Source organism: Achroia grisella, unplaced genomic scaffold (genome assembly GCF_030625045.1).
Source record: "Achroia grisella isolate CSIRO2021 unplaced genomic scaffold, CSIRO_AGI_Agris_v1 utg327, whole genome shotgun sequence".
Taxonomy (NCBI): domain Eukaryota; kingdom Metazoa; phylum Arthropoda; class Insecta; order Lepidoptera; family Pyralidae; genus Achroia; species Achroia grisella.
Genome location: NW_026712799.1, coordinates 3,000,096 through 3,144,274, shown reverse-complemented (window position 1 = coordinate 3,144,274; position 144,179 = coordinate 3,000,096). Strand labels below are relative to the sequence as shown.

The 144,179-nt window shown below is 34.9% G+C and overlaps 10 protein-coding genes across 14 annotated transcripts; 5 read left to right on the top strand and 5 right to left on the bottom strand.

Annotated features, from left to right (window-relative positions):
* Window positions 1-15,397: 15,397 nt before the first annotated feature.
* On the top strand, window positions 15,398-23,414 carry LOC131843653 (FAD synthase-like). Its single transcript, XM_059192334.1, has 5 exons — window positions 15,398-15,577; window positions 20,197-20,281; window positions 21,099-21,455; window positions 22,269-22,390; window positions 22,687-23,414. The coding sequence occupies exons 2-5, from the start codon at window positions 20,210-20,212 to the stop codon at window positions 22,895-22,897; spliced, it is 762 nt and encodes a 253-aa protein (XP_059048317.1). The 5' UTR covers window positions 15,398-15,577; window positions 20,197-20,209; the 3' UTR covers window positions 22,898-23,414.
* LOC131843652 (tRNA (guanine(37)-N1)-methyltransferase) lies at window positions 15,569-17,095 on the top strand. The gene has a single exon (XM_059192333.1). It carries the CDS (start codon window positions 15,625-15,627, stop codon window positions 16,951-16,953), a length of 1,329 nt encoding a protein of 442 aa, XP_059048316.1. The 5' UTR covers window positions 15,569-15,624; the 3' UTR covers window positions 16,954-17,095.
* Window positions 23,415-26,670: 3,256 nt separating the features above from the next.
* LOC131843671 (GPN-loop GTPase 1) lies at window positions 26,671-32,114 on the bottom strand. The gene is made up of 9 exons (XM_059192358.1): window positions 31,911-32,114; window positions 31,670-31,795; window positions 31,049-31,216; window positions 30,283-30,479; window positions 29,582-29,782; window positions 29,042-29,094; window positions 27,917-28,002; window positions 27,214-27,354; window positions 26,671-26,815 (listed from the first exon to the last, which is right to left on the bottom strand). The coding sequence occupies exons 1-9, from the start codon at window positions 31,984-31,986 to the stop codon at window positions 26,733-26,735; spliced, it is 1,131 nt and encodes a 376-aa protein (XP_059048341.1). The 5' UTR covers window positions 31,987-32,114; the 3' UTR covers window positions 26,671-26,732.
* Window positions 32,115-33,093: 979 nt separating this feature from the next.
* On the bottom strand, window positions 33,094-48,070 carry LOC131843656 (integrator complex subunit 5). Its single transcript, XM_059192336.1, is given in 19 exon segments — window positions 33,094-33,290; window positions 33,736-33,820; window positions 33,983-34,122; window positions 34,962-35,133; window positions 35,476-35,592; window positions 35,965-36,123; window positions 36,592-36,815; window positions 37,740-37,854; window positions 40,269-40,446; window positions 41,001-41,313; window positions 41,981-42,139; window positions 43,080-43,209; window positions 43,396-43,419; window positions 43,421-43,446; window positions 43,652-43,772; window positions 45,243-45,415; window positions 45,965-46,075; window positions 46,649-46,796; window positions 47,781-48,070. Coding segments are annotated over 19 exon segments (2,754 nt in total). The 5' UTR covers window positions 47,997-48,070; the 3' UTR covers window positions 33,094-33,147.
* Window positions 48,071-48,410: 340 nt separating this feature from the next.
* LOC131843660 (zinc finger and BTB domain-containing protein 17) lies at window positions 48,411-75,643 on the top strand. 5 transcript variants are annotated; one of them, XM_059192343.1, is made up of 13 exons: window positions 48,411-48,606; window positions 48,690-48,881; window positions 48,962-49,141; window positions 49,934-50,024; window positions 65,884-66,207; window positions 66,579-66,843; window positions 67,569-67,915; window positions 68,708-68,880; window positions 69,574-69,702; window positions 70,572-70,683; window positions 72,431-72,571; window positions 73,387-73,581; window positions 74,261-75,627. In XM_059192343.1, the coding sequence occupies exons 2-12, from the start codon at window positions 48,693-48,695 to the stop codon at window positions 73,560-73,562; spliced, it is 2,127 nt and encodes a 708-aa protein (XP_059048326.1). In that variant the 5' UTR covers window positions 48,411-48,606; window positions 48,690-48,692; the 3' UTR covers window positions 73,563-73,581; window positions 74,261-75,627. The 5 variants fall into 5 exon arrangements, with proteins under 5 accessions (XP_059048326.1, XP_059048328.1, XP_059048330.1 ...); XM_059192345.1 differs by having other exon boundaries at window positions 72,485-72,571; window positions 74,261-75,626; XM_059192347.1 differs by lacking the exons at window positions 48,411-48,606; window positions 48,690-48,881; window positions 48,962-49,141; window positions 49,934-50,024 and adding an exon at window positions 53,871-54,097 and having other exon boundaries at window positions 74,261-75,626.
* Window positions 75,644-76,263: 620 nt separating this feature from the next.
* LOC131843655 (proliferating cell nuclear antigen) lies at window positions 76,264-79,845 on the bottom strand. The gene is made up of 7 exons (XM_059192335.1): window positions 79,691-79,845; window positions 79,385-79,501; window positions 78,791-78,897; window positions 78,247-78,404; window positions 77,471-77,587; window positions 76,947-77,122; window positions 76,264-76,586 (listed from the first exon to the last, which is right to left on the bottom strand). The coding sequence occupies exons 2-7, from the start codon at window positions 79,496-79,498 to the stop codon at window positions 76,476-76,478; spliced, it is 783 nt and encodes a 260-aa protein (XP_059048318.1). The 5' UTR covers window positions 79,499-79,501; window positions 79,691-79,845; the 3' UTR covers window positions 76,264-76,475.
* A 449-nt stretch (window positions 79,846-80,294) lies between these two features.
* On the top strand, window positions 80,295-82,341 carry LOC131843675 (NAD(P)H-hydrate epimerase). The gene is made up of 4 exons (XM_059192363.1): window positions 80,295-80,472; window positions 80,549-80,757; window positions 81,314-81,637; window positions 82,073-82,341. Exons 1-4 carry the CDS (start codon window positions 80,437-80,439, stop codon window positions 82,305-82,307), a joined length of 804 nt encoding a protein of 267 aa, XP_059048346.1. The 5' UTR covers window positions 80,295-80,436; the 3' UTR covers window positions 82,308-82,341.
* A 163-nt stretch (window positions 82,342-82,504) lies between these two features.
* On the top strand, window positions 82,505-87,400 carry LOC131843668 (transmembrane protein 115). The gene is made up of 4 exons (XM_059192355.1): window positions 82,505-83,315; window positions 83,946-84,141; window positions 86,306-86,482; window positions 86,636-87,400. The coding sequence occupies exons 1-4, from the start codon at window positions 82,805-82,807 to the stop codon at window positions 86,865-86,867; spliced, it is 1,116 nt and encodes a 371-aa protein (XP_059048338.1). The 5' UTR covers window positions 82,505-82,804; the 3' UTR covers window positions 86,868-87,400.
* Window positions 87,401-89,919: 2,519 nt separating this feature from the next.
* LOC131843678 (E3 ubiquitin-protein ligase Hakai) lies at window positions 89,920-96,142 on the bottom strand. The gene is made up of 9 exons (XM_059192366.1): window positions 95,694-96,142; window positions 94,781-94,968; window positions 93,454-93,528; window positions 93,035-93,136; window positions 92,352-92,459; window positions 91,535-91,756; window positions 90,978-91,110; window positions 90,569-90,758; window positions 89,920-90,123 (listed from the first exon to the last, which is right to left on the bottom strand). Exons 1-9 carry the CDS (start codon window positions 95,902-95,904, stop codon window positions 90,120-90,122), a joined length of 1,233 nt encoding a protein of 410 aa, XP_059048349.1. The 5' UTR covers window positions 95,905-96,142; the 3' UTR covers window positions 89,920-90,119.
* Window positions 96,143-116,398: 20,256 nt separating this feature from the next.
* LOC131843629 (atherin-like) lies at window positions 116,399-116,914 on the bottom strand. The gene has a single exon (XM_059192300.1). The coding sequence runs from the start codon at window positions 116,912-116,914 to the stop codon at window positions 116,399-116,401; it is 516 nt and encodes a 171-aa protein (XP_059048283.1).
* Between the last annotated feature and the right edge of the window lie 27,265 nt (window positions 116,915-144,179).

Here is a 144,179-nt window from a genome sequence, read left to right as displayed (position 1 = left end):
ACTCGTATTCTAATTTCAAAAGTGACGTTCGAATTAAATTATTTTACGCGGTAAATGACAGCATCTCAAAATGGACGTCGAAGTAGTACTACACAAGTTGCGAACAAAATAATGGACAGTGAGTTAAGCTGTTTCATTTAATATTTATAGCTGATAGCACTCCAATCGCCGGAAAAAAGAATAAAAAAATAAATTACATGTGTTCTAATTTCAAAACTGACATTCTCAAATAAAATTACCTTACGCGGTAAATGACATCAACTCAAAATGAATGTCGAAGTAGTACTCCATAAGTTGGGAACAAAATGGTGGACAGTGAGTTGAGCTGTTCCATTTAATATTTATGAGAGTAGTCGCAGCTCGTGGCCACGCATCGCCGCGCCGCGCCGCGCGACGTTGCTACCAAATAGCCGGTTAAAAGTTTCAACCGCTAAACGATTCCAAATGTCCCACACTGTGTTCTAAGCGAACAATTTTATCATTCACAAACTCTTTGGGCGTACGTAACTTACAGGGAATAAAGTTTGAAAAATGAAATTTATCTTAATATCCACAAGTTTGATATTGCGTTGCATCAATTCTCTTTTTTTATAGTACTAGCTGTTCCCGCAACTTCTTCCGCGTGGAATTTAATGTTATTTTTCTAAAATAAAAGTAGCCTAAGTTAGTCCTTATTACATCAGCTACCTGGTAAAAAAAGTCCCGCCAAATTCAGTCCAGCCATTTCAGAGATTAGCCGGAAGAAACAGACAGACAGACAAAAATTGTAAAAAAAGTAATTTTGGTATATGTATCGTATTTATATTCATATGCATATAGTAAAAAATGGTTATTTCAATATTACAAACAGACACTCCAATTTTATTTATATGTATAGATAAAATGAAATTTATATGTCTCTAAGCAAATTGTTTTAGAAGCGAATTCCAATTTCTAATAATTCTAACCAATAAGAGTTATCATAAATGCGACAGTATGTTTATATGTTTGTTACGTCAATCGCTAAATCGATTTTGGTATAAATACATATATACCCTAGAGACGGTTATAGAATACTTGTTTCCGCGAAGTACGTATAGGGAAAAGGTAATTTTTGGATCAAACTTTTTATTGCTTTTTAATAATGAAGTATGCATATTCGTTTTTTATTAATTACTCTTCAAATGATAATGTAATAACATTATAGAGTTTGACACAATCAATATTAACGCGAGCAAAGCCGCGAGTAAAGGTTAGTCGATAGAAATAGAAATAGAAATAATCTTTATTCAAATAAACTAGCTTAAATATAACGAGACCATATATAACGGTACCTATAAAGATCAACACTCGCAGCCTTCAGTTTTCAAATAAGAGATTAAGGTTATAGGAAAGTATTTGATAATGGAAATATTTATTATTTCATTAAAATCCATTATTATATTATATAATAATCGTTTACTTATACATGTCACATCCCTACTCTGTCATAGATGTCGCTAGTAGTAAGTAGCAATTGAGGTAATTGACGATAATATGTGAAATAATATTACCAAGTTATATCAATAATAAAATAACAAAGAAAACTTATTTATTACCAAATAATTAAATAAACAATATTACTTTGCACGATATAAAAGTAACGAAATTTTAATTAATAATAAACTAACCAATTAAACTATAAATAAGTTCTTTCTTAATAATATATAGTAATATAATATTAAAACTTAATATTATTTTTTATTCAATAATGATGCTAAATTCACTACCATATAGGTCCGTGAATAAGCACTACGAAAAATATAAAAACTACTGAACGGATTTGTCGGAACGAGTATTGTCATTACTACATATGTAACCGCCAGAACGAAACCATAGCGCCTTATAAAACTACTCCAGCGCCATCTATGCGTCGCTATGCATACTAAAATACGTAACTTGTAGACTTGTAACTGTACTTAAACTGGAGACTCCTTAGTGTTATATTTTTTCTAAATATAATATAGTTTAAATGTAAACTAACTGTAATTAATAAAATCTAAACTAATCAAGACTCTGTTATTTTTTTTTTAAAACAGCCGAACATCTATCACGTCCATTTCTTACCATCTACTTTTTCAATTCCAGCAATTAATTTGTCAAAGTGGATCAAATTACTATAATCACAAATATAATAGTATAGATACTATTAGAAAGTAATTTTACACGAAATTACGTCATTCCTTGCATACGACGAAATCATAGGGTTATCTGGTATGTCACCAGCGCCATCTATGAGCACATTTTGGTATTAATAATGTACTTTGTATTTAATGTTTACGAAACTGGATAAACTATTATGAAGTTAGACTGTGTTAGTTAAGGTTACTTCTTTAAAAGAACATAATATAGTATTGTTTCTAAACACAACACACTATCATCTACAAGACTAGGTACATACATAATATACATAGAAAACACCCAGACCGATACAAACAACCATACTCATGAATGCAAATATTGGTACTGTCGCCGATACTATGTAATAGGTATTATGTTATCTGTGCCGATACTATCCTTATTATACTTATAACTTTTTTATTATCTTTTTATAATTGACATCCTGTTAAAACAAATAAATGCTACAACGTCTGAACGTAAATTTAATTCCTAACGGTACCTTGCGAGAAATCGAACCCGAGACCATCAGAAGTAAAGCGGTGTGCTATACCGCTAGACCACTTTCATATTTATATACATATACATATAATTTATAGTATGTAAGAAAACACGTATATAAATTGTATAAAAGTACCCCAAATATTTGGCTCACTGGCGCGCTAAATAACAGGACGGTGGCGACAAGTTTAATAGCATTTTTTATATGCAGATCACGCTGTCCGCGCTTTTTTTCTGTCGAAAACAAAATGTATAGTGGCTTGACAAAGGGTGGGGGTTATTTGATTCAGTCGACTCAATGTACCATGCTGGAACCAATCATTCGCTGCGTGCCGTGTAATCCGTCAATGTAGTGGAGTGCTTAAGAATTTTGGTAATATGTTATGCAAGTCTCGCACAAGGATACCAACCCTATAAGCATCCTCTTACAAATACTATACGGTAGGGACAAAATAATAATACAAAAACTTGACTTTCATAAGCGGCTAAAATGTCCTACTGCTATAAATTATTTTTGATTTTGTTCTTAATATTTTTGGGTTTCAGTAAGAGTCATTCTACCAGAATGAGATCTTGCTGGTAATCAAGCTGGTATGAGATCTTGAATTATAAAATCGGCCAAAATACTATACAAATACGAGGTTAGAAAGCCAACTTAGACTAATACGAGAGTAATTATTAAAAAAAATTTACTTCTTTTTGCGAGGCTAAGTGTTTTAAGGTTGGCAATCCTGATCATACTCCTTATGTACAATTTTCATCAAACGGGGCGCAGCTTAGTGCACTCTAGAAGGAACATCGCAGATGAGTAGAATTTCTTCATATCTTTATGAAACATATTAATGGGGAGATTTTCTACCAAGTTATTATTATATTAAATTATTTCTGTTATAGGTACCCCAGTTTGAACTATATCTACCTCCAAGCAGCTTGCTTTGCAAGTTCTGTTCCGATGTGAAGGTAGAAAAAACTAAACTAATCAAGCCAATAACATATTTTAATTTGGCGGCCTCGGGGTCTTTCGTTTCTGAACACTTCCGATGATAACGGAATCGCGATTTCTCGGTCAGTGCAAACTTTGTAATCCTGAGTATGATTGTTTATATTGGTCTGAATGTTTTCTATGTATATTTTTGTGTATGATAATGGAATGGTGCACCCGTCTGAGCTACCCCATTTACTCTGGCGGGGCACCAGTGGAGGATGAGAAAATGAGCATAAGGTCAGATTAGCCCATTGCGACTTCACCAAGAATCGCGTTGGTTTCCAGAGGAAGAAGGTCAATGTAATATGGTACATTGTCATCAATGCAATAGTTACATTACTAACAATGAAGGGGTATTGTTATGTCTATGTCTATTATGTATGTATTAAAAAAATAATTGAGTATCTAGTACCCAATTATCTAGTACCCAAGATCAGCTTAGCTTGTCTCAAGCTACGTAATATCACAGATAACATAATATTACTTAGTGATATGATGCATATTTTATTTTTCATACCGGCCCCGGGATCGAGTACATATTCGTAGAACAACTTCATTAATAATATTCCACCATAGAATGTAGGTAACTTCCAAACAGAATGGACTAGCTCTGGAACTCACTGACATACTATCAAACTATTCACCTGCTGGGATGCCATTAGGTATTATCTATTAAATCTGTGTCTATATAAGAGTCGAAAATCCCACGAGTATTCTGACTGTAAGAGAGGATAATCTAAATCTATTAAAAAAAAGATTTAAAGTTGTATAAAACACTTTCTTTGTAAAAAAAATTGTATAAAATTGAAGAGTTTGTTAAAGATTATATTAAAAATTCATTTTATTGCTATAGTGCTGACTATTATTTTATTGCACACAGAATAAGTGCATAGCGTTTTCTGTGTTGATTATTTCTCGTATACCTCCTTGATAATCTGTAATTATTTAAATCGACATTTATTCAATATAAATACCTTATAGACTAACATACATATGAATTAATATTATAATACTAATATAAAGTTGTCCCTGTGGTCTCGGCACTGACGACGGCAATCTGCCACGGTAGCGCCGCTACACCACTCCTCTCTCTTGTGACACACGTGATACACTCATGCGCTGTCATTCCAGTGGACTACGATGTCATGGCTCTTATCCTATAATTTCGTTTTACATTAGCATCATTTAATGGGATATTTGACTGGCATGTATAAATAGTGTGACTATCCCGTATAATCACACTTAATTAATTTATATAGAACTTCCGACCCACGTCTTTGCAGGTGTATTTCAATTAATTTACACAAAACCTTAACGAATTATACACGTAAATCTTTCCTCATAAATCACTCTGTTGATTGATGACAACCACATGTAAATCCGCTCAGTAGTTTTTGAGATTATCCCAAACATACACACAGACATGGGAGCGGTTTTGTTATTTAATATATAACTATTAAAGTTGACATTGTAATATAATTTATGAACATTTATAATTGGTAACGTTTTTTTTTTCGGACTTCTTTAATGCTGTTGGTCGCAGCTGGCCTTTACAGCTTTACCGGACAGGGAATGAGTGCAGATGTCAGTCCAAACCCGCGGAAGGACTTATGGCACCGCTAAAGCCAACTCCCGCCTGACGGGTACGACTTTAGTCTGAGGGCACCACTAGGGGATCGAACCTCGTCCAGGCCGTCGTCATTTCGATCCCCGTTTGAATTGGACAAGGGATCGATCGGAGGGGACTGACAAATGTGCACGGCAATTGTTGTTCATGTACGTGATTTTAATTATATATTAAACATATATAGGTAAGCATAAAATATAAACAAACTCGCTTAAAAAAATCAGTTGAACTTCTTTCCAGTTCTTCTCAATTGAATCTATACACTGAACTGAACGGTACGGAAATAAATATTAATTACATTCATTAAATACAAATACTTGACGTCCACAAGCGACAAAATTATCGACACTTTATTTTATTTTATTTTGAATTTGAATTACTATGTCGAATTAGTTATTTAGTTCGTATTCAATCAAGGTTACCGTTTTTCTATTACCACAGTACTGTGGTAATACATTTTCCCTCCCATTTTGTTCCTGCTCGCTTGTGAACGCTTCCTGACGTTTAGTGTTATGCTAACAATTGCAACGTCAATCAACTATTCCGGCCGAAAAGGAATTATTGACAGGTCTATTACAAATAAATTACTTTACAGGAGTTGTCATGAATAGACGTACAACAATACGTCTCATGACGATAGGAAGTCTGTGGTACCTACCTGTGAGAGCATGAGTCCTACAGTGGAGACCCTGTGAGGCAAAAAGATGGGCAGACCACCAGCCTGATAGTCCGATGACATAATAACCGCCGCTAGAGGATTGTGGTACTCACAACTCAATGGTGCAGTATATTAGAAATATGATTTGAAACATATCATCCTTAGATCCCACAAAAAATATATCTCCTATTTCAGAAAGTATTAGGTATCTAGTAATCAAACACAAACGTTAAAATCATAGCTGTTAGGTACTAAAGTATTCTAGCGGAATATTTTCTCGCGTCACAGAAAGGGCTCGCGCGAAAACATTTAACCTGATTTTTTATGTAGATTCTCCGAATACCTGGCTCTAGCAGCGCTGTCAGAATCCCCGGGTCCTTTATTCCAGGATATTTGTAATATGGGTGCCGTAACATTTCGCTATCTGACATTGGTATGTACAGATACCCCGGTCCCCAAGTCATGAAGGTCCGCCTTTAACAATTTTACCTTTGATTTGTCCGGTAGATCAGCTAGTCAAGAATAGACCACTGTTACATTGAAGACTCTTCTGAGGATAACGGAACAACACTCTTGTAAATCATAAATTAATTAATATCTTATTGATATCTTTTCACTTATTTATATAATACGTGCATTTACTTTAAAATTACGTGTATACAATTTGAAGAAACGAATATTATTTAAAACAATTTATTAATTAAATAAAAAAAGCTCTTTATTCTTCCTCCTCTTACAGAAAGAAAAAAATATTTACATAAATTAATATATACACCGAAATTTAACAATGGCAGCCGTATCTTTCATGCAATTTTCATTAAAATCTTTTTTTCGGTCTTTATATGCCAAGTGCGGTTTTTTCTCTCGTTTAGGCTTTTGTAAAGATAATGGTAGTTTTATGGCTTAATATTAAATTTATTTTATATAAAAGTCAATGTTTGTTTGTTTCTTCGCATGCATTCATACTGTTCATTCCATTATCAACTTATTGTCCTCACTTACAATCGATCGCGTAGGTCGCGTATATGTTATATCAGGAAATGTAAGTGAAAACGTATTTAATTCTGCACTATTCTATGCCAAGAATGCACTGGATACCCGCTATATAAAAATTTTATATTTATATCAGTATTATTTATTATTAATAATTAAAGTCTCAAAATAAGAGACAATGTTGCACATGAATTATTAGTCCACGTAATATCAATTTAAAACATTTAATGAAATAGAAACCATTATTTTCATATATATATAAGTGACTGGTTCACGTTAATTTAATTTCGCTAGTGACGTACATGTATTTTATGTTACTCGACAGAGATAATGAATTCTCAACGAAGATTCTGTATTCGGAACGTCTCCAATTCGCTACCTTTTTATTGCCGTTGGCTTCCATTTATTTTATTATTCAGCAAACCTGATCAAACTAACCGAATTGGATCAGCCTTCGATTTACGTGATTATTTCGCAAACATACTCTATCGTTGGAATGGCAAACATGCAGTTAGTGCAAGTGATGGAGAATGCCAACTATTGACAACATTGATTAATTATTTTAACATGTATAAAATATACATATATGTATAATAACAGATAACATAATATTGTATAATGTATACATGGATAAAACGCATAAGATAATTGATTGGGGTACAAAATAGTCTATATCCTATTGTATCTATAATTCAATATAATTAAAATAAACTCTATACATACTATAATACATAATCAGTATACATGTATGATTTGTCTATAGGTATATGTATATGTGACGGACTTCCAATGGTCTCGGATTTGATTCCTCGAACGGTATAAATATTTATATTCGTGAGTATGATTATTTGTATCGGTCTAGATGTTTTCTATGTATATTCTGTATATATTTAAAAATATATCTATGTATTTACATCAGTTGTCTAATACTCATAGGACAAGCTCTGCTTAGCTTGGGCCTAGATGGCGCTGTGGATTGTCTTGTGATATAATAATTATACATAGACAGCGAAAGCGAGTTCTCGTTAATTATTTTCCAACATAAAGATGCGAGCCATAAATTGTCGTAAATGTGTAAAAAATAATCTCGATGAAAAACCATTGCCAAGATTATTTTTTATGGATTTATGATGGAATGAACAGGCGAGATCGCCTGTCCTAGTAGAGTAAGCTGCTGGTTACCAATTAAAAATGTACGAATGTGAATGACGTCAGGTCAGTTAGTTCATGGTAAATCCAACGACCGGGCCTTCAACATGCCCAATAGTTCCCATTACTAACAATTTTCTCTTACCTCCCCTGGGGGATAAACACCGAAACGACTAATGTAACTCGTCGATTGAAGATGAAAGTTATCTTTGTAAACAGGGCTGATTTCAAACAGTCGTCGGTAGCAGGGATGCCAACCGTACAAGGATGCTCGGACAAACCTTCTATTTACAACAATACGAGATAGTACGTGGAAATTTTGTACGTCGCGTCGTACAGGTTTGTACGAATCACAGTATTATGGAGTACGAAGTTAGAGTGCCAAATACGATTATTACGAGTTAGCACGTGGCAATTTTTTACCTTATACAAGTCTGTACGAGATTTCTACTTGCGAAAATCGGTCATTATACTACGGAGTACGAGGTTATTATTACGAGATACTGCGTGAATATTTTCTACCTTGTACAAGATTGATTATACGAAATTCCTACTTCTGAAAATCGGTCATAATACTAGAAGTACGAGGTTAGAGTAATATCTAGGATAATTAATCAGATTTTTATTATTTCTTCGTATGATCCTAAGTTTTGGGAGGAGCTTGGTTCACTACTTTAGTTAATAGTCTCGGCTCTACACACACAACAGCCCAGATGAGATGCTAAATTCGAAGAATAAAGTACATTTACATTTACGAGGCTTAGTGTTTTGATATTGGCAACCCTGGTCGGTGGCAGACGATGAGAGCAAAAAGCGTCATGTGGTGTGCAATATCGGGCCAAGTAAACATTTACTGAAGCCAGTTCGTGTACAAATGCGGGATGAGTTTTCACAGAGACCGCTTCTAAATACAACGTAATGTTTATGAGCAAAAATGATCGTTTAAGCTTTTCTATGGCTATGTTGCCTCGCGGCGGTTATTCGGTGTCGTGTTAATTATCTCTCTCCGTAAGTAACAATTGGTATTTACTGTATAAATTTGCAATGGCGGTATATTTTTTCAAACGTGGAAATCGCATAAACTCTATTTATAAATTGCCAGAAAAATAATTTTATAAATTACTGGCTACCCGCCGTGGCTTCCTCTTGTATCACTCTATCTATTACTAAAAACTACATTAAATTTGGGTGCGTAGTTGAAAGATCTAAGCGAACAGACAGCAGAATCGACATCATTTTATACTATGTACCTTTAAGCTCAGATATGACGGCTGATAAGGATCAGTAGAAGAAGAGGACGTATTACGTCCACCCCAATTAATAATGGGATGGTGGGATGGCAAGGAAATGATGATGATGTTCATTTCTACCTGTCAACTAATTTTAATTTATTAATAACAGTATAAAACCGCTACTAAATATGTGATCATGCTGTAATAATTATTTCATGAATCTCTCTTTCTATCGTCAATACACCAAACAATTACAACTAATTTTATCTCTACTGCATTTATTGCAATCATTTTTCTTTTGTTTAGTGAAATATAAGTATTAGTTTTTATATATAAAACTTTTATTTTATTTGTTGTATACATTTATTTGAATACTAAAAGCTGAAAATATTAGAAATAGAAATAATATCTATTCAAATAAACATAATATAAGCACTTAAATATTTTTTTATTCTACCACTCATTCGGAACGCAGACTCATTACAAAAAATGCTAACAAGTAACTTGCGTGTTGCTCTTTTAAATAAATATTGTTCAGAATTACTTATTTTGAGAATTTTGTTTGAATCGGAACGAATAATCTGTAGTTAATACTAAATGTATATAATATTAGAACGTAGCTAATACTCTATAGTATAAGTATAGTAATGTGTATATAATGTTATGTAGGTATACATTAAAATCACACGCGGCACCGTTAAAATAAAAACGATAACAATATGACAATAATGTTGGTTACTATAACTGAGATTTATAAACTTTTTACGAGCCGTTTCCTCTGTTTTATGATGTTTTATTAAGAGTTCCCCCGAAATATTTGGGCAATAAACTTTTTACAAGCAAATCAAAAAGGCGAACCGTATCTAATACGTTTAATAGTACAATACTGTATCTATCTTCACGCCAGATCTCTTATGGGGTTGGCAGAAAAAACCAAGTACATTAACTTCTGTCCTGAATGTATATACTATATGGACTATAAAATTGCTCGAATTAAATTAATTAATTAATAGTGTTTAGTTAATAACATGAACAAAATATGTTAATATTCTAGTAATAATTGTGTACCACCACAATTGATGAAGTTACACAAGAACAAAAACATACAGTTCACCTGAAAACCCCCTATCTTTTGAAGTCGGTAGAGAACGTAACACCAACGTAAAATATACCCCCTTCCAGACGTTAAACACCTCATACATCTGTAGCGAGCAAATAAATCACCCAGCGAAAAACAATAGAGCCTTAGGCGCGGTTGATGGCGGGTGGAATCATAAAAACACCATTATGCATCCGTTAACAGATCCACGGCTGTACCAAGTGCTGAGCGGTGAAAGATGGTTATTTAACGGACGATAACTCCAATATTACATCTCTTTTAACAAAGATTTCTGTATGAATGTAAACGCGAGTTTCAATGCTTTTGTCGCCCGGGTCCCCACCAATATGCTGGTCACCTTTATGAAGGAGGCCGAAGGGTGTGGTGTATCGGCGCTACCGTGGCAGATTGCCGTCGTCAGTGCCGAGACCACACAGACTGAATTTCAACATTTCTATATCTTAGTTTTATAATATTCATTCATATGTATGTTAGTCTATGAGGTATTCATAATATGTGCCTACTAGCCTGAAATAAATAAATAAAATGTAAATTGGACTCTGTTTTCCGCAATCAGCCTCTCATCTGTGCCGTTGTACGTATACATAGAGCCGAGACTACTAAAGTAGTGGAGTCTTCACATGCTTCACAGAGCGACCTTATAATTCGAGGATTTGTGTTCGTTGTGTGGCCACTGCTACGCACTCCAGGATTACGTGAGCGGCCGTTTCTTCGACTTCAAAGCAATCCCGACAAAGGGTACTGTCTGTAGTACCTATTGTGTACAGATGTTTGTTTAAAGGACAGTGGCCCGTTATTGTCCATATCATTATTTTGAGGCATTTAGCCTATATAAGTTCAGTAGGCATTTTGTCAATCGTTGGTTTTTTTCTGTATGAATTTAAAATATCGGTAAATTTTGTATTAAGTCATCTACGTAGGTAACTCACGTTTAACTGTTTCTGCCACGATCTTCTTTGTAAGATATGTTTTCTTAAGATCTTCTTCTTTTTTAGCATATATTAGTCCACTGCTGGACGTATGCCACCTGTATAATTTTCCACTTTCTTCGGTCTATGGCGCATCTTGTGCAGGTAGGTCCTGCCATCTATTTGATGCCGTCTGACCATCTAGCAGCTAATCTGCCTACGCTTCTGCTTGCCATCCTAGGTCGCCACATTAGATATCTGTAGATATGGCTGAGAAATTAGTCAACAATGTCTAAATGACCGGTATTACGGTGATATCTGTAATACTGCTCATGAATATAGGCTACTTACACTTACTATCAGATGAGGCGACAGTTTGCCTTTAAAAAGTCTTTATTTCTCCCAAACCTATTGTTACATCGATAGAACTTCTTCCCTGTTTAAATAAAGCAAGCCGAGCCATCAATAACAGTGTATTGACTTGTCTGTAATGTAACATTTCTACTCGAAATGTGTTTACTTATCTTTTAAATGTGTAAGTATATGTTATAGGAAATTGATGTTCATACAAATATCACATACATCTAAGTGTTTAATATGGAAACATGCGACTGACAGTAAATATTGTGAACTTATGTGTGAACATTGTTTTTAAATATATACAAAAATATACGTAAAATTAATGACTATACTATAAAATTCTAAAGGACTTTAAAACCATTTTAGTATTTTAGTTAATAAATTACGAGTTTTATGATGTAAACTTAACTTACTATTGTAGGAAACTCTAATCAAATTAGGTATAATATAAAGTTATAAAAACTTTTTAGTATTGTATTTAATAAATATCAAATAAAGAATTCTGAGCGATCTCTAACTATTGTTTTTTAGTTAAAGTTAAATGACTATTGTTGGATACTGCAACCAAAGGCTAAATGTATAAAACCTTATTAGTATTTTATTTAATAAATATCAAATAAAGAATTCTGAGCGATCTCTAACTATTGTTTTTTAGTTAAAGTTAAATGTTAAAGTTAAATGACTATTGTTGGATACTGCAACCAAAGGCTAAATGTATAAAACCTTATTAGTATTTTATTTAATAAATTTCAAATAATAAATTCTCTACATTCGCGAGCTGTTGTCTTTTGTAGTACAATTATTGCGCGAGCAAAGTACTGAAATAGGCCAGTAACAAACAAATTTGTATTCATCGAATATATTAAATTATTGTTTTAACATAGAAGTGTTAGTGACTTTAGGTATGATGACATAAAGACAACAAGATTTCAAAAAGAACAATAATTTAACTCTTTGGTGTGAATTTTAAAGTCCTGTGCGAAATAAAACTGGCCCAATATTTTGTACATTTTATATAAGTACCTATATTTATTCTGTTTGTGCCAATTATAGGCGACAATTTGTAGATTAATTTAATTTATTCCAATGCCGAATGTATGTTTGTTTATGTTGACTCAATATTTATGTTTGAAATTCTCATTCATCGTTACAGCTCAGCGGCTGATAAAATCAACGTGAAACATGAAATTAACTCGCTTTTTCGCGATATACAGTCAATATTAATCCCCAACAAAATTCATCCAAAGTGTCGTAACTGGTCACTGTAGCAATACAAGTTTAAATTAAAAATTTAAACAACTCTAACAACACCAATTGGGAACGAAAGGGCAGACCATCTTGCCAAGGAGGCTGCGGTGGGGTCGAAGAAGAAGTTGGATTACGACTGGTGCCCCATCACACACACCAAGCGCCTGATTAGAGAGCGAACGATTGATGAGTGGGACAGTAGGTACCGGTCTGGCGATACAGCATCCGTCACAAAATTGTTTTTCCCGAACGTGGCCGATGCGTACAGAACTATCGGCAAAATCGAAAAAAACCAGTTACACTGCACAGCTTTTCATGGAACATGGCGGATTCGCGGCATACATCGTTTTCGGTGCCGGGCGGAGCCATCGTGTCCCTGTAATCAGTTAACACCACAAACTATACAGCACATAATCTTACAGTGCCCTCGCTTTGGAATGGAAAGAATGGAAACAGAAATAGAAATAGGATTAGAAATAGTAGAGAAAAATTACGACAAAATAGTAAGAAATCGGAAAAGTAGGGAAAAATTTATAGAGTACACCAGAAAAATAATAGAAAAAGTAGCAAAACCGATAGCAAGTAAGCATATTTTATGATGTATAGTGACTATACAGTCGGTTAAAATAGAACAAGTGTAAAGTAAGAATAGCAAATAGAATAAAAATAGGAATCGAGGATAAGGAAATGTAAAGAGAAAAGAGGCAAAATGTAAATTAAAATGAAATAGCAATAAGTTAGAAAGTAAGAAAGTATTACAATAGGTCCGAAAACAAAAAGATACGCTGGCGGGGCACCAGTTTGTTCCTCTTATTCTTCATAAGAGGAACATGAGGTCAGGTCAGTGAGCCCATCGTGACAAATTCATCAGCAATTTATCATGTGGTTTTCAGACAAACTGCATCGAGGTCAACCTAACTTGGTACACTGCAAGCAATGGGGTCATCAGTCCATATTACTAATAATCCCTATCCCCCACAAAATCGTTAGTTAGGTAGTGGTGTTTCTTGAAATCATCAAGAATCAAGAAATCTCTTTCACTACAACCGACATAAAAAAAAACAGTTCTGAGTTACTCTGTATATTTTATGTGAATGATTTCAATGAACACTTCCTTCTTTGGGTATATACGTAACTCAATACAACTGTATTTTTGTAAAGCTACTTGGTGTTAGGAACTTTTCCTGAATGAACAGAGGTTGACGATTCTGTTTTATTTAAAAACCGATGCTTCTTGTGTGATCGCATATGAACTTGATCAACATCTGAGCCGTAATTTTGAGTTATCCTTAATATGGCCCGCAATCCAGGAACAGGTCAAGGTGACCAAGTCCGAAATTTCTAAGGTCGTTAAGAAAGTCGTTTTATAAAGCTTAGTGAAAGCGGTTCCGAGTATATATATATATATATATATGCTGAGGAGTAGCACACTAACAAACATGTACAAAAAAAAACAGTAATGTCCTCCCGTTATGATTTTCTATGTTACATTGAGCTGACTATTATTTATCTTCAATATATACATTTAATTGTGATTTGATAGCAATTTGAGCCGGAAAAAGCCTTTGACTAATTAATATGATTGGTAATGGTAATATTTCACACACAAACTCTTTGGATCTGAAATAAAAATGTAAACACTAAAAACGCTATCTATGAGTAAGACAGTATTACTTTTTTATTATTACCGTTCCATTTTACTTTTAATTATACTATTTTTGTACCTATAGAAAATTATATGAGTTCACGCGGACAAAACCGCGACAAAACGTTGACACCAGTGTAATAATAAAGCGTTTCCTACTAAGACAACACGACCACAACCTCCCGAATGCAACTACAATGTACCGTTATACAGCTCCGCCCGCAGCCACGTATTTAAATTAAAAAACTTTGCCATCAAGAAACTAGGTTTGAGGGACAACTGAACAATTCCATGAATATCTCTTTGTTTAAACGTCAACTTTGTTGCAACGATACAACATACTGGTGACCTCGATGGTCTAGCGGTTTAGCACGCCACTTTAGTTCCAATGGTCGAGGGTTAGATTCCTCGCACGGTGCAAACATTTGTATTCATGAATATGATTGATCTGAATTTTTTCTATTATGCATGTATTTATGTACATAAGCTTTGGTATCAGTTGTCAATCAATACAACAATAAAAATAATACAAGCTCTGCTTAGCTTTAGATGGCACTGTGTTATATTTTATTTAATTGACTTTACAGAGAGTACTAAATAAAGATTTATATAACAAGTTGTAATTTTCAATTTAATTTGGAATTAAGCAGCTAGCTATCTAGATATATAATATATAGTCAAAACCCTCAAGATTTGGATAACTTATTTCGGTTTAGTAAGTGCTTATTTAAATGATAAATATCTATAAATTCTATTAGAACGGAGGATAGCAATACTGTTCTGTTCTGTCAAATTTTGCGAATGAAATTGAATGAGTGAATGATGTCACTAAATGAAGTCAAAATTGAAGACTTCCATCACATCAGTTTCCAGTCTTATTTGCAAAGTTATTGTAAATAATGTGAAACTTCTTTAAAAAATCTGAAACAGACAGTTCAAAATTCGTAAATAAGTAAATAATAAACATAGTTTCCAGAAGTTTCGTATGAAGTAATTGGCAACGCTGCACAAATAGGTTAGTATACCCATGTGTAGTACTTTCTCAATTTTCTCCTATGTCTTATGAATGTGCTTGGATTTCGCGTCTTTTTTCGTAAAATGAGCACATTGAAGAATTTTTCTTTAATACCAGTCGGGGTGCGTGGAATGAAAGTTTTAGATCGCATGAAATTCTTGCGTAACATTGAAATACCACTTATAAAAGTGTCAGTGGAGAATCTTTCTAAAATAAGACAACATTGCAAGCAATACTTTCTAAAACTGGACAACTTCAAGCCTGTTCAAGATTTTGAGGACGAGAAATTCAAGAAGTGTATTTATTTGAACCCAGAAACTATCACACAATGGGGTGACATATCAGAAAGCGTAAGAGACGCGCTTTTTTCTAACGGCATTGATGAAAACAACTACAGTACGAAAGTAGTACAACTGACGTACGAGAACTGGCGTTTTGATGCTATATTCAAAGCTGTGTTGCCCGAGAATGAAGAAATTGTGAGTAGCTTCTCACAAATTGGACACATCATACATCTAAATTTACGTGAACACCTCATAGAGTACCGGCAACTGATTGGCCAAGTCTTAGTTGACAAAATAAAGACATGCCGCACTGTAGTGAACAAGAGTAACATAATTGACAATACTTACCGTAACTTTAGCATGGAAGTGATAGCTGGTGATGAAGATTACCTCGTAACAGTTAAGGAGAACAACTGCATATTCGAATTTGATTTCTCTAAAGTATATTGGAATCCACGGCTTTGTAGAGAACATGAAAGGATTTTGGCCCTGTTAAAACCAGGAGATGTATTGTTTGATGTTTTCTGTGGAGTAGGCCCCTTTTCTATACCGGCAGCGAAGAGGAAATGCACAGTTTATGCTAACGATTTGAACCCGGATTCTTTTAAATGGTTGAACCATAACGCAAAGAAAAATAAAATAATTCTATCACTGTTTAAATCATACAATCTGGATGGGAAGGATTTTATTTATAATATCTTTAAAGATTATTTAATAGAATACTGTAATCAAAATAAACAGAAGGGATTGAAAATTCATGTGACTATGAACTTACCTGCTATGGCTGTACAATTTTTGAAATATTTTAAAGGTTTAATTGATGATAAACAACATTTGGATAAGTTTGATTGTGAGATAATAGTGTATGTGTATTGCTTTGCTGTAGGTGATGATCCTGATAGTATTGCAAGAACTATGATAAATGATAGCATAGGATGTGATATGTCAAAATATATCATGGATGTGTTTGATGTGAGAAATGTATCACCGAAGAAAGAAATGATGCGAGTGACAATTAAACTTACAAAAGAAGTGTTATTTGATACAAATATATATGAACCTCCTAATAAAAAATTGTGTGTTAATGATTGATACAAAGTTCTAATAACAAGTGTAAAATATAATACATTAAAACCATGTGTGAAAATAAATGCTGTTGATGTATGTTTATATGTATAGCTATATTTTTATTGTTATCAGTTATTGGCACTAAATATAATTGATTATAGTGATACAAATATATGTATATGTAAGCATGAATAGTACATTATGTAATAATGTTAAAATATTTTGTGAATATATTTTTATGTTCAGTAAATAATAGATTTTTTTTGCACATGTGAAAAGAATAATAGTGATATTTTACCTATTTGTAGGCCTGTGTGTCTGTATTTAAATTGAACTTACATATCAGTTATGTCCCAATATCAATCTATTTATGTTATTATCAAATAATATTTTAAAATTAATTGTACATATATAAATCAATTTTAAAAGAAGAAGAATGGTACAAAGTTTTTTTGTTACTCTAACTTAATGATTATATTACAAACATTGCTCTCAATTTAATAAGAACCCGAGTATTGCATCACAAACAGATAATATTTTTATCAACTGAATTAATATTATTATTTATATAAAGGTATTAATACCTACATTCTACTAGAAATGCGTATTCATTTAATCAGTGCTGAATATTACGTGATTTGATACCATTGCTATCAGTACTTCCGTGTATTGTATTGGGTTGATAGCTGTAACTGCGATTTCATACATGCGATTCCCAAGGTCATCACAAATGTTTAGAGATAAAACCATTCATATAGTGAATTAGCTTTTACTAATGTCGTGGACTTGTTAATCAGTTTTCTATTTAAATAACAAACAGACTGCTGTCCCTAAAGAAGTGTAACATTCGAACAAATTCGTTTTTTATGCAAGATTGGTGCTGAAGGTGTAAGCGTCGTACCGCGCTCCAGACGGAAAGTAAAATTACAAGTAGGTACATGATGATGATATCTTACTAATATTATACATGCGAAAGTTTGTAAGTATGAATGTTTGTTACTCTACACGCAGACTACTAAACGGATTTTGATGAAACTATAGTAACATATCTCATACGTCAGAATAACATATAGGCTATAATTTAAAAAGATATGTAAATTGATATTAAAGTGTGATGCAGACGAAGTGGCGACGGTCAGCTAGTTAAGTAGAACGCAACAACAATCATATAAATTTTTCAAATATTTTTATTATGAGATAGTCATACTATTAACTGTCCAAGTCAACCTCATGAAAGGTCCGTGGTGTATTTGAATCCAACTTGGCAGGAATATGATCTACTGCCACAATGTCGTCGAGATTTGTATTCACAACTTTTCATTAAAAATTATGTAGTAAACCAGTAAGCCGCGACGCACCGTAATATTTTCTAATAATAATCTGAATTAACCAAAATAAATTCATTTTGAAAAATTCACTCAAGTTTTAGCTTAAAATCCTAAATTCGAAATTTGAAATATTTACGTAATGCAGTTTTATATTAGGTTTGCGATGTTATATTTATATGTCAAATTTCATAATGATTGACTACGCCGATAAGTTGTGAAATCGTAACAAACTCACTATTGAATTTATATTATTAGTTAGGATACCGTTAATTTATTAACATATCAAACAAGTACGTATTTAATGCTGCTAGCAACTATTTTAATATCCTCTGTTCGTTCCAGTTCAGTAATTTTAAATAGCTATTGAATACATGTACAGATATTTGCCTAGTATGTCAGTAACACACAAAATATGTACAAAGAACCAGTTGTTTTTACGGATGATAATGGAATGGTGCATCCGCCTGCGCTAACGGTATATGCTGGTGGGCACCAATGAAGGATGATAAAATCATTATTATGTCACGTTAAGTAACTTAACTAACACTTGGCGAAGACCAAGAACTAATCATGTTTTCCAAGGGAACCATGTGGAGGTGGTCTTCACGTGGTACATTGTTAGATTTGGGGTCTATTCTTAAATACTAAGTATAAAATCCCCCCAATAGTTTTGGGGGGATTTTATACATAGAATTTGAAAATGCTTATGAAAAGCAGCTATTTTCCATAATGAGTGGTATAATTTAAATACCAATTACTGTAGGTACATAATAACAGACAACGACGTAATACCCAAAGTTATTCGACGAGGTCACACTAAATTAATGTGTATTATAATTTATTCTATTTATATCTGCTTTTATTCTAATAGAGTTGAATGTGACCTGCTAGCTGCTTTTTTATGTAACTGGTGTGGAAAACAAACAGTCTACCTTCCTGATGGTAAATAGAGACAGTCTGTTGTGCTTTTATATTTTTTGCACTAGCTGACCACACAAACGTTGTTTTACCATATAAATTAGAATCGCTATTAAAAATAAAGGGATTGGTGTTAGAAGGGTGAAAATTTAGGGTTGTAGGTATTTTTAATGGCACATTAAAAAATATAAAAAATTTTGTCCAAAAATTAAAACAAAAACATTAGGGATGGACAACCCTTATCACTTAAAGGTATAAAAAATGATAATAGCCCATTCTCAGACCTGAATATGCATATAAAATTTCATAAAAATCGGTGAAGCCGTTTCGGAGTATGGTAACTAACATTGTGACACGACGATTTTATATATAAGAAGATAAAAAATTCTAATTTTATCCTAATAAAATTGTTACGATCTGCTAGTGGCTGTTTTATGTAATTGGTATAGCAAACCAACAGACGACTCTCCTCATGGTAAACGGTGCCATTCTATAGATCTAAGAAGTTGTGCTTTATTTTTATTGAGGTGTTTAGACCTGTATCACTACGACCTATGTAGATCTATTGTGTTGACCCTGTTTTAGAGAACGCTACCTAGACGCATCCGTCTCTTTTACTGTAATTGATCTCCTAATCTGCACGCTAAAACCGAAACAGGTTACAAAGCAAGCTGTTTGGCAGCTGAAATAGGTGAGCCTGAGGAATCCACATAGATGACTTCTGAGGCAGAAAAAAAGCACCGTATATTTTTAGGTAATAGTTCATTGTAGTATTGATTCGAGTAGCCCGTTATTACGGCTTTCGACTGTAGCAAAACTGTCTTGCCCTCGACCCACTCTCAAAATTCTCCATAGCTACCTTATCATGCGTTACCATTGCTGAAGATGTAAGCGTCGTCCCACCACAACTTGTATGTAAAAGACATAAATAACATATTTACTTACAACACTTACTGATAACATACCGAATTTACCTACCAACAATGCAGTAGTTTTAATAAAGCGTTCAATTCCGTTCTAGGGCTGTCTTCAAAATGCCTCAGCAGCAAACAGATGTCAGTTCGGAGCTGGCAGATTTCGCGGACGTTTTAGAAGAGACAGAAACGGTATGCCACTATTTATTTGTATAATACTTGTATTATTTAGAATAAATTATCGCGAATTTTATAACGAGAATTCATGATTTTCAGTTTTCGTGTTTATTTTTTATTTTTATGGATGCATCCACTTCATCATAGAATGAAAATTAAATCTGGTCAAGGAATACCGTGGCAATTTAACCACGACGTGTGGATGCGAATTTGTGCGGTTGCCTTATGGGGGTTGATCTGGCATTGCTGGCAATGGGGTCACCATTTACCTTTAGTAACAACTCCCATTTTTCCTGCAATATTTATATTTACCTCTCATATATACAAAAGTTCAATTTTAATACTATGTTAAAATTTAACTTTCGTGTTTTTTAATAGTGTCGTTGTGTTTTTAATAACTTTTACTTCCTATGGTCGCGTGATCAATTCCTCGCGCGGTACTAACATTTGTATTCATGAATATGATTACATTGGTTTATATTGGTTTAAGTGTTTTCTAAGTGTTAACTGATATATATACTTAAATACATACATGATATGGATAATATCATGTATGTATTTAAGTATATATATCAGATGTCTTGTGTCTATAACACAAGCTGTTGGTTAGCTTGTGACTTGATTGCGCTATGTGATTTGTCCAGGGATGTAATTATTATTATTAAATCTACCATCCGTTCTAAATGTAGGAGTACTTTGAGCAGCGAAGAATTGACAAGAAACTCCTTATTTTAAATGCGATTATACATAAGTATTATAATGCATATTAATCAGAAATGTAGGGTATTAAATTAATGTCATTAAATTAATAAACTAATTATTTTTTTTACAGATAATTAAACAATGTTTCAAGCAATACAAGTTAAACGAAGTGTTCCTATCATTCAACGGTGGTAAAGACTGCACAGTACTGTTAGACATAACAATCAAGTTACTAAGAAATATTTACAAATGTGAAGACATAGGGAAGGACTTAAAAGTAGTCTACATACGGACGAACGATCCGTTCAATGAAATAGAAGAATTCGTTAAATTAATAGAAGAACATTATAGTGTTAGATTGAATGTAGTGAACGGTGAGATGCGGACGTCACTGCAGAGGATACTGGACGAGGATGACAGTCTGAAAGCGTGTCTTATGGGAACAAGGCGAACGGATCCTTTTAGTCAAGATTTGAAATTTATGCAGGTAATTTTTTGTCATGGATGATAATGGAATGATGCACCCGCCCGCGTTAACGGTATACGTTGACGGCACCAGCGGAAGACGATAAGATAAGCAAAGTCAGGTTAGTTAGCCCATCATGGTAAATTCACCAGGAATTTATTACGATTATTGAAGGGTTCAACCTGATATGGTATATTGCTAGCTATGGAATCATTAGTCTACATTGCTAACAATCCCCTTCTCCCTCCTGTTTTGGTAGATAAGGAGCAAACTAGAATTAGGCGAACATAGATCGCTCAAAGAAGCCAAAAGTATCGATTTATATTTGATGGGATAGATGGATGTATAATGCTACGTTTACATTCAACCGCTTCCCCTGCCACTCGCGCTGTCGGAAATATTGCCGGGCGACAACTGAGCGACAGGGCTGAATGTAAACACACGCTGCCAGTCCTTTGACTCGCGCATGAAAAACCGTCAATCGAGGGAGCGCCGGGAAAGCGAGTTTCAGCGCCAATGGCATGGGAAGTATGCCATGCTCACTCCCTGCCCACTCCGGCTGAGTGTCAATTGGGCTTAGAAAACTATACTATTTTCAATCTACATAAAAAATTTAGGATATTCACAATTCGAGTATATTTTACCTCAGTACTTTTTTATCTGTGGTCCAATTTTTATCATATTTTTTATTTAAAATATAACTCTACTCGTATCCCACACAGTTTTTAAATCATCCTTATTAATACGTCTGAAGTTAGTTTTTTCATGGCGATATAAGACTTTATAATTCTTTTTTGTATTGTCATACTACTATATGTTATTTTTTTTATTCAGCATACCGATCACAACTGGCCATCAATATTACGGGTATCACCGCTTCTCAACTGGTCCTACCAACACATATGGAGTTATTTGATAAACCAAAAAGTGCCTTACTGCAGTTTATACGATAAAGGGTAAGATATAATCCTAATATTGTAAACCTGAATATAATGACAGCATCAATGGTGTAGTGGTTTAGATACCGCCTTACTTCCGATATTCGCCGGTTCGATTCCTGGCACAGTACAAATATTTTGTATTCATGAAAATGATTGTTTGTAGTGGTCCCGGCGTTTCCTAAGTATATATATTAAGTATTTACAAAAAAGTTTTATATCAGTTGTCTAGTACCCATACCACAAGCTCTACTGGATCAACTCTGTATTAATTACGACAATGCTTTTTATTCAAGAACTTTTTATGTTACTAGGTATACGTCAATAGGCAGCACGAAAAACACTTGGCCTAATCCAGCGCTCGCGTACAAAGACCATTGCGGCTGTCTCTCGTACCTGCCAGCTTGGAGGTTGTCTGATGCCACGCTAGAACGAGCCGGCCGAGGTGCGCCACCAACATCAGTCAGCAATGGACACGATGCAAGCAATAACGACAACACACATAGCAACGGCGATGTACATTAGCTAAAGTAATTTAAAATTTTATATCGAATTTATTACACTAGATACACTTGCTGTAATCGCTGCATTTAAATTATTTTGTGTTTAAATGGGACATATAGTGAGCAGTAGGTGTCTACGGAAGACTAGAGTCGAAGAACTGTGGACTGTTATTGTATGAACTAGCATCGTACATTATTTCGCAACACAAACATTTTATTTTACATTTCATTTTTTTTTTAAATCATATCGCATTTTATAATTGATCATCTTGATCACAAAATTTTGTCATTAATCGGTTATATTTTAAGTTTCAAAGTACAGTTATAATCAAGTATCTATAATTAATATTTATCAGATTTAGCTATCAGAATCATTATATCATTCGGTACAACTCGAACAGTTAGATATTATTAAAGTGCATATAAGTCCAATTTTTTAACCATTTACCGTTACGGATTTTACCTTAGATGAGGTAGTCAGAAATATTGAAAAATTTCAACATCATGGTGAACGCAACACCTTATGGATTGTAAGTCGAAGGGCCACGATGCTCTCTTGTTTCTAATACTTTATGCTTATTTGATTATTCTGCTGTTTTTTATTTGGTGGCACCGACTGACATTTTTATTTAAGCTGTAATTCCTGACACTTTGTTTTATTGAATTAATCTTTTAAGAAAATTTAAAATTTATTAAAAAATAGAAAGAGTAATTAGAAAAAACAGAATCCACTTATTTATTTAACTTATTTACATTTTTGTATAGAAAGACTAATTCTTTCTATACAAAAATGATATTTTCAAAAATTTTAATATGTATTTTCCGGGCGTACTGTAATTGTATGGTCAATGTTGTATGCATATCATTTGCTGTAACCGGAATATATAAAATAGGAAATTGACGTTTAATTACGCAAGGTACGGATGTGTACTTCCTAAAACGTTTTAGTATTATCAGGCCCGATTAACCATTACACATTCGACCCCGCATCGCCATGAAGTCCATCAGCGCATGCACAAAACATGTGTGAAATATTATTTGAAAAATTTGAGGCCCCAAAAAAATAGGAATTATAATATTGCTTTTTTTCGACAGAAATATATGAATACAAAATAGCACTGAGTAACATGTTTTTGTCACTTTTAATTGACCCTGTCTCTTTAAAAACAACAACCACATTGTGGAATCTTTTTCCTGCAATGGCATTTCCGAATTTATTCTTTTTTAAAACGCCGACAACGCACTTGCAATTCCCCTGATGTTGCGGGTGCTCATAGGCGGCGATAATCACTTACCATCGGGTGAGCCGCATGCTCGGTTGTCCCCTGTGTTATAAAAAAACGCCCCCAGAATTGTAAAAGGTTTATCAGGACAAAATATGTCGAGGCCTCGAGGCATTCGCTGAGTTACACAATAATTTTTATATTTCTGGATACCAACCTCAATGAATCAAAATGATAATCATGTTCTATTACAATTAACTGTGAGTTGCAAATATCCCATTTATTTTGTGTCAGAAAATATAAGAATACTGTAAGAAAAGTGTGTTATTCGAATACATTTATATGCACTTTTCTTTGATTGTTATTATTATTAGTTGAAACTTAAAAGACATACAGAATTATATTAGGCAGAATTTGTATAATTATATAATTCACGAATACCTTATTGGAATATATACAAAGAGTGCAGCGATTGTCGCAAGTGTATTTTAGTATTTATTATTGTTTATTAGAAAAATATATAAAAGGTATAGCAATCCGGAATCCAGTCATAATATTTGTGAAGCAAAATAATTTGCCTTAAAAATGCATATTCATTATATGGTCTTTCAAATAATAGTACAAAATAATCTTTTATACAAATTATAGAGTAATATTAGTATGTAAAATAATATTGTATGCATAAAAAACCTGGGACTCTTAAATTTCAGTCCAATATCAACAATTAATACCACAATGCACAATATTTTTGACAAAAAACTTATGTTTTGTTATTATGTAATTTTGAATATCCAATAGACTATAAGAATAATGTATCATGTATAAATTGCCGTTTATATATAATATTATATCAAAATAACAGGCATAAAAAATAATCTGAATTGATTCCAGTAAAAAATTGATAACAATATTGTAGCTGGATTTTGGTTTGTACCTACCCTTTAACATTTTTATAATACTGGCGGCTATAAATACGGAGAAAATATTTTAATTATTAGATCTAAATAGAGTAAATTATAATGAAATTAATAAAAATACTTAATTGCCGAAGTAATTTCTACTTAATTATTGTACTTATTAACAAAATCGGGCAACACATCGCTCCGAATTATTAATGATATTATTATATAATCTGCGATGAATTAATATTTAGAGGTAAACATAATAATACTCTAGACAATACAAAGTAAGGTTGTACAAATGTAATGCGTTGACTTATTTATTTGTAAATACGTAACAAATTATTGTGATATATTTGCAAAATCTGATTATTTATTAGAACCGTTATATATAATAGACGTTTAAAATGAGTGGTAAACAACATTTACGTCCAATTTGGGATTTTATCTATTTAGTTATAACATAATTATCCTAATTATATATTTATTGTTATCCTACTTATTCATGCAGAATCGTGCAATCATTAGGTATAATGTCTCCTAAGTATTTCTCACAGTTTCTGATTTATGATATTATTTATTGACATTCCTAAAATTAATACTGATGCTGAAAAATCGAACTGTAACTCACAATTCAAAATATACCAGTTATTTACCTAATTGGCTTTCTATATCTGTCTTTACATAATATAAAATGAAGTCGCTTCCGCTCTTAGACCTTTTAAATTATGCAACGGATTTTAATGCAGTTTTTAGCAATAGATTATTATGATTCACAAAGAAGATTTATATGTATAATGCATGTACACCCGTGTAAACCTAGGGCAAGATGATAGTGTACATATAAAATTCATCTCACCACCAAATAAATCATTTGAATTGATGTATCTGCGATTGAAAATGTTCAGTATAGATTAATAATACATTCCAATTGTTTACTTTGATTCCTATATGTTTCAGTGAAAAAAAAGTATAATAACAACCTTAAAATGCTAGTCAATGCATTGAAATTTCATCTTTACCTACCTACTAATATCTCATGTTTTTGCAAAAGTATTTGTCCTTGGCAATTCATTGTTTTTAGATATTATCTAACTTTAGTGAGAGAATTATGTACATGTGCTTCTGTGATTGCAGTGTATTGTATTATTGGCGTTAGGTTGAAAACCACTGAAGTACATTGTTGTTATAAAAAAACTATTACATAGTTTACGATCTTAGCAGTCAATCACTTGATGTATTTATACCTAACAATAAATTTAAATATATATGTGCAGATTAAGGATATGGTGCAACTAGGAATATGGACGCCGGTGAAGAAAATATTATTTCCAAAAGGTGCTATACTATAGTTAAAGGTACACATTAAATAATCTGGTTTACTGCACCTTAAAAAAGACCTTAAAGGCAACTTTATGGTCAAAATAAGCCTTTTATTTTCTGAATATCTCAAGATATGTTTATCACTGGATTCTTATAACAACCGGCCAAAACATAACAATGTTACTAATATAATAATATTGACAAAATATTATTTATAAAAGAGAATAGTATTTTCATTACAATTATTATTCTAATATAATAGCCGAATTAATTGTTTATCACACGAATTGTTATCTCATATTTTATTTTACACGTTTGTTTTTTGTTTCAATAAAAATATCATTGCACAATACAGTAGTTTATTTAAAATACCTTAACCTATATTTACAAGATTTTGTACATACACTTGTCATTAAGTTTTATTCCCCGTATTGTTAGGTTTCACGTGTTTGTTGAGGAATTCTTGGAACATGGCAACATCCTTGGGTTTATCATCTGCAAGAGAAAAGTATTGCATATTAGAAAAATAATTTTCGCAGTAGTGTTATTTAATACATGTTATCCCACTAAATACAAGATGTATTTTGGATATACAATTACATATATTTATAATATATATGGAAGTCAGATATATGTTACTGAATTGATTGAGAGTAACTCTCCCCTCACACTAAAAATCACTATTGCTATACAGAAATTTATTGCAATGTCAAATACTCTTACTACGCCAAATGTATATTTTTAAAGAGTTGTCTAAGTGTACTTGTATCTTAACTAATTATGCCACCCACAGTATTGTAAATATTCCCCGTGTGTAGTGCCCCTCAGGCGTAAACCATTACCGCAAGCGGGTATCATACCATTATCATCAAAAAAAACCTATAGGTACATACCAACATCTGGTTTGAGTTCAGTGCCCTCCTCATCGCTGGAGCTCTCGTTGCCCGGATGCTTCAAGTACATGTCACTGATCTCCCGTCCAGCTGGAATTTCCTCAATTAGCTTCTTCTTTTCCAGCACAATGTTGGGTTTCTCTAAAAGAGATAGCATGACTTAGATTGTATATGTATAGACAAACAAATTGTATTTCTAATTAGATATTTACAAATACTTTAAAAGCAAGTACACTACACTACGTTGTGTTTATTAATAAAATATATAAAGTAGAAATGAAGTTTTCTAAGGAATATTTTAGATAAAGTTTTATGTGACGATTCTATGCGCCATACAACTGAATTATTCTACATTCACTGGTAGAAAACTCCCCATAGTGCTAACTCCGACAAATATACCTTTACCTCACTTTTAATATTATATACATATAGTTAGCAGTTAATTATAAATAGACTTATGCACTCAACTGAGATAGATGTAGTGTCCTTTAGGGCTTTTATAGAAATAATATGCATGAACAAATAATTTGTTCTTATTTAAATTGTGTATGTACCTATTGATAATACTAAGAGGAAATGTTCGTTAAATTTTATCATCATTATTAGAAACTCGGTTCAAATGGAAAGGAAATCTCAATGGCGGGAATTAATTCACACCAAGTAATAAAAATTATACACCATCAATAGGAAATGAATATAATACCTCTCTGGAGTCTTTTTTCTTCATCCTTCTTTTTCTGTTCTTCCAATTTCTGTGCGCGCATCTTCAACCAGTCTTGTTTGTATTCTCTGAAACGTTGCATAAATATTTTGACCAACAGTCTATATGCATAACATTCACAAGTCTATTCGGGCTACTCTAGATACTAAGATAGATCCAATAACCTTGGATTTTAGCCTTGTTTTTTTTTATACTCTTGTATAAAAAGCAAGAACAAATATATATATATATATATATATATATATATATATATATATATATATATATATATATATATATATATATATATATATAAATATATATATATATATATATATGGCACATTACCAACTTGTATATGTTTCGTGGTCCGTAGAAAACAATAGAATAGAAAATCATTTATTCAAATTAACTTATTGAAACACTTTTGAAGTAACCACCTTTTATTTTAATCTACCTAATCTAGTGAAAGAACTAACCGCCATTGTTATCAATTTATTAGGTTTAATCTACTACAATATTGATTACGCTTAAGAACAATAAAAAACTGGATTGAAAACCAGATTGAGACTCAGAGACTCCAGAGTAGACATGCAGTTCTTAAATTATAATAATATAGAACTATCTATCGTACATGTGGATATCGCTTGCTTGCTTACTTTAATGCTTTACAAGATACGTTTTGGTAGAACGTAGCGAAATCAGGGTACAGAGGCAAGCCTCTGAGGACTATGATATCATGATATCGTAGTCCTCTGGGATGGCAACGAATGGAAGGTATGGGGCATGTTTATAGGGGATGGTTATATTATTAGGCACATTGACTGAAGTAGAAAAAGTATAATCCATCACATTTAAAATAAGTAGTGTTGCTAAGTAACAGTTTGTATGTAACGTGCAACTGCAATCGGAACGAAGTAAATTATATTTACAACTGTATACGTAATCCACTGAATATCTCTATCATATATACAATAAGCCGAACCATCATGAATGCCATTAACAAAAAAAAATATTTGCATTAATCGTTTATGCATGTGTAATGTATCTTTAATGAACTTGAAATTCAAATGTAATTCTATTTCAATATGAGATATTGTTTGTTTATGTTATAAAAAATATACAAACTTTTCATATTCTTCAGCAGCAGCGTCAACCAACTTGAAGAACTCGTCAATGCCCTGACAATTTAATAAAACGAATTCATTAATGAAATTTTAAACTACATTATATAGAAGAATAGCAAAGTATTTGCAATAGTATTAGTAATTCTATTGGAAGAGTAATGTTTCTCACATTATTATTGCAATACAATTCAATAAATTTATAGTTAACAACTAGGTACCGTGAGATCAGAAAGTTGCTATTGAGCGTTTAAATTGAAACTACCATTAAATAGAAAGGAATTAGTTATTAATTTAAAATTATAGACAAGTCATTATAACCGAAAACATCTCAATAGCACCATTTACATTTTAGTACAGCACCATCTAATGGGACTGAAATAACTAAAATTATCTTAAGCATAGAGTTAAATCCTGTCATAAAGAAATATCTCCATCTTGACCAGATTAATATATATACACACGTAAATCTATTAGATTATAAGTTTATTAGATTGCTTCCTACTTTTTAAGTTAGTTACATATATAAAGGCGCACAACTAACCTGACCGGTGTGCGCGCTGACCCCGCAACACTTGAGGTCGGAATAGAAGGCGTCAAGTGCGAGCGCCATAGAGCGAGTGAGGTTCCCAACATACGAAGGGCCTCCCTCGCCGTCACCTTCGCCGCCCGCGTCCAGCGCCTCCTGGAACGCTTCGAAGTCCCGCATCCATTCCACCGCGTATGAATTGTCTACTACGTCTGTCTAGAAATACATGTTTTATAATAATAATATTATAAACGCTAAAGTTTGTAAGTATGGATGTTTGTTACTCTTTCACGCAAAAACTACTGAACAGATTTTGATGAAACTTTACAGTAATATAGGTTATGCATCAGAATGATATATACGCTACATTTTTTATTTAAATTTAACGCGGGTGAAACCGCGGCCACAGGTCATCAATCACATTTTTTTATATATTTCTTTATTTCTAAAGGATGGACTTAACAAACTTGCCAATATGAAGAATTCCTTCACCTATATCTATAGTATCATCATATATTTCAATACTTAAATATAATCTGTCACCATGCATGTTGGGTTTACAATAAAATAGTATATAGTTAATTTAAAATAGTTATATGTATTCTAATTTTAAACCGGTATATAGTTCTAAATAAATAAATATACTAATCACAGGCAGGGGAATACAAATTATTAGCATAATAAAACTCAGTAAATAAATAAAAATTTTAAGTTACCTTATTCATGACGACAATAAATGGCAGCCGTGTCTTGTACAGTATAGAGCATGCATACAGCATGTTGGACATGAACGTGACAGGGGAGACACTGCGGACTGTGTCCATTACGTACACAACTACAGTGGGGCAGGCAGACGCTAATGACTCACTCACTATTGTCCCTGACGCCGACCATGTGAACACTTCTATTTGACCTGTACAATAGTGCAAGTGACAATTTAAGTGTCTGTATTATAAGAAACTTATAAAATTATAGTATAAACTCAATATAACAACATGGAATGGACTGCATAATGAGTAAAATGTGTCTAATAGTGATTATAAATATTTCTTAAATGAAATATGTAAATATTTTGCCAAATATGATATAAAATTATTTTGGAATATGATACATTGATAAAATAACTTAAATGTCCCTTACAGTATAAATATTAAACTACATATAAACTGGACAGTGTCTAATGCATAATATCATAAGTATTATATATGATTTAAAGTAAATGTTCAAATGTTTCTGTGTCAAAATAGATTTCCACTAACTATATGCCTCAGCTTCAATTGCATATAATGTGATAAGTAAATATTATGTGTTAATCTAGCAATAGAACATAAGCCATATACTCAGAATTAAAATCCATTCAACATTTTATATAATTTGAAAATTGCAATTAATATGTCAAGATCTTGAATCTTAATATACTAAATAAATTATTACAGTACATAACTTAAAAATAAAGTTATTTATTTAAAAAAAATGCATTACCTGGTGTATCTATTACACAGTATTTATGTTTCTTGCCAGCCTTTTCTATGAGATTCACAACTTGGCCAAACTTTGTGGAAAATAAGTTGAGGGCTGTCACTATACCTCCATTTGGACCCAGGCCATACTGTTTCATCACTTCTTTATAATCAACAGTGTCTCTGATATCTGCAATAAAAACAAATATTCTTAGAGAATTAGGCGGCAAAATATACAGAGTATATTTTATATGACAGATAAAATGGATTAGATATAAATCTCTAGTCTTGTCTAATAAAATTATGTATCTTATAATATTCTGGCTAATAAATACATCTATCAAATATTCCTACTACCACTATTGTAATTAACTAGTACAATAATCAAAATATTGCCCTCTCAGTTTAATTAATAAATTAATTCTCCTCTAAATAACTAATTATTGTAAAAGTAACAAGCTGTAGATATACTATAATAAAAAAAAATACAGAGTAATACTCCTAACAATAGACTAGGTACAATAATAAAAATGAAACATTCTATTTTCAAAATTCTATGTTTATGAATTTTGAAAACAGAATGTTTCATTTTTATTTCATAATTTCAATTAGAGAACCACGAATTCTTACCTATATAACTTACCAATGTTAGCTGGATATGGTACTTCTCGACAGGCAGGGTCCAAATTAATGAGATATGGTCTTGAATCTTCTATTACTTTACTGGCGAGACGTCTTGTGAATGATGTCTTACCAGCACCGGCCATGCCTGCAAGATTACAATAAAATATCAATTAGATAGTGACTAGATAAGTGAAATATTGTTCTATTATATTAAAATGATTTTTTTTTACATTACAAGTAAGAAGTAAATAGAATCTAACCTAAAATGATCAGGCAGACGGGCTTTCTGATTACTTCCACGACTGTGTCCGGGTCAGAAGTCTCTGAAGAAGACATCTTGCAATAGTTGTAATGATTTTCGTGAGTTATTCGATTTAACTATGGAAATTTATCTAACTATCAAGGAAAACAAACAGAATTCAAAACAACATATTTATTGATTAATTTAATTTGACAAATGAAAGATTGAAATTGAATGGTTAAGGTTGAGGAATCGCAAAGTGAATGATAATTTCGAAAATGGTGTCAATTTTGACAGCAAAATTTTTTTGCCTATGGCAATAAATGTTAGGCTAAGGTCATTTAGCTATACAGCTATTGTCTAGCATTGCTTTTCTAAATTATGACTATAATATTTATTCAAATCATTTTGAAAATTAAACCAATACTGCAATATAACTATAATAAAATCGTTTTTTTAACACTTTAGGAGACTAGCAAAATGGGTATTGGGCAACACGTGTATAAAAAATAAAATTCTTAAGCTCTACAGTGGTGGACCCCGAAAAGAATGCTAGAAAAATATGTGGAGTTTGAGCTACGTAGTTAAGCCCGTTCAGTGTAGGCATAGATTATATAATATACTTTAAAAGTGCAGGTACACTTGCACCAGCAATCGACATTAAGCCCGTAACTCTTTGTTCATAAGAGGTTCTTTGACATCGGAGATACGAAAAGGACTCAGATGAGAGTCATTTGCAGATGACGTTGTGCTGGTTGGTGAAAGGGAGCTGAGATACATACACAATAGATTGATAATGTAGCAGTAAAAGCTAGAAAGTTGTGGTTAGAAAATTAGCAATTCTTGAACATACATGTTTCGCTATTTCGGTAGTCTTTCTGTCTTCACTCCTCCAAAGCGAATTAGAATGGTCTAATACGTGTGAACCTAGATGGCATGGACCATAAAGCATAACATTTTCGCAGGGTGGATGAAGTGCCGGCAGTTTACGGCGACGTATCCCTAACTTTATTTTCTTTAAACTTAAGGAAAAATTTACTAGACTATTGTCTCATATGGTCAGATGAAATTTGATTAAGCAAGCATCTGAACTATGAGCTGAACGTAATTAAGGCATATATCACCGATATTGAAAGTATCGTCGTGTTATACGTACCTATTCTATTTTCACATTAAAACAATAACTGTAAAAAAATAGGCACTTTATTCTCTTAACTATTTTATTTACAATACATGTAACATAAAGAATAAATAATTTATTGAACATCTTTTTCGAGATTTAAAAACATTATCGGATACATATGGCCCAGTGTTGATATTTTTTTTTGTATGATCAGTCGTAACGTATCTGTGTAAGTAGCAGGCGGCTTGCATGTAGATGGGTCGCGCCAATGGAGCCCTAGGAAAAGAAAATTGTGTCATATGAGCTAATATTGTAAGATATGCATGTCCAATTGCTTAATTTTGAATAAAAATGGCCGAATCACAATCAAATATATAAAGTACTGAATATAAAGTAGTCAATAAAGGTTTTATTTTATATTGTATAGCTGTTATAGCTGTACAGTTTCGCAAAGAGTAACAAACATCCATCCATACAAACTTTCACGTTTTTATTATTAATACAATTTTATATGACAACTAAAAAGTTTTAAAATTATTATGAATTTGTTTATTTTTAATTATAAATGTTTTTCCTGACGTAAATAAATATTTTTCATTTATTATTACATAACAAATTTAATACTATTCTAAATTTAAAGTAATTTCAAATATATTGTAGGGATAAATGAACAATTTGCTTATAAATAATGGTCATATAAAAGATAAGCTTTATTTCATACCTGTGGAATCACAAGTAAACAGGGCTGGTGAGGGCACATGATCCCTGGTGTAGTTCCATAAACAATCCCTTAACACTTGTACAGTCTGTAAAGAAAAAATAGGGCTGTAAAAATGACACAAATGAAAGTCATCAATCCAAAAACATTATTAAGTTAAAAAAAACGGTAAAATTTAAATATCGGCTGTAGAAAGTAGAAGATTCTACGGCCGATTGTACGCCGAATGCGTGGTAGCAATATGAGTCACCTCGCTAGCCGTGAGCTCGGGCGCCAGTTCCAGCATATGGCTGAGTGGATGCGGCAACAACTGGCCCAGCGTCATAGTGGCGAGCAGTTCCGAGAGGGCCGCCCTCTCGCGCGCCAGCTCCGACGACTGGCTGTGGCGGTCTGCTAGACGTAGAGATATAAAAATCATAATATATTTAAATATTGACAAAATTAATAAAAAACTAATAGAATAAAAATAAGAGGGCTAAAGGTTAACACTCTGAAGTAGACCTGAATGCCGAGACCGCGAGGTACAACAGTACGGGAGCGGTACGTACCCGCGAGGTGGGCCCGCAGGCGGTGCAGCAGCGTGGCGGCGGGGCGCGGTACGTACCCGCGAGGTGGGCCCGCAGGCGGTGCAGCAGCGTGGCGGCGGGGCGCGGTACGTACCCGCGAGGTGGGCCCGCAGGCGGTGCAGGTGGGCCCGCAGGCGGTGCAGCGTGGCGGCGGGGCGCGGTACGTACCCGCGAGGTGGGCCCGCAGGCGGTGCAGCAGCGTGGCGGCGGGGCGCGGTACGTACCCGCGAGGTGGGCCCGCAGGCGGTGCAGCAGCGTGGCGGCGGGGCGCGGTACGTACCCGCGAGGTGGGCCCGCAGGCGGTGCAGCGTGGCGGCGGGGCGCGGTACGTACCCGCGAGGTGGGCCCGCAGGCGGTGCAGCGTGGCGGCGGGGCGCGGTACGTACCCGCGAGGTGGGCCCGCAGGCGGTGCAGCAGCGTGGCGGCGGGGCGCGGTACGTACCCGCGAGGTGGGCCCGCAGGCGGTGCAGCAGCGTGGCGGCGGGGCGCGGTACGTACCCGCGAGGTGGGCCCGCAGGCGGTGCAGCAGCGTGGCGGCGGGGCGCGGTACGTACCCGCGAGGTGGGCCCGCAGGCGGTGCAGCGTGGCGGCGGGGCGCGGTACGTACCCGCGAGGTGGGCCCGCAGGCGGTGCAGCAGCGTGGCGGCGGGGCGCGGTACGTACCCGCGAGGTGGGCCCGCAGGCGGTGCAGCAGCGTGGCGGCGGCGGCCCGCAGCAGTGCGGACGCGAGACAGAGTGCGGGCCGCGCGGCGGCGGCGCGGCGCAGTGCGGCCCGCGACACGGCGCAGCCCTCCAGCACGGCGCGCATGTACAGCTCGCGCTCGATGCTCACTTGCTGCAACCACACCGTCCACACTTCACTTACACCACACATTATATCAGTCATTCATATCTCTGTTCTCGCGAACACTGCTAGCGGCGTCGATGTGCCACCGAGTGGTCGAGCGCCACCGAACAACTTGGCCCCGCGCCTATTTACATGAGCGTACGTTAACGGAAGAGTAGAATCCCAACGAAAAATGTTCTATAATATCAATAGTGCTCTTCGGGACAAAAGTCTAAGGGTATAAAATAGTTTAATTATATTTCAATATGTCTGTCGTAATTATTACAGGTTTATGAATTATAATAATATGTATAAATACTATTAGGTATATAATATTGAAACAAATGTTACCTTAGTAAAATCTTCATCTGGCCACGGCAGTCCGTTGTACATAACATCGGGTGATACAAGCTCAACTAATAACAGTGACAGCGACGTAGCGCCTTCTACAACGCCGCTATTACCATCCTATAACAAACAAACTGCGATCAAAATTTAAAATATCACTCAACACACAAACAAATAATGAAGTGTTGTGTCCGTTGTTGAAGTGTTAAAAACATTATTAAATAATTAGCATGAAGGATAGTGAAAAGAGAACCAGGGCTGTTATCATCGTGAGAAGTTTAACCGACAATTCACCGGTGAGCTCCTTCCTTCATACCTATTCACTCCAGCGAGACTACAGCATGGGGTTTTCAGGAAGGGTATATTAAGGTTTCTTAAGGGTTGAGCCATCCATAGGGCGTCCACAAGCGGTAATCGTTTACCATCAGATAGGCCGTATGCTTTTTTGCCAACGTCATAGTATAAAAAAAACTAACGTAATGCTGAACTCACCATGCAGGACATAAGAGCGCCCATCAATAGCTCGTTGTTCGTACTTAATATTGGCGGGATCCTGTCATTGTCGCTACCATTTTGTTTACGGACACCTTTCCCGATGATTCCCGCGTGGAAAACTGACGTGTGACTCTGTGTCAACTGAGTAATTGGACCCTGGGAACAATAGTATTAGATTACATTACAATACCTACAATTTTATAATCGAGAGCGCAAATTTTTTAAATAAAATACATACCACGTTGCTAATAATCGTTTAGAAATAAAAATCTAATATCCTCTTAATAAGCATAATATTCATTTAGATAATGATGATGAAGAAGTCAAAAGGTTTTTGCTGCTAAACAGCAAAAACCTTTTGATTTGAGCAAATCAGTATAAACTAGTTTTATGACCAATTGGTAAATTTTAAACGTAAAAATCGTGGCCACTTTCCTGTATATAGGATATTCTATTCAATTTTATTATAATATTTAATGCACCAACATTATAAAACATTAAAATACAAAACAAGGCGGTCTTATCGTTAATACAATCTCTACCACCGACCAATATTGTCGATTGTAATTCGTATAATGTTCTGTGGAATGTGAAATTCCTTTCCACAAAAGGTAAAAAACTCACGTGTTTCTGATTGAGGTATATGAGTAGATCCTCTCCAGAATCTCTGGAGCTGGTGCTAGCGCCGCTAGTGGTGGTGTTTCTGCTGCCGAAGGCGTCCTCCTCCCGGAACATGGCCGTCTCGAGCAGCTCGCGCAGCGCCACCGCGCGCGCCAGCTTGCTGTGCAGGCACAGCTTGCGGAGCAGTCGACATGCTGTTTGTACACCTCGCAGCTTGTCCATTATATCTACAAAGATAACAAAGGAAATGTCAAGAAACACAAGTCACTTTAATAAAACTTAGTTGATATTAAAAGATTTAAAAGCTCATTTATAGAAAGATTTTTTTGCTACCAAGGTAACCTCCAATACAACAAAATAAATAAAATATTTATTAACATTAACTCCTTGTCAAAAATTCTATGAAAGAAATGTATCAAATCCTGGCTAAAGAAGTTAAGTTATGACGAAACAGAAAACTTTATACTGTAAATACAAATTATACCATAAATACTATAAATCAGTTTGATTACGTGGTTATCGGCATATAATGAGTTATTTATCTTTAACTGGCTTTATGTCTTTTTATTGTTTCCTTTTTTTATCGAATATGTAATGTTATGTTAAGTAGTATGTATGTTTTTGTGTTGTGTAAAAGTAAATGTTAATAAGTGAAATAATATGCACCCTGGGAAGGTGTGTGACATCTGAGATACAGTATAATTCTATACTAGTTCAGATGGCACAATTACACTTGTATGTTAAAATTGTATTGGCTCTTATGTACAACTTAATTATGTAACACAACCTATAACTGCAATAACTATTATTATTATTAATAAATATCTAAACGATATATTCATGCTAATATATTACAAATGAACTGTGTGTGTGTGTGTGAACTACCTAATCAAATAGGACGTTTTACGGTATTTTAAACAATGAAGACGTCAAACTTATATTATTAGTATAATAGTAATAAATATTGTTAGAATATGGCGTAATGTACAAAATATAAGTGTTGGCTTCTTACTGAATAACGTTGTTTAATACTTTTAACTGCCGTTTCCCAAAGTCCGCTAAATTATTTTGTGGAATGTACATATAATATAAAATAAACCTGACTTATTCACTAATTATTATCCAATTTTGGTGTAACAAAATAAGCATACCTTCCTCATGTAGACATCTGAAGAAATATTTAACAGTTGCTTGCACTACTTTCAAAATTACCTCCACACTTGGTTGTGGAGATTTCGTTCCTGACATGTCAACTTTATCTAATACCTAAAACAATAAAATATCTCTTTATTAAATGTATCTACAAATTTAACAATGATTGACAAGTTCTGTGTAAAGATTTAACTAAGTAGTAATCGTAACTCAATTATTGCCTTGTTACCATCACAGTTATTGCTAGCCATTTAAGTAATTAAGTAGTTAATTTCAGTATTTGCTAAACCCAGGTTCTTATGTTACTTTGTAGGAATACAGTTATTGAATTATAGTGTGTCTTACAAATAAAATTGTACCAAGCAATTTCCATGTATTATGCATGTATTTGGCTATAGTAAAAATGAGTGGAAACAAAAAGGTGGTGTGCAAACTTTGGGACAGCCTACTGCGTATAGCTTATAGTATCAGCGGATCGTGAATTTGTTGAAATGTACGATATAATTATATTATTCAACTTAATAAATACACCGGGTTGCGCAATGGGTTGATCCAGGGTTATAGGTTTTTTTTAACATTCTAGATATATTTCTTTACTTGAAATATCGTTTCAGTAGGAAATGAATCCTCGGGGCCCTGGGCTGCAGCCCAAAAAGTCCATCCCTCCACTTGTAGTAGGTGGAGTGTGTGTGTGTGTGTGTGTGTGTGTGTGTGTGTGTGTGTGTGTGTGTGTGTGTGTACGTACGTGTGCGAGCGCGTGCGCGGTGGGCATGTGCGGGAGCGCGGCGCAGGTGGCGGGCGGGCGCGCGCGCAGCACGCCGCACAGCCGCTGCAGCGCGCCGCCCACCCCGTACAGGCTGCCCTCCACTTGTAGTAGGTGGAGTGTGTGTGTGTGTGTGTGTGTGTGTGTGTGTGTGTGTGTGTGTGCGCGTGCGCGGTGTGCGGGAGCGCGGCGCAGGTGGCGGGCGGGCGCGCGCGCAGCACGCCGCACAGCCGCTGCAGCGCGCCGCCCACCCCGTACAGGCTGCCCTCCACTTGTAGTAGGTGGAGTGTGTGTGTGTGTGTGTGTGTGTGTGTGTGTGTACGTACGTGTGCGAGCGCGTGCGCGGTGGGCATGTGCGGGAGCGCGGCGCAGGTGGCGGGCGGGCGCGCGCGCAGCACGCCGCACAGCCGCTGCAGCGCGCCGCCCACCCCGTACAGGCTGCCCTCCACTTGTAGTAGGTGGAGTGTGTGTGTGTGTGTGTGTGTGTGTGTGTGTGTGTGTGCGAGCGCGTGCGCGGTGGGCATGTGCGGGAGCGCGGCGCAGGTGGCGGGCGGGCGCGCGCGCAGCACGCCGCACAGCCGCTGCAGCGCGCCGCCCACCCCGTACAGGCTGCCCTCCACTTGTAGTAGGTGGAGTGTGTGTGTGTGTGTGTGTGTGTGTGTGTGTGTACGTGTGCGAGCGCGTGCGCGGTGGGCATGTGCGGGAGCGCGGCGCAGGTGGCGGGCGGGCGCGCGCGCAGCACGCCGCACAGCCGCTGCAGCGCGCCGCCCACCCCGTACAGGCTGGCCTCCACTTGTAGTAGGTGGAGTGTGTGTGTGTGTGTGTGTGTGTGTGTGTGTGTGTGTGTGTGTACGTACGTGTGCGAGCGCGTGCGCGGTGGGCATGTGCGGGAGCGCGGCGCAGGTGGCGGGCGGGCGCGCGCGCAGCACGCCGCACAGCCGCTGCAGCGCGCCGCCCACCCCGTACAGGCTGCCCTCCACTTGTAGTAGGTGGAGTGTGTGTGTGTGTGTGTGTGTGTGTGTGTGTGTGTGTGTGTGTGTGTGCGCGCGCGGTGGGCCTGGGCGGGAGCGCGGCGCAGGTGGCGGGCGGGCGCGCGCGCAGCACGCCGCACAGCCGCTGCAGCGCGCCGCCCACCCCGTACAGGCTGCCCTCCACTTGTAGTAGTGTGTGTGTGTGTGTGTGTGTGTGTGTGTGTGTGTGTGTGTACGTACGTGTGCGAGCGCGTGCGCGGTGGGCATGTGCGGGAGCGCGGCGCAGGTGGCGGGCGGGCGCGCGCGCAGCACGCCGCACAGCCGCTGCAGCGCGCCGCCCACCCCGTACAGGCTGCCCTCCACTTGTAGTAGGTGTGTGTGTGTGTGTGTGTGTGTGTGTGTGTGTGTGTGTGTGTGTACGTACGTGTGCGAGCGCGTGCGCGGTGGGCATGTGCGGGAGCGCGGCGCAGGTGGCGGGCGGGCGCGCGCGCAGCACGCCGCACAGCCGCTGCAGCGCGCCGCCCACCCCGTACAGGCTGCCCTCCACTTGTAGTAGGTGGAGTGTGTGTGTGTGTGTGTGTGTGTGTGTGTGTGTGTGTGTGTGTACGTACGTGTGCGAGCGCGTGCGCGGTGGGCATGTGCGGGAGCGCGGCGCAGGTGGCGGGCGGGCGCGCGCGCAGCACGCCGCACAGCCGCTGCAGCGCGCCGCCCACCCCGTACAGGCTGCCCTCCACTTGTAGTAGGTGGAGTGTGTGTGTGTGTGTGTGTGTGTGTGTGTGTGTGTGTGTACGTACGTGTGCGAGCGCGTGCGCGGTGGGCATGTGCGGGAGCGCGGCGCAGGTGGCGGGCGGGCGCGCGCGCAGCACGCCGCACAGCCGCTGCAGCGCGCCGCCCACCCCGTACAGGCTGGCCTCCACCGCGCGCGCCACCCGCCGCGACTGCAGCGCCGCCACGCGACCGGAGTTCTCCCACCTGCCGGTACGCACACACTTACGTCATTATCTAAGTATCCACACGTTCGTTGCCTAATATGTGGGATGTAGATGACTTTGTACGAAAATCTACCTTGTGTCATATATAAATAAAATTAACATTACTACGATAATGTATCTACGGCAGACTTAAACTAGACAACCGATTACGCAACAGCAAGTGTCCAGCTACTCTACTCTACTCCCGCGCATGCACGTACGCTTTCTTATTGTTTACTTTCTTTCGTCTATCGAGTAATGTATTTCATTTTTCATTAATAGATCATCTTTCATTCTCTTTAATAACATAATACATTCGGCATTTCATTTATTTTCCTAATTTCATACTTTGCAAGCAAACTTATGGTTGCTAAATAACCAAGTATTAGTAATGACCCCACGCTACGTATCGTTAAAAAAAAAGAAGAAAAATTTCTCAAAATAGTGCAGCAGTTCTTCAATTTAGTTTCCTTATCACCAAACCAGGACCGGACCAGATGGCGCTATATAAATAATCCAGATTATTTATTAATTATATAGATATTAGTTACTAACCTTAACAATTGGATAATATTCAAACAATAATGATGCAAGTAAGTCTTTTGGTCTTCGGGTACATTATCTTCTATGAAAATTCTTTTTATTTCAGTGTCGGATATCATCGCATGCCTCAGGCCGTACTCCACGCCAGTTTTTATAAGGTTTTGATATCTCTCCGTGTCCATATTAATATCGGGCGAATCGTTTGGTATATGCATATTGATAGTACCAGATATGATGCGGACCAGTAACGCGAGGGTTGTGTCATTCCGGGAATACTGCAGGAAGTAGCTGATGGTGTTGACGAATTCCGATGGCAGATTGTTGCCTAAATGTGAAAAGAAACGTATGTAGTATAGCGTGTCATGTGCAATTCCCAGCTGCAAGCTAACTTCTGGCGCAACGCGAGCGCCTCGATCATATTTATAACCTCGGTGCGAGCGAGAGCGCACTTGTATTGCCGTCTCACTCACTATACTCTATCAACTGATTATATAGTACACTAACTTTTATATTTCATGCATATAATCTGTAAATTGCAAAAAAAGAGTCCACCGTTTGATTAAATAATAAAATAATTCAGATAGTTTAGCATACCGCCTTACTTAAAATGGTCGCAGGCTCGTACGATATAACCGATCGTATTCATGAGTATGATTGTTTGTATCAGTCTGTGTGTTTTCTATATACTAAGTATATATTTCCAAAAATATATATTTAAGTATTTTTTAGTATTATGTAATTGGATACAAGTGCTAAACCCGTAAGCTGAAGATTGGGGTAGAAAAATTAAGTAAATAAGTGGTAGAATATTAAGCTTATTTCTCTCTCTCGCATGTTTCTGTTCAATAATATTATAATAATAACTCTGTATTTGGAAGACTGAATATATATTAATGTGAGCAAGCTAAAAGTGAACTACTAGGGCAATAATTAGAGACCAAAATCTCATAAGACGGCGACCCAATGTAATACAACTTGAATTGCATACTTACATACTAAAATGAGTATCCTGGCAAGAGAGTATTGTTCCAACTGATTCCCGGTAAGTAACTTTTCTCTGATCAGATCTATTTCCTCCGCTACACTGTTGAGCAGAGGGATACTCTTATCAGGAAATAAACTGTCATACTCCAATTTCTGTAATAAATATTCTGTAAAGAAAATAGATACACCATTAAAATTTAGGCATAACAAATGTATTAATATTTTCTTCAAACTTACAACTAAAATAAATTAGTTGCCGGATGGCAAAAATAAATGCGAAAGTCAATAATTTCATTTGACAGCCTCGGTGGTCTAGTATTTAACATACTGCTTTACTTCTGATAGTCGCAGGTTTGATTTCGAGTTTGATTATTTGTACCGGTCTGGGTGTTTTCTATGTATGTATTTATATGCTCTGGACTAGCTTGGGACTAGGAGTAGACGCAGTGTGAATTGTCCAGGGTTGTTAATATTATTATTAACTATTTTAGCAGCAATACTAGTAGATGCAAGCGGTGCCACCAGCTACGCCGTCTACAGCCTCCCACGTCACGTGACGTACCTAGCAGCTGGCGACAGTTGCGGTCGGCGTGCGCGTGCCGCAGCAGCAGCAGCAGGCAGCGCGCGTGGGAGCGCGTGAGCAGCGCGACCAGCTGTCGCGTGCGCGTGCCCAGCAGCAGCACGGCCTGGGAGCCCACGTCACGTGACGTGACGTACCTAGCAGCTGGCGACAGTTGCGGTCGGCGTGCGCGTGCCGCAGCAGCAGCAGCAGGCAGCGCGCGTGGGAGCGCGTGAGCAGCGCGACCAGCTGCGCGGGCCCCACGGCCTCCCACGTCACGTGACGTACCTAGCAGCTGGCGACAGTTGCGGTCGGCGTGCGCGTGCCGCAGCAGCAGCAGCAGGCAGCGCGCGTGGGAGCGCGTGAGCAGCGCGACCAGCTGCGCGGGCCCCACGGCCTCCCACGTCACGTGACGTACCTAGCAGCTGGCGACAGTTGCGGTCGGCGTGCGCGTGCCGCAGCAGCAGCAGCAGGCAGCGCGCGTGGGAGCGCGTGAGCAGCGCGACCAGCTGCGCGGGCCCCACGGCCTCCCACGTCACGTGACGTACCTAGCAGCTGGCGACAGTTGCGGTCGGCGTGCGCGTGCCGCAGCAGCAGCAGCAGGCAGCGCGCGTGGGAGCGCGTGAGCAGCGCGACCAGCTGCGCGGGCCCCACGGCCTCCCACGTCACGTGACGTACCTAGCAGCTGGCGACAGTTGCGGTCGGCGTGCGCGTGCCGCAGCAGCAGCAGCAGGCAGCGCGCGTGGGAGCGCGTGAGCAGCGCGACCAGCTGTCGCGTACAGCTGGCGACAGTTGCGGTCGGCGTGCGCGTGCCGCAGCAGCAGCAGCAGGCAGCGCGCGTGGGAGCGCAGCGCGACCAGACACGCCCGCGCCGCAGATCGCGCGCGCGCACCCGCTCCACCACATCGTCCGTCACTACCCAAACGTTGTTGCAGTTTTAGACAAATTAAGTTACTTTCTGCCACATTTCAGTTTCAAATATATTACGCACTACACAAATGAGTTCTTATTTCAAAATATATACTTAAAAATAACCTGGATGTTTAGTACAGTATTAGAATTTCATTATGAACAACTTTAGACCATAATCATAGAATATAGTAATATAATAGTTACTTACATGTTTCTTCGATGTCTTGTGTCAGCGCTTTTAGCACGACATCAGACTTCGATGCAAGATTCAGCAAATAAGGTATTACGTCGCGCTTTTTCTCCGGTCTACTGTCTTCCTTGATAGCATCCTGTAAAACATTGAATGGTCAAAATTTGCTTAAGTCACTATACTTTATGCAGACGATTCCAAATCTACACTCAGGTAGATATTTCTCAAGCCATTTCCACAATTAATGATTGTATATCTGTGATGAGTGGGCAGTATATTATTTTGGAATGACCTTCCAAACAAATACAAGAAATCTGTAAGAAATCTTGGCGTTGATGATCTAAATAATGTTAAGTCAGATCGGAAACCTATATACACGACTAGCACCATATTTAGATCTCATAAATAAACACTTCAAAATTTATGTATACGTTTCATATTTGGTCTGCGCAAAATTATGCATTTGCCATTCCTTACTCACTAAGGTATACTGAGTACAGCATTCTCTTTAACCCCCACACTCCTGATTATCTAAAAGACAGTTTCACATTTCTCAGAGCTATCCGTCGCGTAATGTTAACAACCTCCTTCTCAGATATCCTTCTCATTCCACTTCCTTCTATTCTAAATCCTTTTCTGTCCAGGCTGTCAGGTTATGGAACGCACTTTTTTGCATTCGGAGCATTCAGAAAAAAAAGTCTCTGTCAAATCCCACTTTCTTTCCCTTTAAGTTCATATTGTACCCTTCATATTTTCTGAAGATATGTGCATTATTAAGTATATGTATGTTTACTAATATTTTATTATATATATTAATAGATATATTTATGTACAAATTTATATTTATGTTCATTACGTTTATTTTCTTATCTTAATGTTGGTGTTTTGGATTTTGTATCAGATTTATATCATTTTGTGTGTTTTCTTTGTCCAATAAAGAGTTTAAATAAATAAATAAATAAATACTTACGCCGCACGTTGTAATGTGATGAGTGGGCAGCTAATATTTTGGAATGACAAACAAGCTGATGATCTAAATAATGTTAAGTCAGATCGGAAACACGACTATATACATAACTCTATATCATGTATTGTAAAATTATGGCATACTACTATACATTTAAATGAAAAGTGCCACTACTAAAATTAGGTGTTTTGGATAGATTTTCTGTCTCCAGAACCTACTAAAATAGTATTGTACTAAAATACATTATAATTTTAACCACTAATAGTAATAGAGTATGCTAAAATACTCTTTTTTACACAATGTTTACTATACCAATGCCAATGCCAAAAACCATGAAAAATTGTCATGTGTTACAAATAACATAAAAAATACTTTTTTTAAAATGTAAATAAAATAAAAAATAATGTTTTATGTAAGTCCATTCCCTTTATTTAGCTCCTCTGAAATCAGTGAAAAATCTTCTAATATATGTTGGCAAACCTAGTCTCCAGTGCCTGCCTCTGATACATGACACTGGCATAAGTAATGGTAAAAATAACAATAGATTGAGAAGACAAAGGAAAAGCTGTTTAGTGACAGAAATAAGTGAGACAGTAGTAGCCATGTAGACAATTAATAAAAAACAGGTAACAAATTACATACATTGAACAAATCAACAAGTGCTGCCCGTATGTGAGCAAGGGCGGGCGGATGATTGGCAAGATGCGCAAGTACAGAGCGCGCCGCATCCACTCCGAGTGCGAGTGCTCGCGGCGCCACTAGTGCGGGCTCAGCACGTCCCACCCAACCCACTGCCCACGAACACGCCCACGAACCTGAACCATTAAGCTTAGTTTTGTACCTATTCCTTGAAACAAATAATATTTAAATTGCTGTATCTATTCTGATTACGAATGCTTTTAGACAAGCCTCCGCTTTCTATGTATATAGGTCTTTTCTGAAATATAACATCTTCTATAATTTATTTATTTATTTAGGAAGATTAACGGTGTAATTTTAAATTTTACTTGTCATATCAAATTGTCCTATGCCAATTAATAATCTTCGCCAATAGTATTACCAGATTAAATTTTTCATTATCCAATTTTAACATATGGAAGTAATCATGTGACAGTGTTATAATACACAAAAAAAGCATCCTGGCACTCTCCTATAAATATTAAAGTCACTTGAAGTGTTGCTAATGTATATGAACATATTGATATACTAATATGTAAAAACATTATCAAATTACAGATATTAATTTTATTTTACATCAGTTCAAATTAATCACAAGTCTTTTGTTAATGATACAATATATACATGAGATGATCTTTGAGGCATCAGCTGACAATAATCATGTGCAATCAATATCCAATACATACCTAACATCATGTCAATGCATTTTGCTCTTTCTTCTGAATTCAGTAAAGTTAAATTTTGTGTGGTGATGTCCAAAAGAACTCTAACAGGATCTGTACTCTGTAATGTTGTATCTAAAGATAAAATAAACAAAGGCCATATTAACATAATTTGTTAGTAAAAACTTAATCTTTAACTTATATTATTATATATGATAAATGTATATGGTAGGGATAAAATATTAATACAAAAAACTTGCCTTGCATAAACTGCTAAAAAGTCCTATATGAAAAATTATTTTGTAACATGAATTTATATTTCTAAAACAGTTATCAGAAAAAATAAACAATAAATTGACTTTTATTTAAAGCTCTGTTCCAATTTCAAGTATAAGAAATGGCAGTGAATAATAAATCTTACCCTTCATGAATAGTAAAGAAAACTATGCTTTACTATTTCTTACCTTTACCACAGGTATTATAATGTATTTTGTGATATTTGTGACACTGTCTATAACTAACTGACCTGACTTCCTGATCATTTTATTAACCTCCACTGGTGCCCCGCTAGGGTAAACCGTTAGAGCAGGAGGGTGCACCATTCCATTATTATCCATAAGATACTCTCTATAGCAATTAGAATTGACCACCAAGCAGCCTTAAGCTCTTAATATGCATAAAAAATGTTTTTAACAACTGAGGACTTACTTGGTACATTTGACTTTTTTGTGGCTATATCCATAATCAAATTAATACACCAGGGTGCAATAAATGGTGCCCATGACTGGCCAAGATTGCCTAGTTCCGTTCCAATCATATTCACACACTCCAGTGAACTGTTTGTACTAATATCAGCCTAGAACATATAATAGAAAATTAAATTTGAAACTGGAATATTTAGATACCATTTATAAAACCTAAACTTATTTATAAAGTAAATTGTAAGAATTATACTATGTTGCTTTTTTTAATTGATAATATCCCAGGAATTAATATAAACAATTTATTATTAAACTAAGCATACTATCAACTACAGATATGAAACACCTGATATATATATTTAAATCTATTTTGTTTAGTTCCATAAATAGACCATCCAGACCAATACAAAGAATCATAATGTTTAATACATTTTTATATTGTGAATTAATATAATTGACAACTTTAATATAATATAGCCGTTTTCCCCAAAGTTGGGGTACATTTTGTGGTATATAAAATGTCTCACAAATCTGTGTGCCTTTGGGATAGGCCTCTTCCTACAACTGTGATACTAAAATTAAAGGGATCCAATAAACATTTTTACTATATTTAGTTTACAAGTCTGGTAACACTGAAAGAGCCTCTCACTCAGCATACATACTGTAGTATAACTTTTTTTATTGAGTGTTTTGGGATATTGGCGGGTGCCTGAACGACTGATAAGACCTGTAACACTGCAACCTGCATAGATCTATTGTGCTCACCCTTCTTTCTTTATAACTAAGTTATACTGCTAATTTTCACTGGCTTTACTTCAACAGGGGTAGAATAAATATTATTACTATATTTAATTTGTAACCTAAAACCTACTTTAGTAAAGCTGAAAGTGACTTGCATTCAGTATACATACCATAGCATAACCAAGTTATACCACAGTAGTGATTTTCATTGGGTGCAGGGCACTAAACAACTTTATTACAGACACATATGTGGCTGTTTGTTGACAATGGATAAAATAAAAAACACTGAAACCAATTTTTAATTCATTTTCTTTCATTTATACAGCTAGTTACTGACTAAATATATAAATTTATATCAAAATATTGTATGGTGACCATGGCGGTTACCTTTACCTTACCGCATATTCGATTTGGTTGATTGAAGCATTCACTGCATCATGAAATACCATTGCAAAATATTCTAGAACAGCATCCCTAGATGCCGGGAAGTTTTTCAATAATGTTAAACCGATCTTGGTGAGTTCAGGCGCATTTTGGGAAGTTCTTTTGGAAACGCCATAAATAAAATTATTAAGATCTGCGGATAATGACGTTGATTTACTTTGAGGATTCATATTGTTGCAATTCTGCACAAATATAAATATTTAATTATGATTTTTTAATTAATAAAGCGAATGTTATAACGAAAACAAAACGACACGACAAGGAATGTGAGTGACAAATACAAACTACTCTGTAAAGTCGGTGTCAAGAAGACAGATCTGTCAGATTATATGACTTCATACTCTGTGAAAGGGAAGTGATTCCTTCATTGCTCCTCCAATAATTACAAATGTATAAAAGCCAGTGTGTGGAGTAGTATATTCTTTAGTCGTTAGTATCAAAACAATAAATATCGTTTTCCGTTTTTAGTTTAGATAAAAATTTGTGTATTTAAGAATGAAAATGTAATGATGAAGGATGAAAAAGCTGTCACTGCCAATGTCAGTAAGTGTAGGCACTGTTCTTACTACTGTATGTCTATTGTCTATAATTATATAGTAAATAAAATTATTTGATTTTGTTTAATTTATATTCCAATTAAATAAACCGAAACATAAAAAGGGCCTCTGTAAAATAAATATGAATTGTTACTTCAACTCACTAGATGTATACATATATATTGCTTGCTCATTAATTATAAATGATAATATAGTTTCACTTTGATTTATGTATTAAATAAAAGTGAGTATGCTATGCTATTGAAATGAGATAATGTACATTGTTCTGGACGATTATCGTAGATTATTGAACTATATCTCTTACAGACCATGGCTCCTCGACCGAGTTGTGCCCAGATTGAAGCACTTGTACAATTTTTGGAACGTAATCCCGGTATCGCGAGAGGCTGGCTACGTACAAACTCTGCTAAAGCGGAGACCAAGAGAAAATGGGCAATACTAGCTCCAACATTAAATAGTTTAGGTGGAACCATTAAGAATGGGGTTGGTTGGGCCAAAGTATGTATATTATTCTATTATAGAAAGCAGAAAAACTATCATCTATTTTATTAATAGATTTAATAGTGAGATTGTTTTAGTACTGGGCAGAAAAGAAATGTGGCTTAAAGAAACAATGCACTGAGAGACGCTCAGAGGGAGGAACATTTGAAAGTTTAAATTTGCTCACAGACCTAGATAGGAGAATGTTCAATATCATGGGTGGCCAACAATACCTTGCTGGTGACTTAGAAGTTTCTGTTGACCCATTTCCAAGTAGTGTAAGTAATTTTATATTTTTTTATGGTTAATTAGCTGTCCCGGAAAACATTGTTATGCCATATAAATAAATATTGCTATCAATAAATAGGGGTTGGGGCTAAAAGATGAAATTTTTTTAAGTTGAAAATTTTTTTTATGATTAATTAAAAAAAATTACAAAAACATAAAAAAGCTGTCCCTCAGAAAACATTGTTATGCCATATAAATAAATATTGCTATCAATAAATAGGGGTTGGGGCTAAAAGATGAAATTTTTTTAAGTTGTATGTATTTGTTAATGATAAATAATAATATATTAACAAAAAAAAAATTACAAAAACATAAAAAAGTATTTAGGGTTGGGTCACCGTCATAAATAAAAATAAAAAATACGGTTTTAGTTTGTTAAGAAACACTACAACATGAGATTTTTATATAAATAGATAGATAATAAAATGGTGCACCTGCCTCTTTGAAAACATAGTTTTGAGAAAAACGCGTTTAAAGTTTTAAGAGACAATAAAAGAGGGTATTTTTTTTTTTTTACATTGAATCTATGCATGCTGCAATGGTATCCATTGGCAGTGTGGCTCCAGTGGAGCAAAGATAGGAAGAGCAAAGTATCAGTCAGTTAGCCCATTGTGGTGAATTCAATAGGCATGGATCACAATACTTTCAAAGACTCTGTGGAGGTTGACTGATATATTACATTGTTAATAATAGTACTATTTCCAAAAAAATCACAAAAATATATTTCCTGTAACTTATCAATATGATTAGCCTAAATTCTAAATCTGCCGTATTATTTTCAGAATGTTAGTGTCACTATGCCTGATGAAGGAGACATTGGAAATTGTCCTCTCCCTGTAGGAAGCTTAGCTCCACCTTCAGATTTAGATATTAGTAAGTAGTTATTTAATATTCTTAGAATAATCTTGGAAACTAAAAACCTTGAACAGCAACAATTACAAGATAATATTCAATTGTTGATACAACATTTTATTTCAAGCTGACTTGCTTAAAAAGTGGGTTTTAAATGATGAATATAGGATTGTTCACATGCCTGAACACATTGCACCTGCTAACACTAAATGTCAGTGGGGCTCTAGTGAAGGATTCATATTAATAGTATGAGCTATGAGATATTAAGGAAATAACTATAATGGTTACCAATGTCAGATTGTGTGGAGTTACAACTTATCTGCATATGTCTATTACCTCTGTCTACCTATTTCAGCCGCCAAATTTGCTTTTACTTTGCTTTACTGCGTATGGTGTGTTTCGGTAGAAAGTTGAGATAAGGCAGTTAGCAATACATAATTGATACCATGGGCAGCACATGATAGTCTGTAATGCTGTTTATGTATATAGGCGACGGTTACCACTTACCATAAAGTAGATAGTGATTTGCAATTTCAGGTACATAAAAAAAAAATTATAAACCATTTCTCTTCAACAACTTTGAAAAGAACACATATTTATATAAAGTATTTCTGTGGAAAAAATATTGTATTACATATGGCATATTTATCAACTCTTCATTCTATTTTTCTTTGAGAATCTAAGATATATACCTACATATAATTACCGTATATACCTTTCTCAAATTATAGACAAATTAAGGAATACCATATGTAAATTGTCCTATGGTCTTTCCTCAAGTATGATTTTCTCTCGACATAATTCAACAGCGTGAATACACTAGTTGGAAATGACGAAACAACGCACTTTATTATTATTTTTATTCGTTAATAGTAAATATTTATGAATCTTTACAAAAAATATGTTTTTTGTCGTGAAACACACAAACACGCCTTGTACATGTACCGTAAATATAAAAACATAAATTTATATTTTCTATAATATAACTATGTATCTACATGTATAATCATAATGTATGTTCAGTGGAAAGGCCAAAGTGGAATACCAAGATTAAAAATCTTCTCTGTTTATTTTTCTTTTATAGAGTAGTTCTTAGATTTTTGGATATTCTAACATAATTATGTTTACCACGATATTCATAAATTTATTCTGCTTGTTCAATCTACAAATGACGGCGATAAAAACTGTTATGACTAGCATAATATTCCAACAATTACAGGAACATCTTTAAAATATTCATTTAAATGTATGATAATGGAATGGTGCATCCGGTATCTGCGTTAACGGTTTACGATGACGGGGCGCCAGTGGAGGATAATAAGATGACTTTGACTTGATGAGGTCAAGTCAGCTAGGACACTAGGACCTATCGTGACATATTCACTAGGAATTTATAACGATGGTTTCCAGGAAAAACCGCGTGGAGGTCAACTTGACATGGTACATTGCTAGCAATGGGGTCATTAGTACCGATAACTAACAATCCCCTTCCGCCCACCTTGTTATTTGGCGCTTTGTATTTTTTAGATAAAATTTTAATTTAGACCGTCTGATATCGAATGAGATTAGAAGTTCTAATTAATCCAGTTTTGTATTTAGCACACAACTTAAATTTGTATACTAAACTTTAAGTTGTGTGCTAAATTACGCCGGATTAATTAGCATTGCCTTCGTTACAATATTTGTTATCCTTTATTATGATAAGATACACCTTTAATTTCTCATTATATTACAGTATATTTTTAACCTTTTTAATAGATTAATTAGTCCACTTAATGATTAGGCGTTAATACAATAGAATTTAATTGTGGAACTTTATTGCCATCCCATAAAATTGTTTGAATATGGAATAGGGACTTTTGTACTAAAATAAGTACAACCCAGTTCCATTATACCCTAAAATATAATCTAGAATTTATGTATTCTAGACTACCAAAATGGTTACACACTAGAGAGTATTTAACAATATTTTTATGTTATAAATGTAGTAAATTTGCCTATATTTCCATTTTCTATTAACAGATACAAGGAACAGAGAAAGAAGTCCAATCAGGAATCCGAAATCCACTGAACATCTACTGAAATCCACAAGAAATCCACCCTCACATCCTCAACCAAGCCGCTCACAAATGTGCAGTATCTTTCGTCATATAGATCTTGAAATAGGTAGTAAAGAACCGGCCAATAAACACACATGAGGACATACCCCTCACAAATTTAACTAATAGTACTATTAGTATTACACGTTGTTGCCACTAAACATACATTGTGTATTATATTCCTACATGTATAATACAAATACATGTTAAGATATTATAGTAGAATACGAGTATATATACAGGCTGTGAATTTGTGATATATTTGTCCATGTTATAAAAACATAATTTTTGTTTTTTTTTTATTGTGTAGATGTCTATCGTAGTAGTATAAAAAAATATTTTACACTTCTTCTTCTTCTTTTAGTATAAATGGCCATTTTACACTTAAATATAAATTGTTAACAAATTATTTGCATTCGTTATATACTTTTGTGTATATTGGTATAATAAAATAAACACTTGTTATATGCTATAACATTACATTATTTAAATAAATATATATTGTGTATAAAAACTAATAATGTATTTTTTACTTCATACATTGTATTGTAAGTAAAATACACATTTAAAACCATGTATCGTAAAAAATGACAAGTAATGGCTGCTTATTTTACTTACGGTAAAATAATTTTATATTGTGACCAACCCATTTAGAACTTGTTTTATAATAACTGTCAAAATAACTATAAAATAGAGTTCAATAAGACTAATAAATAATATTTTTTAATAGATATATTAAAGAAATATTATTGAATGTCAAATTAAGAACTGTCTCCTCTTTTGAAGTCAATTACGGCATGGCGTGCAAATCTGATATCGTTATAATATTACCGATATAATATTTTATACCATTTTATTAAGAACGTTCACGGCAATATCGACCTTTTTGCGGGCTGGTAAAATATAAAAGTGGCTAAGAAAAGAACATAAACTATCCCCTGTGATCAATCCCCTATCCCATTTAAATAGGAATCGCAATTACGAAGGCCTAGGCTAGCTTGAAGCTCCAGCGCTGCTCCCAGGCTGAAGTCGAATCCGTCACCTAAAAGTTGCCTTTTAGTCGCTTCCGCGGATTTGTAGACCTGCACTCACTTTTTTGTCTTTTTAGACTTTTGTCTGGCGTAGCCAAATGTAGCCAACACCAGTAGAGTGGTAGTGGAGGAATGGTGATTCTCTTTTTTTATTAAAAAAAAACATGAATGTCCGATCTGCAAGATTAATGATAGATGTCAAATTATATCAGAATAGTTTGTATTAGTTCCCCTAATATTGTATTAGCTTCCCTCCATCTGTGGAATATGTTAGGTACAATATCAAAATATAAAATATTTGTAATAAATCCTGCATATTTATTTAAAGGTAATAAATATAACACTGTCCATGGTTGTGTTTTTTACCGTTAGCTACCGTTACTTAACCAAATGTATGGTTAGCTACCATTAAAATGCGGTTAATAACATAAACATACCTCCCTGCAAAGAGGCGACGTTGCCGCTTCGATTGAACGAAATGGCAACGTCGTTTGGGTAGCGGGTAGAGTCGCGCGTAACGAGCGAACGCGAGCGCAGTTGTTCTAACGCCCATAAAGTATATATCGTCATCTCGTTCGCAGGTAAATGACACAAAGTGTGCGTTCCTTTAAAGAAGTTAGGTATTCAGTCTCGCGGTTACAATAAACAGTAGAATACATTTATTTGTTGTAGTGTAGAGCTTTTTGGCTCATTGGCGAACTAAACATGCCGCGTAGTAGTGGTAGTGTTTGGGAACAGTTTAAAATTTTATCTGAAAGTGGTGGCAAAAAGCATGTTATTTGTAACTACTGTAACGTGGAATATAAATCGGCCCAGGCAACTAGACTTAAAGAACATGTATTAAAGTGTAATAAATGTCCAATTGACGTGAAAAAAGCGTTTCGTCCTGAAAAAAGTATCAAAGATGCCAATATTACACCAATTCCAGCCTTATCACCTGCTTCAAGACAAGATTATATATGTAGTAGGTACAAAACCAGTTAGCTATTTGCAGTATGCGATATAAAATACGGTTAGTAACGGTTAATTATCCGACTATGACAAAGAAAAAATCTAATTAATCTGTATTTTATTGTGTAGTCAGTAACTTCTGAGATGAAAAATCGATATCCGAAGGTTAAAGATTCCATTTTAGATTTGATAAATTATATTTAATGCGACAAATATATATAATCCAGCTTTAAATATGAGTAATTTCACGGAAACGTAAATAATGTAGGTAACTAAAATATACAAACTAAGTACATATTTACTTAAATAATTTAACATAACAGATACTCAGCATGAATGCCATGAATTTAACGTACGTTAGCTACCTCACTAGACTCCATCTCGATATACAGGCCGACCGCTGGGGACGCACCACTTCGTCCTACCTATAGTTGTAAAAAACTCGTTAGCTACCGTTATTTAACCAAATTGATGATTAGCTACTTATAAACTGCAATTATTAACGGTTAGTTATCCAACTAGTTGAGAAAGAGGGGGAGGGGTTTGTTAATAACGCATTGTAGGTATCATACCTTGTCAGGTCGACCCTCACGACGTCACCCTGGAAACTAGCTTGATTAATTCCTGGTGAAATCGCGATGGGATATAACTGTAATAGGATGAGCAATAAGCTCATCCTCATCCTCATCTCATTACTGTAGGGGAGATGGAGGTAAGATGGGGTAGTGGGTAAGACGGGGTACCCACAAAAATTTACAGTTCAAATTGATCAATCACGCTCTTTCAATCATCGTGCGACGCGCCACCATGAGACTTATCAGTCGCCGTGTGTTTAGTGGTTCACAAGTGCACAGTGTCGAAAAAAATGCAAAATAAGTGTTTTATTGCAAGTTGCTTATCACATTTTCTTCTGGCTTAACACGTGACTGTGGTTTGTTAAATAACGTTACCTGGTGAGGTGCTGTTGTGATTGATGCTTAAACTAATCTATAAAAAAGTAGGCATTGTGTTCTTTAAATATTATTGACTGTTTTGTTTTTATTTATTTTTTTATATAAAAGGTCTCTGCAGGCAAGATGGGGTAACTGATGAGAATAATTCGGTTCTAGTTTGTTTTCCAAAAAATGAGTTCGTTTTTGTGAGTTTGTCTTTTTAGAATGATTCTACGATTAACGTCGTCGGTCGTGATCCGAAGAATCCATGCGGGAAGCGAAGAGTTCAAGCGGTTTTGGATGAAAAAATGGGTTATAGAGAGAAAAGTTAAGGCTTCCTAAGGAAATTCTCTCGTGTTGCTAAAAAGCGTGGACACACAGCAATTATCACGTCGCCTCCTACAAAAAAGAATTAGAAGTCATCGCCCACAAAAAAAACAGAGCTGAACAGAAAAACTATAGAAAATAGAAACAAAAAAGAGAAAAGATGAATATAAAAAAAAAACAGAAGAAAACTACTACAAAAGATCAATATAAAAAATTAAAGAAGAATAGCCGATCATCGAAAACAGCAAAACAATGAAGAGTTTCAACATCTGATGAAAGTGTAGATGGGGGAACACACCATGTATGTATTGTGTTTGTATATAAGTTTGTTCCGTTTCTATTGAAGGTTGGATATCATGCTCATTAAGTGGAAGATGGACTCATAATAGCTGCGTAGAAATAAGATGATGATGATGATGATGAAGTCATCCATATCTACGTGTTCTGCCAGCTCGAATAATCATTGTTCTACAGAGATCATAGGATCATTCTCATCACCCCATCTTACCTCAGAGGGGTACCCCATCTTACCAGCACCATGGGGCAAGACGGGGCAAAACACCTTTTTTTTATTTTTTTTTTTTTCTCTCAAATGTGTTACCTATAGTTCCTAATGACACCAAATATAAGCATAATATTAATTAGTTGTTATTTAAAAAATAAATATGATTGTTTCACTATGTAATTTTTTATATTACAGACCTTTAAAGCTTAAGTACCCCATCTTGCCACCACCTCCCCTACTTTCATCAAAATTCGTTCAGTAGTTTCTGCGTGAAACAGTAACAAACATCCATACTCACAAACTTTCGCGTTTATGATATTATTAAGACATTTATATTGTTTTATAAATATATAAAATATATTAAATTCATTCATATTAAACACTTCCTTTAAGATATGCTTCGTGGCCCCGGATAACATGACCGTACCAAGGAATCTATTACTTCGCAACTTGTCTATAACTGGTGCAACTTTCAAACTTCATAGGTTTTTATACATTGTCTGCATAAAATGAAAGGTAAAATCAACGAATGGTGCTGTGGAAAAATCAATATAAACTGCGCACGCGATTGGCTGTGCGCGGCCTCCCTTGTAATCAAACAAATCAAGGGGACTTGATGAATAGGACTTGGAAGGGGGGAGGGGACAAGCGAAGTGCAATGGGTGTCTAGCCTAGTATAGCCTAATATAGTAAACGGCAGAGATTATAATAATACTCATAATATCTCAGGACGCACCTAGTTCAAAGTAGAGCTTGTGTTTAGGTACTTAGACAACTTATATAAATACAAAGATACATTTTTAAGTACATATACTTAATATACATAAAAAACGTCCAGTACAGAGCCAAACCAGCTATCATATAGGTAGTAATAGGTACTCATGAATACAATTGTGTACTGTGTGAGGATCGAACCCACAACCATCAGAAATACGGTGGTATACTAATCCCTAAGACCACAGTGACTGTCAGGAAATTTGATGACATTTTTATAATTGAATTTCAACTATTCCTTCACCTATAAAAAGAATGACTGTTATTGTGTAACATACATAGACACATATATACAATAATTCCAAGAATATACCTAGAGCAAAAAATATACCACTGACTAGCTGTTACCGCGACTTCGTCGGCGTGGAATTTTATTTTAATTTTCTAAAAAAAAGTATTTTTCTAAAATATAAGTAGCCTATATTACTCCTTTCATCAGCTACCTGCCTAAAAAAGTCATGTTAAAATCGGTCCACCCATTTCAGAGATTAGCCGGAACAAACAGACCGACAGATAGCCAGACAAAAATTGTAAAAAATCTTATTTTGGTTTATGTACGGTATTTATATTCATATGCATATAGTAAAAAACGGTTATTTTAATATTACAAACAGACACTCCAATTTTATTTATATGTATAGATATGTTTTCGTATCGAAGTCGAAGCGCAGTGCTATTCATAATCATCAGTAGTACAGGGATGCTTGAAACAATTAACCTTTTGCAAAAAATTTACTTCTAATAAAATCTCGTATTAGCTCAGGTTTAATAATAATAATAATCTTTATTTGTCTCAAACAAAAACTTTTCACACAATACAACTGTTGCCCATACAATAATATAATTTAAAACTAATGAATGAGACAAAACGGTCTATAACTCAGTGAGGGCAGTGAGTCCACCCTCTCTGCTATTCTGTTATAGCCTTTATCAGTAAAATAATACAATATGAGATCGACGACGACGATAGCATATTAAGTTAAATTCTAAACTACAACTAACAAAGTAAACATAAAAATTGACAATAACAAGATTACTCTAATTCGGCACAACATCGTAGGTATTTGACAGAATTCGCAGATCAAAACCGTACAAACTTGTACGAAGATAAATATCCTCGTATGTACCTTGTATTTCTACGTACGGTTATAATCACGTCCAGTATCGTCCTAATAAAATTCTATTCTATTATACTAATATATTGCTCCGTACGTATAGTACAATAGGAGTTCTTTTTATATATTTTTATTGTATTTTATATTTTGACCTTATTTTTAAGACGATTGTATGTAATAACATTGTATTACGGTTTTCCAAAGTTTTTTTTTAAAGCTGATTTGACACTGACAGACGTACATTTACCTTGTTAGGGAACGTGTCTCATTTCCCCCCGTTACTACAGCAGTCCGTCACAACGATTATGCACCAGTATGCGCACTAATCAATAAGTGCCAGTGCTTATAGGTATACAACTATACGTCAGTAAGGAGGTATTATACCTACTTATACGTATATAATAGATAGGTAGTTATAATTATATTTACTCTTCGACAATATTTCATTCCAACCGAATGTCATTCCTGACGGTCTCGGTATTCTAGCGGTTAGAACACAGCTTTACTTGCTATGTGGGTTCGATGCTCGGATGAAACAAATATTTGTATTCACGAGACCAGAGCCACACTAATACACACCATCATATGGTGTGTATTGGTCTGGGTTTTTGTAAGTAGTATGTATATTAGATATGTAATGTATAAAAAATATGTGTAGCAACACAGTTTCTGCACGTGCCACCATCCACCTCCTTAAATTTCTTTTTGTATTCAGTATTTAGTAGCCATAGCCATATAGTGCTGGCAAATGCACCATTCTATACTCACCGATACAATAAAAATACTAGGTAACATAAAAAACATTATTGATTGTAAAAAGAATCATAAAAATAATTACACAAATTAATTAGAACTAGGGCTGAAATGCATTTCTATATGTATTGTCATACATCATAAAAATTGAACACCTTAGTATGTTTGATCGGTTCAACGCACTAATCTCACGAACTCAGTTTTAGTAGAGAAAGGCTATATTAATACTCATACTAGTACCACATATATATACATACTTTATTATATAGTACCTATTACATACTAGTATTATCATCTCATACAGCTATAATACGCTCGTCATCTTATTGCGGCTGTGCGCCATGCAGTATTCTGCATCTGTAGCCCACTAAGCTTTGCACTGGAAATAAAAAAAAAATCTTCAGCCGACATACTAAATTTCTTATGCTCCTAATTCTTAATTGTTTTATATTATAGTTTATACCTGTTTTGCTTGCTGCTAATTTTCTAATTGTACTATTAATATATCCATACAACTGCCCCTACTAACTTACCTAAAAGGGGGATGGGAATTGTTAGATACGGTATGTATCAGATTGACCTCCACGCAGATCTCCCTGATTACCATTGAGATATGTTCCTGGTGACTTTATCAAGATGGGCTAACTGACCTGACCTCATGCTGATCCTATCATTTTCCAATGATGCCCCGCCAGCGTCAACCGTTAGGGGGATTAATTATACCATACCTTACAGACATAAATGGGAAACATGTGACGCATACGAACCTTTTGTCAGCTAGTTACGTATAAACTAAGTCGAAACCTATCCACCTTAGTTACTTTTATATTAACACAAAAAGATAAAATATAAAGTCTGTAAATTTAAAACACTGAGGTTAAATATATTAAGATTTTGTACCCCTTTTATGAAATCTGAAAATTAATATATTATATCAAATTAAGTTAAGCATATATACATATACACACACTTACATATACATTCAATTACACGCGTAATAATATTTTGTATTATTTTGTTTATCATTATCATCATTACATACTATAAAACAAAGTCTGTCTGTCCGTCCCTATGTATGCTTAATTAAATATTTAAAACTACGCAATGGATTTTGAAGCAGGTTTTTTAATAGATAAAGTGATTCAAAAGTAAGGTTTATATGTATAATACATATACACCCGGGCGAAGCCGGGGCGAGTAGCTAGTAAGTAGTAAATAAGTCGAAATTATTTGACGCAAGTGTAACTCAATCAACATTTGTTTTGAAAGATGCACATTGATAAAAGGAGGTGTGTCCTAAATAATGTAAACCCGTACTATATGCATATACATATATATACATTCTGCCGTTGACGCATTGTATAGCTATGCGATATAAGTGACGTCGCAATAGTCTAGAGTTCGTAAACCCTTGGGATAACGCCTGTGGCGTATTGTAGTTTATTCCCGCTTGGAACCATCCAGAAATTCGCCTAGTATTAATAAAAGAAAAACAAAAATATCAGCTGTCTTATGTACATTATATGCTATGATTTAATATAAAAAAGGATGCACTTTATATATTTTCGCCATACAGTTATAAATTTACTGTAAAAAAAATCGCGCTGCAAAGGGGGCGGTCCTTTATGCCGCCCGGGGCTATTGCACCCTCTGCACCCTCTACGCTACGCCACTCAATAGTCTTTCTGTAAAGCTAGAAATGATTTTAGTAATGAGTCATATCATGCTAAGTATCATTACCACCACCTGACAGCAACAGCCTTACTTAACATACGTGTACAGTACATATATTTTTTAAAATATAAAATATCTGAATTTTTATTTTTCATGCCATTTATTACATTCATTGTTAAATAAAAAAAACTTACGAGCGATTTAGGTGTGCAGTAATTATCTATCAGGGGAATAAATCAATTGTGTCTACACGAGGATCACTAAGTCTAAGATTTCTCCCTCTCTTTAAAATTTTAAAAACTTACTTAGGTACATGATTTTGGAACTAAATAATGGCCACGTGAGCGTAGACAGTTCTTCACTATGTAGCTTCAATGCGTCATTCGGTCTTGTTGACACATTAGGACACAGGTTAGACACTAATAACTTTGCAGTCCCCGCCAGTAAAAGAAAAAAAATCCGTTTAGTACGACTTCGTCTTAATCGACTATCTGCTTATAGCGACCTGTTTTAATAATAATTCGTCCGGTTAAAACGACGCGCAGTGTTTTGTTTACAGAAACTACGCATAATACCTTGCTGCTGGTTCTCAGTTGCTACCTATCCTTATTATCTCGCGTAAACACAGTCTGTGTTCGTAATCTGTGCAAGTTACAAGGTTATATGTTGTGTTGACACAATGAGTGGCTCGAAGAGAAAATGTTTTTCAATTGAAGAAAAAACTGCTATATTACACCGTTTAGAAGCCGGAGAATCAAATATAACCATCGCTAAAGAATTAGGCGTGGCTCATTCTACAATATCCTCTATAAAGAAAAATAAAGATAAGATAGAACCTCTGTTTAACGCCAATGTTTTGAAATGTAAACGTATCAGAGGATCGACCCAAAAACAGATAGATCAGGCATTATTACAGTGGGTAAACCTCCAGCGTAACCAGGGAATTCACGTTAGTGGCCCTACGCTTCAAGAAAAAGCTAATTACTTTGCTCAAGAGCTGAATATTCCTGACTTTAGTTGTTCAATGAGTTGGATAAATCGTTTTAAAGTTAGACACAACATTGTCAGTGGTTGCTCAGACAGACGCATGATTTCTGGTGAGTTTTGGCAGTTCAACATATTGATGTACCTAAGTGAATTAATATAGCTTACTCTGTGCGCATATTAGAAGTAGAAATAATCTTTATTCAAATAAACTTAACGCAGATTCATCACGAGAAGAATGAGCAAGAAACTTATGCGTTATAGAAACCGCTACGCACTTATTCTTTGTGCAATCAGACAATACGTCAGCGTTATGAATTTTAAGTTTTTGTACAAAAACATTATTGTCGTTAACGAACATTTCAATTTTATAATATGCTTTTTTACAAAGGAAATGTTTTATACAACACTTGAATCTTTTTTCAGACATATTTAGAACAGACTCTGGTAGTTTGTTGTAAAATCTTACGCAATTACCATAAATTATTTTGATACTATACGTATGCTTATTAAAAGGCAAGCATAAATTAACCGATCGTTATTTGTGTCGTCCGGTTAGTACGACAGTGTCGCTGACCCTTTGAGTATGGTTAAATCCGGTTTGAACTGCATAATAGAGCCGTAAATGTTACGACATATAATATAACAATAATCATGGACAATCCACACAGTGCCATCTAGTCCCAAGCTAAACTTTTGTTATGGGTACTCGATAATTGGTAGCAATACTTTCTTTGTACTGAAAAACGCTTAGGTCAAACAAACAATCATATTCATGAATACACCTTTTTGTTGCACCGTGCGAGGAATCGAACCCTCGACCATCGGCTGGAAGGCGGTGTGCTAAACCGCTAGACCACCGAGTCTGTTACATTGTGTACCTCTACGTAGATAGTCGTTATAAAACCAATACACTACTCAGGCGTGCCCGTACGTACTAGTTCTAAACTATGAATTGAGTTAACTTGTTACTTATTATTGCAATTCCATGATATATATATCTTTATTATATTGATAATTTGAATAGTGAAGTATATAAATATATATATAAATGCCAAAGTGACTCTGTCTGTCACGCTTTCACGCCAAAACTACTGAACCGTTATCAATGAAATTTGATACACAGACAGTCTAGCCTTTGAAAGCACATAGTTTATTTTTAATGCTAGTGGGTTGTAAAGGGTTGAAATGGGACGGTTGTATGGTATCGTCAATTTTAAAGATATAAGCTTGAAACTTATTTTTTAGGCCGTTGATGAATAGAAATAAATATGACATGTTTGTAAAAAGTTTACCTTTAAGGGGGTGAAAAAAAATAGGCGATGAAAGTTTGTATGGATATTCGTCATTATTGAAGCTTGGATGAAACTTTTCTTTGGCTTTTGTGGGTTAGATTATTAATTATTTTTTCTTTATTTGGTCAATTCCACGCGGAAAAAGCGCGGACACTACTCAATATTTTATTTTATTTTATAGGTGTGTAATGTTGGCGAAGATTATTAATTGGCATAGAATAATTTAATATGACAAGTGTTACTTGTAAAACTTGTAAAATTACATCGTTAATTTCCTAAAATAAATAAATAAATTTTTACTAAAGTTTTTGTAATCAACGTAAATATAGCAATATCGTAATTATAAGAGATAAATCAGTAGTATATTTGTCATGTATACAATTTGTTTACCTAAACTAGTGATTAGCAAGTAGACGGGGGACCCCCTGTAGTCACGGGAGATACGATCAGAAAACGGCGAGTTTTGCTTTTATTCCTTACTAGCGGCTCGCCCCGACTTCGCACGGTACACCCGTGTATTATTTTATATATACATATAAACCTTCCTCTTGAAAACTCTATCTATTAAAAAAACCGTTTCAAAATTCGTTGCGTAGTTTTAAGCATACATAGGGACAGACAGCGGCAGCGACTTTGTTTTTTACTATGTAATAATGACAAAACTAAAGACAAGTACCTATGATATTTACAAAAATATCATTTACGTTGCTTTAACTTCCCTCAAAATTAGGACTATTTTTTTAATTTGTTGAAGTAATAGAATAAAAAATAAATATTTATATTTATAGTGTAGCGTATATTATTTAAGTATATTTATGTTTTTATTTTTATTTATATGCAATATCACTACAATTTTTTAATAAATAGAAATTGTATTATTTTGCTTTTTCCTTTTTACCGCCCCGAAATTATGGTTGGAAATTAACCGCAAATTTGCAAAATTAAATAGTTCTTATTTTACATATTTTACCAGTATTAAGAGCATATAGAAATATCACAATAGGGGTCCACTGTGTCCACTGACAGCTAAAAATTTGAAAAATGCTCTACCATAAAAAAAAGAGAACCTCTGACCAAAATTGGTTACTTATATGTATAATTAAAAAAGTAAACACTTATATAGTAGATCCGCCCCGGCTTTGCCCGAGCGCTCATAATCTTGTGAATACTCTTTATATGAACACTAGCTGTGCCCGCGGTTTCACTCGCATGCAATTTGTAGCCTTTGTTATTCTGACCTATAAGCTATATCACTGTAAAGTTTCATCAAAATCCGTAAAGTAGTGTTTGCGTGAAATCTATCCATCCATACTCACAAACTTTCACGTTTATAATATTGGTAAGAGTAAAAAGTAAGATATTCCAGACTATATATTAATATAGCTCACCTATGTTTCAAATATCCATAGAGTTACTCAAATAAGTAGTGGTTTCAGAGTTTACTTTCCCCATAAAAATCCGTTCTTTCTTTTCCTAATCTATTAATATAGAATGTACTATGACTATGATATGATTATTAGTTGCGAAATATATTTTATTGTAGGTATATACTTTTATACATACATATACGTACTAGCTATGCCACTTCGTCGATCTTCCCTTTCAACCGCTTACATTCATTCCTTACTTCGCATTAAAAAGTAGCCATGTTCTTTCTCAGGGTATAGCTATCTGTGTATCAAATTTCATTAAAATCGGTTCAGTGGTTTTGGCGTGAAAGCGCGACAGACAGACAGAGTTACTTTCGCAGTTATAATATTAGTAAAATTGAATTGCTTCGTTTTGTCTATCGGAAATTGATGTAACTTATAAATGTTAAATTAATACATAATTATTGATATTAAATATACTTTAAGAATAAATTAATAGTAGGTAATTAAATTAGGCACCTAGTACCTAATTAACTTCTAACATAAAATTCTTATGTGTTTGTTACTAAACTCCTCCGAAACGACAGTACAGATTTTTATGAATTTTGTGTGCATATCGGATAAGTCTAAGAATCGGCCAACGCCTATTTTTCGTATCCCTCATTGATAAGAGTGAAATATATTTATAATTCTTTTTGACCAATTTTTTTTTATGATTTGGCATTAAAAATGTATAACAACCCTAAATATTCACCAATCAAATCCATATTTTTTAATTTGCAATTTGCAAAACAACATTTGCGGGGTCAACTAGTTCAAACATAAAAGTAAGTAATATGTATAAATATAGGTACGAATAATACAATGCACCAAAACGTATACGTATAACAGACTATTAATCAATAGCTTCCATAAGCAAGTACGTAGGTGTGCTGGAAAGCATGACGCGAGGGTTAGATGTATTGCGCGGGAACAGGGTGGCGCTGCGGCAGGGCGGGCGTCGCTGGCGGCTGTACATAGGCCCGGCGCGGCGACCGGCGCCCCTCGCAACACGACGCAGGCGCGCTCCGTACTCCGTACACCGACGCTTTCCAGCATGGATCGATGAGATAAACGCGCAACCCCGCTTTTCGAGTTAAATCAATACGAATTCTATCGATTTTTGCAGCCGCAGCCGCCGCACACCAAACTCGAGGGTCGCACGCGGTGGTTGCGCGCATTATTTCAATATAGTTCAATTGTACGTTCATTTCAATATTGTGAAATAAAGTGACTTTTTTAGTAAATTATGTATACTTTATAAATATTTTGTATCGATTACACTATTGATCGAGTATTGAAGGTAAATTTTTATTTTATTATTAATCACACTTTCCGTGGTAATTAACTAACTAGATATAACAATAGTACTTTAAAAAACTAAAACTACTTAATTAATTTGAATAATTATGTCTTCTACTGTTTACGATTTCAAAAGGTGTAAAAATCGAATTTGAAAGAAAACTTAGGTATAACCGGTAGCCATTTTTATAATTGGTCAATTAAAAAAAATGGTTATTGTAAACATCGATAACAATAATTTGTAGTTTTGCATCGGGTTTGCATCAGCAATTATGTCTTTCGGTTGGTAAGCGTGCGATAATGTGATCTCGACTTTTCGATTCGGGTTTTTTTTTTCTTTTGGCTCCGGTGATCGTTCGCGTTTGTTTTGTTCCTGATTGGTTGTTACCACGGTACTGTCACTCACAGAACTCACTTGGTTATCACTTTAATTTTGTTTTGTTTTTGTTTATTATATCACGTTAAAAAATAAATTATTACTCCAGAGATATAGGATGCTTATTTATTATAAAAGATTGTAATTTATATATATACATGTTTAATGTATGGTTAGTTTTCTATCAAGACAAAAATAAAGAGTGAGAATAGGTCGATTTGCTTCGGAACCTATAGTAGGGGCACTATCGAAGTGGCGCCATTCATTAATTTCAAATTTTTATTTTCAAATGTAAACATTGAACTTTTAGGTTAGTTATTTGTGAAATAATATTTTATTGATTTGTTACATAGACGACGTTAACGAGAGAGATGATACAATTACAATGACCTCGACGGACACGTACCAGTTAAAATGGCACTCGCACAGCTCGCATTTGAATGGTTCCGTTGCGGCCTTGCTGCGATCGGAGCGGTTTACCGATGTGGTGCTGTGCACGATGGATGGGTCACAGATACCAGCGCACAAGTTCATCTTGAGCTCGTGCAGCGTGTACTTGAGCAATCTGTTCGAGGGGCAGCGGTCTGTGACTCGCATGGGTGGGATGTTGTATGTGGTGCTACCTTCGGAGATATCTACGAAGGCGTTGAAGATTCTAGTGGAATATATGTATAAAGGTCAGTAGGAATTTATGTGTTTATTAATTTCTTAATTTTAATAATGTATTTAGGCTATTTTTGTTTTTCTTGTAATAATTATTTTAATATGTATTTATTACTAGCGATTTCTTTCTAAATATGCGACACAGAATAAATTGGTTAATAATGATTTTTTCAGTATCCATGAAGTTTTTAAATAGTCAACTATGTAAAATATCATATAAAATTACTTCATTTATTTCATCCTATCAGAATATTTTAAAAATATTGCTATTAGATTAGGATATTTTTCCTTTTTTATTTTAATTTATTAATTAAATTTATGAAACTAACATTACTATTCAATTAAAAGTTTTTGATTTTATTTTTCATTGATTGTTATTTTTCAGGTGAAACGACAGTTTCAAATGAAGTATTAGATACTGTATTGAAAGCTGGTGAAGTACTTAAAATTAGAGGGTTATGGAGGCAAACAGACGAGGCTGGTGGGGACTCCACTCCTGCAGAGAAGACCACAGCACCCATGGCCACAGCAAGTGTAAACAAACAAATAGTAGCCAAGAAACCTGAAGATATGCAACCAAAGATCACAGTGAAGAAGGATGATAAGCTGCTGAAGACATTTGGACAGGTTCAACCGCAGGGTGTCACAAGGTACATGCATTATCTGTTATAAAATTTATTGAGTTCTGGCTGACTTGGCAAACAATGTTGTCACATATAAATCATTTTCAGCTAGGTCCACACTTATGGTCTAGGGGTATAAAAATAACATATGCATAGTATATAGCATATAGCCTACTTATTCTCAGACCTACTGTATATACACAAAATTAAAATATATACTTAAACTAACTGATTTTATATCAGTTGACCACTCCTCTGACTACCCTGGAACACACACTTGGACATATATATTTAATATTTTTTTTATTAAGATAAACAAAAAATGTATTTGAATATTTCTTAGTTCAGTACCTATAGTACAAGTTCAACTTAATTTGGGACTAGACAGTGCCTATGTCTTCAAAATTGTCTTCAAAGAAAATACTATACTATATAAAGAGGAAATATTAGAAATCTTTGTGTGTGATGGATAAGCTTAAAAATATAGCATAATTAACCCATTAAATATAGCAATGACTACATATTATGTAATTTGGTATATAGTGTAAAATATTATTTAAAATTAAAATTTAGTCTGTTAATATTAAAGTTTAATTAGGTATTATTATTTATTTACAATATTGTACACATTTTTATTAACTTTAGGTACCTATACAATATTATGATTCATTGTTTGATGTTAAAACTTTACTAATTTATTATTAGTTATGAAAGTATATAACAATGACGATTCTTGTGTATTTGTCTAACAGACCTATGTTCATTGGACCACCGAAATTAGTATTTATCAAAACTACCGAAGGTGGAACTCAAGCCGCCCTCAGACCTGGTGCTCCAAAGGGTCAAACGATACTGGTAGCGCCAGCACAAACAGCGGATTCCACAGCAATAGCCACTACTGTAGCTGCACCAGCCCCTGTACAGAGTGTTGCGGTTGCGACAATAGCTGATGACTCACCAGATGAAGCGCCTCCACCTAGAATATTGAGACGGCACGCTGCTGAAAGAAAGTATGGAAAGAAACAAAGGGTAGAAGCCAGTACTGAAACGGAAGAGGCGAAAGATGATGATAATCAAGATAATGTCTCTGTTACATCAAGTAAGTATATAGATAGATAAAATATTTACATATTTGTTACAAATATATTTGACGACCTCGGTGGTCTTGCGGTCTAGCACACCGCTTTACGACCGATGGTCGCGGGTTCGATTCCTCGCACGGCACAAACATTTGTATTCATGAGTATGATTGTTTATGTCGGTCTGGTGTTTTCTATGTATAATGTGTATGTATTTAAAAAAAAATTACTATGTATATGTATCAGTTATCTAGTACCCATAACACAAGCTTTACCTAGCTTAACTTGGTTCTAGATGGCGCTGTGTGAATTGTCCTGAGATAATAATTATTATTATTATTAAATCGCACAAAAAGTGTAGTTATATAGATATTTGTTTTAATAGTGACGTGATCGAGAGGATTTTTATCTATAATTTGTTCGTTTTTAGTGTGGTTATTTAAAATTATAGTTTTATATAAATATATAAACGTGAGATTACAATCATTGTTTTTTCTTCTATTTTTTATTATTATTTTACAAAAGAATAAAGTTGGCAGTGTGAGTGTGACAGTGTTCATAGATTCATAATTTGAGAGCCGCGTTCTTTTCAGTGGAGCTGTTGCCATTTTCCATCAATATTTTTACTTGTTGATATAACACTGTTACTGGAGTTACAGTAACAGTGTTATATGGGGTATTTTAAAATAAAATTTATTAACTTATAATAATATATTTATTTCAGAACAAATAATGATTACCTTCCTTATATTTTCAAATAAAACATGTATTTTTCGCTCAACTTATGTATGATGTTTTTTTTTATTTCTCAGAAAAATCTACTCAGAGTAATTTGGAATCAACAGAAGTGCACGTCAAGGATGAACCAGAATGGGATGCTAGCAGTATCGAAGAGGAGGAAAGATCTATTGCGGAGATGTTTCAAGCAGAAATGAGTGTTAAATCAGAGCCTATTGATGATATGGAGATTGAGGAAGAAAGTTTGGTATGTTTAAGTATATAGTTGTATGTATTATTTTTAAAGTGATTAGAATGGCAAACAAGAAAATGGCCCACCTGATGGTAAGTGGCAACTGTGGCCTGATGTATATATACATGGACATTAGTACGAAAATCAAGTTATCATGTGACACTAGCAATAAAACTCATGTCACTCCAGAGGAGTAAGATGTCATGCTTCTTATCCTAAAAAATATGTTTGGTTTGTGTACATTTTCAATTACGCCACGCAACTGGTCCAAATTGGATGATAACAATGGTCTAGTGACGGCGATGTTCGCAGGTTCGATTCCTCGCACGATACAAACATTTGTACTCATGAATGTGACCAATACATATTTATTGGTTGGTACTTGACGTGTGCAGTTGTATAATCCGCTATATAAGTATACTAGCTGACCCGGCAAATGTTGTTTTGCCATATAAATTAAGAACGCTATAAAAAATAGGGGTCTGTGATAGAAGAGTAAAAATTTAGTGTGTTATTTTATAAAAATATAAAAATAAATAAATTGTTGAAAAAATTTAAAATATTTTTTGGGGTGAGGCACCCTTAACACATAGGGGTATAAAATGTCATCAAAATCAGTCAAGCCGTTTCGGAGGAGTAAAAACAGAATAAACACGAACCTGTCACACGAGAATTTTATATATAAGATGAAGTGTTTATTGTGTGCAGATGTACAGTCCGCTGGCGTGCGAGCTGTGCGCGGAGGTGTTCACGGTGCCGGCCGCGTGGGTGCGGCACGTGCAGGGACACGCGCACCAGGACCAGCCGCCAGCGCGCAAACGGAAACACCGCTCCGCGGTCAGTACAGTACCGCCACGCTGACTACCCAGGGGCGGATCGGGAATTTGTGAACCCTGGCCTAAAACGAATCTACGGGTTGCGGGAGCTAGAGACCTACTTAATTATATTACTCAACAAAAAAAAATACACCGAAAACAAGCGACGGAGAATTCCCCGTTCCGTTCGATAGACGCACATTCATGGGTTAATTGATCTCATGGTTGTTAACCTTATGATAGGATTTTTTTATATTCTAGATCTTTTTATAACCTACATATCGGAGAATCCTATTGTTTTCAGTAGAGGCTGGGGGCTCTTTGTATCCACGGGGCCCTGGGCTACAGCCCAAAAAGCCCGTAGGTAGATCCGCACCTGTATCTACCTCACGTATCACTTACACGCACAACGACCCACATGACAGACATATACAGGGACGTCTTTCACCTATTGGATGCCCTGAGCTCATTAGGATAATGGGGCCCCTAAGACCATAGTAATAAAGCACTATTTTGTTAGAATAGACAAAGTCATTTTTGAATATAACTTTTTAGAGATGTATATGACTGCCCGCTCTACGCGCACCGTCACAAACCTTTCTCTTTTTCTCACAACGCTACATATCGTCTATCCATTCCACGCGACGGTAACTCTATTCGAAACCTTAAAATTCTATTACATACTTGTCTATATAGAAGTCACGTCAAACATTAATTATAAAAAGAAAAATGTAAAACCTCATTTTCGGGTCTTAGAATCTACCTAGGTTGGTAGCCTAGACCCTAGTTCGTCCCTGCTCGCATACGACTTTGTACAAAATTTCCCTCAATTTAAGATTACATTATGTTATTGGCTTTGTTGTGACTTTACGAATATTTGGTATCCCACAGAGTGACGATACAGAAGAAACAATGGCTTTACTACGCTGCGATTTATGTCAGAAACACTTCCCCAACCCGGCCGAGTGGGTGCGACATATTCAGAGCACGCACACAGAAACAGGTTAGTAGCATTACACGCGCACACAGTGTTAAATAACATTTCATTATCTATTATATCATTCTATGTATTTATCAGTTATCTAGTACCCATAACAACAAGCTTTAGGTAGCTTAACTTGGGACTAGATGGCGCTGTGTAAATTGTCCTGAGGTTATTATTATTTCACGTCAAAATATATTTACTCAGTCTAACAGACTTACAATTAACAGCCTCGGTAATTTCGCACACTGATTTACGTCCGATAGTCGCAGGTGCGATTCCTTCCGCGGTGCTAACATTTGTAATCATGAGCATGATTGTTTGTATCGCTCTGGATGTTCTCTATGTGTATTATGTATATATTTCAAAAATATGTCTAAGTATTTATATCAGTTATCTAGTACCTACAAAACAAACTTTATATCTTAATTTGTCCAGGGTTATTATTATTACTATTACTTACGTTAAGTCAAATCTTTTGTCAGTTCTAAAAGTAGTTCGAAAATGAAGAATGATAATAAACTCTGGCAGCACTCTTTTACCATTCTCTCCTCTCTCCTCAAATGCCATTGTACATGTTGACAATAATACTTTATTTTTAAAACTTAGCTTTAGGACTATACAGTGACATATGATGATCATGAGTGATAAGAAGACATAACTTTAAATAACAGTAATAACGTCGACAGACATGAACAACATAATTTGCCAAAGGGTATTAATTAAATAAACTGCAAACATCATACACGAACAACTCATCCTGGACTTCATGTATTAAGGAAACATGATACTGCGATTTGATTTCTGGACGGCATCTTATGACTGACCTGATACTTTTAGTCAGGTTTTGGATGTCCATTAACAATATCGTTAGTACAAAAGTTAAAATTGTATGACATGGGATTGATGGCTATTTTAAATTTATTACAACTTGTAGTATATGTATGAATTCCATGCATTATGACTTTTATACTACGACTTTTATAAGGATTCGAGTTATAACTAAGATTTTTAGACCTTATGACATCAATTAATCCTATATTGATTTAAAGATAATTAATTTTCCTTAGTTTTTTAATATAAGTGAAATGACAAACAAGCTGAAGTCCACCTGATAGTAAATGGTCACTGTCGTCTATGTGTTGTGGCTGGAACACTAGATGTTAACCTTCTATATCCTGTCATTAACCTGTTTTATCTCACTCTTCAACCGAAGCATACAAAGCAAGCTGCTTGGTGGCTAAAACAGGGTGACACTGAAATACTCATGCAGACTTTTCACAAAATCTACCTAATAGCTTATAGTTAAGAATTTTTAGTGTTAACTTACTAACCAATGTATGTAACGGTGTAATATGTTTGTAATAATATTACTAATGTTTTACTAACATAGCTGAAACTTGATTGTTATGTATGTGGCTAATTCTCGACAAACGAACATCACGTCACATCCGTTGCCGCTCTAAATATTGCCTGTTGTTGTACAATTGAATATAATTTCCGCCTCGCTGTATTCACACTTGATTTTTATTTTATAAAACACATCCTTACCTCGCTACACTCATGATAATCACTTCAGTTATGTTCAAAATTTAAACTTTAATAATATTGCAATACTTTGTTTGTTTCCTGCTTCAATCTATAATATGTATGCACGATAACGCTTTATTTTTTTTAAACCAAATGAAGCATTGCAACATTGTGACTGTCCACACAGCTGTTGTGATTAAATCCTTTTTCTAAATGTGGTTCGATGTCGGTTGTCTAGAATTGGCCATATCAAACAACAGTGCCCCACCAAAACGTCACAATCGTTTCACAGAGGGCGCGCAAAACAAGAATTGCACGCACTGCAAGAAAGCATTCCCGTCCCACGCGTCTATGCTCATACACTTGCGTACGCACACAGGTAGGTCCGATGGTTTTTTTATATAGATGAAATGGCGAACAGGCTGGCGGGGCCACCTGATGGAAAGTAGCAAGCGTCATGTATATAAGTGAACATCAACCATGTGTTTTGCTATGGACAACACATTTGTTGCCATTCTTGAGGACGATGATGCCTATAATTGTGCTGCCATAGCTTACAACTGAAACAAAACAAGCTCCTTTGCAGTAGAAATAGACAAATTCAGGATAGAGTGCATCTGTTTGTTAAATCCGTTCAATAGTTTGTGTGATTTAGTAAATGTGATGGAGCAAAACCACCAACAAAAAATAAATATGGTAGATATTTATTCAATAAATGTAGGCAATAAGGACAACGCAAATATAGAAGTGCTAAGGGCTAGAGAAAGAAACCACGAAAAAAAGTCCGTTACATCTGGCTGTGTGAGGCCAAATCTGCTTTAAAGAGACAGTACTACTGTAGCCAGTAGTCGATTAAGGATTGTGGATATGGATGATATTATAACAGATTCTCAAATAAATATTTTTGTTTAAGTTATATTTATATCTAAGCAGCAATACATATGTTAAAACAGCAAAACCGATTCCTTGTACCATTCAATCGGGGATCGAAATTGCGAGGGCCTCAGCCGAGGTTCACACCCTTAGCAGTGCCCTCAGACTTAAGCTACGGACGGATACTGACGTATACCGTCAGAAGGAAGTTGACATTCAGCAGTTGAATAAGTCCTCTCGCAGGGTTTACTGTGTATTGGTATAGTTTAAAAAAATGTGGCTCTAATATCTATCGATATCTAAAAGGCAAATGTTTTACAGGAGAACGACCGTTTATATGCGGTCTGTGCAACAAGGGTTTCAATGTGAAATCGAACTTGCTTCGGCACCTGCGCACATTACATGACCAACTGATCAGCCCGGCGCAGGTGGAGGGCGACGACAGCGAGGAGTCCACGTCCGCGCCGGGGCCCTCCGAGGTTAAGAGGGAGTCCTGAGGACGCGGAGGGGGGGCAGGTATATAATACTTTACAATTTATAGCCCGGTAAAGCTGTAAAGACCAGCTGCGGCCAACAGCATTATAGTCAGAAAAAAAATACGGTCTAGCTGTTTAGCACACCAATAACTTCCTTGTTAAGGACGACCTGACGTTGATAGCATATAGGTGGGGGTGTGTATATATAGGAGGTCATTACTAACCCTTAGTAACAGCTTTCCTCTTTACCTGTCATGTTTAATTCTAACATATTAGTGGTGATTTCAATATTTTTTACTTCTGTTGGTTGCGGTTTCGATATTTCGCACGGTACAAACATTTGTATTCATGAGTATGGTTGTTTGTATCTTATGTGACTGGGTGTTTTCTATGTTATGTAAGAAAAAAATATCTAAGAATTTGTATCAGTTGTTTAGTACCCATAACACAAGCTCTGCTTACCTTGGAACTATATGGCGTTATGTGAATTGTCCAGGTGTACTATTATTATTATCACCAGCCGGGCTACTTGAGAACTTTGCAAGTACAAAGCAAGTGCTGTTACTTTCGCCACTATTATAGACAATACTGTATTAGTTTTAATGTAATACCAATAGAAGACGTGTTCCAAAAATAGAAAATGCCTTAAGATGGTGAGTTCACAATGGGCATCTTTATTTGTGTATTAGTTTTAATAAATAAACAAAATTTTGTTGTAGGAAGAGGGCGTGGTCGTCGTACTCCATACATAGCCGCAGTGGCGAAGGCCAACAGCCGCGCCAACGATAAGAATAAAGAAACGGAGACTGCGACCAATATCCCGCGCAAGCAGAGCTACTCGCTATTCCTCAGACAGCGCGCTGTGCTCTTCTCCGCTAAGAAGTGGAAACAATGAGGACTTGTCGTCGACTCGTGACAACTTTGTGTATCGTTTAGTTCGCTGTCTAGTGACGTCACAATGAATCAAGTCAATGTTTTTTTTTAATTTAGATCCAGATTTGTCCATGAATAACTCCATAAATGAATCTATGCAAGTTCAGTGGTTTTTCGTATTTATATTCATTCAATGCTAGTAGTTGTATAATATAACATTTGAAATGTCCCACTCAGATGTTTACTCATAAGAATCTCATTAATAAAACACTGGTTTATTGACTAACTTTTTAAGTACTTTTTATTAAGAATTAAACAAAAAAATTACTTAAAGTTGATTTGTGATGTCTTTAGATGGCTTTTATATTTACAATTGAATTGTATTGTAAAATGTAACGATGTCACGTCTGGTTCGTTTCACTTCTAATCCTGCCCACCCTCTTTTAGTATTTCTATTTTATGGTTATGGAAGTTGGATTTTATTTAATTTTTATTCGAGTGAATTATTTTTATATTGTATAATCCCATAATTTTAGTAATATTATTTTGTATTAGTAAGTTTAAGTATACTATAATGCTATGCTATTTATAAATGGGTGCTACCGCCACCCAGACTTTTGGATATATGAGAAAAGGATATGCCTATCTATAGTTCATTTTAATGTATCTTAAGAATTTTAATTTTTGTGTTGAGTTTAACATTTATCCAAAATTTTCGATTTTCACAATATTGTCTATAGGATAATTTTAAATATTACACCTACATTTAGATTTTTTATTTGTGTACAATTACCAAAATTTGCTATTAAAATTGTGATCATATGTTACATATGAAGCTTTAACTTTGTCATTCCAATAATTTATTTATATATTAATATATTTTAGAACGCGACTGACACGGCGGTATGAGGTAATTCTATTTAGTTTTACTCAAATATCATAGTCACAATAAATTTGTCACATCCCAGGTATTATAGTCCCGTCTATTTATTAAAAATAACCTACTTATTGTGACAATGCCATGCCATCCTGTCATTGCCAGTTATTTAACATGCAGTTCCTATGGAATGCATATTAGTTTTATTTTAATTGGATTTGTGATTTTTCGTTCAATACTCATGTGAAACATGGACACAATGGATAATTTGTTTGTACTATTTTATATGATAGTATATGTGGATATAAACATCTTAAAAATGCACATAGTTGTTTGTTTCCTTCTGAGTACCTCATTGGAAAACCTTATGAATTATTCTGCTTCCAGTTCTCGTAAGAACTTTGGAATAGAAGTCCATAAAACACAGCGGAGACTCAGTTGAATAAACGATGCAATTATTACACTGACAAATGTTTGTCATAAGGCATTCAAATAATCGAAAATCTAAACATACTTCAACGGAAACGGTCTACCTGATAGTAAGTGGTAACTGAGGTCTAAATATATGACACCACTCATGCGTTGCCGTCCCATAGAACTAAGACGTCATGCGTCTTATATTGTAATTTCATTGCTTTATCTCATTCTTCAACCGTTCGGCTGAAATAGGTAGACCTTTGTCTACCTATGTACCTTGACAACTTTTGATTTACAATACATTTGAATATTTAGGAATTTGTATGAGGCATGGATTTTCCAATGTATGATGAATTAGTGAATCTATAGCAAAATTAACTTAAAAGGCACTTAAAGTGGTTAAATTTAGAAATAAAAAAAGGCATGTTTCTTTCAGTAGTCTAGTATTTTGGCTGTATACATACGGAATGAATTTTTTATATATTTCGAATTACTCATTATAGTATATAATGTGGGAAACTATCAATCAGCAGACTAGAAAATTAAACAATCAAAATTTGAAAATAGATTTACTTGCTCCCTATTTCTTGTTATCACAATACACAGTGTACAGAAAAATTACAAAACTGGAGATTTCACATGATACCGGGAGATTCTACATCTTCTGGATATACAATCAGATACTTAATTTAACTTAGGATAATTGTTTCAGTAGGTATATTAAGGCGTAATTTATTAAATGTAATTGTTTAGGCCACAGAAAACCTTTAGCTGTCGTCCTCTTCAATTTTCGGAGCCAGGTAGTATCGAATTTGGCCAATATCTGGAATGCGGTATTCTACCACCAAGGGGACATCAGCTGACATAGACAGTTGGACCTAAAGAAAAAAAATCAATTCATTAAAAAATCACTATAATATTAGGATGGCCTAAAATAAGCCTTGGAGAAATATTCATATAAACAAATACAACATTACATAAAGATGCAAATTGATCCGGAACTGTGATTCTGGATTCCAATTAGAAAAATGTTTTGTACATTTTGGGTGTCAGTAGATTTTGTAAAGCAGAATTATTTTTTTATTAATTATTTTTTAGCAGTTTGCATCGTGCACTTATAGAACAGCTCTATTTTATTTGAAAAGTCGAATAATACAAGCCATAAAAAACAATTGTGTACTTGTAATAACAATGCTTAATTTATGTATAAAAATAATTGAAATTTCACATAGTTCTACCTGTTGACTTAAGGATGTGGCTTTTGTGAAGTAGTTGAGGTATTGGCAGGCGAAGGTAAGTGTGACGGGCTCATCCATCTCAATTACAACAGCCTCCTCCTCCTTATCAATAGACGCAGTCTGAGCTAGCTTCACATTTGCAGATCCAATATCACCAGATGCTGAGAATTTCACACCTGAACACAAAAGAATATTTATTGAAATTTTATTTATATTTTTAAACAAAACAATTTAATGGAAGATCATATATGACCAAAATTGTTTAGCGGTTTGGCAGAATCTTTCGATGGTCGCGGGTTCAATTCCTTGCATGATGCAAACATTTGTATCCATGAGAATGATTGTTTAGATTAGTATGGGTTTTGTGTATATTAATATGTATTTACAAAAAATATATGTATAAGTATTTCTATCAGTTTTCTAATACTCATAACAAGTTCTACTCGGCTAGATGGACTAGAAGGTGCGGTGAATTGTCCAGTTATTATTATTATATATATAGATTATTTAAGTAATTCCCTCACCTTCTTTAGTACAAGAAATAACCATGGATTCTCCGAATTGCGATAAATCTCGGCAGATTCTAGCGAACTCCGCACTTGGCAATCGGATAGTGCAGCTGTATTCAGTCTCAGGTATACCTGCAAATTTTAATAATTGTAAGCAATTGTTCAGTGTGCGGTGCCATGAAAAAACAAGTCAGATCTTGTAAAATTACTATTGGCCAAATGAAGAAACACCAACTTTCATAAAAAACAATAATTATTGAACAAGGTCCATGCAAAGTTATGAACTAACACACTTAAAGTATATGAATTAGGAATCACTTCCTTTTTGGAAATTGTTTTTTATTATAATTGAAGCTAATTCCATTGAAATATATTTTAATAAATGGAATTAATCAAATAATCAATAAACCACAATTTTTGTCAATTGGGAAAGTTAATTACACTTCTCCTTAGAGTGTCTACAAGTTTGTATAAATCATTAATTAAACAATCTCTATACAAATTAAATTAATTTTAAGCACATTTGAATAATATTTTTTTAATTATTTTACTAAAGTGGTAAATTTGGAATACACAAGCAACAAAGAAAATAACAATCATTTCAACAAATATCCTAAAACTTAAAGATAAGTAGACAGTCAGTGTTCTTGGGATTCTCTAATCAGGATAAACAACTGATATTATTTTTAACATTAGAAAAATGTAAGTTGCATGCCTAAATTTCTATAGCCACTGATTAATTTGCCAATTTCTTTTAAGTCCAAATAAGATATGAATTGCTATTATTATACCTAAATGCTCCAGATCCAAATTCATGAGCTTCATCTCATAGTCAGACACTTTCTCCTGGTTTGGGCTTTCAAAAACAAATGTGACTGTATCAGCATTATCCTGTGCCTTCATAGTCACTGTGTCCTTGTCACCAGCACACTTTAGGATTTTTGACATACTGTAAAAGATGTTAAAATTTTCATGTTAGAAAAAAAGATATTCAGTTTTTTAATGTACATATGTATATAGCTAATTTTTCTCTTTAAATCTTATTATATATCTTAAATACTCAATAACAATAACAAAACTTAGGTTTCATACTATTAAGTTATTGACTGAAATTTCAACACCAGCAGCATTACCAATATTCTTTAAATTTCAATAAAAAATTTCTATAATTGACAATTATGATATTAATTCATAATTGTCAATTAAAGAAATTTCGTTTAGTGTGCAGATTATGTAGGGACTCTCACGGAAACTAAAACCATATTTCTTTTCTTAATCTACCAGATAATTAGTTTAATAACAATATGAAATTATATGACTATTTCTGCTTCTTACCTTCCTAAGTTCATGCCCATTGAAATGTTTCTGTCACACCTGTACTTGTCGAAACCGTCTGCTCGAAGTGTAAGGGAGACGAGTGACACATGAGAATTATCCATGGCCTATGGAACATTGTATAATTAATTAATTAAAATAAACACAATTCACACAAGGCAATCCACTTCAAGACTATACTAGGTATACTTAACAACTGATAGAAATATATCAATATATTATTTTTATAGTAGCAGTTTACGTAAATTGGTTAAAGTGTGCTATCTGTTATAACAAATAGGACACTAACCAAATAATCCAGTATTTAGGTTGTTGAGTGTAATTAACCAATGAGATATAATGTCTTAGTTCTCTGGAAAGACTGCATGAATGGTAGGCATCACATGATAAAGTGATCCTTACTACTGTACCTGTACATTGACAATGGTTACTACTTGCCATCAGGTAGGCTGTAACTTGTTTGCCAATCCAACAAAAATTGATCATATCTCGATTAGTAGTTAATAATGGGTGGCTATAATAAACTCCACTCCACTACATAACTACTTCATGTATGTGTTTTACATGAATTAAAATATCAACTTAATTTCTCACCTGTAATTGAATACCATTATCATCACAGTCGAACGTGGCTTGTGTGAGTAGATCCTTGATTGCTTCCAGGACCTTTTTAAGTATGGAGCTTCGGAGAAGGCGTGCTTCAAACATTGTCTGTAAGTAATTAAACGACTAGGTTAATAATATTGTACATAAACCCAAGCGAAGCAATTTCCATGAAGAACTAAAGGTGCAGACAATTGCGTGAACGTGTAGTTCATTGATTTAAATGTACATTGACTCTTGTCTTCAACAACTCATACCCATGCAATTGTAAAACACTCATGGTAATGGTTTACTTACGTTTTAAAATATGTAGTAAACTATATTAAAAGAAAATGATTGTACTAAATTAAGGACGCTCAAGTGTCACTGACCGTACAATTTGAAATAGGCATACAAAAGTAAAGTAACAAATAAAAAGCGGGATGAAATCAGCGGTAGCCGATAATAAATGGCGCGAAATTTATGACAGTGAAGCGTGCAGAAGTTATGTCAACTTCAACGTCAACAATATTTCATATTTTTATGCCACAGTTGCCTAATTCCCACAATGTACATATATAAATACTAATAGATATCGTCGCGTACTTATATCTTCATACTGTTGCAGACTAACACAATATAAATAATAAAGGTTAAAGGTTAGCACAATTTGTCTTTTTTAAGCAATAAACCGAACAAACATATTGAAGGAATAATTTGGTTATGTTTTTTTGTTATACAAGTAGGGAACGTAAATTTATGTACATTTTATAATAATAAATATCAATATAATTACTATTAATAAAACACTACTTGGAACAAAATAAATTAATATTTTTATAATATAAAACTTTAACTTCTCGACAAAAATCAAAGAACGAAAAACTATTAAACTGTTTATATTATTACTCTGTGGCTGTGACGCATCTGATCTCTGTTCTGTGCAAAGTCTCAAACCAAAACATGAAAAATCAACTTCACTATTTAACTGGAATTCTGTATTGAATTTCAAAACTTCCTGAAGAATCTAGCAGTCGAAATAAACAATACTATCCACTTTGTAAATGTTATTCTTTCGGCTTATAGGAAGCGCCTTATTGGTAAGCATCGAATTTGTTATTATCCACATAAACTTTCATTTCGGATTTTGATCATAATATTTGTGCTGCGTTAAAGTTACGAGTGGCGAACGTCTGCGGCGAAGGCATAATGGCAAACGGCGGGAAACATTGTAGCACCGACAGAATTCGATACCTGACACAGTCAGAAGCAATGAATTTAGACCTGGATTTGTTTAATGAATATAAGTTTAGTGTCGATCAGCTGATGGAATTGGCTGGATTGAGTGTGGCAAATGCTGTCGCCCGAACTTATCCATCCAACACGTGAGTGCACATGCGCGTATATTTTATGTAATTTCAATTTCCTTATTTTAGATAAAATCTTATTTAAGTACATTTTGACCCTATCCCTATATAGAATAGAATATTAAATAATGACTGTATTTTTCCCATTTATATTATATTAAATAATAATACATAAAAAATACTAGTAATGTCTCATAAGATGGTCATCCACACAGTTAACCCTGGAAATTTTATTTGTTGCAATGGTCTAACGGACATGTTTTAATCTTCAATTTGAATATTTTATTTCTTCTGAGTTGAAGAAACTCAGCATTTACTGTTAGTATATGTGCACCTTTCCATTATCAGACTAACTAACTGTTGTTGTCTGTGAAACTTCTTTATTAGACTTTATTCTTTAAACAAAAATATATAATAATATTCTTAATAGAAACACAATGTAAATATGAAGTATAAAACTATAGGGCCAGTATGTCAACAACACTTATTATATTTGTTTGTTTATGATAAGGTTAAATAATGTCTATAAATAAATATGCACAATTTTAATTAACTAAATAATATTTGTCTACAGTCATCAATCAGCACTTATAATCTGTGGGCCAGGTAATAATGGAGGTGATGGATTAGTGGCAGCACGGCATCTGGCACTCTTTGGGTACACTGTAGCTGTTCATTACCCTAAAAAAACACCAAAACCATTATATGAGAATCTTTTTGAGCAGTGCAAAAGATTTGGAGTGACTATTGTGGACAAGCTTCCACCATTGCAGGATTTGGCCGACAATTACAATGTACTGGTAGATGCTTTATTTGGCTTCAGTTTTAAGCCACCAGTGAGAGATGAGCTGAAACCAGCTTTAGATGCTTTAATTAAAAGTGGATTACCAGTGTGCAGGTGTGTATACATATACCTTATTTGGACCAAATCAATGTAATATCAATAAAGAATAATTGGTCTGAATACAATACCATACATAATATATGTATATGAATGTGGATACAAATATTGTCTACACAAAATTACAAATTGAATAAAATAATTTATTAAGTAATTAAATAAAATAAATATGCTAAAATAATAATATTGCTAATATAAAAAAAGTAGTATGATGTTAACATATATTGTTAATGAAAAGTTAAATTTAGGGGAGAAAATATTTTGATTTTATGTTTGTTTTCTATAGTAAATTTCAAATTTAGCATGCTACATTTGCCTGCTGAATATTTATAAAATTTTTAATTATAATTAAAAAATAAACTGATATTGTTCCTCACAAAATTTCCTCACTTAGTTGCCTGCAACTAAATATTGAAGTATATATTTTTTCAGTGTGGACATTCCAAGTGGATGGGATGTGGAAAAAGGCCCTATCTCAAGCAATGCCCTGAGGCCAGCTATGCTAATATCACTATCTGCACCAAAACTTTGTGCTCGGCCAGAAATACTAAATGACATCAAACACTTTTTGGGTGGTAGATTCTTACCGCAAGATATAATAGCCAAATACAATTTGTCACTACCTGACTATCCTGCTCAAGATCAAGTGGTGCAATTATCTTGTTAACTAGTTAGGTATATATAAATAATATACGTATTAAAGGGCATATTTAGTTCTTAAAAAAAATATTGATTTTATTGTTCTGAAAAGAAATAAATATATATTTTCTGTTTTTAATTTCTATTTATTTTGTCTTGATCTTAGTATGCAATATTATGTTATTTGTGATCTTATGTATTCAAGGTCGCACTTTTTGATTTAAATTGTGCGTCATCTAATTACATACTTTCTCTACTAACTGGTTCTAAGTGATTATCGAATTTCATATTTCACTGTATCTACTGGAATAATCTATTTTAGGATACATCCCTAAATTACGTTACATGTTTTCTAAAAAACTACATGGGGAGATCGATAAAGTGTAATAAGGAATGAAAGAAGTTCTCCGTCTATGTTATAACCGGAAATTAACTGTAACTGAACTTTTATGTCGTATTCTGTGATTACAACTGTCATAATGATGCCTTGACATTTGTTTTGACAATTAGTCATCCGTCACAAAGATGGCTGCACTAAGAGTGTTTAGTCGTAATTTACCATATTTACGACAGCAATTTTCAGCGTTATTAGGAAACACTTCGCCTTCTGTAAAATTTATATGTGTTGTTGTTATTATTGGCTATATATTATCTTTCTCCGATGATGTCGTGGACGTTTTAAGTGTTACTCCAGGCTATTTGTTGCCACCTTCTTTTCAATTGTGGTCTACTTTCACGTTCTGGTTTCTAGAGATACATTTGTGGGAGGTTGTGATTGATATAATTACTGTAGGGTTATGTGGGAAGCTGATAGAGCCGCTATGGGGTCCGATAGAGATGATGAAGTTCTTTTTCTTGACGAATATCGGAGTGGCATTTCTAACAACATTCTATTATTTAGTGATATTTGCTTGCACTGGACAAGCCTCGTATCTATTCGATATACATGTCCACGGGTTAGCTGGTTACTTGGCTGCAGTAAGTGTAGCTGTCAAGCAGATAATGCCAGACCATCTACTTATAAAAACACCATTAGGTAATGTATATGTTTCATTCAATATAAGCTTTCTCTTTATGTTTAACTGTAAATAAATATAAAGTGTGATTTATGCATGCCTCTGTTATGTTTTCTCAATCCTGAATCTACAAAACAATTGTTTGTTTACCTATCCAGTAGTTTGGGCAGTATTTGTAAAATATTTTTATAATTTGTTTTATTCTAATACCAGTTCTGCTAACAGTTTAGTTTATAACTAGATAGTAGATCTATAGATTTGTAATTATATTTATTAAATTAGAGAAAGAAAATACTAAATAATTATCTAAAGTTTTTATAATGTTAATTTGTTACTAAAGACTACTTAATCTCTATATTTAAATAGTAAGCCATTAAAATTTGTATTGCCATACACTAATCTGGTGTGTAATAAAATATTTGGGTATCTTATTATCTTATTCTAATCTAAAAATAATATAATTTGATGATACCTGATAGCATAAGGTAAAATAATGATGAAGTGTATATCAACACAAATATCTGTTATACTAACTGCCAATTAATTAATAAAAAGAAATCCTAGTGTACAAAATAAAGTGTGTAGTGAGTAAAATATGTGAAGTGCTAATCCTACAATCATTATTCATAATTGTCATTATTATGTTTTAGGTAAATTGACAAATCGTTCACTACCACTGCTCATTCTAATAGCTGCAATAATTTTATGGGCCATCGGAGCTCTGGAGGGAACCTACCCATGTATGTGGGGCAGTGGAGTTATACTATCATGGATCTACTTAAGATTCTGGCAACAGCACAGCAGTGGCACCAGAGGAGATATGGCTGATAATTTCAGCTTCGACAAGTAAGTTCTCATTCTAAGATCAAGACTATATTCCCATAATTGTACTAAATCCAAAGTCAGTCATGAAAGTGACATGTCAGCAAGAAAAAAATAATTTAAAATCAATATTCCTTTATATAGTAATGGAATATCTACTACATTCCTACCCTAACTTGCATTAATATGTAGGTCATGAGTTTGAATCTGGTAGACACCAGAAATACTTTGTGGAAATATTAATATGTCTTGCTGAATTACTGACCTTAGATTAACTAGAAAACCATATTTAAACTAAGAAAGGTCCAGAAAGCTCTATCCATACTACAGCTTAGTTTATTAAGTGTTGTATTCATCCCATTTGGACAATAGTCATAAAGGTATATTATTATTATTATGTCTATGATTAAATAATCTATGCATTAGTTTACATGAAATAGGTCAAAAGAAATCCACTCATAAATCCAGGATTAATTTCTAACAAATTTACACATTTTTAATCTTAACAGATAAATGTGCTTAAATAAATATAACTGCTCATTATTAGCATGAGTTTGTATGTTATGACTTTACTTGATAATAATTTTTATCTTTACCTAACATTTATAAATTAAATAGATACTTGTAATAATATCTTTGATAATAATTTAGCGCAGGTACAGTTATTTATCTTAGTGATTTGTTAACTATATATTACGGGTTAAAGCATGAAATTGCAGATTTGTCCTGAAAAAATTGAAACTTGTTTTTTTATAAAATGTTTATATAATCAAAATATGTAGTTAGCCTTATCTATACATTGCTGCCATCTAATAGATAGTTCATGCCATTACAATAGTATTCTGGGAATACTTACAATAAGACAAAAGCATAATAGAATTTAGTAAGTAAATAATCAAATTCAAATTCAAATTCAAAAATCATTTATTCATGTAGGACATTTTAGCCGCTTATGAACGTCAAATTTTTACATTATAATTTTATTTTTTTCCCTACCGTCCAGTTCGGTATATAGATCCAATTGAGAAGAACTGGCAAGAAACTCAATTGAATTACTTTTTTTTTAAAGCCAGTTTATTTACAATGTATATTTATATAGGTGTCTATGTCTAACATTAAATGAAAATTCAGTGCATGAACAACTATTGCCATGCACACTCGTCATTCAAGTAATCGTTTAGTGAGTAATAGGCTTTGCTCAGTAAATATGATTTAACAGATGTTTTGAATTTATTTAAGGGTAATTCCAACATATCCTTTGGTATCTTATTGTAAATTTTTATACCTATTCCCATAAAAGACCTATTAACTTTTTCTAAACGATACTTGGGGACAGCAAGTTTGTCTTTAAATCTTGTATTAATATTATGAATATTGCTGTTTTTTGGAAATAAGTCAAGATTTTTATGAACATATAGGATATTTGAATATATAAATTGAGAAGCAACGGTGAGAATATTTGCCTCTTTGAATTTCTCTCTTAATGAGTCACGACTCTTCATACAGTAGATCGCTCGAACGGCACGTTTTTGTAATATGAATATATTTTTAATATCTGCCGCTTTTCCCCATAGTAATATTCCATAAGAGAGTAAACTATGAAAATAACTAAAATAGACTAATCTAGCAGTATCAGTATCAGTGTACTGTCTAACCTTACGCACGACAAAAGCTGCTGAACTTAGTTTCGCTGCAAGGCTTTGAATTTGTGCACCCCATTGTGTTTTATTATCTAGTGTGATTCCTAGAAAGGCAGTAGATTCTATAAATTCCAGAGATTCGTCATTTAATTTAATATTGCAATTAGTATTAAAACTTTTAGACAGAGAGAAATTAACACATTTTGTTTTTTTAGCGTTTAACATAAGATTGTTAGTTGTAAACCAGTGCAGGAGACGATCTATTTCAATACATGATAATTTCCATTTAAATTGGTTATAATATATAAAAATTAAGAACTGTGTGAACTTAGTGTGCTTTGTGTTAAGTGCTCTTTTTCAGAACTCCTTTTCTGACATTTTGGGGGGTTGTTTGTGACTAACCTTTAGGCTAGCTTATTAGGGTGGACACTTAGCAGTCTTGTATTTTGATCATGTGCTAAAGCTGCTCTCATACTGTAGGTATATTTCGAGAAATATATATTGCATTGGTTATAAAATATTATGAAAACTATTTTTTTTGTTTCCAGTTTCTTTCCTACTGTTCTGCAGCCAGTAGTGAGAGGTATACTGGGTCCCCCGCATCGCTGTCTAGTGCGTATTGGATTATGCTCCCCTAGTCCACGCAGGGTGCACCTTGCACTTAGCCCACGGGGTGTCACTATTTCCATGCCAGGTGTGGAACCACAGGATATGGAGAGGCGAAGGTTAGTAATACACTTGCATCTGACAATTGAATTTCTGGGGTGAAGGGGATTGTTAATAATCATGACCGCATTACTAGCAGTGATGGTACATGGCTAGTAATTGGGTCATGAGAGTTACCTAATTAATACTAATATCAAATTTTTGTTCTCTAGACAAATCGCGCTCAAAGCATTGAGCGAGAGATTATCGAAGACATCAGAACAAACGAGGCAGAAGAACTTATCAACCAAAGTAAGTATGGACGCTGTGAGAAAGATGCAGCCTCCGCATGTGATACCGCAATTCGCGGAGACTCCGTCGAGCAGTCAGGCAACAGCCCCTGCGGAGGTTACCCTCGTCGATATCAGCACAGAACCAATCCCACCCACTACTAAGCAGTCATGATCTTCAAAGTCAAATATTACTTGATAACGCTGTTCACAGAACCACTTAGAAATAAGGCCTCTGTTAGTGACAAAGTCCAAAGCCGGTGTGAATGATAAACCGAATTTACATGGTTATGAATTGAGATGACATTTTTGTGAAGGTACATATTCATCAACAGCTTTCATACGTATATATGCTCTGAAATTATCTCATCCACATTTCATAAGTGTTCATACTTACTGTTGCCTATCCATTTGTTACCTTCGACGGCTAAATGGGTTAATGGATTTTAATGATTGTATTTTTGATAAAAAAACAAAGACGTTGAAACGAGCGAAAAAAGTTTGGACAGAAGTTGTGGATGATAGCTAGGCACTGATGTAGTGACTGTGTTAAGAACATTACACAGATGTAAAAACTGCAAGCATGTGCTTATATACAATATTTAGTATAAGAGCATGTTAATAAACAATATGTAATGAAAACCTTGAGTAAATATAAATATGTTTTATTACACAGAGCAATGTTACATGTAATCATCTAGTAAGTTTTAACTTCTGATTATTGCGGGTATCATAAATACGTTTATATTCATAAGTATTTATGTTTGTATTCAGACTTTGCATGTATAATCGAAACATAGGAAATGTTTAGATTTTTAAATTTAAACAAAATTAAAAGGTTTTTCAGTTACAATAGCACAAGTTCTGCTTAGTCTAAAATGAGATGACGCTGTGAGAATTCCACAGGTTATTATTATCCTACTCAGTCTATACTGCTTCGTACATTGTGAATACTTTTGGTGAATATGTACTTAAGGCTGTGACGGTGTGAAATGCAATTGATTGAGATGTATGTATGGGTTGTCCATTAAATGAATATAATTTTTAGATTCATATGGTCTAATTTATGAACTAATTGCATTTGTAACAGTAACTATTTAAGGGCTAATTTTTATATTTTATTTACTTAAACTAATACTTTTGTATCTTGGGTACTTAGAATAGTTGCTAACTTGGACTTTGTTATTAACATATTATGAGCGGCGCAGGTACTAGAAGAACGAGTTCTAGTACCTGCCCCGCTTATAACTAGCAATCCTCGGAACGGATACAAATGCCTGCCCCACTCATAATGTGTTAACAAATAATTTTATAAATATATGTAATTTTTTTTGTGGCACTGTGAACAAATGAACAAACACTTTTTACAGATCACACAGTTATTGTTTTCTTCCTTTTAAGACTTACAAATAATTTCAGTACGGTTACAGTTGGGCGTATGATGTAGAGAGAGAAATATTTTTTGCAAATTTGCATTTGTTGATGATGCCAAGTTGAGGTGATGAATGGTGTGACATATTGTAAATATTATTGATATTGATTAGTGTTAAATAAAATAATTCAACCAATTATATTGTTTATATTTAATTTACAATCATCATTATTACTGTATTATTGATATAATCAGTGTGATAATATTAGTCAATATTAATTTTAAAAGGAAGGTCATATTTAACGAATACATGTACGCCAACTTAAGTACGGATAAGAAAGAATCACGGCGCCACTACATGTCATGTACCTATACTTATTGAAACTTTTTTTTTGTGAAGTGTTGTGTTCACCGGATCGTCCACAATTGACAATACCTCTGATTACCCCATCTGGGATAGTAATTTATTTAATTATTGTCTGCAGAGTAGAATTTTCCTTTGTACTTCACAAGGGGTTTATATAAATTTTGTCCTCCTGTACCACTACATTTCTTCTCCATTATAGGTAATGTATTCATGTAGAAGAAATGCAATGGAGACACACTCATGTTGATTATAATGAAATGCGAAAATAACAGCAGAGTACTATGAAATCTGTATATAATCTTATTTATTTATACATACATAATTATATCTTCACTAGAAATACTATGTCAGATTATTAGAACTATACAGATATCCTTACTCCATTTTATTTAATATTTAAATATTATGTCGCTTTGAGATGCACATTACATTACATGGATTCAGAAAAAGAAATGAAAGGTAATATATTTTTATAAAAAATCGAGACACCTAACCTATATAGCTTTTATAGAGCCAATATGCTTCTATGAATTATATTTAATTCAAGGTAAAATTATCAGACAACATATATTTAAAAGTATCAAATTATAACAAAATTTTCATTTAAAATAAATTTATAAATATTATTTATTTGATATGATGTTGGATTTTAAAGGCAACTGCCAAAAGATTTTTAATTTGGTCGTGTTTCTTTACTTGATACCTTAGCCGAAATTAAATGGTGTGGCAATCGCTAGATAGGAACAGGCCGAAAGTTTTGTGTATTTTATAAAATACAAAATAAAGTTTTCCATAAGAGAGCCTTTAACTCACATCCTACAAACCCCGAGGTCTTCATGCCCATAATGTATATTTTATTAATATATACTTTTTGCTCTCAATATGCTCCATAATATGATATAATCCCGGATAGACACAAATGTACCCAGGTCCATTATGACAATGTGTTTAGGTACGAAATATACTTGTAATAGTTATTATAGTATCTCGAACTGTTTTATAAAAATATATATATTATTGGTAATATAGGGTATATATTATTACTAAATATATAAGGAGCGATTCATAAATTTCGTCAAACATTTTAATGCATTACTCTGCCCCCATCCTTGAAAGACTTGGGGATATCTGTGACTCACTTCACTAGTAATATAAATAAAAATTATTGCTAAATATCATTAACATTATGATGGATACCATACTGACATTTATGACGGATGAATGATAGAGAAACTTTACGCCGACCCCAAATGAATGGGATAAGGAAGAAGCAGATGATGATAATGTCAATTTAGCAATATTATTAAATACAGAACATTATTTAAGTTTTCATCAATAATTCAAATTTCATGTTAGGTATGTACCGAATTTAGGGTCATTCTACCCGTTATCTTACAATGTAATTCATTATTGATTCCTCCTCTCCTTAACGTGAAACGTAATTTATAAATGGCCCCTGAAGAGTTACCTCAAGTGTTTAATAATATATACGTATTATGCTACCACATTTATCACGAGACATTCGAGATTGTAAAGAGTCCATATTCTCACGTAACTTGCTTCACGAATTAAACCTTTGTAGCAAAGGTTGAGAGTCCAATATCAATCACACTTGTACAGTCAGTCAATTTTGACAATCCATAGAACCACAGTTACTTGTAAGAACTGTAACTGCGTCGGTACGGGGGCTACCTGGAGAATGAAAAAATAATGTTATTATCTTCATATTTAAACTTTTGTGATGTAAATGGAGAGTAATCAAGTGCCAGAAGTCTACTAAAATGTCCATTAGACTATCCTCCCACATTTTCCCTTTTAGGATCCCATGGGAGGATAGCCTAGTTATGGTTAATTCCTGACGAAATCGACGTTTATTAGATAGAGAACTTATTTGCTGTACCTTTTTTTGATATCTTAAATTAAAAGAAAGTTAAGTAGTCGCGAAATAAAGTTAAGAATGTCCCGTAAATTTTAGCTTATTGTGTCAAATTTACTATGAATTAATCGAGTGAGCATCTGAGTGAATTTTTGTCGATGACGAGTGGTGAGAATTAGTCAAACAATTCTTTAGAGCACAGTTCGTTGTTTATTTGGATTAATTATATTAATACATATAAAAGTTTGACAAGTGAAATACCTGTAGTAGTGGTGCTGATGCTGCTGGTGTTGGGCGTGCTGCGTGTGCGGCGGCCAGGCCTGCGGCGCGTGGGGAGTGTGAGGAGTGTGGCCAGCGTGAGGCGGAGCGTACGCCGGCTCGGGCCAGCGCGAGCCCTCGCCCAGTGGTACCGACAAGCCCACGCCGCCTGACACGTTCGTCGTCATGTTACCTGCAGTCAGAGCACACATTTAATATTGTAATTCATTTAATACAGGAAGCCAGAGCTATACTACATATGTTGACACAATTTACAAAACAAACTAAGCCACCGGCTGTCACAAATGGAAATTAAATAATGTTATATATTGATGTTAAATTAAAAATTATGATGTACTTATGAGTGAATTCATGAAGATATGAAGTGTATACTGTAGTGTAGTGTACATACTGGGCGGCGGCACGTAGACGGCGGGCGGCGCGGAGTAGGGCGGCGCTGAGTAGTAGGAATGCGGCGGCGGCACGCCCATGTGCGGCAACACCACGCCCGCGGACACCGCCGGCGGAGGCACCGGCTGCGGCGGCTGACAGTAACACCACATTATTATAACATAACATACAGGGACAAATCGTCGGCGATAGTGTCACCTAACGCCTGCATCACACCATTAATATAACATAATATTTCTGGATAATGCACACAGCGTTATCTAGCTCCAAGCTAAGCATAGATTGTGTTATGGGTATTAACTAGACAACTGACATAAATATTTAGGTTTTTTTATTGTAAATATGTATATACATAACATACATAAAAAACACCCAGATCAGACAATCATGAATATAAATAGTACCGTGCGAGAATCGAACCCGCGATCATCGAAATGTAAGTAGCGTGCTTAACCGCTAGATCACCGAAGCCGTCCGAGGATAAGAGTCACACAAATAAGTATATTTTAATTTGGTTTGAGAAATCAATGGTTAATTGTGAAAAGTGATATTACTAACCGGATAGTAGTTGTAGTAGGAGTGCGATTCGGTCTGGTCCTGTATGGGCACTGTGATGAGGTTGGCGCGGCCGCGCGGGCGGTCCCCGGCGGGCCCCGCGCCCCCGGCGGAGGGCCCGGGCGGGGCGGGGGGCCCGGGGGGCCCGGGGCCCGCGGGGGGCGCCGCCGCGCCGCCGCCCGACAGGGTGTGACCGCGGGGGTCATTTGCGCCCACAGATGGCAGCTGATTGGAGACATAGCAAATGGTAATTTTCAAATTATCTTATTAGTTTGGATGAAAGGCTGTTTCATTTCAAATCATTACAAACAAATATATAATAAAATCTTTCTTCTTTACAAAATTATATCAGTATACATATTTGCAACCGCCCTTATATTACCTATATTATGAAACTAAATGTATTTAGTTACTTGAAATATGGTATAAATAATTATAATATTAATAAAATAGTCGACAATTATGCCATTATTTTGGTATGCAAAATTTTAGTAATCTATATATAAAGACGGTTAAGAGATAAGGCTTAGCAACCATCTCATTTGTTATTTCTAAATAAAAGCCTGTTATAGGAGACATTAAACTAACAATTGTTATTAAAAATATTTGATTACTATCAATGTATATTGTACATTGATAGTAATCACTAGTCATCCGCACTACCCTAAGGAGGTGAAGGTTGGGGCTTTGGGGCCCTTTTACCTCAACTTCGGGGGCAACAATCCCCGGGTAGCTGAATATAAGACTCTTAACCTAACTCAAGAAGTAGCAACACACTTGGGGTGTAATCGGGGATAATTTTTTTTAATGTAAAACTCACCGTGATGGGTTTGACTATCGCAACAGAAGGACTAGGTACCTCCGGCTCAGGTTTACTGTCAGAACCCGACGAGACGTGACGATGGTTGATGTGTGCTTGCAGGTCTCTCTGTAACATATGATCAGAGAACATATTATTAACTTGTTAATAGGTTAGTGCATTTTAATTATGCAGTATATAACAGACGCGAATTCTTTCTCTCACGCCACCCCAGAATGTATTTTTTTCTTTATGCTTAAAATAAATTAAAAGGCTATGTAATACATATTTTTGTTTATTTATATATAGCAAAGGAAAATACTATAAGAAAAGAAAATAATACTTCAAACACAAACTTTGTTGTACAAAAGTATATGTATATGTTCCACCCATTCCAGAGTCTAATTTTATATATAAAATTCTCTTGTCACAGTTTTCGTTCCCATACTCCTCCGAAACGGCTTGACCAATTGTCATGAAATTTTGTGAGCGTATTGAGTAGGTCTGAGAATCGGCCAACATCTATTTTTCATCCCCCTAAATGTAAGGGGTAGTCCACCCCTAATTTTTTTTATTTAAGGCAAAACAACATTTGCAATCCTGGGGTCTCAGGTGTCTCGCATCTATACCCTGTAATTTCGCTGCCACATCTCACTATTTAAATGAACTAGTTTGTAAATAAGCTAATAATATATGGGACATACCTGAGAGAGGTAAGTTCTACGACATCCAGTGTTGCCATATCTTGTTCCCGAGTGTGTGCACATGAACACAGTACCGAGACCTGTTTGTTCTACACGCAGTACCTGTTGTAATATGTTTAGCCATGATTTACATGCTAATATAGAACTTTATCTACAATAACAGTTGTTAATGTATATTAAATAATATATTTAAAGTACAATAGGTTTAAAATACAATGCTGCTATGTTAATTCTTTAGTGTATTCAGATTATATATTTAACTTGGAAGGTACTATTTTTGAATTGAAGTTAATTATTTAATTATTAACCACAGATATTTTATTTTTTTTAAATAAAATGCCACAGATATAAGAATTGTAATGAAGACCAATAATAGCATCCAAATGAATAAGGAATTTAATTAAAATTTAAAGTCTTACCTTCTCCCTACATCGTGGGCAGTGTGTATGATCAGCTCTTGCGCAGGTAAAGCAAAATACGTGTTTACAGGGTATCTAGAAAAAATAGAATGGAAATAATCTTTATTAAAATTTTAAATACTATTTTTTTTAATTTATCACTCAAATTGAAAGCACATTTATTACAAGAAGACTCTATTAAATAAATATTGTTTAAATAAATACACGTTAACAAGGATAAATAATGCACAATCAACATAGAAACCACTGTACACTAATTTTGGAATCAAATATTCAATATGTATTTAGTACTGTACTAATGACCCGAACTGTACTAGATCTAGACCCAATATATAGGTAAATAAAACCGAAGGTTAGGTTAGTTTAAACTGAACTGTGTATATTCCATAGTAAGAATATTGTCTCCAATTACAAAATATACTATGTCTTAAGACATAATAGACTGTGATGTAAAAATTGTACATAGATGTCATCTATAGTAGTACAGTTTTCGGAACTATTATGTACTACAGCTAACAATTAGATTAAATAATAGGTATATATATATCAGCAATTCATTTGAGTGTCAATACAAAAGGATACAAAGGGTGAATTTCTAGGGAGTTGGTATTTTATTTTATGCAATTGGAATGGTAAAAAATTTTACTTTACACCAAATCATAAGTGCAATCATACATATACATGTACATGAACAGCGCCACAGCCATCATGTCATCCAGTGTCCATTAAACCCCATAGAATTAAAATTTCATGTATTCACATCTAGTAATGATCAAGGATGGTTATTTACACAGTTTATTTATAGTACTGAAATATAATTGATTTATTATAGTATGTTCTAGAAATGGCAGGAGCTTCATAATAGATAATAATTTTATGTCATGAGTTTTTGATGAACAAGATTAACTTTGCATCACTTTAATTAAGTAACATAGTACATGGTTATGCATCTGCCAGTGATATGTTATTTACATAAAATTTTATAGAAAGCAAATAACTGTATGGAAATAGCAAGAGGATAATATAGTCTAGTATGTTGATCTGTGGAATCCCAGCATCCAGTAATTTTACTGTTACACCTCTGTACCAGAACAAATATGAAAAACTTGCTCAGCTTTATGCTTCAAACTCACAGACTAATGACTAGTAAGGGTTCTCATTTACCCCAATTTCCGTCCAGTGAAGCTGTAAAGGCAGCTATGTACTACAGCATTATAATAGTTGAAAGAAAAAAGAACTAATACAGTTGATTTTGTAGAGTCACATTATTATATAAGTTGTCACCGTCATAACCAAAAATAACTTTTACATTACAAAATTCACTCACCATTCGTCCATAAATGAGTATAGGTTTTGAGCATATATCACAGCAATAGATCATAGGGTTCAGAACTTTTTCACCAATAAGTGTAGCCCTGTGACCCCAATCTAACCGCAACATGGGCTCTGGAGGACCCCGTTGCAGAGTTGTGAACACAGGGGCCTCCAGTTGTGATATGTCTGATGGGACCTCCACTGAGAACATTATAATGGTTTTATTAAGTGATTTTAATGAGCAGCAATGACAATTTATTAATAAGGAATGAGATAAGAATGCTACTGCTGTTTGTTATCAGTGCGAGTGATAATCAAATTGATAAAATATTATACTATAATGTTTATGTTCAAAGGTGTTGTCTCTTTGAGTTGTATAATATTGTAAATACAGACTGAGTCACTAGCATGAATATATAAAATAAAAAATTTAAGTATGTAGTTGTATAATAAATTGAAGATCAGTAATGAAGACTTATAGATTGTTTTCTTTGTTATAAATAACTTAGACTTATAATGTAATATAAGTATGTAAACATTAATGAATAATAATAAAGTAAACATTAATAGTTTTGATTGTACATATGAAGATAGATATCAAAGTTTAGTGTCTTCATCATCACTACATTACTCTTATCACATTTATGAAACTTAATAATGGTGTCTCATTACTATCTATATCTAAGGATATTATAAAAAAATTGAAATAAGTTGTTTATCTTGAGTAAGACAAGAGGTAAGAAAATGCAGCATAAAAACAATGGTTTTTTATTCTAACAGTTTATAATTTAGTTTCAATAGTGTATTCTGTGGTAGTATATTTTTGTTGTAAAGCCAATAACTTCAATACATAATACACTGTAAAGACAAAATTATGACACATGCAAATAATGATGATCTGTGTATATTACATGTATAATACTGACATTTAGGTGGCTCAGCCTGGTCATTTTCCTGCTTAGGTTCCTCAGAGGTTGCATCATCAGGGTCCTGTGAGCTTTCTTCGATAGAACATTCCTCTTCGTCACTTGACATCACTTTGGGCACTTTCTTGCCTCGACCCCGACCTCTGCCTCTTCCCCTACCGCGGCCTCTCCCTCTTCCACGGCCCCGTGAATTTCTTTTCTCACTGTTCATTGCAGTTAATTCTGGTGGATATTATGGTTTACTGTTACCTTCCTAACCTCACTTTGACGCAACAATTTATAACGTAGGTTTACTTTAGTTCTTAGTCCGTCAGATAAGCTAGGAACATTAATAAAAAATAATAGGAACATAAGTAGTTTCGTTTTGTAAGTATATTCAGTAATAATAAAGCGTAAAAGTATATAAAATATAATGAATAAGTCAGATTCGATTCGGTAGCTTGGTCGCTTTTCTTCACAAATATCTTGTTACGTTTGACGTTGTCATTTTTGACGCATTTGACAGCAATGTCACGTCTGTAACTGAATTCTTCCGCTAGAGCACGCTATTGTATTATAATCTTTTCAACACAATTGCTCATAAAATGGGTCTAACTTGACCAGTTCTTTATATATAAAGCAGTTCATATAACACGCGCGTTATAAACACAAATAGTGGAGTTATTTTCCATAACCGCACTACATGCTATTTTTTTAGTCAATTTCCGAATTGACCGTTGCGCGGCGCCTGCTATGAAAGCTGCGTGCTAATTTAAAAAAGTAAAATGGCGGGAAAGCAAATAAACTCAACCATAATACTGTGGTACAGTGTTATGGTTGAGTTTATTTAAAATCAAATGTGTTAAAAAACGTCATACGATATACGTACGTTTTTAATACACTCGGCTGCCATTTCACGTTGTGTGTTATAAACATCATACCGCACTTATATCGTAATATACAATTAATGGCGAGAACACTATATTGACTTCCTCGTCACATATCACACTAATACTTTTTTTTACTGAATTTCTAATCATATAAAATTTTACTTAATAACCTAAACTACACACAGTGTATACACACTACGTGGAATCTTAGCAGATATTATTCAGTTTAAACTCGTGATTTGAGATAAGAATTTTACGAGGAATGCAATATATTCATAAAAATATGCTAATATATTTAATATATATCGGTATTTATACGTTGACGATGTGATCTTGTTGAAACTCTTTTGATCTACCATTTTACTATTAAAACATTTTTCCAGTTACAAATAGTTTAATTATACATTTCTATAACAGATCTCCTTGGAGTTCATGACTATATACAACAATTTCAGCTTTCTATCAAATGGACTTTTATGTTACATTTTTTAATTACATTTGCTTAAAAAAAAGTAAAATGTAAAAGATTCTGCGTAAATCAATTTAAATTTAGAACGTACTCACTTTTGAATTCGGCTAAAAGTTTAGTAGCTATCATGAACTTATGATTTATTCACACCCATAATTTTCCGATTTTGTAACATCACAATAAATATTCCATTTGCTCCGGGCCGGTGTTGTATAATAATAAGGTGTTTATCCAGATGAGGTGCTCCTATCCAACATTCATGAGGTCAATGTCATTGGCCCTACAAATTGTTAGATGAAAAACAACTATTTATTCAAGGTTACTCTGTAATTTCAGGCGTTTGTTTACATAGTATTGTAACTACTACCATTATAGGTATTTATAACATTGTAGCTGTATTATTATAAGGTATTTTATAATAATACAGCTACAATATTATAAAGTGTAATTGTCTTTTATCGCCTTTTATCTACAGAAAACTAAATTTACTAATACAAATTTCTCATGCTCATAACTTTGCAAATTATGCAAAAGAGTACATAATAAATTTAATTGTAAAAGATACGACGACCTCATTGGTCTAGAGGTTTGGCAAACTGTCTTACTTCCGATGGTTGCGCGTTCGATACTTCGCACGGTACAAACATTGGTATTCATGAGTATGATTGTGTGTATCTGGGCCAGACCCCGACACAAAACAAACACTCAGGTGTTTTCTATGTGTAATATGTGTTTATAGAAAAAAAAACGTATATACTTATTTATTTATATCAAAAAAAAAACGTATATATCGGGTTATGTATATTTTCCACTATACGAGAGGGCGTTATACACTCAGACATACTGCCATACTGTTTTAGGTACTGATTACCTGCTCAGACTGTAAGAATGTAAGCAATCCCGAGAGATGAATTATGTCCTTTATTGTGGCTATAATAAAGTAAAAAAAAAAACATTTTAATTCTAATCGCTAGTTATCAACTAATTGTATTTATATCATTACCCATTTGCTAAATATTACGTGGACTAATATAATATATTCTAAAAATAAGAATGGATTTGTCAAATTCATTCATAATATACATGTCAACAAATATATGTTTAAATTTATTTTAATTAGCGGAAATTAACTTAACAGCATTTTCCTGTTTTGTCGAGTCAATTAAATTATTTTGCCGCTTTGAACATTATGAAATCGGAAAGGTTGTTTATTTTTCCATTATGATATTAAGATGCAATTAAAAGGTAATAGCGCGGAAATTGACAGACATTACTAATATTATAAACGTGAATGTTTATGAGTACGTATAGATGAATGTTTATTACTCTTTCTTTAAAACTATATCACGGATTTTGATGTAACTTTATAGTAATATAGCTTATACATCAGAATAACACAGGCTATAAATATTAAGCAGGTAAAACGGGCGCATGCCATTTAAATCTATATTAATTGTGTGATGTATTTGCGTAATAAAGTTGCAACTTTATAATGTGTCCGAATAAAGAGCGCCTACAAAATAAGTATATGCAACACGCAGAATATCTAAAGATAATAATATGAAAATTCACAAAACATTGGTTTGTTTAGTATTACTTCCTATTTATCACATACATAATTGTGGTTAGATAAAGTAATTAGAATGTATATATATATCAATCCTTTTTATATTTTTATATTCTTAATACTAATATAAAAAGTTATTCCATCCCTACAGTTCTTATATAACAAAAGTCTCACATTAACACATGGTGTGATTATAAGTACATTATTGGTAAAAATAACGATTAAGTACCTAAGTAGATTAGCTACTTATCTATATCTTTGAAACTCATTGTTACTTATGCTAAACTATAATTCAATCATCATCCCTTGCTTTTATTGGCTGTGAGATTAGAGCAGTGTCATCTTAATCTCCTAGTCTCTATCAGCCATCAATTTCGGACTACTCTAATACTGTTGACCGTAGCTGGCCTTTACAGCCACACCAGACGATAGGGGGCGAGAGCAGATGGCAAACCCGTGGAATGACTTATGGAGCGGCTGAAGGCAAACTCCCGCCTGACAGATACGACTTTAGTCTGAGAGCACCACTACAGGTACGAAACTCGACTCAGGCTGTCGTAATTTCGATCCCCGTTTGAATTGAACGGGGGATCGATCGGAGGCGGCCTATCAAATCTGAGCTTACTAACTTTATATGTATATACATCACCTTTAAAACAGCCCATTCCCTATCTAAGGTTGTCCTCTCCCCATTATCTTCTTTAAAACATGGTCCTCGTTCTTGGCATATCAAATGTAATATATACTTATATATTTTTTAATTTTCATTTTCGCGTTACTATCATATATTTTCTTTTACTAAAACATAACAAAGTAATTAGTTAGAACACCAAATAATTGACAGAACAGAAAACATGTTCTGTGCAAATGTGAAGTCAAGTCTATTTTTGGCATTAGCGTATAGTCGTCGAGTGTCGCTACATGTAAAATGTAAATAAGTACAACATTGTTATCTGTTATTTATAAATTGTAAATAAATGGTAGCTGATTAGATTTATACAACTTATAGATATAGCAATAAAAGTTATATAGTTTCAATAATGTTACCATATAAATTAGAACTAGATAAAGATGATATAAATAAAAGGAGATGCTCAGATATGATGGCCGATGGGGATCAGTGGAAGAGAATGACATCTACCCCGACCCCAAATAATGGGATAAGGGCAAGGCAATAATCATGAGGTCAATAAGACCACTAGGTTTTAAATATAATTACTGTCCTGTCCATTCCCGGGTGTTTAAAACTTTTTTGTATGTTGTATGTTTAATGTAGTGTTGTTGTATAACATCATACTAGTGGTTGCCCTGTGGTCGAAATTCGACCATACATACGATACATACGACATACGAGACAAACAATATTAATCTATTCTCATTTTGACTACACTCTTTAACAATAAGCAAAATCGTATTCATAAATATTATTTCTACGTGTGTGTCAAATATATGGTACCTAGTGTATGTTGTTTTTCTTACATTTTGGCGGTTTGATAAATAGATTTATATGTTGATGATGTAATAAAAGTAAATCTAAATATATATAACACACAGGTGACTGACATAGTGATCTATCAACGCACAGCCCAAACCACTGGACGGATCGGGCTGAAATTTGGCATGCATAAAGCTACTATGACGTAGGCATCCCCTAAGAATGGATTTTGATAAATTCCACCCCTAAGGGGATAAATTAACGCGAGCGAAGCCGCGGGCAAAAGCTAGTATACCTATATGTATATTTATTTTTGTGTCGTGCATGTACATATTATGCTGAGATAAATAATAATACAATGCATGTTTCGCTATTATTATTACGCAAGCCGTGCAGTTTAGTGTCCGAGGACGGCTGCTGGCACCACAACGCGGTCATGGCCGGTTGTCGCTCCGATTGACGATCTGCAGCGCTGGAACTATATGCACACAAGGAAAACAAATAGAAATAAGCATTATTAATTATAAATAATGTATACATGAATTGTAATTAAATTAGCTGTTACTTGCCACTGATTGCTTTTTTGAGATCTATCTACACGTTCAATTTTATTGAAATCCGTTCACCCATATCCATAGCAGTAATAATAATAGTAACTATATTAGTAGTTTTAGTCTGTACAGACTTTTGCAGTTGTCATCCGACTAAAAAAGAAGGAGATTTTAAAATAGACTGTATTTATTTTTCTACTGATTTCTAAGGGGACCGCATGACGCTCGACTTGACATGGTATATGTTCGCAATGAACCCACCATTACTAAATATTCCCTCTTCCCCTATGTATGTATATGCAGATAATTATAACATAAGATCTTTTAATGCCGATACTTTGAAGTAGTGTTTCAATATGTAAATTTACTCCTGGAATGGGGTAAGTTGCCAACGCAATAAAATTGGAAAAATTATTTGGCAGCAAACGACTTTTCTCCGAAAACTATTCCTAGTCATTACATTGACGTAGTGTTTCAATGTCTAAGAGTTCATGTATCAAGTGAGTACATTATGTATTTACGTACGATTAATAACGAGTTGAATACCGCACTTTTCCCGTTAATTTCAAAGAAATGGCAGTTTTTCCTCGACCTTCGGATTACTTTTATTTTTGATCAACTCGTAAGAGTCGTAGGACGAGAGGGAAGTGTATAATACACGGGGTCGTCCCTGAAAATCGTCGTGGTTAATTTCTGGAGAATTTTTTTAGGTTGAGTTAACTGACCGAATTTTGTGCTCATCCTATCTTTCTATACTAGTGTTCTGTCAGCTTAAATCGTTAGCAAGCGGATGATATTATGAATGATATTTATACATTCAAGTCTATCAAAACGAATGAAACATTAAACTTCAATGAAATCTTATTACGGTATGTACTTTCTAAAAAAATCGTTTGAAACGTTGAAATTTAAACAGTTTTTGATTAAGTTACCAATAGACTAGTTACTTCACTTAGTTCACTTTACACTTAGTTCATGTGTAATCCTCGCACTAATTTCAATATATTTAAACCGTCAATTTTTAACAACTATATTACATAATCAAGATCTCTTGTACCTTAGTTTCTTAGTTGTATCTTTATTGTAGTAAAATGAGTAACGAGAGTATGTCACCACCGATATGTAAGACCGTTAGCAATACGTAAAAATAATTTTGGCACTTAAACCATACTTCCTCGAACACGATGGTTTTTACTATAATGACGCTTCATAAGTTTCCCGGAAAATAGTGAGAATGGATAGAAATATCTGATGAAAGTGCATCAGATATATTATTTGTAAATTTATTGTTTGTTTTCTGGAATTTTATTTCATATTTAAAATATTATTATAAAGTGAATATGTTTTCTTATTAAAAGAAAAATCCGATACAGATGTTATAATATATTTCATCTATAGATAGTTATTAACATGAGCCACAGACTAATTGATCATTTTATTTTAAAAAAATCAAATTCCAATAAATTTTAAATTGTGGCGGAGCATGTTATTTTGTGCTAATTAAGTGGTAACTATCACCTATATACTGTGACTCCCATATTGCCATGCGTTGCTATTATTGAGGACTGAAGATGTCCCTGTATTCGTTAGTTTCACTTAATTTTCATATACGATACTTTTTTTTTATCAATTTGGATACACGGTGCGGTTTCGATTTCGGCGCGATACAAACATTTATGTTCATATAAACATATTATGTGTACATTACCTATACCTATATGTTATATATGTGTCCTTTCTATTAATTATCTAGTATCTGTAGTACAAGCTCTATTTATATACTTAGTTATTTATAGTATAATTAGTAAAATCACGATCACGTTTTATATTTATTTGCTGAGTTCCCGATATTTCGGTAGTGTTTCAACCACCATGATCACGGGTAAACTGAAGAATAAATATAAAACGTTATGATTTGGTTAAACCGCGAGATATAACAGTGTATGATAGATCTTTTATGATTTGGTTAAACCGCGAGATATAACGTAGGGAAATTTATAGATTACCGAACAAATTGCGTATTAAGAACCAGAATTGCAAGTATACAATATAGGGCATGCCGTGCCGGTCATGTTACGAGTTCAGGGTTCCGCAGGCAGACAACCAGGCGCACCTCGTGCTAGGCCGAAGGTGAAAGGAGGGCAATGCACCGTTTTGTTACAGATCAAGCCCTACGCTTGCAGCCGTTCCGTTTAATCGGAATAATTATTAGCTATCTGTATTTACTGTTTTCGAACATTGACAAACAAACCTTGTGATATTTTGGGTAGTGAATGCTACACAACAATATTTTGTAATAAATAAATGTATAGGCACTTATCTGTAGGTAAATACGTAATTGTGTATAGGCCAAACATTTAAAATTCTCAAATTATGAGTAATTATAGTATTTGTATGTATTATAAGTATATGTTTTTTTTATTTATAATAAATAACGCTAGTCCTACGGTAAGTAGAGCTTGTGTTATGGATGTTAGACAACTGATATAAATACTTAGATATTTTTTTTGTAAATACATACGTAATATTCATAGAAAACACCCAGAATACAAATCTTTGCACCGTTAGACCGATCATTAACTATATATCTACTAGCTACTCGCCACGGCTTCGCACGGGTGTACATGTATTATATACATATAAACCTTCTTCTTGAATTACTCTATCTATTAAAAAACCGCTCAAAAACCGTTTTAAAGATTTAAGCTTACATAGGGACGGTCAGACAGCGACGGCGACAGCGACTTTATTTTATAATATGTAATGATATATAATAGGTACTAACAGTAGTGGTAACCGTTTAGTTATAGTGTGATGCCCGTGATACCACTCAGTGCCATTCCAGAGTATGCCATTGCCATTCTATGTTTCGTATTTATATTTTGCATTTCTCACCTTACAACCGAAATACATATAATAATTCAAGCCGTTTGGTGGTAGCAATAGGTCAGGCTAAGGTAAGGTAACCCACAAAAAAAAAGGTAATCCACGCAGAGACTTTTACAGTCTACGTCTATAAACAGATAATCTCCTACCTACCTATGATTGAAGTAGCTAATTAAATTTCTAAATCTTTTATTCTTGAATTAAAAAAAAAAACAAAGCTGTTAGTCGTGACTGTCGTGACCATAGATTACTGGTCAACAATGATATCATAATAAAAAAAAATACTATTGTTTTAATGTTCCGCAGAAAAATACTTGAACCTAGTGGGTTGATTATGAAATGACGAAACCAGAAAAATATATTGATTTCCGGGATTGGCGTAGAGATTAAACTGATAATCTATTTGTTATGTTTATCTATATATATATATATATATATATATTTTAAGGCATGGTAATGGAATGAGAATTACGTTGTCGGGGCACCAGTGTAGGATGAGTATGAGGTCAGTTAGCCCATCGTGACAAAGTCACCAGGAATTTATCACGCCGGTTTCCAGTGGGACCATGTGGAGATCAATCTAACTTGTTACATTGCTAGCAATGGGGACAACAGTCCACATTACTAACAATGCCTTTCCGCCTGTTTTTTAATTTTTTCCTTGTTTTTTTTATTCCTAGTAATATCTGTTGCTTTTTTTGTGGCGACATCCTTTTAGTCTATGCCTTATTATTATTATCCTGTATCCTGTACATATTTTTAAGTTTTTTTTATTTTTCTATATTATAACTAGCTATAGGGCATCTAACTCTCTGTTACTAAATATGTAGTGATTAATTCAACTCCTGATGAATATTCTTTAGCAGGCTATCTGACCAGACTTAAATCTTATCATCTTTCAATGATACCTGATGTATATTACAGTGGGTTCGTTTTTTTATCTACATCTACATAAATAAATAATTATATTTAAATCTAGCTTCATTGTCAGAGGCGTCCAAGATGGCGCTTCGGCGCTATAATTTATAGTTAATGTGTATGTAAATGATCTTGTCTAAAGAATATATTTGAAGTAAACTAGAATTATCTGGTTTATACTTCATTATCCCTGAACATAATAAAATCAGTCGTTTTGTTCAATAAATACTTTCGTCCCGCTGTCCCTTTTCAACTTATGCATAAACTAGAAGTATAAAGAAGATAGTATGTGACACAGATGTATGGCACCTGTATAATTATTATTAGTGTCAACAAGAGACTATAAGAAACAATGAAACTGCCAAAGCGAAACCAGTTCAATTTACGTTTCACAAGGACAAATGACTAAAGGTATAGTCATTCGACATTAACTCTTTGTAAATATGCAATGTTTTTGTAAAATCTATATACCATAGTCTATGGATGAAAGTCTGTGCTTGTTGGTTATGGTATAAAAATATGCCCACGTGTTTATACCACTGCTTCTTCCTTATCCGAATAATTTGGGGTCTGCGCAATATATTTTTATCTTCCATCTTCTCTGTTAGCAGTGATCTCGATTTTCACTCTATTTTATACAACAAAAATGGCGTATTTGTAACCATCTTCTTCAGGAATGGAAACGCGCGATGATGTCTTGTTGCGGTTCATGTCTGCAAGTGACGGTTAGGTACTATTTTCCTTCAGGTGGTCAGACAGCTTGTTTGCCATTCCAGTTACATAAAATTATTTTATATATTAGTCGATTAAGAATGAAGACCACATATACAGTGGCAGATTGCCGTCGTCTGTACTATAAGAACAGAGACAATTAATATTAATATTATTATTTCATATGTATCATATGTTTCGAAAGGAAATATACCTATACTATTGAAGTAACCAGTAGTTGATTGAATGAAACGTTATTACTGTTATTATTATATACTATTACTTTACTACGCAGTATTTTTTCTAATATACAGTAATTCTGGTGTTCTAGTTACCTTCGTGATTTTATGGATGAATTGCATGGCCTTTAAAACTAGGGCACTCACCTATTCTCTGGTTAGGATTCATACAGCTGCATTGCTATGACATGCAATATATGGAAATTTGTTTGATTTAAACGGTTCTTTGCCGACATTTGTGTGAATATATGAAAATAAAAGAATAATATTCACATACATAAACACCATCACACCTTTATAAAACTTTGTTTGATTTATATAGGCATATATTTATTATACTGTTTTATCTGTATATACAAAACAAAGTACTTAATAAATTTTATTGTATAAACACTTGAATGGCTTTGAAATGAAAAGTATTGCTTTGACGATTGAAATTAATTGTAAAATATGTGGAGTCAGACTTTAGAGATATTAGATACTGAAAATACATGCTAGAGAAGATCCTAGAGTACTCTATGAAGATAACATAGAAAGACTCATTAGTCGTGGAAAAAATCGGGAGTCGAGTATCGACATGTAAACAGGAAAAAAAGAAAAACTGCGTACCAACATGGGACAGTTCTCGAACTTCATCAAGAATGATATTGAAATAGAAATAGAAATAGAAGAAATAGAGATAGAGGTCCTTTCAAGTCTTTGGGCACTAAAGATATAGATTACGTCATAAAAGAAGGTAGTGTACTACTTATATAATTGTAGTAGGTATATGTAGTCTTTGGTATAATTAATCTATGGTGTCTATAACGTATTCTGTGCATTTTATAGAAGCGGAGTCGGAATTGTAAAATGGCAGGAAAGGTCAAATTTAATGTGCAGCGTGAATTAACTTTTTATTTAAATTAATATTTAAGTACAGTACAATAATAATCTATACCTACATAAAAATAAAATTGGAGTGTCTGTTTGTAATATTGAAATAACCGTTTTTTACTACATGCATATGAATATAAATACGGTACATACATCAAAATAACATTTTTTACCATTTTTATCTGTCTGTCTGTTTGTTCCGGCTAATATCTGAAATGGCTGGACCGATTTTGACGGGACTTTTTTTGGTAGGTATCTAATTTAATAAGGAGTAACATAGGCTACTCTTATTTTAGACAAATAAAGTTAAATTCCACGGACGATGTCGCGGGAACAGCTAGTACTATATATAATTATAGGCAGTAACCGACATTAATTATATACACATTGACAATACCGCGGTAGTTGTTTTATAGGAGAGGTTTAAATTCCGTATTTTACTTTTATGCGTACAGTTAAATAGAAATTAGGTGCCCATAAAACAAAAATAAACACGAACAGGGAAGAGATAACGCTACTGTGCCAATGACCTCAATTTATAATTCGTTCATTCCAATAAAGAAGTCGGAAAGTGACAGTTAGAATGTTCATAGCAGCAGATGTGGGTAGAATATTCAGATGGAATAGATTTCTGGAGTTGGTAATGCATAAAGATAGGAGCTTTTGTGTCACAGAAGTAATGAAGGTCGTAGGTAAGAATGTTTCTAGCGTGGGCTGATAATAACGAATAATGTAAATATATGATAATTCATTATTCAGGTGACACTTTTAGAGTTAGGGAATTTTTGTATTTATTTTCTCTCATTTATGACATTTGTTGGAGTTGATGCAGGAAAAAGGGGTTTGCGCCGAGGACCCATCGTTTATCCCCATGCGGATGACAAGTCATGATATTTGTCAGACGGTAGGCAAGAAACATCAAAGTAAGGAGGGGAAAGGGTTTTGTTAGTAATGTGAACTGATGGCCTCGTTGCTACCAATGGCAATTCCTGGGGAATTTCTCACGATGGACTAACTCACCTGATCTCATGCTCATCTTGTCATCCTCCACTGGTGCCGCCAGCGTAAACCGTTAGCGCAGGTATGTGCACCATTCCATTATCATCCATAAAAAATATCAACGTACGAGTCTTAAATTGTACGTTTTGCTCGTAAAAAGATAGTTGATGTCGTCATATCTATATATGTGATATCAATGAACCGTAATTAATTACATGAACTTAAATAGAAACAGTTATCCTAATGGAACCTAAATGAACACTAAGAAAGAGTAGAATATTACTACCGAGATGGAGGAAAACTTTTTTTTGGGTTTTTAGTTTGGGCGTACCTTGGGTTTTCTTCTTGTACACCTTTATCTTATCTCAGGTTCTAGATTATCAAACATAACAAATTTCGTCAATTGTACCAATTAACAGATATAACTAAAATTACAGGACGAGGTGATTGTTATTAATTAGAGTTATTAAATCTTGACACGCCCATTGTCAGCGATCCCTGGAAAGTATCGTGCTTTAATTTCTGTTGAATTTACAAAGTCCCTGATTCTATTGTCATATTTTTATCGTTGTTCTTCAGCGTACACCAGTGGTGCTAGACCGATTACGTTTTCCTTGTTTACAAAAAAATAAAAACAGATAGTACAGGGGAGTTTTATATTTATTAGTATTGTAATGAAAGTCCAGTTACCTGACCCATATCGACCGTGACTGGTGTAATTTCTGATGCAATATGATCAACAATTTCAAAAGACATTTAAAATCGTTGACGTCTACCAAGTACTGGTTTGGTTACTGTAATCTCGTTGGTTTTTGGTTTCTACATTTATCATGTACGTGTTAACCTTGACTTAAATAGGGCACTATTAAATAATACAATTGCAATAACAGCGGCGTACATCATACGATTGTTTTGCTCAAAAAGCATCTCATTCTAGTCCTAGATATATAGGATTGCAAACATGGACATGTTTTCTGGACTTGATCACCCCGCTAATTATGTCAGAGAAATAAAATTATAACATGATTTCCAAACATTTCAACGCTATTTAATATATCATGCAAATACAAGCATCGTTCTATTTAAATATTAATAGTTTTAGATGATGATGCTGTTTAGATTGCATTATAGTTTCAACAGGATTTTTAATGCTAATAAGACTAAGAATCGGATGAATACTGCAAGAAATATTTCTATAGCTATAGCTATAGCTTAAAATTATATTGTCTATAGCTTAAAACATCTTAAAAAAACTTGAGGAATTTCTACCACTTAGTATTTTTCATAGGTATTTTATTTATACTGTTTAAATTCGACAGTGTCATTCATTCAATGAATTTCATTAATATGTTAATTGCATACGTTTTTTTCTACACGAAGTAGACTGTAGAAGTTTTTGTATAATAACACTGCTTGTGAGGTCTGGTCTGTTGGGGTTCCGGACACTCTAGTAATTATTCAAATTTCAAGTGAATCTGTATTTTTGTAAATATATACAAGCTCATTTGAAAAGAATAAGAATGCAAGTAGATTTGATAGACCTACATGAATTAAATATTTGATTTTGATTTTGAATATTTAGTTCATTTTAGCAGTCTGCAATAATCCATATCAACTAGTTTCTATTTTTCCAGCAGATCAGATTAGACTGGAGATTATTTCAGGCCATCCGCTGATTGATTGTTATTAAAGTAATTTATATATTTTAGACAACTATAGACCTTCACGAGAGTGTTAACAACATAATCTGTTATCAGAGCGGGGCATCTTAAATGGGGCAAGCGAATTCATGTTTATGATTCGCATCCGAAATCAATAGCCGTCCGACATTGACCTATATTTTTTGACATCTTATTTTTTGTTTTACATATTTAAATAAGGTTTTAAATATGCGGTTTTAATTTTCTCCGTAACTGGATATTTTCCTTTCCGCTTTGTAAATTTTATGAGCACTAAATTAAGTCATTAAAGATGTCCAAAGGAATAAAAATTTGCGAACATCATAACAGCTACCAAGTTTGTTGATTAATTGTTTGTCATTTTTCAGTTTTTTTTTAACTTACTAGGCTACTGCTGTAGATTTTCTTACAAAATTACTCGTAACTCTATCTAAAATTCATAGATTTTTTTTGATGTAACACGTCAATAAGGAAGCAAGATAATCCGCGAGGTAGCATTAGATGTCATTCTTTAACACGTTGATTTCTAGTATATTGGCGAAATGTGACTGTATGTTATGCAATTATAGTAGTAAGTATATTTGTAACATTTTTAAACAAATGTGAATTAATCAAACGTTAGATTTTATAACTTCGATATAAATAATTTATATCGAAGTTATAAAATCTAATTTATTGAGATCATATTGTACTGACAGACAGTCTTTACAATATGCCTAACATTGAATTTAGCTAAGTCTACATCAACAGTAAGTTCATTGAGCAAGTCTCTTTATACTTTAACAATATTAAAGTAATTTATAAATAACTGTAGAAATATTCAAGTGTTTGGTACAATGATTAAGGCTTAAAACATGTGTTTACATGATGACGAATTCTATTTTTCGTACACGAAAACAATGCCTACCGCCTAATAGTATAAAGTAAATATATAATTAATAAAGTTACATACCAAAACTGAAAAGTAATTAAATGCTTTGATGATTTAATTTTACGTTCAATAACCCAGTACTAAAATATATCGTAGAAGTTGTTGTATGCAATAATTTCGTCTGTATTACACTTGTACATAAAACTTGTTAAATTAATTTTAAATATGCAAATGTTATGACAATAATACGATTTCTAAATATATTTGGCTTATTGTTTTGTATTTATGTTAATGTACATATATCTATATCTATTGGTATATGCTTCTATATAAGTTTTAAGCCCGAAATAAATAATTATTATTATATATTAATTAAGGGAAAGGCTCAGTAGGTAACTGTTTATGACTAAAAATGATGATGGTATATTTGATGATTTTTGTCACATGAGTACAGTGAATTGCGCGATGGGAAAAAAAATTCTTTCATTTAAATGAAATATGTCAATTAGTTCTTTCTTGTATAAAAAACCATATAAATCAATACAATTTACGGGGACCGAATATCTGACTACCAGAAGGAGAAGCAGTGAATTAAATTACTTCCTGCAAAAATCTGAAAATACTTGAAAACTTGTTCTAGTCTGAAAAAGATTATTTCTAAAAATAAAATAGCTATAAATGCATATTTGTACATCGGAAGTGAAGAGATATGTTCTTACATATTAGGGTAGAGGTAGAGGTTGATGGCCTTCAGTGCTGTCTGTCTATTCTATTATAGACTAATTTAAGGTAATTCGAATTGGTAATTCCAATCATCATGGGAAAATCACAGTAATCAAAATAGATTTTTGTAAATCTATTTTGAACGAAATGTTTACACGAACATAACCGGAAAAGTTTAAAACGCAATATAATTCGCGAAACTAGTTTTATTTCGAGTTCGACGGATACGGTTTGTATATAAATAAATTCGGTATTAATGTATCGATATAAACTGGTTGCATTCACAGAAGACACGCCCCTTTTTAAACGTGTTTGTGTTAAATATAGTTTATAGTCGTATGATTTTTTGGTAGATTTGTTCGAAAATACATTTCACTAGTCGTGTAGTTTTTAGTATTGTTTAGTATATAGGTAATTAAAAATAACTTCACAATTGTTAATATTTAATCATGAATTGATTGAAATACTTCTTTGTTAAATGAATATATAATTGATGTATTTTTTATTAGTTCGATAATTTATTCTTCGAGTATTATTTTTCATGTGTTATTAGTAAATAATGGATTATCCATACAGCGTTATCTAATCACAAACTAAGTAGAAATTGTGGTTTTAAGAAAGCTAATAGAAATACTTGAATATTGCATTTTTGTATGAAAAAAAGAAGAACATCTAAACCTATACCAAAATTATACCACAGATAACATAATATTACATAGTTATACTATGTAATATTATATTATCTGTGGTTATACTCAAGAATACAACGGAAGTAAGGCAATGCACAAGCGATTTAACCGCTTGAACGTAGAGGTTTTTAGACTGATGATGAAACAGTGAAAAAAATGAACAAAGTATTGTATATATTAAATATTGTAAATGTATGATTTATGATTTTATTTTGTTAAATGCAATGAATGTGATTTTAAGCCAGGCAGATCAATTTTCAAAAGATTTGATCGGTAGTTTCACCATAATTATAGTAGTGTTAGTAAGTCACTATGAAATAATGAGAGAAATTATGAAATTATTGGAAATTAGGTTTTAAAAACTACTAGTATTAATGATCTTAGTTTTTTATTATAGATTAATAATTATGCAGTTTTTCAAAATGGGAGATAAAACCTTACTGATCAACTATCGGCCCATTTCATTCGTTTGTAGCGACGATATACGGTTGCGGGTAATAACTGGAAGAGAAGGGCTTAAGATAGAACTCAGTGGTGTTGTTATGGCCGGTAAATAAAATCCCAGGGTTACTTCACTGGTTTAATTTCTTGATAGTTACAACTTGCTGACCGTACTGAACTACTGAACTGAATATATAATACTGTACTGCGTAGGAATATACTGAACTGGTACTGGAATAATTTTTCATATTTTATTATTGGGTCGTCCGCTGGTCCTAACTGGACCGCTGGGTACGGGCCCCGAGCTTGCGCTCCTTGCCCGGGCATTCTGCTGGGGTGAACCACCCCAGCGTCGTTCTTTTACCGGCCGACCTGCCGGCCGGCCGGAGGGCGGCTGCTTCTCAGCTAGCCGCCTGTGGGCGTTGTGTGGCAGGAATCATTATGTCGCTCGCCGAGCCGGCTTAACGCCGCCACGTCACGTAAATGACGTGATCACTCGGTGGAGAGTAAGTCGCGCGGGAGCGCGCGATGGCGTCCGGTGGGCGCGCGTGGAGAGGGGCGAGGTCGCGCAGGTGCGCTTTGTCCGCGCGCGAGAACATCGCGCGCGTCAACCGGACGACGAACTGCTCCACCGATGGGACCTTGAGGTCGCGGGCGATCACGTCATTACGGACGTACCGTCCGGCATTTGTGCACAGACGGAGGGCGGCGTTCTGTTGGACCTGCAGTCTCCGCCGCTGTGAGGCCGAGCACAGTGCGTACCATGCGGGGGCGGCATATGTGAGCCGCGAACGAATGTAGGTCTTATAAATGCCTACTTTCGTCCGCAGCTGCAGCCTGGATTGTAAGACCGGTCGCAGCATAGCGCGCGCGGCCTTGGCTTGGGTGACAACCCGGTCCACCTGCGGCTTCATACGCAGCGACCGGTCGATTTCTACCCCTAGGTAACGCACTGTGCGTTCCCACTGTATGGGCTGGCCTCTAAGTAAGAGGGGCGGCGGGCATTTGCACCCGGGGCGGGTAAGCAGCGCCACCGTTTTACCCACGTTAACGGTGGTACGCCACTTATCCAGCCACTCGGGGAGCAGGTCCAACAGCCGCTGCATTTTGCGAGCGGCTGCGTAGGCTCGGCGATACGACGTAAGAAAGGCACTGTCGTCGGCGAAAAGAGCGAGGATGACATACCTCTCTCCCTCTCGGAGTTCATCCTTCAAGGTGGGGATGTCGTCTGTGTACGTCGCGTAGAGCGCTGGCGAAATGCAGCTGCCCTGCGGGACTCCGGCGGCAATTGGGCGTGTGGTAGAGTCACAGTTCTCGACCGAAACATAGAAGCTCCGGCCCGAGAGGAACGAGTCCACTACTCGCACGTATGCTGACGGCGTGTTGGTGTCGAGCAGCTTTGACACCAAACCGTCGTGCCACACACGGTCGAACGCCTTCTCTATATCGAGAAATACGCCGACCGTGTAGTGGCCGCGGTTGTGCTCGACAGCCATATGGTGGAGCACGCGCGTCAGCTGCAAAGTCGTCGAGTGTCCGCCTCTGAAACCGAACTGCTCGTCGCGAGGCGACAGAGTCGGTCTCAGGCGGCGGAGCAGGAGGCGCTCGAACGACTTTGCTACGTGCGAGAGCAGAGTGATGGGCCGGTAGCTTGCCGGCAGGCGCTTGTCCTTGCCGGGTTTCGGGAGGACTATGACTCTACCCAACTTCCAGTTGGTAGGGAAGTGGCCGGTCCGGAGTATACCGTTGTAGAGCCTCACTAAACACGCTAGGGCTCTACGGGGCAGCTGTGCGAGCGCTGCGGTGCTGATCCCGTCCGCTCCGGGCGCTTTGCGCTTCGGCAGGCGGCTGACGAGCCGCCTTACCTCGCCGGGCGAAACGAAGCTCACTTCGTTTACGTCCGGCGACGGAGCGGTACGGAAATCACATACGCGACGTACGACTCGCTCGTGGTGCTCGACGACAGTGCTGGGTGCGTCGGCGGCGATTGGATTGGCCGTGAATTGCCCCTCCAAGTGCTGTGCCAGGATTTCTGCCCGGTCTTGGGCTGCGTAACGACGTCTGCCCGTCTCGTCAAGCAACGGGCAGACGGGAGGTCGTGCATTGGTGAGCTGTCGATTGAGTTTGTGCAGGTCGGTATCGTGTTCGCCAGCCCGGGATATGACACCATCCCAGGCGGCTCCACGCCAATCCCGCACTCCCTCCGACAGCTCTGCAGCCAAGCAGTTGAGCTCACGCTTGACCCGCGGGCAACGGGTTCGGGCCCATAGGCGACGGAGATTCTTTTTCCGGGCGAGTTTTTCGCGCAGATGGTGTGGCAATTCCTCTCGACGGCGAGAAGCCACGTTTATTGTGGTAGTTGCCGCCTCCACTGCGGTGCGGATTCGCTCCGTTATGAGTGTGGAGGCGGCTTCGACACCCGCTGGCGATGATAGTTCGCCGTCGAGGTGTAGATGCTCCAATTCTGCGCGAAAAACACGCCAATCCATCCGCCGCCTCGACGGTCTCGTCGGTGTGGTGGTGATGGAGAGGTCAAGCGTGGCTAGAACTGGGAGGTGCTGTGTGTCTAGATCATACAGCACCTCCAGTATATAGGCACAGCCTGCACTAGGGCAATGTCCAGAACGTCTGGGCTATGTGTGGGAGTTGAGGGTACGTGGGTTGGGTGCGCTGGGCCCAACACCTCGTACCCGTGGATCTGCGAATCCTGGAGGAGTCTTCGACCTATCGGCGAGCACAGACGGGAACCCCAAGCCGTGTGCTTCGCGTTTAGGTCGCCCATAAGTATGGTGGGACTCCTCCCATCCAGAACGTTCCGGACATCGGAGGGGCTGAAATCCAGTCCCGGGGGACGGTAAGCTGCCAGGACCTTCAGTTCCGCGCCGTCGACGTTGATGCTGACTCCTATGGAGCGCATGACGCGGAACTCGGGGCGCTCTAACTCCACGTGGACTACGTCCCGACGGACTAGTACCGCCGTACCGCGGTACGCAATGTCCGCCGGTGACGTTTCGTCGCGTCTATACACGTGGTAGTTAGGCACCCTCAACGTCTCCTTTTCTGTGAGCTTCGTTTCACCCAGGAGTATGATGTGCACATCCTGGGTGCGAGCTAGGAGACGGAGGTCCTGGACTTTATCCTGTATTCCCCCGGGGTTCCAGTACACAATGCGCAGGCTAGTACCCGCCATTTGTGTACTGTTGGATTTTGGCCAATCCATTTAATGCCGCCGACTTAGTATCTGCGCCGGCCGCGAGCGTAGTAAGCAGCTCCGTCAACAGGCTAATAAGCATGTTCAGTGCTCTGTCGACGGGCGCTTGTGTGAAGGGGGCGGGTGCGGTGTATATCGTTCGCGCCTCTGGGTGTGCGGTCCGTGTGGGGGGCGCAGGAGGTGCGCGTCTTGCGTCCGCCTGTGGCGGCTCGAATGCCACTCTCGGCACGCTATGTGCCGGTGGCGCCGCCCGGCGGCGACGTGGCGCAACTCGTGGACCCTGTGTTGGGACGGCATGCGTGGGAAGGCCCCACCCTTCCGGTGCGATGTACGCATAGCTTGTAGGGGTGGGATCCGGTAAGAAGGGGATTGGAGTTGAGGCCGTAACTGGCCCATCACCGCGCCTCTTCTTGCCGCGTCTTCGGCGGCGGCGTCTTTTATTTTCACCGGTGTCGGTGCCGCGATGCGTCGGCTCGTTGGCCGGCGCCATTAGGTTGGCGCCGGCTGTTTCCTCGACCGTTATTACGGGAGGAGGGGCCTGGGCGACGTAGGTACGCGGCGCCGCGGTGGGTTTATTACGACGCTGTGTTTGCGCCACGGGCGTTTTTGTCGTCGCGGTAGGGACGGGGGGGCGGGGTTTGATGCCCCTCTGCCGTGCCTTCTTATACACCGGGCATTTTCTGTCGTTGGCCGTATGTGCCTTGGCGCAGTTGGCGCATGTCGGTTTTTGGTCCCTCGGCCTGTCGCAGTTCGCCGCCGGGTGCTCCCCACCGCAGCGAACGCATTTCACAGGCCGGTGACATATATGCCTGGCATCTGTGGCATTGTGGCAGCACCGATGCCGGCTTCCACGCCTCAACGACGACGCCCCGCATGTACAGGAGCTCATCAGTCGCGTACAAGCGTGTGAGCTCGTCCCTGTCCATGGGGTCGAGTTGGGCGTGGAAAATGCAGCCGGGGCATTATCCCCGCACTAGCCGCATAACCCCTTCTCCTGCAGTGCCTCCGCAATCTTGTCATTGGGCGTGTCGGCTGGGAGTCCTCTTATCGCCACCTTAGTGGGCAGTTCGGAGGCCAGACTATAAAAGTACCAACTTATTGTTGGGTCCTTTTCGCTGGCCTCTACCAAATACCTTTGGACGGCACGGAATTCTTCGTCCGTCCTAGGTAGGAATCTGACCCCCGTGCCGTAGGGTCTTGCGTTGGGTGCCTCCCCCAGTACGCGCCTGAGCTGGTCGAAGTGGCGCGTCCAGTTAGGGAGGCGTTCTGCCACTATGGGGGGGTATTTTCCTCGCCCTGTGGCGGGTTCTACGCCCGTATCGGCGACCTTACCCTGTGAGGGCATTTGCGGGGCTGGAGCCGTGGTGGCGGGGGTTGGGGTGGCGGGGCCTGCCACCACTGCCGCAAAGGACGGCGGGGTTCGTCGTCGCGGCGAGGGGACGGGGGGGAGCATCGGCTCGGGCGATTGTGGCACCGGTTCGAGTGCCGCATATGACGTGGCGTCATACTCGCCCCTATCTAGCGTATAGGAGCGAGGTAGCGGCGAGGGCACACGCGAGGGTGCTGGCGAAGGCTCAGGCGATCGCAGGCGACGCATGTACGTCGCCGTAAAAACGCCTGTCTTCCCCTTCCTCCTCGCTCCCGCTATCCGGCGGGGGGGAGGGTGAGCGCGGAGGGGGTGAGGGCTTTCGCCGCACGGTACCCGACTGGGACGGTAGGGGTTGGTAGCCCTTGTCCACAAGCCGGATTCTCGGCGTCGGCGGCACCTTCACTAGGTCAAGGTCGCGGGGGGGGGACTCCTCTACGTCCCTCCGTTTGTCGCCTCTAGCGGGCGAGGTCGGCGACGGCGGTGCACGTCTTTTAGATGGGCCAGGTTGCGCGCATCTTTCCCCTCTGCCTGGTTCCCGGTCGGCGGCATCACCGCTTCCCGCGAGGGCAGAAGGGGTGCCCTTGGGTGCCGGGCGAGCGTGGAAGGTCCCCAGCTCAGTGGCGGGGACCAGCTTGGTCGGGTTCCTTAAATCCCGACGCACAACAGTTCGGGGAGCTCCCCTGTCAGGGGGTTTCCTGGGGGCTTTGCCCCTTTGCGACATTACGAGACGAAAGGGTAATGTACTAGGAAAGGGGACTGGAGGGGTGGAAGAGGGTGGTGTGGGGGCTGGAACCCCACGACGAACCTACCGAAAGGTAGGGAATTCCGCCCTGAAAGGGCAGGTGATCACGCTGTAAGAAAAAGTGGATTGCAGCAACGAATTTGCGTCAACAAATTTGGTCTGCAATCCTAGCGCGTTCTCTGACTAAACAAAGTACACTTTGTGTAGGGATTACGCACTGTAAAACAATTTGCGCAAGTGGGCACCAGTTGCGGGGCTCACTTGGAGACTCGACGGCGAACCGGAATCTCACAGAGGATCACACGACCAACGGTAGACTCAACAAGCAACAAATTGGAAAGCGACCAGTGAGGTGATCTAAGGAAAGTTTAAGTGTATAATTCATTAGGTTTTGTATAACATTATCGAAATACCCATGTGAAGTCAGGCCGAGTCACTAGTGTATAACTATTCTAAAATATAACGAACTACTTAGTAAATATCGTCACGCGAGTTCGTCATGTGAGTTGTATTATTACAATGAGTAAAACATTTTTTCACACACTACTAGCACGAGGGACGTAAATATAGGTACGTCTCATATATAAAATTCTCGTGTCACAATGTTAGTTACCATACTCCTCCGAAACGGCTTGACCGATTTTTATTAAATTTAATACGCATATTCAGTGGGTCTGAGAATCGGCTACTATCTATTTTTCATACACCTAAGTGATAACGGTAGTCCAAAAAAAAAAATGTTATGGGTAACATTTTTCTTAAATTTTTTTGGACAAAATTTTAGATTTTTATAACGTGATATTAAAAAGTACATATCACCTCAAATTTTCATCCTTCTACCATCAATCCCTAATTTTTAATAACGATTTTAATTTATAAGGAAAATAAACGTTAGCGACGTTTGCTAGTAGTAATAAAATTTGTACGTTGTCGTGTAGAACCCGGAACATTCTCCCCAAAAATAATAAGACACAAGACTGCGTAGCAGTCGGAGCTGAAAATTTATAGTTATTATAATGGCGTATCTATCCACAGTTGAATCGAGATGTTGAAGGTTAAATCACAATCACGGGATAAATACTTCGCGAATTACTAGACTGTGTGTTAAGATATATATTTGTTCTAGTTTTCATTAATAAATTCTTCTTCATTCTTGTGACGGCCTCGGTGGTCTAGCGGTTTAATTCATTGCTTGATTTCCGATGGTCACGGGTTCGATTCCTCGCATGGTGCAAATATTTGTATTCATGAGTATTATTGTTTGTTCGCTCTGGGTGTTTTATATATATATTATATATATGTATTTACAAAAAAAAAAACAGTATTTAGTATAGTATTATAGTATTGAGTTGTCTAGTACCCATAACACAAGCTCTGCTTACCGTGGGACTACATGGCGCTGTGTTAATTGTCCAGGGTTTTTTGTTTATTCTCGCCTCTTCCCGAATCGGCTTTCCTAATCTTGAAGTACCATATATTTCGTTGGTAAGCATCATCATTTAACAGGCTCAATTCCTTCATGCCCATATCAACATTAGTCAGCCAGGTGGTTAGTGTCCTGCCTCGTCCTTTTTTCATTGTCGCTATGGAATGGCATCTTTAGTACATGGTTTTTGGGTTTTCGCAAAATATGTATTGTAATATTTATAATAATATTTATTTTATGAAAATCAGAAGTGGACCACTTATTCCGAGATAGACTTTGTAGTTTTGTTTCGTTTAATGTGGTGGAGGTGACTGCGTAAGTACCTCTGTCTTTTCTATTTCAGTAGTCAAGCAAAGGTTAAAAATTTCACTCACAAAGATTTTCGTATTTTTGATAAACATACAAAACATACGTTTTCAAATTTATAAATCTTGTATGTTTGAGGTTTCTTATGCGGTTGGCAATTGGCGTCCTTGTAGCACAGGTTTTTTATGGATGATAATGGAATGGTGCACCCATCTGCGCTAACGGTTCACGCTGGCGGAGCAACAGTGGAGGATGATAAGATAAACATGAGGTCAAGTCAGTTAGTCCATCGTGACAAATTCACCAAGAATTTATTCTTTCCCCACCTATAGCACAAGTTGTACGTTCTGGTGTTATGTGTTTAGACATGCGAATGTTCGTAGTTAGTCATGCATTTAAATGAAATTAACATATAGGCCTGGATTAACATATATACCTACTACTATACGTCCTATTGAAATACTTCCTATGTTAATTCATGCGGGCATAGCTACAGTTAATATATAAAGTCACGTGCAAGAATATGTAAACACTACTTGTACTTTGTTACATTGAGATTATATATTATAGAACTCGAAAGATTTTTACATATTACCAATTGATGTTATTTATTGCGACATTGTATTATATTACTCGATAGATAACATATCGTTATTAAAAGCACTTTTTTTAAGAAACTTAAAAAATAGAGCATGAAACGCTGTCGAATTTGAGTTTGAGGTCGATATACGATATTGCCGTATCCAATTGCTTACTCTCAAATTCGACATTACTACATCCCCATGTTTAAATTTGTCGTACGAATGGTTTGAAGTCTATAATATCAATAACTGACACAAAGATTTTTAGTTTTAAAACAGAATTTTTCACTGCAAAAGTAACTTAGTGTGTCTTTTGTAAGTGTGAATTAACGAGGTAAAGGGTACAGAATATAGTAGAGGAGGTATACTTTGTACAAAGTCGTTTTTATATAAAAGCAGTTTCTTTGTAAACTGTGTTTTGGCCCATGGTGACAAATTCACTAGGAATTTGTCACGAAGGTTTCCAGGGGGAACCACATTGCTAGCAATGTACCATGTTAGGTTGACCTCTACGTAGTTCCCCTGGAAACCATCGTGAATTTACCACGATGGCCTAACTGACCTAACCTCATACTCAGATTATCATCCTCCACTGGCGCCCCGCCAGCGTAAACCGTTTGCGCAGGCGGGTGCACAATTCCATTATCCATAAAAAAAAAACACACATAACACCCATCAAGGTCAACTGAAAATTGTAGCGACTACGACTGTACAAAGTTCTCTAAATCCTAAAATAGTAGAGTAGTTACGTTACATTGTTTCAAATAGGTTATCTAATTGCGCGAGGGCAGACCGATGAATCCTGATTTATCTTGGATGTATGGCAGCCTGTGTCACGACACCGCTATCACTTCACGTGATCCACCTTTGTATAGGTCAATGATTGTCTGAAACTAGATAACTTATAATTATCACCTTTATATATGGCTTTAACGGTTCTATATCATTATATTATTATTTATTTATTGTTTATTGCACTATTTAAAACAAATACAATTGACGAGCTTAATGCTATATGGCATTCTCTACCAGCTAACAATTATTCTGTATTATCAGTTACTATTACTATGTTATTCAAGATTTTTTTTGTTGAAATTTAGACATTAGTGCTATAAACAGAGAGTACATTTTAATATAAGATTATGTATATGATTGCAGGACATTACAGGACATTTTATTCCTAACAATCTACATGATAAACAAGTCCGTATTGCTATTTATGTATATAGGCGATGGTTACTACTTACCATCAGGCGGTTAGTCAGCATTAATGCCAATCCAATTATAAAAAATAAAACAAAATCGAGTGCACCAATCCGTTATCTTTCACTTAAAAAAGGTATTAAGATATTCAACTATTGTGGACTGATAGAAAGAAATACTCAAGATACTATAACAGTAAAGTGATCTTTTGAACTCTACATTAAGTCAACTCTATCTTGTCGGCACAATAGTCTATTCGACGCAGTTTATAATTTATAAATCTCTCTCTACAAAAGTCAGAGAATACCAAATGAAACACAGGCTATAATTTGTAGTTAATAGATTAGTGTTAATATGAGCACTCTTAAAATTATATTTTAAAACACATTACTTTCGAGAAGCAACGCGGAATCGCTAATCAATCGAGGACAGTCGCAATTTCTTGTATACTCGGAAGTAATGCGGAATAAATTATAAAAAGACTGATCTTTAATTAAAAATAATATAAATTTCACAAAAGATATAAATTTTTTAGTTTATTTACCTCATATAATAACAATACAGCTTAATGGAGGTTAAATTAAATTAAATCAATTATTTATAAATATATGTATACAATCAGTGGTAAATACAATATTTCTCAGGGGTCGATTACTCTGCAAGTCTTTGTCATATAATGTCAGTCATTCAGAACAATTACCTATCTCACTCTTAAGCCGGAACACAATTACAATCGTATTTGCTTGAAACAGACATATTTAAGTAGTAAGACGGATATCCTTGCAGAAAACATTGTATCCCCTTGAGCAATATATGTCACTCTGATAATAAGATAAAAATTTATAATGTAATTTTTGATAATAATTCAGACAATGCCGTATAGTCCCATGGTAAGCAGAGCTTGTGTTAATGGGTACTAAACAACTGATATAAAAACTGTTTTGTAAATACATACATAATATACATAGGAAACAGACCAGACCGATACAAACAATCATACTCACGAATACAAATTTTTGTACCGTGCGATCAAACTCGCGACTATCGAAAGGGGAGCGGTGTGCTAAACCGTTAGACCACCTAGCCTGTCTATATATGAATATACACTATAGTTCGCAATTTTGAAATTAAAGATAATATTGTAAATGCCAAAATATTATAAATATGGTTAGGTTGCTGCTTGTTCATAATAATAATTTCTAATAAATAAAATGTTATAATAAGTATACCATTAAAAAAATTTACTGAGAACTACGACAACAACGACAACGATAACAATCAACCATTGCGCGTAAAAACTTAAAAATAGTATTTAAAAGTAATGTTGGCATGCAATGGATCACCTATTTTCATTGAGTTTTTGAAACGAGAAAGGTAAATATCAATATTTCTGATGACGAGACGAAGGAGAAGATGAAAGACATAAAGGATCGGGGGTAAGAAAATGTTGAATTTTTGTAGATTTACATCCAGAGTCATGTATTAAAGTAAAACAGAATTACTCAACTCAGTTCATTACAGTTATTTCTTAACCACTTGTACAGTTTTTTTTCCTTTTGGTATATTTACTTTACTATTTGGTCTTTTTATATTTTCTATTTTAGGACTGATCTATGCGTTCAGTGTTGCTACCTCTTCCGTTTTTCTACTGTACGTTTTAACATTACCCGTGTTTAATTAATATATGTATACAACCTCTTTTGTCATTGTTATGTGCCAGTACTCGTGTTAAGAAAAAAGAAAAAAAAAAGTAATTTATTTAATCTGTCAAAAATTAATTAATGTGTGATTTTGAACAATACACCTAGATAAAACAAGATCAAGATTTTTCATTTAAAACAATTTATTTTTAAACAACCCGTATTAAAAATAGTAGATACTTTATAAAAAAATATTTAGGTACTAAAGAATATATACCGACTAAAGAAGCATACTTTTTATATAGGTTTTACACGATTGACATCAATATCTGTGTCAAGTCCCTTCACATGAAACGAAGTAGCTACTACGTGCGATTAGTTGTCGTCTGTCGTATTGGATGGAGGCGTCGCCGTCGTGTCCTGAAGGTGGGAGCGACGGTGGATAGTTCGCATTTTTGACACAGTAAACAGATTGTCGACCTAGTTTCCAGCATTGTTCACAGTATCGACGCATGCGGCGCCAAGCCAAATCTATTTTGGATTTTTATCTACGTGGCGCGTGGTCGTGCCGCGCACGCAGTCTGCTTCATCTCAGTTTTTGCAATGTTTACTGTTGTAGTATATCTACTTGCCCCATTCAATGTATTTTGTTTTTCAAAGGAGCATTTCAAATATTACTACGTGATGACATTGGCGAGTGAGATCTATCACGAGTCATTAACATCACACACACGTTCATCTTTTCATGAGTCGTGGAGTTTTCATTCGTTTTTAATACTACACAAGTATACACTTTTTTTTTATACTGGTAGGTACTTAAAATAAAAAAATAAAAACGGCTACACAGCAGTCCATTAAAAAATGTTCTCGTACAGTCAAAAACTATACCAGATGGAGGCAAATTGCGAGGAGGTCTGACGCCAAGGAGAATAACGAAGAGATACCATCATGAAAACTACGGTCACTCCGTGAAGAGTGTACAACTAAAGTAAAAGAATTTATAAAAAAAAAACCATTCAAAGCTAGACGCATCACGTTAAAATGAACGGATTATAGAACTAATCACGTGGAGCTAGACATATCGGTGGAATAGACATATTTCGGAATCATTGTGGCACTGCGCCCACAGGGCTTAACTTTTTACTGCGTAGTGAAAAGTGGGCCACGAGAATTACCTTTGGCATCATTGAGATATTGTTAACTATCTACGCTCAAACGCCACTATCGTAACCAGGCCCATAACCTCTTATAATATATATAGAACATTAGAAAAACTACATAGACAAATAAAAGGAATCGAGTGGTGCTACAGATGTCACTTCGTACGTTATCATTGTAACAATAATTATTATATAATATATTATCGATCCGATGTCGACTACACAGTTTTTTTAGGACACAGTTTCTCCATATAAAACAAGTTTAACTCAACAGACGTAGATGTGTAGACAAATGTTTTGATATTTCTACCCTCACACCGCCTGAAACTGTGGCTGTAGGTCGCTTTTTGTAACCTTACATGGTCAATATTACACAGACCAGCGTCTTATTTCAAGTTTTCTATCTCCTGTAAATTTTCCTCTTATTTCCTGGTGTGTATTCTCAATATAGATTTCTAACCTATCGATTTTTGTATTGTTTTTTTTGTTGTTTGTATTGCTTAGCTAATATATAGAAAGACACAATCCAGTGTTTTTCGATAGGAATTAGTGTATAGAATAGACAGGCTGGACTGATGTAGACTGTTCCTCTATATATATATATCCATACATAGACCATACGACATTCAGCACGTAACGGATTGCTGGACTGCTTGTTTTTCAAAATTATAATATCTAACAATAGTTTATAACAATGCAACGACAACTAAAGACAATAATTAACGAAAATATAAATAAAAATATTCTAAACTATACAATAAAAATTTACAAATAAAGTTTGCAGCGGCGGCTTCTACAACAATGTAAATGAAAGGAAGCGGTGATATCGTACCAAAAGACGATGAACGGTTGCTACCACTGGTAAAGTAAGGTAAGCAGAGAACTTACTTAAGTTGCTTATTTCTTTGTTCTATGAATAATACAGGTACCTAACCACGAAGATTTCACTTTTAAGATAGGTATATATCCCTTGGCCATCACAATAACAACGCGTAATTAATAAATAAAAATAAATGAACTACTATAGAAGAAAAGTATTTTTGAGGTATGTCGCAATTGTCCTGTGTAGGCAATTTTATCTTAGTGTGTAATAAATGTAATTTTGATAAAGGTTCAGAAATTCTATACATGGAGTGCAATAACTATTATTGATATTAAAAAAGCGTTAAATAGACAAAATAAAATACATATTGAAAAGATAGGCACTAGAAGGTGTTTTAGACGTCAGAATCCTGATTTAAAAAGTTGGGTTACTTTAAAAATTGATAAAAAAATGACAGTATTTCTAACCACCAATAATTATATTATTAAAATATTGAGAAATAACTTTTTAAGAGCACTTAAATTAGTAATTACTTCAATCAATTAAAATCGTAGATAAATTTATCGAATAAGTATTTTTGTGTATCGTTAAAAAAATATAGTTTAAACTATTCCTGCTTCTTAAAAATAAAAATGATTTTACTAGTTTTGTCTGCATAGTAACTGCTTTCTAGCACTCAAACGTATTGGATATTTGGCGGCGCAAATAAATTCAATCCAATATGGCGGTTTGTTTCTATTTTTTAATTTCCCTAAAGACGTCTTTAATTTCTCAATCGATTGATTTTACAAATTGGATACTTCGCAAATAATTGTATTTACTGCGAAGAATGTAATTGGAAACGACTTGATGACGAGGTGGAGGCAGTTGGGCCGCATTTATCCGTCTTCCGTGTTGATTTTCCGCATTGAACTTCCGTATTTATTTAGATGGTCTCATTTTGATTTTATATCAAGTTGATTTTAATGATATAATAATATGCTGAAATTTTCAAAGAAAATAATAATTATTTGAAAATTCCTCGTATATTCCGTTACAAATATTATTACACGTACTAATTAATATTGATTTACCATATTTAAATAGATTCATTACTAAATGTTCGAGTGAGTGATTTAATAATATAATTATACTGGAAATTAATGAAGAAATTGGACTTTACTTTATAGTTTCCGCTATTAATTATTGGAAAGTTCACTCTCGAAGGTCCAAAATAGGAATTTATATTCATTATAATAATATGGCGGATAAAGCGAAAATGTTTCTCACACGGTTAAACCGGACTTTTGTTCGTAGTGATTATATTTACCGTTTCTATCCGAAAATTCGCGAGAAACTCATATAAATAATGTGATTCTTGAACTTAGTATACTTATGTAAGTAAAATATTTTTTTACTTAATTATGAAATATTTTTTCCGCTGTTTTGTCTCGAAATTTGGTCTTTTGTGATATCAAATTAAAATATCTTTGTCCATTTAGAAATTTGACATATCATAAGAATCTCTAAAAGATTACAGACTTTTATGATATGTTATATCTACCATCAGTTCGAAGTGCTTTCGAGTCAAGAACAATTAAAAAGAAACTCAACTTTTGTTCTTTCATGTACAAACATGTCTACAATAATACAGAAGCATTTTTAAATTTAAATTAGGAGAATAAATTTTTTTGGGTACAATTTATTTTCACGACTCTCATTAAGATCCGTTTACCCGTTTAATCGTGGAATGTAACAAACAAAGCGATTACAATATTAGTATGGTTAATAGCTATCCGTATGTAATTTGATGTTTGTTGTATTATAATATAAAATATATAATATTACGGCTGTAGCAACACAAAAGTAATAATATCTCCTAGTGTGATGGATGATGTCGGTTCCCGCCCGTTTGGATCACTGCCCAATACATTTTAAATTTGCGTCAAATCCATTTGCGTACGGGGCTCCCGTTAGGTCATGAAAATAAAGTAGCAATATGGTTAACAATAATTAACGTATCTTGTCAATATAATAATTCACAGGCTATCAATGTTTAGATTCCTCGGCACAGATATCTATCAAGTATTATTTTATAAACTCATTGCTAAACATAAACACGTGTTTTGGGTGACGAAAATAAATTTAAATATAAAAGACTTTGTTTTCGCAAAACAAAGAGATGTAATTAAGGAATGTATTGCCTGTTTTTTAAATTGTTTTTCATCAATTGTGTATCTTATACGATAAATTATTCTTAAGTTTATATTCTATTCATTTGATAATTGAATAAATTAAATAAAACTAAGGATTTTAAAAAGGACATACATACTTATTTCATATATATACATATGGGCAACCAGTACCATTACTTGGACCATCGACATATATGGACTTATATGTATATGAATAAACAAGATGTATTATTATAGTGACGATAATATATATGGTCTACTCAAATATAAGTATTTAAGGCATCGGTGGACTAGTGGTTTAGTACCCGGCCTTACTTCTGACAATCGCGGGATCGATGGTTGCAGTACATAAATATTTATATTTATATACTGCGAAATTATTATTACTAATTATACAATCAAAATTATAGTAATAGGGCCGACCTCCACGCGATCACCCCTGGAATCCATCGGGGTCATTCTTTGTAAATTTATCATGAGCGCTGCAGTCATCATTAAATTCATTTCTCTTAATAATTTTGACGGTCTCGGTGGTCTAGCGGTTTAGCGCACCGCCTTACTTCCGATGGTTGCGGGTTCGATTTCTGACACGGCACAAATATTTATATTCATGAGTATGTTTGTTTGTATCGGTCTGGGTGTTTTCTATGTATAATATGTATGTATTTACGAAAAAATGGTGCTGTGTGAATTGTCCTGAGATTATTATTATTGAAATTATTATTTCCCATGTGTATATAATAGGTGACAAAAGAGTTTAAAAATATATTAATAGTTTGAGTGTAGTTCGAAATTAGGAGCGTGTCTCCTGCTGAGGCATTCGGTGCCAAATTTCAAATCAAAAAACTATTTCCGCGCTTGTGGACCAAAAACAGCTGACGCACGTGACCGGTCAAAGCTCTCTGATGGCCGTCTGTCGAAAATGTATAATTATATAAGGCTACTCATACATTTTCTATACTTTTTTATTATTTTATCGAGTACATCTCTAAGCCCGCGAAAGTGGAGCTGTGTGCAAAGTTGTGACGCGAAAGCATATTTAATGTTACATATCTTGTATCGTATTGTCTCATGCCAATTAGATTTTTCTACTACCGGGTTGTCCATATATTAATTTGTTTCTATCCGTACTTATAAAGTGTTTCTATCTTTCTATTACATTATCATGACTAAACATATTTTCATAAAATTTGAGCCAAGGATGAATTTTATCTCTAGGAAATAAGTTTTTATTTTTTATCTAAAAACCAGAAAAAATCGCGGCGATATAGCTATTTTATGAGTAATAATTGTTTAACAGAAAGCGTGGTCCAGTAGTTAAATTAATATATCGGATTAGTGATAATGATTGTCAGTTCGAATCTAGCGGACATTGAAAAACTGTAAATCGTCATATTTCATATTAGTGATTAAAAAAATCAAAATCTAAGGGATATTTTGTATAAACTAAGCTTAAAAATAAAAGAGTAATTCCTCACTATACTAAAGATATAGTTATATATAATCTTACTTAATTTTGTAACATAAGGAATGAAAGGTTCGGTTTTGTTTTAATTAACATTCTCTAAACTGTATTAGGTACAAACAGATGACTGCTTACAATAGCAGACAACAATTAAAAATAAAAAGACATCAAATATTTTAGTTGTATTTGTCCAGTTACAAAAAAATCAAGCAACAAAATAGAGTAATAGTTAGTTAATAGCCTAATTGTATTGTTTGTTTGACTAATATTTTTCGTCGTACGCTGTTTTATATTTTCATTTTGCCGGCGCAATGACTTGCGCGGAATCTTTTATGAGTTGCAGAATATAATTTTAACAATTTGAACATGAATTAGACATGTTCCAAATTATTATTGTAGTTGAGTCATAGATATTAAGAAAAATTAATCATCATCAATCAGTCATCATCGGCTAACCTGGCTAGGATATATTATTTTAGTTCCACGTGTCAAATTTTCAATCATTAAGTGTACTTATTAAAATAAACAGTAGTCGTATTATATAATTTTATTTCATTATTTATGAAATGGTTACCATTAACTGTTAATTGAATGATTAATTAGCCTCAATATTATACCAATTACTGAGTTAATCGATGTTTATACTTCTTAATTACTTAATCGTTGCTCTATCAACGGTCATTGTGCCCTTTTCAATATGCACCCTGAATGAAACTGAAGTGACAGTACTGCCATTTAGTTGACGAGTTAAAAATAATTACTAATTTTTTCTTTACTTTTTATTGGACTGTGCTTTATATAATTATATAATATTTTATTAAAGCATTTCATGTAACATTTACAAAATTTTATTTAGATTAAATTGGGATTATTTTTATTAAAATAAAGTAATATACAAGTAGCAAACTTAACGTAACTTACGTAAAGTATCTATTTTGTCTCAACAAAGTTTATTCTGTAATATGTACCTATACTATATTTGATATTAATTTAATAAAATATTAGTACAACTATACTTTCGCGATTTCCAGCCGTATATAAATTCGATTTGAAAGTGTATTCAACTTACAGTAAATCTAATATAGAAATTAACATAATATGTTCCTAGTGTTTCTGTGTTGGCGATAAGACGTGGGAGGGATCTGTTGGAGCAGGTGCGTGAGGGATGCCAACCGTAAGAGGATTCTTATATAAATACTAGGGGGGCAAATAGGACCCCTCCGATCGATCCCCTCAAACGGGGATCGAAGTTACCACGACCTGAGCCAAGGTTCGAAACTCTAGCGGTGCTCTCAGACCAAAGTCGCATCCGTTAGGCAGGAGTTCGCCTTCAGCCACACCATAACTCCTTCTTCCGCAGGTTTGAAGTGCAAGTGCCAGTAAAGAGTAGCTGCGGCCAACAACATTAGAATAAAACTTCTTATGAGGATAATTACAACATCATACAGGTTTATGCGGGATTTTGATCTACTTAAATCGGTTAACATACTATATATAGACTTAGGCAACCAAATCGAGTTAATGTAACATATTTTATTAGATTTATATTTTTTCATACAAAGCTATTTTAAGGTTGGCAACCCTGAGGTGCGTTGAGCCTCCCACACGGCCTTTATAATATCCCTTTAGGCTTTAACGGATGGTGTGACCTGTAAATATGTAATCATTATAAATTATCAACACAATGACGTCCCATCTGTCATACTTGAGAACGGGTTCTGTTCTTGTAGGAAATGCTCTACTCAGGATTAGATATTATGCTGAGTAATTAGAAAATTAATTGTTTGGTCCATTTAGACTTCTATTATATTTCATAATAATTACAATTTTATATTATATTATATTTTAATAATCACAATCCAGGTTAATTCACATAGCGGTATCTAGTCTTAAACTAAATAGACCTTGTACATTGAGTACTAAACAGAATAGAAATACTGAAATACATTTTTTAATTACATACACAGAAAAAACTCAGAGCTATACAAACAACCATACTTTTAATACAAATTATTTGTGTCATGTGGGGAAATAAATCGGTGACCATCAAAAGTAATGTGGTGTAATAAAAGACCGTCGATATACCATAGTTGTTTTTTTATGGGTTATAATGGAATGGTGCATCTGCCTGCGCTAACGGTATACGCTGGCGGGGCACCAGTGGAGGATGACAAGATGAGCATGAGATTAGGCGAGTTAGTCCATCGTGAGAAATTCCTCAGGAATTTCCATTGTTAGCAACGAGGCCATCAGTTCACATTACTAACAAACCCCTTTCCCCTCCTTGCATTGATGTTACTTGCCTACCATACCCATCATGAAAAAAAGAATTTATCACGATAGTTTCCAGGGGGAACTGTGTTAACAATGAGATTTGCTAGCAATAAGGTTATCAGTTCATATTACTAACAATCCCCTTTCCTCCATACCGTAGTTGCTAGTACAGTAACGTGAAGTTTGTAGAAATAGAGTACAGCAAAGCAAAAATATACAGTGTACTGAAATATCTTTACGGGAGTAAAAATAGACGATTGGTTCCATATGGGCCTTAGCGAGGTGAAACATTGTAAACTCTACGTGTATTGTTGCTATGTGGATATAATCCATATAATAATGTAATGTGTAATAGAATTAATGGAGTAATTTGTTCAAAATTGTTTACTGAATCGATATAGGTTACTTTTAGCGCTGTTCTATAAATTAAAGTAGATAACTATTTGGAAAAATGTCCTTAATTCGATACAACTTAGACTGAAATTGTATCGTTGCTAATTAGATATACCATATTAAAAAAAAAAGGAATTTTATTATAATTAGGACTCAAAATTATAATATATATTTTATATATACAAACATAAAATATTGAACATTATGATGAACAAATTGTCTATATTAAGGTTAACTATAAGATTTTCACGAAACCCATGACGACAATTCCTGTACACGCTTGTAAATCATCAAATGCTGCAGCCTGTGTATCCGAACACGAAACTTCTAGAACCTAAATGATAATTACGCTGAAATCTTGTTTCTTATCAGCGTCGGCTAACAACCTTACATGACACTCCTAAAATATTTGCGGAGGTAGATTATACGCTTACAAACGATGTTTGTATATAATATCACGATCACGAGATACATATACTTTCACGACTTTCATTCCAGATGGGGTAGTCATAGGTAATAGCGATATCATGATGAACGTCCTTGACATGTACATACATACATACATACTGATTCGTTATTTGTGTTTACATTACAAGAGAGTCAGTCAAAAGGTCTGTAATAACGTCACACATATTTAACAGATTCGAACTTTCCGCGGTCCTTGTCACATCAAGATCAAGTCATGTGCTGGTCATCGTCACATTTCTGAGACTCCCTCTTCTCCCTATCTCTCTATCTCTCTGCGTTCCCTTGTTTGACTTCATATTAAAAATACATCATAAGTTACACCTAAAAAAGAATGAATTAAAACAGTGCGATTTATGTACCCACATATATTAAAAAATTTTAACGAGACATCGCGAAATTTAAAACTCCTCCCTCTTCAAGGTACAAATTGACATAGTTTTTGATGTCAACCAGAATAAATTTCAAATTCTGGCTGGGGCATAGGTCTAACCCGGGCTAATAGACCACTAGGTCACAACGCTATCAAATTACTATGTTGTATCTCTATGTAAGTATATCTCGTACATATAAGGTTGGCAGGTCCAATCTACACATCCTTTTCGGAAGGACTCGTCTTACTTTATTCCACGTTACTCGTATCTCCTAAAGCGGTATCTCGCAATCACTCGTGAAAGGAAGCGGGCTAAATAAGGAATTTTCTGCAAGAGATGAATCCACCATTGAAATGTCTAATTGCGCAATACATTAGCAACTACTTAATATTCTTACGGCAGTTCACTTTGTGGCCATTTTGAATAATGAACGGAAGTTAAAATGTTCATCATAGTTTTGACGGTATCACTGCTTGCCGTGTGGAATTAATTTCATGATAGAAATTACATCATCACTTGTATCATATATTTTTATTTCATTATGTATGTCATATACATTTCATACTACCATATAAAGGTTTTGTTGCTAAAGATACCAAACCCGATCAGAGGTAAGGCCAAGCCACCCGCTACTTAGTGGAACAATATTTAGAAGCAGATAAACCAGGGCAACCTTACTACTTAGGCAATCCAGAACAGAGTTCTCTAGCGCAGTTGTACTAGGGTCTCCCTGTACATCTGCGCCAGGCCCCTCGCTCTCCCGACCCCAGATAAACTGGGAACATGGGTTAGATAGAAAGAAATAAAGCTGTAGAGCATAGAATAGCATTCCAGACTATGTCTATCACGATTCTTTTAATACAATCTCGATCACGTAAGTACATAGTAACTATGAATTAGTTCAGATACCGCGTGATTTTATCATTACAGTTTGTTTTGAACTAAATTGGGAACATATATCGATGTTAATAAAAACTCAAGTCATAACCTCTTTTTTACAAAACGCTATAAAATTTATCTATATTACAAAAAAACTCCTATGCACTGTCTGTGTTCGTGATAATTTCAAAAACTTCTGAATGGATTTTTTTCTATTTTCATCCACCACCAGAGTAATTTCTGAGGAAGGGCAAGTTATATAAACTCGTGACGGTTTTATGTAAATTATCCTTTTTTCCTCTAATAATTGAAATGAATTTATAATATGTAGAGTTAATTATTATATGAGCTATCATTAAAGAAATCTAAAAAAAATATTGACTTTAATTTATATTTTAGTATTAGTTATTCTCTCCGGCGGCTCACATGTTATATACATATAAATATTCAACATATTTCAGAAATGTACTACATTGTAGAAACATATTTTTTAAGTTATAGCATAAATGGACAAGCAAAGTTGCAGTTATTCAAATACATGTCTATGCTATGAATGAAATTATAGAGCCACCACTTTAATAGCCGACTTGTAGTGCCGGTTATACGGGATAGGCGCAAAGCACAAGTTTGTAGATAAGTACTTAAGTACCCAGTTAAGTTGGTGGTCATTCTGTTGCAAATCTAGAATTAAGGGTCGTTAATCTCTCTGCAGCTGTAGCTACATAGTCGTGTAACAGCAAGTTTAGGTCGAAGGAAAGTCTATAATATCGTAACTACATGTAAAATGGCAGGTGTGGTTTGTTGTAAGGATTAGTGAAACTGTATGAAAGTGTTAAATGATTGATTGAATTATACGTAGGAGTATAATAGGTTTAATAGAACAGAATACCAAAGTAATGTCTTGTTTTGTAATTAGCTTACTTAAAAATAGAGTCGCACTAATAAGCTACTTAAACTCTGCTTTATAAGTCACTAAGATACTGTAGATATCGTTTACTGTTATTACTCTATAATAAATTATTAGACAAAACGATAAATTATTAGATAAACAAAACTTCAATTCAGGAACTTCTACATAAGCATAGAAAAAAACTATAATATATTTTTTAAACAAAACGTGTACGTTTTGTTTAAAGTAGTGCATTATAAACACAAATCTAAACAAATATTATCTGCCACTGTACAGATGCCATATGAGTATCGTTAGTATAAATGACACATGACATTTAACAACCAATATCCAACATTTACATTTTTAATAATAGATACCTACGCGTATGTCATTTTACATTTATCAATATCGTTCGAAATTTGAAATAAACTTTTCACACCTCAGTTCGAATTACGCAAGAAAAAAAACTGCGACTTGACGTTTGATGTTTGTCTATTACTGACTGTCGGTTGTTTTCTAAATTATTTAGAAGAAAAGAACATTTTTATCTAATCATAGAAAATATAAAATATTGTAGAAAAAAAAATGTTCTTTAAAATCCATTTTCCTATACGACACCGTGCCACCTGTCTCCAGTATGTTAATTGCCGGTACCTAGACTACACTACCTGTACTATGGTTATAATCTTTACGCACGTGCGAGCAATAAGTTGACAAAGTTTTAACGCAATAGAATGAAATAGGAACAAACAAATATTGATTTTTATATATTAATCAATGGAGATAAATCAATTTGGCACGTCTCCCTTTCCAATGATTTGATGTGTACTAATATTATAAAGCTATAGAGTTTGTTTGGATGGATGCGCTAATCTCAAGAAAAAATATTATAGTGTTAGGCTATGGTCTTAAGGATAAAAATTACGCTACGACTAATAGGAGCGGAGAATCAGTGAAAAACGGAGACGTAGTTGCGCGGAACAGTGAATGATAAATCTAATTATCGCAATCAAATAAGATTTTATGAAACATTAAATAGAGCACAGGTTTAGTTGTTAACATCTAAGTCGTGAACGTTTAAGAGTGAATGACCACGGCGAATGAACCTTCTGGCTTTCTTCCAAGTTCCTCTAACTAGTAAATATGTCTTCGAGTACTAATTAACTTTACTTGAACATTTCCCAGTTTCTCTTGTAACTGCAGCGGTAGCAACAACGTTCTAACAAGATCTGTAACTAATTCCGTACTCATAGTATTTTAATTTATGGGTACGAAATTTATAAAATATAAATAACAAATAGTCTTAGAATTTTTTGTTAATAAATTGAAAACAGTCTACTTTATTATTAAAATTAATAAATCAAACAAACGAATGTTTTTAAATTTATCTAAATGACATGTTCCTATTTGTAATTAGTCTGTGCTCCGATTTCGCGTCAAAACTGTTTCGTTATGACTACAATTTTTGTTCTGTGGTTAAGTTTAAGGTTATAATGTGATGATTTAGGTGTTATATATTTTTTATTTTTGTTATTTGTATATAGACATTATATATGAAGTTTTTATCGATGTCGTTTGACGAGTTAGGTAGTTGGACAGGGTTATGCTTATAATTTTCTATATCTACGTCTGTGAATATATACCTAGACAAGTTTTTTTTAAATATTCAAATATATTATCTTTGAATATTTAAAAAAAATAGACTTCCGCGATAGATGTATATTAAATTAGGAACATCATCAACTCATCATCTCTTCTTTAGTAGTATTACTGTCTGCGCGCGTCACTTGGCCTTATTTTTGGGCTAATCGTGTTTAGTTTTAGCTGTCTGTATAAAATCATAAAATAGAATATATTTTATTTTCATTATCTGCAGAAGATCAACCATGTTTTATTGAAGATGAATCTCAGAAAAAGAAATTTTAATAAAACATAGAAATAATATATATATGTTTTCTATTCGTTTTTTTGTTTATATTTTAAATTTTCGTTTCATGGAATGGCAATCAAGCTGAAAGCAATTGTGATGGATACCCAGAACAGAATAAAACCTGGCCGAGAATTATAGAAGAATTTGGCTAGTTTACATGTATATAACTTCAATAGACACTCTATACAATAAAAATAGATTCACTGAAGTTCTTTTGGAAAGATGCAAAACATTTTTACGAGTGGTCCAAAGTCGGATCTATCCATCAGAACGTCAGTTTGTGTTTATCGTCAACGTTAGCTTTTAGAAAGAAAGAGGTTTGATGCCATCGGTCAAGGTTATGTCGAGACTACAAATTGATAGTTGTAATAAAATTGGCTATGCAATAAACGTTAAAAACACACAAAATAAAAGGCGTAGAAGATTTGGGAGCCATGTGGCGCGGCCGGCGTGATCTATGTTGCCATGTGTCAGCTGTTTTCCACAACCAAAATATCGCAACTGCGCAGCGAATGGATCTCAAACGGCATACACTAAAAATACATGTATACACTTTACATTGAAAATCCTAGTGGCTGTTAATTCTAAATTTGTAGACTAGTTCCTCTTGATGTGTTTATATAAATATTATTACACTGATAAGTACCAGTGAACGTTGACTGATGTAAAACGATATTTTATTAAGTCATTTTCAGCGAAGATACTTACCTTACCTAACCAGTATAAGATAATAAAAGTAAAAATTAAAATAGGCTAACACCGATTTGACACTAAGGCGATTAAAAAATGGCAATGTATTGGAATTAAGAACCGTATTTTTTTTAATGTATTGAAAATATAAAACAGCTATTTAATAAATATGGCACGTGATTTGACTGATTTAACTTATGGCCTCGATGATCTAGCGGTTTAACACGCCGACTTACTTTCGATGGTCGTGCGTTCGATTCTTCGCAGAGTGCAAACATTTGTATTCATGAGTATCATTTTGTATTGGTCTGAATAGTCTAGGTATTTTCTATGTATATTACGTATTATAACGTAAATAATGAGCTAACTCAGAGGTACATAACCATCACCCAAAACACCTCAAAAGAACACATATAGTGGAGTTGGATAGAGAACACTCCAGTTTTAAATTCCTAAATTTACTCCAAAGGGCTTCATTAAATAAGAAGTCGTGCAACTCAATGACCTCAATGGACTACAGGTTCCCTTTTGTCATATGCCAACCAATCCAATTGTAGTAAACTTATTGATTGCGGATATACGACGAACAAAAAAAATCTTGGAAGATGATAGGATGAGCAATGCTCGCGTATACTGTTAACGCCGGCGAGCATACCATTCCATCATCACATATTAGAAAAACAATGCCCTATCTGTATATATTTGTATTATGTAGGTATATACCATACCGCATTACATACTATGTACAAGTTAATACATGGTTAATGATTGATTACAATGTTGAAAATGTCTAATTAATCAGTAAAAAATTACTATAATTAATGTAAATATTTTTCTTTCCTTACCTATATTTAATTTACTGCGCAGTTGTCGTTGATATGAATTATTATTGTGATATATGGTTAATCCGTAATGTAGGTAAGTTAGATTTACTCATTTACTGTAGAAGTATAATGAAACACTATATTCTCAATGCAGGTAATTAGCTATATTGTGAACAAGTAAGTCTATAAATAAATTTCATAATATAATAATTATGTGTAACCACTATTTGCATTGGTAATTATTGTTTACATAAATATCAACTATATGATTAATACATTTCAAAACAGAAAACATTATTTTTAATTAATTAGTTATATCTTCTAAATTGATATGTATAAAAACAGTTATTTTTTATATTAAGATATTAAGAAAGTAGAAGAATATCAGCCGAATAAATTTATTTGTAAAATTCCTAGTTGTTTCTCGCAACTTTGCCTGCTTGTTTAAGACAAAAGTTTTTTTTTGTTTATGGATGATAATGGAATGGTGCATCCGCCTACGCTAACGGTTTACGATGGCGGGACACCAGTGGAGGATGGATGTGTATTCATATATGTACGTACGTAACAATTTATAAACTGCATTGTATATATAAGTAAGTAGTAGACCACTGAAATACAAGTATTATCTATACCTAGCCCAGATGTCAGGGACTTCATAATTAATTTATATAAAATATGTAAAAATAAATAATATTCTTGCGCCACCTACCACTTTCTGTTTTCTTTAGTCTACTTAAAGGTTGTCTGAAAGAGATTTCTTATGCAATTAGATCACCTTTTGTACGTTATTATTCTAATTTATGTTCTTTGTAATGTACTTATGTTGCAATAAAGAGTTAATAAATAAATAAAATAAATAAGTCGTCTGGACTTTTTACAGTCAACGTCTGCTATACTCTATGGTTAGTCTGATATATATACCTATTGTATAGTTTCAGACATTAATACTTAATTCTTTGTCTACGTTTATTAGTGTTATTACAGCAGACAGTGTGACACGTTGCGTCAGATATTCCTAGCGGCTTTCTGCGAGAATGACCTGGCGAAAGGGGCTGGCATGCTGCCAGGGTAGCACTACGTTTCAATTCAACGTTCAGACTCTAATTGCATCTGTTTTTTTTTGTGATATTCACTTATGATGTAAATTTTTTTTTTGGACTAGAGAACCCTAGTGATGGATAAACATGCTTGTAAAGAATTAACTGAGCATAACTACTTTAGTTCTGGTTTTACGATTTATAAAATAAAAAAAAAAATTAACGTCAAAAACGTATTTTTACTCTATAATTACACTGGTATTTAAAATGGCTAGGATACAGATAATAAAGAGTAAAGTTCATTTGCGCGCTTGAAATTTTCGTTGGAAATCAGTCGGCCACGCCACATGCTGTGACGTCACGCTATGAAAAAAATCAGTAGCAACAATGTGACTATCAGCCAATGAATTTACATATTCTAATGTTATCTTAGTATGCTAATAATAGTTCTAAAGTTCTATAGTGTAATATCCTTTGTTTTGTGTTTTGTAACGTGCAATTGAAGCACTTTTGTTACTGACGTTAAGTTTCTAGATGTATTACTGACAGTATTAGTAGGTGCTAATACATATTTTGTGGAATATCTACTCAATTCGTATTTGTAAAATTTGCAAATTTATTAAGAACTTTATTCCCTTGGCATTTGGTAGATGTCTCTATACTTATATATTTTTATATAGCACCTTATGTTAAATTAACAATAAAAATGTTTAATATATATGGAATGGACATAGTATTTTTATTATTTAGAAAAAAGTAAGTTTTAAATTTATTGTTTTACATTACTATACATGTACCTACTAGTTTTTGAGTACTTTACAATTTTTGTAAGAAATTGATACTTTTTATTAGTGTATGGATCTAAATAAATATTCATTCTAACATTAATATGCCAAAGTATAATGATATCAAAATGTGAATAAATAATGTACAAATTATATCAACATTATTTTTAATGTGACGTCATTAATACAGCTGCTGCTCTGTTTCACTCTCGTGACGAATTGTTCCCGTTGACGTCCACCGATTTACGTAAAACCGTAATATTGTGACAGTTTCGTAATATTTGTAGGAGTATCCGTAAACCACTAGACCACAGAGGAATTATGACTACATTTTATAGTTATTGCATAGTCCTTACGAGAATTGAATCAGAAACTGTAATGGGTCTATAAAGAAAAGTTTTTAGAGTTTTACAATAGTTGCTTTGTTATTTATATTGGTACGGGAAGCAAAAACTTTGTACCCCTTTTTATGAAATTTGCGCGGACGGACGAAATTTTGCACACTTACAGTTTATATAGAGAAGCAGAGCAGAATTCAATTTTTTTTTTCATTTTCGCCTAAAAATATATTAAATCAGTAGAAAAGAAGAGAGTAGAAAAGAGTGCAGAATTCTAACATTTTTTTTTAAATTATTACGTAAAAAATACATTAAATCATTAAAAAAAACTTTACATACACTATTATGTATTTGACACACACACGTATCTATCTATATTCTTTTGTTTATTGTAGAAGTCTGTGGTCAAATTGAGAATAGATTAATATTGTTTGTCTTTAATATTAATGTCTATTTTGTCTATAGTTTTAGTGAATGTTGAACCAATTCTGGTCGAATTTCGACCACTGGGCGATCATTAGTAATTGTAAAATTGTCACACAGATTCATACAAAAAATATTTTGGCCCTCGTGACGCAAGCCTACTAGATGGACCGCCTTGATGTTACGCCCTACGCACGTATCTGTGTTCCGGATTCTAAATTTAAAAAATGTATAGTTTATATATTTTTTATAAATTGAAAACTGGAACACAGAAACGGGCTGTGCTTCCATATTTTATACTAATTGCTGAATAAAATATCGATACGCCACCTACACAAAGTCATGATCAGCTTATATAAACCATAAGGAATGGTCAAAGTATAACGATATGCATGACTAGATTGTACAATTTTACTACACCTCTATTCAAAATTATTGTTTGCTCTTCTTTCGAGATATGAATCCACAGAATTTATTGACTTTATTCTGGTACTTATATTCTAATCAGAATTAGATAATACTACGACGGAATTAATAATGTTATTACGTAAGTAGTAACTGTCGACATCTTTATCACTGTAGACAAATATTATGTACGTTTTTACCTTCATAGCATAGAAGTAGACACGTTCCGCATTCCTTTTTGCTAGCGTATTGTCTTATTTGTGCTTTTAGTAAAAAAGGTTCCTAGTTCGATTCCTAGTTGAATCTAATTAGGAAAGGATGTTTGTGTTTAAGCTGATTCTTTTGGTAAGCGGTAATCGTCGCCAATTGAACCGTTGTGAATTGTACCATATCAGGTTGACTCCCACGCGATTCACCTAGGAAACCATTATGTTAAATTTCTGGTGAATTCATTACGATGAGCTAACTGACCTTACCTCATACTCGTCTTATCATCCTCCACTGATGTCCCGCTAGCGTAAACCGATAGCGCAAAAGAGTGCACCATTCCATTATCATGTATAAAAAAAACTTTAAGTGAAACGGAATTTTAATATATAGTGTATGCTGTTGGTTTCTAAATCAATAAATAAATGGAAGTAAGGCAGTGTGCTAAAACGCTAGACTACCTAGGCTGTCATACAAAAATAACAAATGAAATTATGTGGAAAATGAAGTTATTAAAGTTTGAGGAAATCTAGACTTTCTTTGTGCAATAGCAATTATTTATTTATTGTCTATTCGTTATTTACTCATTTGTTCTTCAGTATTGTCGTGTTTATATTGTTGCGTTGGTTTTAAGACTCAGTTATTTTATAATTATATTTCATTACTTGATAATTCTATTAGTGTGCGTAACCCAAACCACAGACAATATTTATTTATTTTATAGGCCCTGAATACACAATATGTACCTATACAAACGTTGTTTATTTGTCATATATTTAACTGTTCTTAATTAATTATTGTTGGTCGCACTATGGTGAGTCAGGGCAAAAATTTTCAGTGTGTATTAGTTTGTGGACGTGACTCATGTCAACCATATTTTACATTTAAACTGTATGTTACGTGATGCACATTTATTGTTGATGACTTCATGTATTTATTGAATCAGATGTCTAAAAATTATCACATTCTCATTGCGGAGATCCTTACTAATACTATAAATATGAAAGCAACTCTGTCTGTCTGTCTATTTGTGCTCGCTTTCACGCCAAAACTACTGAACCGATTTAAATGAAATATTCTAGACCCTGAGAAAGGACATTGGCTACTTTTTAATGCGAAAAAAGGATTGTAAGGGGTTGAAAGGGGAAATGAAAGTTTATTTATATAAGAAATATGGTAAATTGTGAAGGTAGAAGCGTGAAACTAAATAATAATATAAATGAATATGATATTCCAAGTTTATAAAAAATCTCTAAAGGGGTTAACCTCTTACAAACAAAATAGGGAAAGAAATGGAAATCCCTCATTCGTTGTCTATGCCACGCAGACGTAGTCGCGGTCAAAGCTAGTATGATATATATTTGATAATGGTCGAGAAAGTGATGGTACTGATAATCATTGATGGCAGTCGTAATCTCACATCCGTCACGTTTGTCTATCGACCTGTAATGTTAAGAAATATAATAATAATATTCCTAATAATCTTATTGTTGAGTATAATGTGTTGTTTTTGATACAAATTTGATAAATTTGATTGATACCGTGTACGCTGTACTAATGAAGGATTGTAGAATGAGTGTCAAGTAAGGTTAGTTAATACGTCATGACGTTTATCAGGATATCACATTATTATACCGTGTTACTTCCGGTGATTGCGGATTCGATTTCTCGTACAGTACAAACAGTTGTATTCAGGGGGGAAAGGGGCTTTGTTAGTAATGTGATGACCCATTGCTAGCAATGTACCATGTCAGGTTGACCTCCACGCAGTTCTTCCTGGAAACCACCATAATAAATTCCTGGTTTAATTTGTCTCGATGGACTGACTTGACTTCATATTCATCTTGGTGACCCGCCAGTGTATTCAGTTAGAGCAGGCGGTTGCACCATTCCGTAAACATTTAAAAAAAACACTTGTACTCATGAGTATGATTGTTTGTATCGGCATAAGTACGTAGAATACACCTAGACCGATATTATGCGTATATGTACAAAAGTTTTAGACCTATGTTGTTATGAAGTAAGTGAATTCATGATTTTTTTTCATTCAACTACAATATATTTAGTACTGTATTCGAGAGAAACAGATTACTATAATAGTAGAGCAATATCCATTTTCAAAATAAAAAACATACTATTCGAGCATAATATTCGAGCAGCGCGGGAACTATCGGTGTCTGGAAGATTTTTGGGGGAGGCCTTTGTTCAGCAGTGGACGTCTTCAGGGCTGAAATAATTATGATGATGATGATGAGAGTAAAATCGAGCCAATATACAAAACTTACGAATTCTTCGTACGAGGCAATTTTTATTTGGTTGGTAACATTGGCAGCAACCTTTAACAAGAAATAATTCTATAAAAACAATGATGTCTATATATAACAATGATTCCTACCACAATAGACACGAATTCTAGCAATAAATATCTTCGTGGACTAAATAGCGCGCGTCACGCGCTTTCGTGAGGTTGACTTAATCACAATTTACAATCATTACATTAATTTATTTCAATTTTAATTATTGTGATTAAAAAAGATATACTGTGACCTAGTGGTTTGTTGCAACAAATTAAATCTAATCATTAGTTCAAATCTGGCGGAAACCACCATAGTTATTATAAAACCAAAATATTTCTTGTATGACTGACAGCCTCGGTGGTTTAGTGGTTTAGCACATCGCTTTATTTGCGATGGTCGCGAGTTTGTTTCCTCGCATGGTACAAATATTTTCATTCATTATTATGACTATTTGTATCGACTGTTTATATAAAATAAATGTATCTAAGTTTTTTACTACCCATAACACAAACTCTGCTTAACTTGAGACTGACTGTGTTGTAAAAGTTATAATATGTTTTCACGTTTAACATTGAAACACAAATAACAAACTAAATAATTTCGAACCATGTTTATTACGAAAAATTTAATGAATAATAACGGACGAATAGATCCGTTCATTCTATAATTATTTCTAAATATTATAAAAAATACGTAATTTGAATTAATAACACGTATATATATTTTATGGATGCTTTATAAGTTATAATGTTGTTGTTTCTATTAATCTGAAGCTAAAATAAGAATGACATATCTCATGTTGATAAATATTTTTATCATAATAGGATATGTGGATAACCAGTAAAATCTAGTTATATGTCATCGTATATCATTGTATCTGTACATTTCTTAGAATAACTTTGCATATCTACCTGTGAAAATATTTTTAACCGAATTTAAAAAGGTTGACGTTTTCGATTAGTCTACATTTATATCCATTTGTGAGATTTAATATTAATTATTTGGTACCATATAATGAAATTTTTTTTTTATTATAGTTATGTACTACATTTTTGGCTATATTTCCCTTGTCCCTGTGATTATTCTATCTTCCCGTTAAATTTAAGTAAGATCCGTTCAGAGGTTTAATAGTAAAAAGATAAGAAAAATACAGACACACTCTCGAGTTTACTGTAGGATAATACTAAAAAATATTTAGATAAATAATATGTAATAATAATCGTAGTTAATTCACACAGCGCCTTCTAATAACAAATTAATCAGAACTAATCAAATTTGTGTTATGAGTACTAAAAACTGATTTAAAATTATTTAATACTTATACATTTTTTGTAAAATATACTCATGAATACAAATGTTAGCATTATGCAAGGAAACGAACCCGCGACCGCAATGATGGTGGACTAAGCCACTAGACCACCGAAGGCGTCAATACAATTATATACTATTGTATGGATTAACAAGGATCAATACAAACAATCATTCTAACGAATATTAATATTTGCATTGTGATAGGAATCGAATCCGCGACCGTAAAGAACACGAAGACGTCAATTTTGTAATATTAGTATAGATTAATAAGTGAACAGTTGCGCTGAGTAATGCAAATGGTATGTCGCATGTCGCTTGGAACTATTACAATTTGGTATTATATATCTCTAGTTATAGAACTAAGTAACTATATCTGTGTAACATCAGATAGCTATTACGTCGACGTTGTTTTCGCCTGCATTTGCCAAACTGCCGAGAAAGTATTTACAAATATAGAACATGTTTTTAACAAGACAAGGACAGATTTTTTATTGGATGTATATGGAATGGTGTACTTGTTTGTATTAACGATACATACTAGCGTACATTAGTGAAGAATGACTGATGACTGAATGACGGAGGTAGACCGAGATAGAGCAACTTATTTTATAAGATTCACCCGCTTGAAATTTGGAGCCTGTGTTATTCCAATTTATAAAGCTATATTACCGTATCGTCATCGCAGCCCGGAAGACGTCCACTGCTGGACGTAGGCCTCCCCCAAAGATCTCCACGACGATCGGTCGATATATGATAACATGATATTTGTGGTGCTTTTCATGTATAGGCGATGGTTACCACTTACCAACAGATTCGTCATTCCAATTAAAAAGACTTGGTCAGTTAGCCTATCGTAGCGGGTCAACCAGGAATTGACTACGATGGTTTGCATTGGTTTAGTTTGTTTGATGATGATGGTTTTGGTGAGGGGAATTGTTA

What these genes read in the sequence shown, in the direction of transcription:
- LOC131843671 (XM_059192358.1), bottom strand. Translation starts at nt 31,986, where the DNA reads ATGTCTTCTTCAGAGACTTCTGACCCGGACACAGTCGTGGAAGTAATC. An exon ending in GCTGCTGAAGAATATGAAAA is followed by an intron (nt 28,003 to 29,041) that starts GTTTGTATATTT and finishes GCAACGTTTCAG; the next exon opens with AGAATACAAACAAGACTGGT. An exon ending in AGAAAAAAGACTCCAGAGAG is followed by an intron (nt 27,355 to 27,916) that starts GTATTATATTCA and finishes TATCTCTTTTAG; the next exon opens with AGAAACCCAACATTGTGCTG.
- LOC131843675 (XM_059192363.1), top strand. Translation starts at nt 80,437, where the DNA reads ATGTTATTCTTTCGGCTTATAGGAAGCGCCTTATTG. An exon ending in TTATAGGAAGCGCCTTATTG is followed by an intron (nt 80,473 to 80,548) that starts GTAAGCATCGAA and finishes GCTGCGTTAAAG; the next exon opens with TTACGAGTGGCGAACGTCTG. An exon ending in AGTGGATTACCAGTGTGCAG is followed by an intron (nt 81,638 to 82,072) that starts GTGTGTATACAT and finishes ATATTTTTTCAG; the next exon opens with TGTGGACATTCCAAGTGGAT.
- LOC131843655 (XM_059192335.1), bottom strand. Translation starts at nt 79,498, where the DNA reads ATGTTTGAAGCACGCCTTCTCCGAAGCTCCATACTTAAAAAGGTCCTG. An exon ending in ATAATGGTATTCAATTACAG is followed by an intron (nt 78,898 to 79,384) that starts GTGAGAAATTAA and finishes AATGTTCCATAG; the next exon opens with GCCATGGATAATTCTCATGT. An exon ending in CCACATCCTTAAGTCAACAG is followed by an intron (nt 76,587 to 76,946) that starts GTAGAACTATGT and finishes TTTTTTCTTTAG; the next exon opens with GTCCAACTGTCTATGTCAGC.
- LOC131843668 (XM_059192355.1), top strand. Translation starts at nt 82,805, where the DNA reads ATGGCTGCACTAAGAGTGTTTAGTCGTAATTTACCATATTTACGACAG. An exon ending in GATAATTTCAGCTTCGACAA is followed by an intron (nt 84,142 to 86,305) that starts GTAAGTTCTCAT and finishes TTTTGTTTCCAG; the next exon opens with TTTCTTTCCTACTGTTCTGC. An exon ending in CAGGATATGGAGAGGCGAAG is followed by an intron (nt 86,483 to 86,635) that starts GTTAGTAATACA and finishes TTTGTTCTCTAG; the next exon opens with ACAAATCGCGCTCAAAGCAT.
- LOC131843653 (XM_059192334.1), top strand. Translation starts at nt 20,210, where the DNA reads ATGCCTCAGCAGCAAACAGATGTCAGTTCGGAGCTGGCAGATTTCGCG. An exon ending in AAGATTTGAAATTTATGCAG is followed by an intron (nt 21,456 to 22,268) that starts GTAATTTTTTGT and finishes TTTTTTATTCAG; the next exon opens with CATACCGATCACAACTGGCC. An exon ending in TGCAGTTTATACGATAAAGG is followed by an intron (nt 22,391 to 22,686) that starts GTAAGATATAAT and finishes TTATGTTACTAG; the next exon opens with GTATACGTCAATAGGCAGCA.
- LOC131843660 (XM_059192343.1), top strand. Translation starts at nt 48,693, where the DNA reads ATGGCTCCTCGACCGAGTTGTGCCCAGATTGAAGCACTTGTACAATTT. An exon ending in TTGACCCATTTCCAAGTAGT is followed by an intron (nt 49,142 to 49,933) that starts GTAAGTAATTTT and finishes TATTATTTTCAG; the next exon opens with AATGTTAGTGTCACTATGCC. An exon ending in ACACTTGCGTACGCACACAG is followed by an intron (nt 72,572 to 73,386) that starts GTAGGTCCGATG and finishes AATGTTTTACAG; the next exon opens with GAGAACGACCGTTTATATGC.
- LOC131843678 (XM_059192366.1), bottom strand. Translation starts at nt 95,904, where the DNA reads ATGAACAGTGAGAAAAGAAATTCACGGGGCCGTGGAAGAGGGAGAGGC. An exon ending in GCCCACGATGTAGGGAGAAG is followed by an intron (nt 93,137 to 93,453) that starts GTAAGACTTTAA and finishes ATATTACAACAG; the next exon opens with GTACTGCGTGTAGAACAAAC. An exon ending in GTAGAACTTACCTCTCTCAG is followed by an intron (nt 92,460 to 93,034) that starts GTATGTCCCATA and finishes CATATGTTACAG; the next exon opens with AGAGACCTGCAAGCACACAT.
- LOC131843629 (XM_059192300.1), bottom strand. Translation starts at nt 116,914, where the DNA reads ATGTCGCAAAGGGGCAAAGCCCCCAGGAAACCCCCTGACAGGGGAGCT.
- LOC131843652 (XM_059192333.1), top strand. Translation starts at nt 15,625, where the DNA reads ATGAATGTGCTTGGATTTCGCGTCTTTTTTCGTAAAATGAGCACATTG.